General features: G+C 39.3%; 1 protein-coding gene across 1 annotated transcript; it reads right to left on the bottom strand.

Annotated features, from left to right (window-relative positions):
• Positions 1–12,134: 12,134 nt before the first annotated feature.
• RNF169 (ring finger protein 169) lies at positions 12,135–97,925 on the bottom strand. The gene is given in 7 exon segments (XM_020989567.2): positions 12,135–16,144; positions 16,146–16,717; positions 18,872–18,971; positions 37,340–37,452; positions 47,979–48,107; positions 77,475–77,548; positions 97,487–97,925. Coding segments are annotated over 7 exon segments (2,046 nt in total). The 5' UTR covers positions 97,911–97,925; the 3' UTR covers positions 12,135–15,510.
• Positions 97,926–120,546: the final 22,621 nt, after the last annotated feature.

Raw genomic sequence — 120,546 nt, 5'->3', positions numbered from 1 at the left:
AGTACTAATCAGGAAATCCAAGAGAAAAGCATAATGAGTCATATTTCCAACCCAGGTAAACATAGGGAAACAGAAAGGTCTGTGCATAGTGGGGATTGAGAGGGTCTGGCCAACGGTGTGCTAAAAGGAATATTCCAGCACACAGGACCTAAGAGAAGACTAAGGCAGTACACCATGGCAAGAAAAGGACTCTGACCCATACAGGAGGACCCTGAACAAGATATGAGGAGAATATGAGAAGAGATGCCAATTGGCAGCTCTGTCTCTCATTACTCATTTCCAGGTCACAGATCCAGAGAAAATTGAGAAGGGAACCTGCCACTAGGCGTGGCATTCCTGTGATGAGTTGTCAAGGGACTTGGACTGTGTACTGAGCAAGGAACAAATTCAGTAGCAAGCTGTGTGGCTCTGACTTTAGGAGATAAGTGGGGTCTCACCTCTAGCCTCCAACCCAGTCTGAAGCTTGCACAGGAATAACCAAGGGGCAACCCATAGTTCTCTCCTTCTAAATCAGTAGAACTTTCCAGTTGCCTGATAGCAGCTGAGTCTAGTAAGAATCTACTGGAAGTTCCAACCAGGGGCAAGCCAATGCGAGTACTGGGCAGACCCAAATTCAGGTCAGGAACTTGTAGAGCTCAGATTAGGAGGGCAGTAATCAGACTTTGCCCTAGATCATGACACTTTGGAAGCACTGCAAACTTGCAGGTCACCAGTCTGAGTTGTCCCTGAGATTTTGGAGTAATACAATATTCAATACCCTCTAAAAGCAAAAGGACCCAAAAGGACAAAAACTCAGCATGGGATATTCCACCAGGGTTACATAGAAATATAATCTGCTGGTGACTTCCTAAAATCGCTAAATAAAATCTCCCTGGAAAATGGAAAAAAGTGTGCAAGCCAAAGAAAAAATACTGCCAACGCCTAGTGAGAAAGAAAGAATTCTACTACTGAAGAGTCAGTCAGTATCACACATGACTTAGGAACCATCACTATAAAGGAGCAGAGAACCTGGAATATGACACTCCAGAAGATATAAGACATAGGCTTATAATCAAAAAAACTTACACAGAAAAACTGATCATATCTACAGAAGGGAAAAAAAGACTGAATGAAAAATAGGTCTCGGGAGGCAGAGCCAAGATGGCAGAGTGAAAGCAGTGACTTCCTTGAGCTCTCCCCCAAACCCCTCCAAATACCTATAAAAAAATGGCTCTAAACAAATTCTAAAGCAGCAGAACCCAGAAAAAGACAGAGTGAAGCAAATTTCCAGCCCAACACAACCTGGATGGTTGACCAGAAAGGTGTATCACTCTGGGTGGGAAGAGAAGCGTAGTGTGGCATGGGTGCGCAGGCCACAGTGAACCTGGAGCAGGACTCAGAGGACTGAATCTTGGGCAGCTGTGGCAGCTTCCAGAACTCGGAACCTACAAACACCAAAGACAACTTAGAAGGTCAGTGGGAAAAGTCTGTTTCTGCGGTGAGAGAGGGGCTAGGTCAGAACTAGCGCAGAGTGCACAGCGGAGGCCCCGGAGTGGTGGCTGTGTCCTGAGCTTCCAGCCCACAGACTGAGGGGGAATTGAGTGGCTGATCAGAGGGGGATTGCTGGGATCTCTTTGCCAGTGCTGAGGCAGGAATCTCTTGCTTTGCCTGTGCTTGGATCTGGGTCACAGTTCTAGGCTGCAGTCCCAGTGCGAGGAGGAGTGCTGGCATGGTGAAGCTTGTAGTGGCAGTACAGAGAAAACCTTCTTCACAGTTCCAGGACAGAAAGGAGTGCTTGTGGTCACTCACAGACCAGAGCACAGGCCAGGAAAGGAGTAAACACCTCGACCCTTATCATACCACCTTGCAAGAACTGAAAATTTACAGGTCCCTACAAGTATCTCTGAAAACAGCTGCATAAACCCCCAGAGCTTGGGACAGTACATTCTCCACATTGAAAGCAGACTCTTACCTTAACAAAAAGTTTAAAACTCAAGTAATTGGCCGGGATCATGAGCAAGCAGTGCAAAAAGAGTCAGACTATATTATCTTACTTCGGTGACAAAGAATATCAAAACATACAACCAGAAGAAGACAACAAAGTCAAAGCTCCTACATCCAAAGCCTCCAAGAAAAATATGAATCAGTCCCAGGCCTTGGAAGAGCTCAAAAGGGATTTTGAGAAGCAAGTAAGAGAAGTAGAGGAAAAACTGGGAAAAGAAATGAGAGTGATGGAAGAAAATCATGAAAAACAAGTCAACAGCTTGCTAAAGGAGACCCCAAAAAATGCTGAAGAAAATAACACCTTAAAAAATAGCCTAACCCAAATGGCACAAGAGGTCCAAAAAGCCAATGAGGAGAAGAGTGCCCTAAAAAGAAAAGTTGGCCAAATGGAAAAGGAAGTCCCAAAGGTTACTGAAGAAAATACTTCCTTAAAAATTAGAATAGACCAATTGGAGGCTAGTGACTTTATGAGAAATGAAGACACTGTAAAACAAATCCAAAAGAATGAAAAATTAGAAAACAATGTGAAATATTTCATTGGAAAAATAACTAACCTGGAAAATAGATCCAGGAGAGAGAATTTTAAAATTATTGGGCTATCTGAAAGCCATGATCAAAAAAAGAGCCTAGACATCATCTTTCAAGAAATTATCAAGGAAAACTGCCCTGATATTTTAGAACCAGAGGGCAAAATAGAAATGGAAGGAATCCATCGATCTCCTCCTGAAAGAGATCCCCAAAGGAACACTCCTAGGAATATTGTAGCCAAATTCCAGAGTTCCCAGGTCAAGGAGAAAATATTACAAGCTGCCAGAAAGAAACAATTCAAGTATTGTGGAAACACAATCAGGATAACACAAGATTTAGCAGCTTCTACATTAAAGGACCGCAGGGCATGGAATATAATATTCCAGAGGGTAAAGGAGATAGGATTACAACCAAGAATCACCTATCCAGTAAAACTGAGTATAATCCTTCAGGGGAAAAAATGGTCATTCAGTGAAATAGAGGACTTTCAAGCATTCTTGATGAAAAGACCAGAGCTGAATAGAAAATTTGACTTTCAAACACAAGACTCAAGTGGAACATGAAGAGGGAAACAGGAAAGAGAAATCATAAAAGACTTATTAAGGTTGAACTGTTCACATTCCCACAGGGAAAGATGACATTTATAACTCATGAGACCTTTGTCAGTATTAGGGTAGTTGGAGGGGAAAAAAATTATATGTATGTAGATAGATAGATAGATAGATAGATAGATAGATAGATAGATAGATAGATAGACAGACAGACAGACAGACAGACAGACAGATAGATAGATAGATAGATAGAGGGCACAGGGTGAGTTGAAGATTAAGGGGTCACATCTGGAGAATAAAATTAAGGGATGAGAGAAGATTATAGTAGGAGAAGAAGAAAGGAAGAGGTAGAACAGGGTAAATTATCTCACAAAAAACAGAAATGAAAAGGCTGTTACAGTGGAGGGGAAATGGGGGAAGGTGAGAGGGAATGAGGGAATCTTATTCTCATAGGATTTGGCTTAAGGAGAGAATAACATACACATTCAATTGGGTATGGAAATCAGTCCTACCCTACAGGAAAATGGGGGGGGGGAAGGGGACAAGAGAGCAGGAGGATGATAGAGAAGAGGGTAGACTGGGAAAGGGGGTAATCAGAAGCAAATACTTCTGAGGAGGGACAGGGTCAAAAGAAAGAATAGAATAAATGGGGGGTGGGATAGGATTAAGGGAAATAGAGTTAGTTTTTCACAACATGTCTACTATGGAAGTGTTTTGCATAACTGCACATGTATAACCTATATTGAGTTGCTTGCCTTTTCAATAAGGGTGGGTGGGGAGGGAGGAAGGGAGAAAATTTGGAACCCAAAGTTTTGAAAACACATGTTCAAAAAAAAAAGTTTTCACATGCAACTGGAAAATAAGAAATACAGGAAATGGGGTGCAGAAGTCTATCCTGCCCTACAGGAAAATAGAAGGGGAAGGGGATAAGCGAAGCAGAGGGAGAGATAGAAGAGAGGGCAGACTAGGGAAGGGGTATTCAGAATGCATGCCATCTTGGGGTGGGGGGAGGGGCAAGATGGGGTAAAAATTTGGAACTCAAAATCTTGTGGAAGTAAATGTTGAAAACTAAAAATAAATAAATTTATATATAAAGAGGTCTCCAAGCATTCCTTATGAAAAGATCACATGAACAAAAACTTTGAAATGCAAAGGAGTTCGGAACTATTTTCACCTAGATATGCAACCTAAAATTTGAGAGTTCTAAAAATGAACTATTATAGGATGTGATTACAGGTCCAGAGATGAAATGAGCCTCAAGGCCATCTAGTTCAAACCTCTCATTCTACAAATGAGGAAATTAAGATGCCCAGGGTAGCTACCTGATTTATCCAAGGTAGTAAGCATCAGAGACAGGATTTGAATCCAAGTCACCTGACTCTAGAACTGGTAGTATTCTTTACCTTCTTCCTTAAATCTTTCTGTCCCTAATCTTTCTGTTAACATCACCACCAATCTTTCATAGTTGCAGGCTCAAACATTTGGAATTATCTTTACTTCCTTCCTCCAAACTGAGAAGTCCTTTTGTTTCTGCTCTCACAATCTTCCTCTCATTTAACTTTTGCTTTATACTCCCATTGCAACAGCCTTACTTCAGACCCTCATCTCTTCTTGCCAGAATTTAATTTTAGTACCTTCTTACTAAAACAGCAGCCTTTCTGCCTGTTTCTTTCCTGATGCAAACTTTACACTGCTACCTTGAGTAATTTCTCTAACTCAATATTCTAATCATCACTCTAGTCACAAGATTATAGATTTACAGCTAAAAAGGACCTTTGAGGTCATCATGTCCAACCCCCTCTGCTTAGAAACTTTCTCCTTAAGGGTCTCCCCATTGCCTATAAAATGTAAACTCCTAGCTGCATTTCAAGTCTTTTACAAACCAACTCCAGCTGCATAGCCTGTGTCCACTCCTCAACTGGAAAATGAGGGGATTGGACAAGATGACTAATTTTCCTTCCCTCTTCACATATCCTACATCCCATCCAAACTAGCCTATTTCGTACTTCATTTTTATCCTGCTTTTTTCAATCTTCCTGCATTTGCTCACACAGTCTCCAACACCTGAACTGAACTTTTACCATTGCCCTTCCCCAACCTCCACTTCAAACTGTTCAAGTCTTTCCCTTCCACCAACCCCACCTCAGGGCCTTCCTTCTTCATGAAACCTTTGCTCAAGAAATCTTTAGTGGTTCCCCATTGCCTCTAGGATAAAACAAACCACTGAATATGGAATTTAAGTCCCTATACAATCTGATTCCCAGCTACTTTTCTTTTATTTAATATTGCTCTCCTTCATAAATTTTACATTCTGGCCAAAGTGAACGATTATCCATTCCCCAAACTTGACACTGTCTCTGCACTTGAATAAGTTACCCTGTTCTTTGTCTTTCTGTGGCTAGAATGCATTCTCTTCCTAATACCAGCTACTCAGAAACCTCAGAGTCCTCCTCCAAGGCTCAGCTCAAGTAAGCTCAATTCCTCCATCCCTTCAGTTGTGGGTGCTCTCCCTCCTCAATTTTCCACACACCATATTTAGGCATATGTTGCAACCCACCAGCAGAACATGGGCTCCAGAGTAGGGACTTTTGCATCTTTATGTACAATGCCCACAGTACCTTAGGCAAAGTTAGCACTTAATATTTGTTAAACTGAATGGAGATGTGATTCTTCTTCCCTCTGCCCCGCAAATTTCTCATAGTTATTTTGCCTGGCTCTCTTTCGTATTTCTTCCTTCCATGCAGCATGGTTATTCATTGTACTTGTTCTTCCTCTCTTGGATTATAAACTCCTCCAGTGAGCTTTTCTCATAATTATCTTCGCATCCCTCCACTGTAACACAGTACTTTGCACACAGTTGGTGTTTAAAGGCTGAAAGTAACTCCTTGGGAGAGGCAGTGTGGAGTACCAGATAGTCATGCCTGAACCCAGGAAAACTTGGATTCAAGTCCTGTTTCTGACATATACTGGCTGTGTGACCCTGGGGAAATCACTACCCCTCATTGAATAAATAAACATACTAGTAGCTGGTGCAAAAAAAAAGGCTGGGCTGAAAGATCAAACCCAAGGATCCATTTTCATCATCCTTACATGCACAGTGGTGGCAGCCTTGTCATAGCTTCCTTTGACTTTCCTGTGGCTTCTCAGTATTTTGATCAGTATGTTTTCAGGAACTTGTTTTTCTAGAATTTCTCCAAGCCCATCCCCCGGAAGGAAAACAAATATTGAAGAATGTACTTTGGTACAGTTTGTATAAACAAACATCTTTGTATACCTGGCACTCTTAGACAAGGTCAACCAGCTCTATTTCATAACTTGATTTCCCCTACAGAGTTGAAAATAGCAATGCCTGATTACTGGTAGCTGGAAGATTCTTGGTAACTTACTGATATAGTGGGAAACGATTTGAACTGGGAGTCAGGAGATGTCCCAACTCACCCCAGCTGTGACCATGAACAAATGATCAGCTCTTCACACACCGTTTGTTCTCTGTGAAGTGAAGGGAGGATGGGAGATTAGGTAGCCTTCAAAGGGCATTTATACATCTAACATTGGATGTTCTAATTCCCTTTTAACTCTAAAGTTATATTTTCCTCTAATGAAAGATATTAAAATTCCCTTTCAAAATGCTCATTTTGGTGACTTACAAATTAAGGGAGCAGCATCAGCAAGTGGAAAGGGAAACAAAAGTTCTTCTCCATCCCAAATTCAGGAAATCTGATAAAACCAAAACACATTTTCCTAAATTAGGGAGTTGGAAGTGGGGGAAGAGGTCAGGAAGGAAAATGTGACATTTGTTTAAAAATTTAAGAATGAAAGAAAATCAGGTAAGCTGAATCCCTTTAACTTGCTGTTCAGTCATTTCAGTCATGTCCTATTCTTCATGACCCCACCTGGGGTTTTCTTGGCAAAGATACTGGAGTGGTTTGTCATTTACTTCTCTGGCTCATTTTACAGAACTTAAAAGGGTTGGTTAAGTGACTTGCCCAGGGTCACATAGCTAGTATATCTGAGGCTAGATCTGAACTCACAAAGATGAATCTTTCTGACTTCAAGCCTGGTACTCTCTCCACTGTGCCACCTAACTGCCCCTAAATAATTTCTTAGAAACCTAGAATTTGAGCTCAAAGGGACTTCTAGAGTCACTTAGTCCAACCTGTGACTGAGCAGGAATCCTCTCTGAAACATCTTTTTTTCCTTTCCTTAAGAGTCAAAATCACCTAATCTCAACGTAAGTCAACCCTGGTAAGGAAGGCTAAGCTCAACAAAAACTATTCAGGCCTGTTCTTTGGGCTTGCTTTTTTTTTAAGCTAAATTAGAAAAAAAAATTTAGTGGCTAGTATCTCCAGTATCAAATAGAGTCCTCTGCTAGGTAAAGTTCTTTCCACGCTGACCCTTTCTCTCACTTCACTCCTCTCTACATATTCTATGTTCTGGACACATTGGTTTACTTGCTGTTTGTGTCACAAAGAACACTCCCTTTCCCATTTCTGGGTCTTTGAATTGGCTACCCGAATGCCTAGAATGCCCTCCTTCCTCATCTATATCCCTTAAAAACCCCAGTTCCTTCAAGACTCAATTCAAATATCATCCTCTACAGGAGGACTTTCTGAATCTCCCCAGCTGATACAGACTTCTCCTCTAAAGCTACTTTTCATCTATTCTCTTTGTATCTTATATGTACCTATTTTTGCCTCCCCATTAGAAAGTAAGCTCCTTAAGAGCAGGGTCTGCTTTTGCCTTTCTTTTTTATCCATAGCAGTTAGCTTGTTGATGTATAATCAAAGAAGGGATAAACCTACTTCTAAGATTAGAGGAAATACTAACAATGGATGACTAAATTAGAACTACTCAACTCTTACTTGGCTTTTGCTTTTTTCCTAAAGAGATTAACTTTGGGGGGTGGGAGGGGATCCTTGGGGAGAGAGAAGACTGGGACAAAAATGGTTAACAGGAAGTTGATACCAGGTAAAGAGATAATAAGAAAACCTAGCTGCTTTCGATGAGTTCAAGTCACTAGGCATGGAAGCACTGAAAGAATGGGCAGAGGTAATTACTACTTATGATCTTTGAAAGATTGTAAAGAACGACTGAGGTACTTACAGACCTGAGGTTAGGGAAATGTTGCTGACATAAACTGGGAAGAGAGTGGAATCTGTAAATCAGGCCAGGCAGCATGATCTTAATTCCTGGGGAAAATCTGGAACATATTAAGAACAGGACTAATTTCATTTGTTTGGGGGTTTTTTGTTTTTGTTTTCTGATGGGATCACTAAACTGGTAGATTGAGAGTACTACACATATAGCTTATCTTGATCTGAGCAAAGCATTTGACTAAGCCTCTCTTGCTCTCCTTATTGACAAGGAGGAGAACTGTGGGCTAGATAATAAGACAATCAGGTGAATTTATAACTGGTCCAATGACCAGACCCAAAGATCAGTCATTAAGGTTTGATGTCAAGTTGAAAAAGTCCTTATAAAAATAAATTTCTTAGAATTCTGCTCTTGATTGGGTGAAAATGTTATGCTTATTAAATTTTCAGATAATAGATTCAGGATCCAAAAAGATCTTGACAAACACTAGAACACTAGCCAAATACAGTAAGAAGAAATTTAACAGATAAATGTGAAGTCTTACGCGTATGTTCAAAAAATCAGCTTCACAAGTCCGGGGCGGGGGGGCATAAATAGCAGATTATCATAAAAAGATTTGACAGTTTTAGAGAACTAAAAATTCAGCGAGCTAATAGTGGGATATACCGGGCTAAAAACAAACAAAAACATCAAACAGTTCAATCTTAAAACTACATTGAGAGGTATAGTGTCTAGAACATGGGGATGTGATGTTTGGCTATACTTGGGACTGGTTAGGTCATATCTCAATATTGCGTTTAGTTCTCAATATATTTTATGAAGGACATAGATTAAGACGGATCACATCCAGGGAAGGGCAATCATCTGCAACCAATTTCTGATCACAGGCTGGTTTTCTATCTTGCTACTTGGAATGTTTCTTGTAATAATAACAGCTAGCATTTACAAGATGCTTGACAAATATCACATTTTATCCTCAAAACCACTCTGGAAGGTAGGTACTATTATTCTCACCCTTTTTACAAATGAAGAAACTGAGGCAAAGCTTAAGTGACTTGACCAGGGTCACTCAGCTAGTGTTTGAGACCAAATTTGAACTTAGAACCTTGAACTTGGAGTCTGGAAGACCTATCTACTGTGCCACCTAATTTATCTCTTTCTGGTGATATGTGTTCTAAGACTGCAGGTTTATTTTAGTACTAGCTAAAGCTAAATATAATTAAAGATTTAAAAGTCTCATACACACACATCATTCCTCAAAAGCAAAAGGACTTGGGGGATAACCCAAGCTAATCTAGTTTCTGACTTCATCATTCAGTTGAAACTGCTCTCTCCAAATTTATGAATGATTTCTTAGTTGACAACCCAAAAGCCTTTTCTCAGTCTTCATCCTTCTTGACCTCTATAGCTTCATCGATCCTACTCTTCTTGATTCTATCTACTTTTTAAAGTTGGTCCTCATACTTGGTCTAACTGCTTCTTCTCAAGTCTCCTTTGCTAAATCTTCATTCAGGTTATGGCCACTGATGGTGGGTATCCCCCAAGACTGTCTTGGGCCCTCTTCTCTTCTTCCTTTACCCTACTTTATTTGGCGATCTCAGCAACTCTCATGGATTCAGTGATCATTTTTGTGCAAATGATTCTCACATTTGTCTAGCCCTAACCTCTAGTCTTACATCTCCAATCACCTTTTGGACTTCTTGAGCTGGATACCCTCATAAACTGAAACTCCTCATCTCCTGTACCATCCTCCTTTCCCAAACTTTTCACTCTCCCTAACTTTCCTTTTACTGTCAAGGGTACCACTATCCTCCCAGTCATCTAGGTTTGAAATCTAGCTGTCATCTTCAACTCTTCACTTCCTCCCACTCCCTCTGGCAACAGGACTGCTGCAAAGTCCTATTGATTTTATCTTCATAACATCTCTTATATATGTTCCTTTCTCTATTGTGACACAGCCACCACTCTGGTGCAGGTCATCATAACCTCATACCTGGACTATTGTAATAGTTTGCTGATTGGTCTCCCTGTCCCAAGTTTCTCCTTACTCCAGTCCTTCCTCCACTTAGCTTTAAAAGAGATCTTCCTGAATCTGACCATGTCATGTTCCTATTCAACAAATTCCAGTGACTCCCTATCACCTCCAAGAGCAAATATATTTTCCATCTTCTTCTTACTTACTCCCACATATTGTGATCCAGGGACACTGCCCTCCTTGCTATTTGTTCCTTAGATAAGGTACTCCATCTCACTGCTCCAGGTGTTTTCACTGGCTGTCCCCAGTCCTAGGATACTGCCTCCTGAACTCTACTTCTTGGCTTCCTTCAAGTCAAAGCTAAAATCCTACTTTCTACAAGTCTTCCCCAATCTCCCTTAATGCTAGTGCCTTCCCTCTGAATTCCCTCCAGTTTCTCTGGTATATATCTTGTTTGTACATTGTTTTTTTTTTTTTACACAGTCTCCCCTGATTACACTGTTTATCCCTTAAGAGCAGGGACTCTTCTCTTGTCTTACCTTGTATCCACAGTATTTAGAACACTGTCTTGTACATAGTAGGTACTTAACGCTTATTGATTAACCAGATTGTTTCATTTTTGTCTGTTATCCCTAGTGAGTATGGTAGGTACTTAATCAGAATTTTTTGAATGGCTCTCTTTACTAGCACAAAGTAGTGAAGGGAAATCACTTGATTCCTTTTCTTAAGAGGCCAGTTACAAAATCTTAGCCTGACAATGTGGTAGAACAGGAAAAAAAAAACATTTAAGAATGAAGATTTTGATTGGCATCCTGGATCTACAACTCATTGACCATGTGGCTGAGTAAGTCATTTCCCTTCTCTAGGCCTCAGTTTTCTCCTCTGTAAAACAAAGTGTCTCTCCTTCCAGCTCTAATATTCTATGAAAAGCAGCATGTCAAAGTGGACAGTACTGGACTCAAAGACCTAGATTTCAGGAAACCTTGGGGTCAAATCCTGCCTCTGACTTAGTAGCTATGTGACCACAGCCAAGTCATTTAATTTCTCTGAGCCTCAGTTTCCTCACCTATAAAACAGGAGGATAATATCTATAGCATCTACTGTCATGGGGTAGTCATGAAGCTCATATGAGATAATGTACAGAGACTGTTTTGTTAATATTAAAGTGTTTTCTACATGTAAATGCCAGCTGCTATTATGTTCCGAGGTCCTGTCCAGAGCCAAGATGAGATCTACTATCTAGGGTTGGATAATCACAAAGCTACTGCTCCTTTAATTGACAAATTACATGTCAGAAAACATTCTTAGATCCTGGGCAACTAGGACAGCTTAGAACCAGATCTCTTTGTGAGCCAATTTCTGTTGTAATTTATTTAGCTGAACCAAACCAGGTTATTAGCTCACAGAAATCTGTAATGTCTCTTCTCTGGATATTTTCACTCTGGGATAACAAAAAAATAAGACTAATTTCTTACAGTTGAATGCTACAGGAAGAAATCAGAGTTACACAAATTCAAATGATATCATGAAAAGATAAGAACTGGATACCACTGTTGTTACGGAAGCTTTCTATTCTAAGCCCTTGCCTTTGCCCCAATATGTGGTAACAGAGCACACACCAATGATGCAACAGCATGCTGCTCTCCCTCCCTCACCATCTCAGTCTGTGTGAATACCTGAGCCTGTAAAACTCTGAAAATGCATCACAACTCTGGGGTTGTCTTTCAGTTACTTCTCTGAGACTATAACTGCAGGTAGCTGGCCTCACACTGCTTGCCAGGTTCCTCTGTAGACTCTCAATAGCTACATCATCACGGATTCCACATGGTTCTGTGTGCTTATGTAGTTCTGTTTACCTGAGTTTACTGGCAGTTGCCATCTTGCTGCTCCATTTCTAGAGCAATATTAATGGAGCAATCCTTAGCAGCTTAGACAGCATCTGTAGTCATCTGAAGAAAAATTCCATTCTTTACTGAGAAAAGCACTTATAACACCAAGAGAAGTTTCCAAATAAAATCAAAGCAAATATTTATTGTGCACCTACTATGTGCAAAGCGCTATATAATGTCCTTAACTGACCCATTCAGGATCACTCCTATGAAAGAACAGACTTTCCCCTAAGATGATCCACAAACCCTCTGGTCACAAATACATTCAAAAGCTGAAGAGTATAACCTTCAGTCATCACTTTGTCACCCAGGCAAAATGTCAGCTTTCTGTCTTAGTCATTGGGATTCAATTAGATAATAATTAAGCAGCTATAATCAAAGAAGGGCATTTTTCCTTTGGGTCCAATTAACATATATCTGGAGATGGCATGTATCAGGAATGTTTCCTCGCAGGTTATGAAGAAAATCAAGCTGCTTCTTACAGGTCCACCTGCCTGGCTTAGGGAAAGAAAAAGTAGAGAGACCAAAGAATGGGCAAGTGACAGAACACATAATTGCCTGATTCAATGACAGCCCAACAGGGCTCTAAATGACTTCTTCCAACACATACAATCAACAGGTCATGGGCACTCTCCCCAAGTATCTTCCCAGTTTTGTCCAGTGAGGCACCTTCTGCAAGTCTCAGGTTTTCTGAACTTCTAATCAAAATCATCCACTACCCACAATCAGGAGCAGAGTTAACGGCAGAGGGAAACTTGCATGATGAGTTGAGCCCTGCTGATTTGTAAAAAACAGATTCCTGTTGAAGTATATTTTTTTCATTTCTAGTTCAAAAAGTTCCCCATCTTCTGTCTGGTTTTTCATTTTGTTAAAAAGAGAGTTCAGGCCAGCAACTCAATTTTGACACAAATCCACAATAAACCAGTCAAGTGAATGAGGGGCAAGTTTCAAAAAGGAAGTAGTTCAAGCTTCAGCTTCCAAGGAATTTTTAAAAAAAAAAAGGTGGTGAGCAATGTAAAATACAGACAATACTGAGACAGGATCTCTGGTTGTTGTGTTCTTCCCATGTTCCCACTCCTTCCCTCCCCCAAAGCTAAGCAGATATAGGGAATATAAGCTGTTCCTCAAGTGATACCACTCTACTTACATGTGGGGAACTCTCCTCAGCAGTTATGTTTCCCAAACCATTGATGATGGCCAATGCCATTCTAAGTACCAGACTGGGAGTCCACACCAGGGCCTGAGGCATTAGCTTAACAGGAAATAGCTTTGCTAGCTATAGCCAAAACTATCATCTGTTGCATTGCTATGAGATTTCTAAAAATGTGTTGATTCAGGGAAATATTGAAAATATATAGCTTTATCTATTAAAAATATTTTCTTTTTATCTTTTTAGTTTTTTCTCCTTTTTTTTTTTAAACAAAAGTGAGTCCCAACTGAAATGTGTCTTCAGATTCTTGGACATATAGAAAGAAGTGATAAAACAGAAAAATAAGTGTGTCTTTGCTGCTACCAACAGAGTTAACCTTCCATTAATACTTACAAATGGCAGACTGGAAGTATACTAATGGCAGTAAGTGATGGCTTTTTCTAAGTATATGTGTGTATTGGGGGTGGGGATTGTAAGGGAAGATAGAAGAGCCAACTTTTCTGTCCTTTCTAGACCACTTCTAACTATTTCATCACGGACACTGTTACTCAGGTAGTCTTTAAAAAGGCATCATGTCACTAGTAACCAGTTGGACCTTGATCATACAAAGCATGACCATAAAGTAATAAAACTGATTTAAAAAAAAAACAGTTATACTAGAAATTAGCCATCCAAATGAGTAACGTCCTTAAACCTAGTCCTTTTGGAAGGCTATACACTTATTCCAATGAAACTTCCACAACTCTTGAGACCTTCAGAGTTAATTTTTAAGCCACTCAAAAGCATCAATTTCATTTCTTTCTAGTAATACCTCATATGTAATTTGAACATGTGATTATTCAACTTGACCACCCACCACCTTATTTACCAGATGTGGCTGCATATGATGACTTTTAACTATTTCCAAAGACAAAAGCCACTCTCAAAGAATGAAGATACGGCAACCATGAGGACAGGGGGGGAAAGGATCTTCTATAAAGCCTGAGGGCAATTTCCAAAAAAGTGTTTCAGAAAATACTGAACAACACCAGCATCCCAAAGGAGCCATTTTGAAAAGGAAAAAGACTTGTTTAGACATGTTAGTTTTTTAAACATCAGTTGCATTACTTAGAAGTCACACCTTGTATGTACATCGGGAAAACAAAGTCCTCTGAGATGACCTGAAAGAACACACTAATCCCTAAGCTTGGGTGAGCCTTAAAGGGAAGAAGTACCAGCTACTATGAGGGAGGAGATGTAGTATAGTGCTTCAGAAAAAAACAGACCCCTATAGGGTCACAGATATCAGAATTCTTGGTTATAGCCTAATCAACTTCTTTGTTTCAACAGTTCACAATGAGTGTTCAATAAATATCACTGTCTGATTTTGACACAGTATTCTTATTTAAAAGTCAAAGTTAAGTCAACCTTACAGAGAACAAAGTGCCATGGAGTCACTGAGAATGGCTCTCGACTTATAGACAAGTAACCTGGAGGCTGGGAAGGCTGTGAGGCCAGAATATTTTTCATATTCACTCTCAATGCTTAATTGTGAATGATTCTTAGGTAATCTCTGCTGCTCCCTAGATGCTATGAAATCACCAGTTTATTATAAAAATATGAACTCATTTTATCCAGCCCTACATGATTATAAGGTCAGTGAGACCATCTACCTATCTCAACTTTGCAACTTTCCTAGCCAAAAGACAGTGTTCTGTATATAGTAGTGCTTTAAAAAAAAAAAGTTTGCTGACATTTTAGAATTAGCCAGAGCCAACACAATTAGAAAGATATACTTTGAAGGAGGGAAGGTGAAGACTCAGGAGAGGAGGGGAATTTAAAATTATGAGTTTCAAGGTCAAATAGAAATAATTAAATTATCAATTAACTGTTCAGGACAGTATTCATTCTATCTGCAAGGTTAGTTTAAACAAAGCAAGGATGAAAAAGGTTAGGTGGTCTAGTCTTACAGTTTCCACAAAGCTAACCCATTTTCTTCACTCATTTTTAAAAGAGAGAGAACGAAAGACGTTGGGGGGCACAGAGAAAGGGAGGAATTGCAAACTCTGGCCACAGGCTCCTGAAAATGGCCAGCCCAAGGCTCAGACCAATCTGGCCCTGCCAGCTTTGGCCCCAAACACCCTCTAGTCTGCTTATAGTATGGAAGGCTTCCTACCTGAAAGGACTTGATCATGGAAAAGGGACAGGGATAAGGAATCCCTTTGACTGTGACTATAAGGCCCTGGCTCAGATCCATAATCAAAGCTGTTTTCATCACTCAACCTAACCAAAAAAGTGGACTCAAGGATCTCTGACTGAACCTATTGGCGTCTAGGAAAAAGGCAACATTGTTCATAAGTGCTACTTGGCACCTGTAGTGCTGCTGGACCGTAAGAGATACTGATCAACACCTCCTTTCCGCCTGCTCACTGTCCTACTCTCATTGTCAAACATGTGCTGGAGCTGAAGTGCCAGCTGCCGATCTTCTTCTTCTTGCTGTAACTTCTGCTCCATCTCCTGAAACACTGGGTCCCCAGGGGTCGGGCCCACCTCCCCTACACTTTGTCTTAGTTTCTTAAAGGAGCCATTCTGCTCTAAGTGCTTGGTCTTACAGTGCCTTTTCCGGCCACGACGCAAGGGAGGGAGTGGTGCATCACTGATAGCTTCCATCATATCACAGGTGCCATTGGGCAGTTCAAAATGGTTCAGTGTCTTCAGCTGCTTTTTTGTGGTTTTGAGAACCACACCAAGTGTGTTGTTCTCAGGCAGTGCTGGATTAATAGCCATAATTTTCCTTGTGGTGACTTTCATATCAGTGCTCATCCATGATTTGTCTAGGTCTGAACCTGTGTTCATCTCAGATCCCTCAAACCCCTGACTGTCCAAAAGAGCTCCATTTGCTCTCCCTTTGGATTCCAAGGAATAGTCAGTTTCCAACAGGATCTTGGCATTGCTCTTCTTACCAATTCCCCTTTCTACCTTCACTTGACTAATTGGGAAAATATTCCGGCTCTGGGATGACAAGTGTTGGATGATCTGAGCTTACTTGCTCACTGAAGAGTCTCACATGTAAAGCCAGCCCTGGTTGCTCCTTGCTGGAATGGACAACTTCAGGAATGAGGAAGTCTTCCCCTGTTTCAGAAGGCATGGAAGTGAGGGTTGCTTTCGAAAGGGTCTTTTTGATCTGCCGCTCCTGGAAGATCTGTTCCCACTTCTTGAGAATCCGTGGGCTAGCCTCATAAGAGGTCTGCTTCTGTAAGGTTCTGGTCAAATTTCTGGGTGTTGATTTGATGATCAGTGGGCTGAGTACTCTGCCATCAGGGAGTCTCTTGGGAGGGGTACATGGTGAGCAGACAATGGGTTTGAAATGATTCAGTTCTTCTGAGATGCTGTCATTGCTCTCAGGACTAATAGATCGCTCTGGCTTATGCAAGGAGGACAGGGATGAGAGGGAGCTGAATGGCAGACGTTTTTCCACAGTCAGATCTGGGGCTGAGAGGCAGCGGTTGTTTTGGGTTGATAAGAGAACACCAACAATGGGGTTGGAGGCTGGAGTCACTGCTGTGACCTAGAAATAAGATGAGAAGATTTTTTAAGCTCACAGTTGTGACCAGAAAAGGTATCTGTAGTTAAAAATCTAAAGAAGAGTTTTTAACCTTAACCTTTTTTGTGTCATGGACCCTTTAGACAATCTGATAAAGCCTATGGATCCCTTCTCCATATGGATGTTTAAATGTTTTCAAATGAATTAAATAAGATACATAGGATTAAAAAGAAACTAATTATACTGAAATGCAAATATCACAATTTTTTGTTTGTTTGAAGTTCACAGTCCTCAGGTTAAGAATCCCTGATCTGTACCAAAACATATCTTGAGGAACTCTGAAGACTAGTAATTCTGGTCTCTTGATCAATATGTAATAAGATGTCCTCCTCTCTATGGGTCCTGGAGAATCCATAGCCCCCTAGAGTGCAGAAGGATGAAATGGCCTTCAATAACAATTGTTGCCCCAAAGGGCTCAATTTAAACTGGGACCTGAGACTAGTTGTTGGACACCAGTTGTTGGGTTGTCGCCTACCCTCTGACTCCCCGTCTTCTGCTCCTTCTATGCGGTCTCATTATTTTCTTTCTCATCCTGCTTCTTCCATCTATGTTCCTTCCTATATTCCTCTTTTTCATGGTCTTTGGTCATCCCCTCCCCATACTAGATCTGGCTTATTCACTTGTCCCTCATACTACTCTCCCTACTACCCAGACCTCCTAAGTTCTCTCCATACTACTAAAGATCTCCCATCATTAATGATCTCCTTTCATTTTGCTTCCCCCATCCCTACAATAGCCTCCTCCCATCCTACTGTCTTTGGCCTCAGCTCAGCCTCTCTGCAGCCCACTAACCCTGGTCTCCAGTGAATTCATCTGTTTACATACAAGGCCTTTTCTATCTATAATGCTTACTACCAGTGTGACCTTGATCAAATCACTTAATCTCCATGTTTCTTCTTCCATAAACTGAAGTTTAAATTAGATAATCACTCTGGTTCTACACCTATTAAATTCTCTATATATAGGCTCATAAGATTTAGAGACCTCATGGATCATCTAGTCCAGTCGCTACATTTTACAACTGAAGAGGCTAAGGTTCATGGAGTTGAAGTGATTTAATCACATAGGCAGTAAGCCTCAGAAGCAGGATTTGAAAACCAGGTCCTCTGACTCCAGAGTCAGTGTTCTTTCTACTGCACCACACAGGTCCAGTCCCAAATACCTGTTAGTCAACCCCCAACTTTTACCCACATGGTCCACTTCAGAATTTGGCAGGCTAAGCAGAAGTAGCACCAAGTAGTTAAGTATACCCTTCTCATTGGCAAGTCTGGATCAGAAGGGTATTTCTCAACCTGAAGTTAGCATCTCTGAGGAATCCTGTGGAAGCTGAACTATAACTAAGAAACTAAGAAAAACAGCAATGATGAAAGACTCTGAATTGCAGAGACAATGTTCTACTCTCCTCTGTTTTTGATGCCTTCCTTCTCACCCTTTAAGATCATTAGTGTTATTAAAGAAAAGAACAGAACCACAGAACTCTGAAGTCTATGCTGTAGAAGGTTAAATGAAAAGTGATGGAGACCTCAGAGTTTTGGGAATTCTTCAAAGGGTTCTGAGATGAAAGCACCAAAGAAGTCCTGGTTTAAGAAGGCACACCATGTTAACATAACTTAAGATATAACACAAATGTAACATATCTGGCAACAGAGAAGAAAACTGAAAATGGAAGGTGAGGGAATAAATTTATATCTACTGTGGAAGTGAAGTAGCACTTATAAACAATGTTGCCTTTTTTCTAGAGGACAACAGACTTGACCAGAGATTCTTGCCTCCCCTTTTCCAATTGGTTTAAATGATGAAAACACCCTGAGCTAAAGTTCTGACAAAAGCTCATTAATTAGTCTAATTCCACCTACCTATCAGTCCATCAGACTTACTGTTTTTTCCTCAACTGTCTGTTGGGATCCCCACCAAAGCTAGTATGACCAAGAAATATTCTGTCTTTTTCTAGCCTACCTCTTGCATATAGAAAAGTTCATACTGAACTAGATTTTAGTGGCTATGTTCTTTCAAAAGGGAAAGTAAATCAGCAGTCATGTCCAGAAGTGACCAGTATTCAGAAAAAAAAAAAGTATTGGGACAGGAAAGTGGATTTCCTGAGGCCTCTCAAAATAGTACCTTTGATTTACTGGTGGGAACTGATCGAATTCTGCTTTTTGCTCTGTCTTGGGCTGTGTCATTACAACTCTGGCTCCTCTCCACTCTGGGGTTCAGGTTTCTGAAGGAAAAAAAGTGGAAATAAAAGTAACATAACTAAAAAAGTTATGCACAACTGTTAACAAGCTGGATAAATCAGGAGAGTTAGAATCTGTTCTGGAAGGAGATTAAGAGTGATGGGAAGGATAATAGACTGGAATTTAGTAAAACAAAGTTCTAGTCTCAGTTTGGTGACCCTGGGCAAGTCACTTTTGGGGCTCAGTTTCCTTATCTATAAAATAGACATCACTTGAAGTTTCAGATAATGGTACTGGATGATCTTTCTAAGGCCCCATCCAGCTCTTCTAAACCATCTACCAATGAAGACTAAACTCTTAATTAGGATGAACTTGTTGGCAACATTCACTGGATACCATGGAAAATTGATGCAATTATTTCCTCTTCAACTGGCATTATAAGATCAAATAATGCCAAAGGATGAAGGAGTCTCAAGAAGCCCTCTAATTCCAACTCTTGTCCTCCCAACTGAACCAGGCTTAAATGATCTAAGATGGATCACTGTATAGTCCAGGTCTAAGAACCTCTAAGGTTCCTACCTCCTACTTCCATTACTAACCCAGTTCAGGCTTTTATCCTCTTTGTGGGCAAGAAGTTCTTCTTCATATGTCACTCAAATTTCATAAGCAATTTGAACTACTGAATCAATGCTCTCTGAGCATTCCCAGGCTAGGAGATAAAAGATTCAATGTAGTCCCTGCTCTGACATGATTTACAGTTTAGTAAAGACCTTACCCTCTGATTTAAGCCCACTTCTCCTAAATGTGTTCGCTGGGGAGATGAAAGACAGATAATCTATATGCATACAAAGATTTGTGATAATCCTCACCAAAGGTTTTTAAAGTGGAAAAACATACACAACCACCAAAAGAAGTTGTTTTTGGTGGCACATTGGCTTCCACAGGTCTGAGAGGTCCAGTTTAAAAAAATAAATACAGGGTTTAGTCTCCTAGTCCTCATTGGAGGACGAGGGCTTTATTTTCTTCATTTCCAACTAAGATGGGCAGCATGGCATAGTAGATAAAGAGCTAGTCTTTTAAGCCTGGACAACCTGGGTTCAAGGTCTTCTTTGACACATATTGATTGTGTGACTCTGGGCAAGTTACTTAACCTCTCACACTTTTGTTTTGTTTTGGGGGGGGAGGGTGTAAATGTTTTCATTTTAAACTTAAATACAAAATAAGAACAAAGAAACAAACTTAAATACTAAAACTAAAATAATACAAAATATGAAAAGAAAAAAAAGCATTGCCATGTATACAGGAGAGCATGAGAGAAGATTCAAAATGTACAGCAATAAATTTCCATTTCAAGAAAGCCAATATAATAAATACTATGCATTGTGTTGAGAACTGTCCATCTTTTCTTTGCTTCCTTGTAAGTTTCCTTTTGTTCTCTGCTGTGCACTTTTTAGTCTGTTCTTTTCTCCCCCTTCCTCCCCCACTCCCCCAGACAGCTACAATTAAGCTTGGATGTATGTGTGTGTGTACACACATATATACACATACATATAAATACAGACATATACATGCAAAGATATGCATACATACATAAATACACTTATACCCATATATACATATAGTTAGATACCAATAATCATATATAGATGTACATTCATATGCAACTATGTAAGATCATGCTATACTTAGATTTATCTACTATTTCCTGGATGGATAACCTCTTCCTTCATAAGTCCAAGTTTTCCATATTTTTCCAAGTCCACCAACATTTCCTAAACCCCAACAATACTCCCAACATATACTATCTAGCTATTTTAAATAGTCCAAAACAACACTGATAAATATGGCTGACATATAGTATAGTTTCCCTATCTTTCTCTTTTGATTAAATCTATTTTAGCCTTAACTTTGTCCAAGATCATGATTACCACTCCTATTCCTTTTTCCCTAACAAATTCTAGTCCTGATTTTTATTTTACATTTGTGTGTATCTCTTATTTCCTATCCCTCCTGTCTCCTCTACTTTATTTCTACCTGCTACCTTGCTCTTCTATTACTAAACTCACCCCCTGCCAAGGATCCCTCCCTTATCCTCCCATTCTCAATTAATCTAAACACCCTTCTAATACCTCTTTTTAACCTATTCCCTTACCCTCCCCAATAAAGATCCCTCCCTTATCTTCTTTCCCCTCCCTATCCCCTTAGCCTTTTCTTTCTTTCTGAATTTAGAAGACTTTTATACTCTTCTAGATATATATGTATTGTTCTCTCTTGAACCCATTCTCAATGAAAGTAGGTTTCCAGAACTAATAACTCTCCTCCCCCATCTAATTCCTCTGTGTCGGTTCTTCCTCTTGCACCACTTTTGTATAAGATAATTACTCTTTTTAGCTGTTTATAAATAGTTTCATTTTTTAAACTCAGGTCTACCGCAATTTTTCTTATGAACCACCCAATTACTAGTAACAATCTTAGACAAGCATTTCACATTTTACATACATAAAAGGTAAACAATCTGTCCTTATCCAATCCTTCATAATTAGCCTTCGGTATGTACCTTATATTTCTCTTGGCTCTTGTATGTCAAATCTTCTATTAAGTTCAGGGTTTTGTTTTTTGTCTGACAATTCATTAAATATCCTTTTTTTTCCATTCAGGATTATTCTTAGCTTTGCTGGGTATGATATTTTCAGCCAGAACCCCAGTTCTTTTGCTCTTTGATATATAGTGTTCCAAGACCTGTGGACTGTTAGCATCATTGCTGCTAGCTCTTGTATGATTCTAATTGTGGCCACCATTTATTGTTGTTGCTTGTAATATTTTATCCTTGAGCTGGGGGTTTTGGGATTTGACTATGATATTCCTGTGAGTTTTCCTTGTAGGTATCTCTTTCAGGTGGTGATTGGTGGATTTTTTCTATTTTTACTTTCCCCTCTTGTTCTAATGCTTCAGGAAAATTTTCTTTAATTATTTCTTGTATTACTGTATCAAGATTCTTTTTTTGATTGTAGCTTTCTGGTAGTCTGATTATTCTTATATTTTCTCCAAATCAATTGTTTTTCTTATGAGATATTTCATATTCTCTTCTATTTTTTCATTCTTTATATTTTATTATTTCTTGATCTCTCATAACTTCACTAGCTTCCCCTTGTCCAATTCTGATTTTCAAGGGGTTGTTTTCTTCCTTAAGATTCTGGATCTCAGGGCAGCTAAGTGGTGCAGTGGATAGACATCCAGCCTTGGAGTCAGGAGGACCTGAGCTCAAATCTAGCCTCAGACTCTTTACACTTACTAGCTGTGTGACCCTAGGCAAGTCACTTAACCCCGACTGCCTCACCAAAAAAAAAAAAAAGAAAAAGAAAAAGATTCTGGATCTCCTTTTCTAATTGGTTGACTTTTCATAATCTTCTTGTTTTTCTTGGATTGTTCTGCTAATTTTTTTTTGTTTCCCCTCAATCATTTGATATCTAAAGTCTTTTAAAAAATAAAGTATTTATTTTTAGTTTTCAACATTCACTTGCATAAGATTTTGAGTTTTATATTTTCTCTTCCTCCCACTCCCTCCCCCCCAAGACGGCATGCAATCTGATATAGGCTCTACTTATACATTCATATTAAGCATATTTTCCCATTAGTCATGGTAAAGTCTTTTTTAAGTTCTTCTATGAATTCTTTTTGGGCAGGTGACCATTTGACATTACTCTTTGGGGTAGAAGAAGGTTTCTTTGCTTAGTATCCTCCTCCAAAGATGAACCCCTGGTCTCCTCTACGGTTGGATTTTTTTCTCATTTGCCTGTTCATTTTTTTTTTTTAATTTGTAGCAGCTTAGTTTTTGTGATCACTTCTAGCCCTGGGGTATGTGGGGTGGTGCCTCTGGCCTCAGATCTTCCTTCCATGTACCCTCTGGCCTGGAACGGAAACCAAGACCTCTAGCCTCCTGTAAGTGCCCACAGCCAGCAGCATCCCCACCTCACTGCTTCTGCACTCAACCAAGTATGTGCTGGTTCCTTCTCACCCCCAGCTGTGTCTCTGCAGCACAAGTAGGTCTGGCGTTCCTTGCCAGCAGAGGTTCCCTCAATATTTCCAGGCTCAGGTGTCCAATTCCCCTCACTCACCCAGGGGGTAAAAGTTCCTGTGGCTGGGGTCAAGGCAGCCTCTCAACCCAGCTAACCCCAGGGCTTGTAGCTTATTGTTAAAGCGGACCTAGCCTGAAGGTGTTTACTTTTCAGAGGAACCAAACCTCATCCTGGAATTTTTCTCAGATCTTCTCTGATTGTCCCAAGGCAACCACTGTTTTGCCCCTACTCTTATTTATTTTTGCCACTCTATGTTAGCCCTGAGGTGCTATTATTATCTCATTTGTGGGAGAAACCTAGAGAGCTTGGAATTTTCTGACCTACTCCACCATCTTCCCAGAATCTTCCCACCTCTCAGTGTTCTAAGCAACTCTCTAAGACCCTAAGTTGCACAAGGTGACAGCCAATACTGGCAATGTCATTTCCACTCACTACTTTATCTTCAATCTCTCCTCTACTGACTCATAAGCATTCCCTATTGCTCATAAACATTCTCATACCATCTCTATGCTAACAATTCTCAAATCTACCTATACTGCCCCGATCTCTCTGCTGACTTCTTAACTCATATCCCCAACTGCCTTTCAGACATCTTGAACTAGAAATCTTAAGCTCAACATGTTCAAAACTGAACTCATTATCTTCCTCCTACACCCTCCCCTCTCCTACCTTCCTTATTACTGTAGAGGAGATAACACCATTCTCCCAGTCTCTCAAGTTTACCACCAAGGAATCATCTGGGATTCCTCACTATCTCTCACCTCCCCCATATCCAAGCTGTTGCCAAGGTCTGTTGATTTCACCTTTGCAACATATCTTGAATATACCCCCTTCTCTCCTCTGAGACTGCTACTACCCTGGTAGAGGCCCTCATCATCTCAAGCTCTGATTACTGCTATAGCCTGTTGGTGGTTCTGCTTACTTCAAGTCTCTTTCCACTCCAATCCATTCTCCTCCATTCAGCCACTAGAGCAATTTTTCTAAAATACAGTTGGAGGTGGGGGGTGGAGGTGGAGAGAATGACATGATCAGATCCATGTTTTAGGAAAACTGAAGAGTTTAAAGTGGTCATCATGACAGCAGTCATGAGGCCCTCACTCCAATCTATTCTCCATTTAGCCACTAGAATGATTTTCCTAAAATACAGCCGGGGGAGTAAGGGTGGGGAGAATGACATGATCAGAACTATGTTTTAGGAAAACTGGTTTTTTGAAGCGGTCAATATGACAGCAGTCATGAGACCCTTCTCAATGTTCATAACACTTAGAATCACAAAATCTCAGAGCAAAAAGGGATCTCAGAGCAAGCAGAGATCTCAGAAGTCATATACTTTAATGCATAACACACTTATGTGCCAAGGACTGTGCCTGAGGATTTAAAGACAAAAAACAAATAAACACACAAACAAAAAAAAACCAATCAGCTATTACTCTCAAAAAGAGAAGTCTAATGGGGGAGACAACATGCAAGCAAATACATATAAACAAGATACACACAGGATGAATTAGGAGCAGACAGCAAAACTAGGAAGTGGTGACGAGGAGGGAAAGCATTTCAGGAAAAGAGACAGCCAGTGAAAATGCCTAGAATCAAGAGACCGAATGTCTAGAGAGAGGAACAGGAAGTTAGGAAGCCAATGTCACTGGACTGAAAAGTATGTGGGGATAAAGTGTAAGAATGGAAAGTTAGGAAAAGCCAGGTTATGAAGGTATTTGAATGCCAAACAGAGGATATATTTGACCCTGAAGGTAAAAAGGGGCCAATGAAGTTGACTGAACGGTAGGGGTAGGAGGTAATATGGTCAGACCTGCACTTTTTAAGATCAATCTTACAGCTGAATATGTACAAATTGAATTGAGAAGAGCCTTGAGGCAGAGAGACCCACCAACAGGCTACTGTAATAATCTATATTAGTAAGGCATACTGCCTAATACTGTACTGTTACAAAGAAAGTGCTTTTTAAGCTTGCTGCATTGTAGAAACGACTTGTTCTTCTACTTAAATCCCTGGTTCTTAGCATAGTGCTTTAAATAATCAATGCTAAGGTGTTAAATGAAGGTATGAAAAGGAAAATATTTTTTCTCAGCAAACATTCAAATTTTAATAGAGATAGGCATTACTTTTAACTTGGTGGGCAAATGCTTGCAAAACAATATGGCAATGCTATATGGATGTGAAACCAAGATTCCCAGGATAAGAGCAGGATTAAGTTTATACTTAAGCTATATATCTGATATATAACAGTAGGCTGTAAGGCAATATGAGGATAAAAATATTCAGGACTCTCTAACCATTCTGGAGAATAATTACTCTTTGGCCCAGCAATACCACTACTAGATCTGTATCCCAAAGAGATCAAAATATTTATAAGCAGCTTTTTTTTTGGTGGCAAAGAATTGGAAATTGAGGGGAGTGACTGAACAAGTTGTGGTATATGATTATGATGGAATACTACTGTGATGAGCAGAATGGTTTCAGAAAAACCTGGGAAGACTTATATGAACTCATGCAAAGTGAAGTGAACAGAACCAGGAGAACATTGTAAACAGTAACAGCAATATTGTAATGATGATCAACTATGACAGACTTAGCTACTCAGATCAAGACAACGATCCAAGATAATCCCAAAGACCTATGACAAAAAAACGCTATCCACCTCCAGAGAGTGAACTGATGAACTTTGAATGTAGACTAGCACGTGCTTTTAAAAAACTTTTTCTCCCTTGTCTGTTTTCTTTTGCAATATGGCTAATATGGAAATAAGTTTCATATGACTTCAAATGTACAAACTGCTCACCTTCTCAAGGAAGGGGGAGGGATGGGAGGAACAGAATCTGAAACTCAAATTTTTAAAAAATGAATGGTTTTTTTTACATGTAATTGAGAAATATTTAATGAAATAAATAAAAATATATTGAAAAAATATTCAGGGCTTTTTAACAGGCAATTTCTATAACCCTATAAACTATTATTTTATTAATTTTATTTTTCATTTACAAGGATATGTAAATGATTGCATTTCTGGGTTGAGTGGAGAAGATCAGGTTGGCCACGTTGATAAGATGAAATCTTATGGCTGCTAGAGGAAGCCAATCTCCCAAATTCTTAGGGTTGTAGAAAGAATGCTGGACTTGGATTTGAATACTAGCTTCAATCAATCAGTAAGATACTAAACTCCTATTATGTGCTAGGCACTGCACTACACACACAAGTTGTCTCTCAATAGAATGTAGGCATCTTGATGGTAAGGGCTGTTTCACTTTTGTCTTTGTATTCCCAGTGCTTAGCACAGTGTTCTTCCTCCTCACCTCCACCTCTTGGCTTCCTTCAAGACTCAACTTGCATCCCATCATCTGCAGGAGGCCTGTCCCATTACTAGTGCTTTCCATCTGAGATTACCTTCTGTCTGGTCAGAATACATCTTGTATGTACATAGTTGTTTACAAGTCGTCTCCATATTAAAATATAAATGCTCCTTCAGGGCAATAGCAGTAGTTGTTGTTTTTTAACCCTTCCTTTCTGGGTATCCCCAGCATTTAGCACAGTCTCTGGAACACAGGAGATCATTTGCAAATTTTGTTGAATGACTGACTACCCTACAAAGTAATTGGTTATCTCTTACTGGAGATTTTCAAGTAGAAGCTAGTGGACAACCCTATTGATGATATAAAGACAACCCTTTATTAGGAATGGGTTGGACTAATTGCCCTCTGAGGTTCCTTAGAGCTGTGAAACTCTTATTCTATGGCTAAAGTTAAGTGCCTTCTCTATACAGAATTTTGTACTTGCTGCCAAGGGAGACAGGATAAGAAAGACTATGTCCCTACCCTCATGTAATTTGAAATCAGGTTAATTCTGAAGGAACAACCCACCTTCCTAATCCATGAAGAGTAAGGAATACACTAAATCTTTAACTCTATCGTTGAACTTTGCCATTTTTTTTGTTCTGTGTTCAGTAAGATAGTGCAAGTATTATTGTTCCCATTTTACTTTACAAATCAAGTAACATTCTCAGAAAAGTGAAGTGATATCAACCATGGCTACATAACTAGTAAATGTTAGAACACTATAAGGTTGCTAGAACCTTCCCCTCCCCCTCCACCCCCCCCCAAGCACCTTGCTTCTATTTTGTATCAGTTTTATATGGACATACATACATCTCTTCTGACACTTTTAGGTCTCTTACAACTCTAATAGATGATGACAAAATCCCCAATTTGATGATTAATTCAAGATCAGGGCCTGCATATTTATATTGTAACCCTAGAATCCAGAACAGTTACTAGGGCACTTGCCGAATTGACATCTATATTATAAGGTCCCTTTTAGCTCTAACATTCTATGACTGATTCCAGGTCAACTGACAGACAGGTAGAGTAGTATATATTTGACCTTTGAAAGGACTGGCAGGGATGAGGGTGCGGAGGGGTAAAGGGATGAAAGGGAACCCATTATATATCACTAAGAGGAGAGATGTTGATAATGTTTCTATGGAGACAAGAGATGTGAATTCATGAATGCCCTACTTCCCTAAAAAGCTCTAGTCACCGACATTTTGCTTCCAAATTATAGGGCTTTAAGGCAATTCTGGAGTTGGCATGACCTACTTGAGGAGCCCTAGCATGGAAAAGCTGTAGCAGCATCCTCTGTAAAGTTCCCAAGAACCAAAAAAGAATGCTTTTCCTTCCCTCAAATGCTGTTCCTTAAAGCCTTAGGGCAGACCTTGCCAGCTGCCTAGTTTCCATGCTAAACATGCAATAGAGCAGTAAATATGAAAAAAATCATCATTCTCTGAAAGTGACTGGATGAAATTTCCAGTCAGGAGACTAAATGGTTTCAGGGATGTCTGGTTGAGCTAAAAATACCCACAACCACAATAATGTGTCTGAGTCACAAACAATGAGAAGTGGGGGTGGCTGCCACAGACATAAAGCTGGGGCTATGGTACTTAATGTTCAAAGCACATAGCAAAGGGTTTTCACTGTGAACATTTTATATATATGGATAGGAATATAACACACACATGACTGCTATCTTCAAAACAAAATTCAGAAAGGAGATCTGGGAAATCTACATAGGCAGATTTGCATTTCATAGAATCTCAGAGTGGGAAGAGACCTTTTAAAAGAGACTTTAAAAAAATCCATCCCAACTCTATGACCAATATATGAATCTCTTCTTGTCACTAATTCTCTACCTAAACACCTCCAGTGAGGATGCAATCACTATTTTGTGAGATTGCTCTAATACAATTTTTACCTAGAATCACAAGATTTAGAGCTAAAGGGAGAAAGTCCATTTGAATCTTAGATTAGAGAGGAAGACATTTAAATCCAGAGAGTATAACTGATTTCCCAAGGTGACACAGATAATAAATAGCAAAGCTGGGATTCAAATCTAGGTCCTCTGTATCTAAAACCTGGGCTCTTTACAAGTGTCACTTTGCCTTTTATTATTAGCAAACTCTTTATTTCACTGAGCTGAAGCCTGCCTCCTGTGACTTCTCCCCACTGGTCCTAATTTCACCCAAACAGCATGCCTGGCTTGTTCTACCCTTCAGATCCAGCTCAGCTCGAATACTTGGACACCTTCTTTTTAGTCCTTTCTCCTTTACCTTAGTTGGACATTCAAGGGTCTCTGCAATCTAGCTGAAACTTAAATTTCTTTTTCTTTTTAAATGTTTAAAAAATTATGAACTTCACAAACACCAAACAAAATAAGTATTTCCACTCACAAAGCAAAGTAGATAGTCAATTAATGAAAAAACATTAATTAATCATCTAATGTGCCGGGCACTGTGCGAAGTAAGAACTGGGGAGGCAGAAACAGTCCCTGATGTCAGAGAGCTCACAAGGTAATGGGAGGAGACAATATGCAAACAACTCTGAACCAACAAGCTATAAGAAAATAATCAGCAATGAGAAGGAACTAAAATTAAAGGGAAATGAGAAAGGATTCTTGCAGAAGTTGGGACCTTAGCTGGGACTTCAGGGAAGCCAGGGTGAAGAGGAGGGAAAGGTTTCCAGGCATGGGGGACAGTCAGTGAAAATGCCTAGAGTGGAGAGATAGAGGATTTTGTGAGAGGAAAATGGGAAAGCTACATGAAACTGCAAAAAAAGTTATTTTCAAAATTGTCCTGATTATCTCTAAGCTTCCTTCTCTTCATTTCTCAAGCATTTCTAGAAATGCTTCAATAATCTTATTCTTTTGTGACATTAGTACTGCTAACCCTATTTTCCCCCTTTCAACTCCTTCCTTAAACTGAGGGATGTAGAGGAATAAAAAATAAAAATGCATAGTGTGCAGAAATGTATATCTCATTCTGTATTCTATCAATTCTGTCAGGAGATGGATCACATATTTCATCACTAGTCTTCTGAAGCTATGTATGATTATTTTACTAACCAAGTTTTTAAGTCTTTAGAAATTATTTATCTTTACAGTGTTGTTACTGTATAAATTATTCTAGTTCTGCTCACTTTACTTATCATCACTTCATACAAACCTTCCCAAGTTTCTCTGAAATCACTCCTTTCATATCATTCTTTACAGTGCAATGATGTTCCATTATATTTATATATCAAAATTTGTTCAGCCATTGCACAACTGATTGGCACCCTCTTCATTTCTAGTTCTCTAAAAACAAACAAAACTGCTGTGAACATTTATTTCACTGCTTTCCAGAAAGGCTGGACAAATTCACAACTCTTATCAATAGTAAACTAATATGCCTATCTTTCTACAGTCCTACTGTCATTTTCACTTTTTTGTCATCTTTGCCAATCTGATGGGTGTCAGGTGGAACCTCATAATTCCTTTAATTTACATTTTTCTAATTATTAGACTTGGAGCATTTTTTCACGCGGCTATTGATAACTTGAATTTCTTCCTTTGATAAATGCCTGTTCATATCTTTTGATCATTTACCAAGTTGGGTAAGGGCTTTTGTTTTTATATAGTTGAATCAGTTCCATACCTTGTATCTCTGGAAATATTTGCTGTAAAGCAAATCCACCCCTCCCCACCCCCAAAAAAATCCCATTCATTTTATCTTGTATTATTCTCTTTATCTCTTATTTGGTCATGAATTTTTCATCTATTTATAGCTACAAAAGGCATTTTCATCTCTGTTTCTCTAATTTGTTTTTTTGATGTGATCTTTTATATCTAAGTCAGGTATTCATTTGGAGGTTGTGTTGGAAAATGTTGTGAGATACTGAATTAAACCTAATCTTTGTCAAACTGCTTTCCAGTTTTCTCAGCAGTTTTTATCAATTAATGAGCTCTTATACTAGTACTTGGATCTTTGGGTTTATGGCACACTATCCTACTATGTTTGTTTGCTTCCATATCCACTGACATATTTTATTAATTTGTTCACTGGCAAACTTTTCTATTTTATTTTATTTTTCTATTTTTATTTTTCAAGTGTCAAATAGTTCTGACAATTACTTTGTAATATAGTTTGACATCTGGTACTGCTAGGCTCCCTTCTCACCTTTTTTCATTATTTATCTCAAAGTTCTTGACCTTTTCTTTCTCCAGATGAATCTTAATATTTTTTTCCCTAATTGTCTGAAGTGATCCCTTGCTAGTTTGACTGGTATTACACTAACAAATTAATTTAGACAACTAATTTAGATAATTTATTATAATAATTTATTATATTGGCCTGGGCTACCCATGAGCAACTGATATTTTATCAATTATTTAGGTCTGAAAATTGAGTGTTTTGTAGTTGTAATTTGTATAGTTCCCCATGTGTGTTTTGGTTAGATTCCTAAATATACTTTAAGTAGTTATTCTGAATAGAACATCTCTTTCTACTTCTTCCTTCTGAGTTTTATTGGTAGTATACAGAAAATCTGATAATTTATGCAAGCTTATTTTACGTCCATCAATTCTGCAAAAGTTATTGTTTCATTTAATTTTAGTTGAATGTTTAGGATTCTCTAAATAGATTATCATATCATCTGTGAAAAGTGATAGTTTTGTTTCTTCTTAGTCTACGCTTATTCCTTCAACTTCTTTTTCTTGTGTTATTATTATAGCTAGCATTTGTAGAATTGATGATAATGGTGATAATGGAAATTCTTGCTTTACTGTTATCTTACTGCAAAGGCTTCTTTCATTTCTCCATTTCATAAAATGCTGGCCCTTGATTTTATACAGATACCATTTACCACACTAAGGAAGATCCATTTATCCCTATGCTTTTTAGTTTTTAACATAAATGCATGTTATTTTGCCAAAGCCTCTTCAGGAGCTAATAAATGATATAAGCAATATGATTTTTATTGTTATTGATATGGTTTATAAACCATGTTGACAGTTTCTCTTATATAAAAAAATGCATTCCCGGTACAAATCCAACCTGGTCACAAAGTATAATATTTTTAACATGTTGCTATAACCTATGTGCTAGTATTTTTTTTTTTTACTATTTTTGCAACAACAGTCATTAGGGATATTGACCCATTGTTGTTATTCAGTCCTGTCCAACTCCTCATGATGCCATGGACTATAGAATGCCAGGCCTTTCTATCCTCCACCATCTCCCAAAGTCTATCCAAGATCATGTTCGTTGCTTCCATGACACTATCTATCCATCTCATCTTCTGCCACTGCCTTTTTCCTTTTGCCTTCAATCTTTCCTAACATCAGGGTCTTTTCCAATGAGTCCTGTCTTCTCATAATGTGGCCAAAGTATTTAAGCTTCAGCTTCAGTATTTGTATCAGTATTCAGTGAATAGTCTGAATTAATTTAAGTATTGACTGATTTGATCTCCTTGTTGACTAAGGGATTCTCAAATGTCTTCTCTAGCACCAAAATGCAAAAGCAGCAATTCTGCAGTGCTCAGCTTTCCTTATAGTCCAACTCTCGTAGCCGTACACTGCTACTGGAAAAACCATAGCTTTGATCATATAGACCTTTATCAGCAAAATGATGTCTCCGCTTTTTAACATTCTGTCCAGATTTGCCAAAGCTTTCTTTCCGAGGAGCAACAGTCTTCTAATTTCACAGCTGCAGTCACCATCTGCAGTGATCTTTGAGACCAAGAATATAAAATCTGACAGTTTTCATTTCTTTTCCCTCTATTTGCCAAGAAGTGATGGGACTAGTTATCTAGATCTTAGTTTTTTTCATTTTAAGCTTCAAGCTAGCTTTTACACTCTCTTCTTGCACCCTCATCAAGAGGCTTCTTAATTCTTCGCTTTCTGCCATCAGAGTGGTATCATCTGCATATCTGAGATTGTTATTATTTCTCCTGGCAACCTTAACTCTGGCTTTTTATTACTCAGCCTGGTATTTCACATGATGTACTCTATACAAAGAAGTTAAATAAATGAGGTGACAATATTCAACCTTGTCATACTCCTTTTCCAACCTTAAATTAATTAGTTGTTCCATGTTTGGTTCTAACTGTTGAGTCTTGGCCCACATACAGGTTTCTCAGGAAACAAGTAATATGATCTGATACTCCCAACTCTTTGAGGACTTGCTACCTTTTGTTGTGATCCACACAGTCAAAGGCTTTAGCACAGTCAATGAAGCAGAAGTGGATGTTTTTCTGAAACTCCTTTGCTTTCACCATAATCCAGTGAATATTGGCAATTTGGTCTCTAATTCTCTGCCCCTTTGAAACTCTCCATTCACATATTGCTGAAGCCTAGCTTGCAGAATCTTAAGCATAACTTTGCTGGCATGTGAAATGAGTTCATTTGTTCAGCAATTTGAACCTTCTTTAGAATTGGAATATAAACTTATCTTTTCCAATCCAGTGACACTGTTGAGTTTTCCAAATTTGTTGTCAATTGAGTGCAGCAGTTTAACAGCATCATAGTTTAGGATTTTAAATAGCTAATAGCTCAGCTGGAATTCTATCACCTCCACTAGCCTTACTGTTAGCAATGCTTCCTAAGGCCTGCTTGACTTCATTCTCCAGGATGTCTAGATCTACATCAGTAACCATACTATTACGAATATAGGTGCTAGGTGTTAAGATCTTTCTTGTTTGGTTTTGTGTGTGTGTGTGTGTATTCTTTATGTATTTATGTATTCTTGCCACTTCTTCTTAATCTCTCCTACTTATGTTTAGCGCTAACATTTTTGTCTTTTATCATGCCTATTTTTGCATGAAATATTCCCTTGACTCGGTTTTCTTTTCCTGAATTGTCTCTCCCTCCCTCGCTTAGGTATTAAGAATATATGTGTGTGTGTGTGTGTGTGTGTGTGTGTGTATACAGATACATACATACACACACACACATATGCATATACACACACAGAGTATCACAGAAGGAGTTTGGTAGGATTCTTCTTTTCATATTTTTACAACTTTTGTAAAGCACAGAAATAATTTCTTTGAATACTTGATAAAATTCACTTGTAAATTCATCTACTCCTGGGCTTTTTTTCTTCAAAGTTAATTTACTAGTTATTTCTTCAATGCCTTTTTCTTAAATTGGTTTATTCTCTAACTGTTCTATTAATCTGTATTTTATATTTTTAAGTATTCATATATTTGTAAGTATTTTATTGTTATTTATAATATATTATATTATTATAATTTTATTACAATATTTGTATAATTATTTTATATTTTTGTATTTATACATTTCATCTAAATTATCCATTTTGTTGGCAAAGAATTGAGCATAATAATTTGACAATTTCCTTTATTTCATCTTCATTTGTTGTAAATCCTCTATTTTCATTTTTTGATACTAGTAATTTTTTCCTCTTTTTAAAAATCAGATTAGCTAGCAGTTTATCTTACTAGATTTTTTAAAAATAGCTCCAAGTTTTATTTATTAATTTAATGGCTCTTTTCTTTTAACTTTGCTAATGTCTACTATGATTAATTTCTTCAAAGGCTTTTTAATGAATATAATTTTTATTGCACTGTGGACAGTAAAAGATATCAGTCAATAAACATTTATTAAATATTTACTATGTGCCAGGTTCTGTACTAAGCACTGTGATACAAAACGAGGCAAAAGACAGTCCCAGCCCCCAAGGAACTCACATTCTAGTGGAGGAGATGAGCAAACAAATATGTACAAACAATTTATATACAGGATAAGTAGGAAATAATTAACATAGGGAAGGCACTAAAATAAAGAGGGTTTGGGAAAGGCTTCCGGTAGAAGACAGAACTTTAATTGGAATTTACAGGAAGCCAAGAAAGGCACTAGATGAAGATGGGGAGGGACAGGATTCTAGCCATGAGAAAAATCCGGGGAAAATACTCTGAGCCAAGAGATGGAGTTTCTTGTTTACGAAACAGCAAAGAGCCCAGCATCACAAGGTAGAAGAGCACCTACTGAGGCATAAGATATAAGAAGACTAGAAAGATATGAGGGGGCTAAGTTATAAAGGTCTTTGAATGCCAAAGAGAGTATTTTGTATTTGATCCTGGAGGTGTCAGGGAACCACTGGAGTTTACTGAATAGGGAAGTGACATGGTCAGACCTAAGCTTTAAGAAAATCACTTTGGCAGCTGACTGGCGAATGGACTGGAGCGGGAAAAGACTTGAGGCAGTCAGACCCACCAGCAGATAATTGCAATTATCCAAGTGTGAGGTGATGACAACTTGTACCACGGTGGTAGCAGTGTCAGAGGAAAGAAGGAAGAGTATTACAGAAATGTCATAGATGTGAAATCGGCAGGCCTTGGCAACAAGAATGGATAAGGAAGGGTGAGAGATAGGGAGGAGTTGAGGATATGTCTAATATTTCTGTTATTCTGCATTTCATGTGAAGTTTTTATGCCCTAAACAGAGTTAATTTTTGGAAAGGTGCCATAAACAGTTCCTTTTTATTTCCTCAGTGAAATTGTCAGAGAGCTATCATAAAGAACTTGTCAAAAATTCTATTCAAGTCCTTAATTTCTTTCTTATTTATCTTTTTGATAGATCTAAGTCTGAAATACATATGTTGAGGTCTGCAACTATTACAGTTTTACTGTCTTACTTCTTCCTGTAAATAAACTAACTTTTCCTTTACGTATTTAGATCTTGTCATTTTGATGTATATCAACTGACATTAATTTATTGTCTAATATACCATTGAGTATAATGCAGCTTCTCTTTTTAACTTTTGATCATGCCTATTTTTTACTTTTGCCTTGTCTGAAATCAGCATCATTTTTACTGCATTAAGTGTGTTTCTTATAAACAACACATCATTGGACCCTGCTTTCTAATCCATTCTTCTATCCTCTTCCATTTTATAGGAGAGTTCATCTCATTCATATTAATGTTATTGTGTTAACTGTATATTTCCCTCCTACCTATCTTTATACTTTTTCTTCTCTTTAACCCCCAGATAGTCTTCACAAAGTAAAGAATTTGCTTAACATTAGTGAGGCAATCTGCTTTTGCTCTACAGTCTTTCTCTCCCCCTTGCCCAGGCTCTGATCATAGTTTTTATACCTTTTTTTTCCTTTCCTTTTAACCCACCACCCCCTTCACTATGTTTTGCTTATAACTCATCTCTCCCTTATTCTCCCCTTCTTAAATCTCTTCTCTTCTATGCCTGTTCTCTACTATTTCTCTGTTGAGTTTATTGTTTTTCTACATAGACGCTCTAAAGGCACATATGTGTTCATCTATGTGTGCATGTTCTACAATGAGCTACTACCTCCTCTGAATTTTCATATGGCTTCATTTTTACCTCTCACTGCAATGATCGCATTCCTAATTTTCATTATGCTTATGTATGTTATGGGTCTTATCCATCTTACTAAATCACAAGGGTAGGTTTTAACTCTTATCTCCCTCTCCTCCAGAGAATACAGGGCATGAATACATGTCTATCACATGACCTTGGTAAATATTTTACTGGAGTAGGCTACAAAGCATTGCCATTTCAAAGTCCTATGGACACTGAAAATTAAAACATGTTTATACTAAACTCTACATTTTTCCCTTACTTACCACTATTGCCTTAGTCATTTTCCCTAGCTTAGAAGATCACAGAATCTCAAAATGAGAAGGGGCCATACAGATCATCTAGTCCAACCTTTCAGCTAGTATAGGAATGCTCACCACAGAATCCTTGACAAGAGAACGCCCAGTATCTGCTTCAACAATTCTAGTAATAAAGAGATCATTCCCTTTATAGAGGCTGCCTGTTCCATTACAGATCAGCTCTGATAGCTGGAAATCTTCCTTTTACTGAGCCAAAACTTGCTACCCAGTAACTTGGGTACAAATCTGCTACCACTGTCCCATCATGATGATACTTCAGACATTAGAAAACAACCTTCCCATTCCTCTATTCTATTTTGATAAAGTCTCAGTTCACAGAACAGAACTATACAGGCTGAACTACCATAACCAATGTAGTATAGAAGAATATAAAACTAGTGTCTAGACCTCAGTAAGTGTTCAATAATGTTTGCTGACTGACTAGGAAAAGACTTGGGTTGTTTGTTGTTGTTGTTGTTGTTGTTGTTCTTCATCATCATCATCATCATCACCATCATCAGCTTTTGTAGTTAATCTCCTGTAGACTATAATGCTAATAATTAGAGAGGCAGTATGGTGTACTGGATGGAAAACTGACCTCAGAATCAAATCCAACCTCTGACATGTACTGGTGAGTAATATCTGACTTACGTAACATTAATCTACAAACTGAATGGCATGAGAGATGGCTCAGAAGCATCCTGGAGGAGGCAGAAAAAGGGAAATAAGGTAGATCAGGGAAAACTTACTTGTATTAACCACTGGTGACATATTATCTATAAAGTAAAAAATCCACACAATGAATAATCAAGAGGTGACATTCTTAGAACGAGAGAATCTTATTACTGGAAAAAGACCTTTGTGGCCAAATAGCCCATTTTCCCACCCAGTGCATTAATTCCCCATATAACATTCCTAAACAAGCAGTTATCCTACTTCTGCTCAAAAACTTCTTTCTAGAGACAGCCTATTTTAGTGTTATATAGCAGGGATGTGGAAAGGGTGATGGAAAGAATTAGGAGAACCCATACAATTTGCTCTCTCCTTCCTACCAAAAAGAGTGTGGAAATATAAAGTGTCAGGCTAAAAAGACTGCTGTTTGGTCCCAATAACAAAGGGATAATAATAACTCAGTACAATTCCACAAAGAATTTTACTTTTTTTTTTTTTCACTTTTAAAAATCTGGTACATTCTCACTCTACTTTCTCTTAAATTCAAGCTTGGCCCCAGTTCTCTCCTCTCCTTCCCCACATCCCCAAAGGTTGCGACAGTCTGTCTTTCCCATGTTCCTTTTGCCTGCCCGGTCCCACCCTTTGCTCCCCAAATAAACAGATCCAGACTGAATCTGGTATGGTCTTACCCTGCCAGGAAAGCTAAGGAGTAAACGCTGCTCTTGGAGACAAATGCCGAACGATGTGTCATCTTGCCCTGGGAAGGTTCTTCATTTTCTGAATCTGAGAGGTGCTCAGGACACTGGGAAGGAGACAACAAGGAAGACAACACTTGTCCATCTGCGGTACCCATGGAAATTTCCCTATGATTACAGAGAAGGTACACATAGATTTTTAAGTGTAAAGGACACAAACCAAGGCTTTTAAAGAATTATTTTCTATTAGATAATGATACTAGCATATTTGTTAGAGAGGTCCCCTATGAAAGATTTACAGGAGGACATGCACAAGAATTGCATAAGAAATGGCATAGATACAGATGAGTTGTTAAATGCACTACTGGGTATCTGTATACACACAAATGAGACTACATATCCAAAACAAGAAGAAAGTGTTTTTTTAATCCTCATTTTGCAAATGAGAATGTTATGTGACTTGCCCAGTCATAACACTAGTAAGCTGTAGAATTTGAATTCTGGTCTAACTCTAAATCCAATCATCTTTCATTAAACGTTAGCTGCCCCTCTAAAACAACGATGCATTGCTTTACTATATGATAAATGTCCCATCACCCCCCTAGTTAAGTAGAAATCTAGACCAGAAGCCACTAACCTAATACAATGGTTATCTTAAGGCTACTAGTGAGAAACTGGTAGGTCATCATCTACTAAACGCCAAACTCTCTTGTTGCTTCTCCCTTTACAAGTCACCACCTTGATATTTTCCTCTCATATAAAACATCCTACAGGCACCAGTTCTCCCCTCTCCTTCCTGAATACAATGTCAAAAAGCAATGGCAGAGTTGGAAAGGTTTATCCCAAATCTGGGAAGGAAGCACCACAGAATTTGAGGGTTAGAAGAGGTCTGAGGGGCCATTTAGTCCAACCCAAACCTGAAAGAAATCCAGGTATATAATATAACTAACAAGTGGTCATCCAGCCTTTGCTTAAAGACCTCTAGGGAAGAAGAACCCACTTCTTGAGGAAGTCTATTCCACTTCCAGACAACTTTTCATTGCTAGCAATGAATAAAAGCTAAATTTGCCTCTTTGCAAGTAACTTCTACCCTCTACTCCTAGCTCTGCCCTAAAGGGTGCTAAATAGAACAATCTAATCTCTCTCAAACACAATATCCCTCAAACATTTAAAGATATCCATCATGTTTCCAGGATTAAAGCTTTGATAGCAAAGCTTGCTAACCTGTTTTCCAGTCATATTACACATCCCTCTCCATCATGCTACTTATGGCCCAGTTAAGATATTGCTTTCTTACTCCATTTTCTATCTCTGTGTTGGACTGGCTGCCCTCATTCCTAGAATGCATTTTCTTCTTCTTTTCCATACCTTAGAATTCCTTTTTGTTGTTCAATTGTTTTCAGTCACGTCTGACTCTTCATGACAAGAAATGGCAAAACACTCTAGTATTTTTGCCAAGAAAATCCCAAATGGGGTGCTGTGGTCCAGCAAATCTGCATCCAGATTGGAGTGATATGACATTGAGGTAGCTCCAAAGATAGTTTCCCAAATTTCTCATTTTGTATAAGCAAAGTCCCATCTCTATTATGGCTTTGTTATACCTCCTATGCTTCCAGACATATTCTTTGGGATCTTTGAATTCACCAACTGGTTGAGGGTAATAAGAATATAATATCAGAATGTTTCCTGATTCATCTAATGGTAGCCAACAAAAATGATATGTAGAGGATCTTAACTATAATGCTTGATGCTTTGGGACCATTTGAGCCCAGATGGGCCTTCTTGGCTGGTTTTAGGAGTGAAAACAAGAAAGAGTTAATACAAGACACTAAGAAATTTACATAGGCATGAATCTTCTTCCCAAGGAGTTTTTCCTTTTAAATTGGCTGGCCAGTACTAGATTGGAATTGAGTAACTCTCTTAGGGTAAGGATCAAAAGCCTTAGAGAGGTACTTTTGGCATTTCTCCCCTCAGGATTCCACAGGAGAGGGAAGAACAGATTTCCAATACACAAAGACCCTACCAATGTGAAAAATATGGATACACACATATATATTTTATAGAAAGTAACATCAATTTATTCCTATTCCCCAAAGTGAGGAAGGACAGCACATACAGTTACAAAATTCTAAGAAGCAAACATGTCCTTAATACACATCCTAAGAAATGGTCATAGAAACCACAAATCAGACACCTGTGAATGAATAATGAGTCACAGTTTAAGAGGCCATACAACAGATGAACCCAACCCTTTTGTTTTACAAAAAGAAAAAAAAAGGATCAGGAAAGCAAAGTAACTTAGCTGAGGTAACATATCTAATTACTGAAAAGCTAAGCCAGAGCCCAGGCCTCTTGACTACCAGTACAGTGCTTCTTCCACAACAAACTGTCTTCAGAGGGAACCTTAACCTTATTCTACTTCATGCTCCCTTTTAGACCCTGGAGGACTGGTGGAAAGGTGTGACTTTATTCCCTTTGATTTACTCCTGACTCATAATTAGCAATTTCAAAACATTTCTGTGCCTCAGATATGTTAACTGTTAAATTCTAAGATGGAAACCAGACTTTACCATATATGTAGTGGGTCTTTGCTCCCATAAAGACTACAAAATTCATGCACAACAAAATCTTGAATTTTAAAATGTTTCCTAGATTTCCTGGGCTTCCCTCTTAGAAAGCTACTGCACTGTTCAATTTTAGAATTTTTATGAAGCCTCGCTCATTTTATAACACATTTACTTGCATATTTCTTTCTTACAGCTAGAAATAATTCTCATGAGCCATTCAATTTGAGGTAGAAGGACCTAAGAGGACATGCAATCCAACCCATACCTGAACAGGAAGTTCCTCTACAGCACTCTCAACAAATGGTCATCCAGTTCATTCTTGAAAAATTTCCAGTGGCACAAAATCAATGACTGGCAGTCTGTTCTACTGTGGGACAGTTTTAATCATAAGCTTTCCTTAAACTGAGCTAAAATTTGCCTTCAAGTGTCAGGGTATCTTAACATCTGATCCAACCACAAAGCCTTTTTAGCTTCAGAGGCTGCATGCACAGGATAGAAATCTTTCATCATCATCAAAAATAAAGAAGGATGCATCAAGACTGTGCATGTAAATAGCCAAGAAAAACAATCTGTAGAAACAGGTAACTTGCTTGGTGCCAAGAGAGACTGAGAGACAATGGGCAAAGAAGTAAGGGAGGACCTGAAAGGAAGAAAAAAACCCCTATTCAGGTTGGCCTTACCTAATAATAATTCACAAGCCTATAGAACTTTGAAGTTTATGAAATGCTTTATTCATAACAATTCCAAGGGGCAAGAATGCCTAATTTATAAAATTTATTTTAATGAGTTCAAAATTTAGGCTGAGAGAAAGAAAGTGACTTGTCTTAAGACTGCCTAAGAAGCAACTGTCCAATGTTATGCTCAAACCTGGGTCTCCTGACCACCCCTTTCTTTTTTTTTTTTAAGGCAATTGGGGTTAAGCAACTTGCCCAGGGTCACACAGCTAGTAAGTGTCAAGTGTTTGGTCTGAGGCTGTATTTGAACTCAGGTCCTCCTGACTTCAGAGCCAGTGCTCTGTCTACTGCACCACCTAGCTGCCCCATGATCACCCCTTTCTAAAAGACCATGCTGCCTCTAATCTTTGCTTTAGTCGATGTGTATGTACATCATCTACAAAGGTCAGGTGGCTGAGCCTCAGACATCTCATCTTATAAATGGAACCATCTCTGAAGATGCTCAGCAAACAAATGGCTGGTAGCTGAGCACGATTTTCAGCTATAGTCACACAGTGAACACATACTGATGTATCAGAACAACAACGGCAGCAACAGTATTCTTTTCTGAAGATGAAAGGAAAGAGGTTTGTTGGTCTGGTATATTTCAGAGGAGTAACATGGACACACAGATATTAAAAAGGACAATGCTCCAATTAGCATTTTTGTTACGATGTATTAAGGGAAAAATATGAACATACCAAAAACATCGCATAAAACAATTTTAATATGAAAAAGACTTAATCCCTCTCTTTCACTTCACAATTTCTCCAACCTTACTCTATTCCAGGGGTACTTCAGATCAGCTTTTATGGATTCTGTAAATACATTTCAAGCTCAAAAGTCTATGGCCAAATGAGTTTGGTAAATGCTATATCAGAATATTTTTCAATTGCTAGTTCCACATAAAACTGTGAGTAAGCTGCAAGGTTTTTGTTTGTTTGTTTGTTTTTATTATTGAAGGCCCTTATTTCTTAAAATCTAAAAACTGATTATGCCTCTTCTGCATTTCCAGATACTTCCACCCCAGATCCCAGTCACCAACAGCTGACAGTGACAACACTAAGTTGAAGCTGCAAAGCAATTATAATGCAAAGCATTATAAAATGCAAAGTTTTACCCTCCTAGACCAGTAGGCACTCAATAGCTCCCCCTTCAGAAGGGCAGATTAGTTTCCTGCTTCTTCTCCCTCCCTCCTTCACCTTTCTATTTTCAGCATTTTCCTAAGAACAACCCAACATGATAATTGATGAGTTGCACAACAGTAATTCTCACCCCTCTGGAAAAGAGGAAAGAGCCTTAATACCCATACTGTGAACAAGGAATACTTTACAGCAAAGTCTGTAAACAGAAAGTTGGATGGGAAACATTGTATTAGAGTACTATAGGACCTATGCTACAAGGGCAGCCAAGCTTTTATCTATTCTCAAGAGCAATATCTGTCAATTTCCTGAAGCGACAAATCAGAGAAACAGAAGGAGGGTTTGGGCAGTTACTAACTTTAACTTCGACTTGAGTTCTCTCTTGATTTTGAGGCACCAAACATTCCCAATGGGGAAGCCCCTACAACCCACAGGGAAGAAGCCCAAAATGGTGATAATCATCACAGAAACTCAGAGGTCATTTAATTAAACAAAAATTCCCTCTACAATATCCTTGACAACTAGTTGTCCAGCCTCTGCTGGAAGATCTCCAACGATGGGAAACCAACAAAGATTAACTAATCAAGGATCCTTGATATGATATATTGATGGAGACCCCAGGTACATTTGGAACATTTTAAATCCCCGCCTGTAGTGAAATTAATTTTTCTATCTCTCTTAGTCAAGCAAAGAGTCTCTAGTTTTAAATGTCTGTATTGGTATCTGAGCTCTACCCTCCCCCAAATATTGCCAGTCATCAGAATTCCCTCCTCTTAAATTTTTTTAACTTACCTAAGGCTGAAATTTAGAGAGAGAAAAAAATATGGCTGTGGTTAGAATAACTTCAGAATGAAGACTTAATTTCAATGTTAGTCATGTTATGTTTTAAAAGAGGTCAGGCAATGTTAAACTTCCCCAGGTAGAACTAAAAATGACAACTGTGTATTCTGCTGAAAAGAGACTTACACTAAGAGTTAGCTTAGAACTGGCTCTGCTCTTTACTGTAGGACCTTAAGCACATCACTTCCCTCTCTGTACCTCAATTTCTTCATCTACAAAATCAAGATAATATCCAGTCTGTTTCTATCACAGGGCAAAAATATAACTGCACTGACACTCTTAAAATGATGATTGAACTTTCTACCAATTCCCTACATGTACAGTCCATACAACAAAATCTTCCATCTAACTACTTAAATTGTTTTTATTCCTTTTTCCAATTGTCTCATGTATGTTACATCTTGTCAATCAACCAATGAGCATTTTTTTCAGTCCCGCCTATCTGCTAGGCACTGGGAACACAAAGACAACAAATGAAACAATCTCTGCTCTCAAAAAGCTTACATTCTAATGGGGAGACAACATGTACACATATAACTACTCATAAAGCAAATATAAAATAATTTAAAAGGTAGAGATGGAGGACACCAACTGTTGAGAGCATCAGGAAAGGTGTTATGCAGAAGGTGGAAGCTTGGGCTGCATATTTCCAATCAGACAAAGCTCAACAGTGTGGACAAACTCCAAGATTCTGAGCTTCTATTGTTTTGTGATTTCCACAGAGCCAAATACAATCTTAACCAGTCACTTTCTGACTTCTTCCCCTTTCTGAAGATGGTTCCCCTGAGGGCTAGATTGCAGACTGGGCAATTCATGGTTCACCAGCCTTGGCCTCTCTCCCAAGTGACTTGTGGCAGGGGACGGGACTGGCTCTTTCCCTCAGGCTTAGTGGATTGCCACATAGTCCCCAATATATGTATCTTACCCTGTTTCCTATGTTCTTCAGTTCTCTGGCTTAGTGGTACAGAGGTGCCATGTAGCTATCACAGCCCATGCAAATTTCTGCCATTTGAAGTTTGGATGTCCACAGCACTGGGACGAGATGAGGGCTATGGTGGAGTCTTGAGTTTTGTTACAAACATGCAGATATGTGTCCTGCCTGTTCCCTCTGCTCCTCAGCTCAGGCAATGCACTGTTGCAGCAAACAATGTTGCCACATGGCTACTGCAGACTGAGCAAATTTCTGTTGCTTGGAGTTTGAATCTCTATGGCACTGGGAGAAAACAGTGAACTGTTGGGGTGTGGAGCTACATTCTGTTGTAAGCCTAAGACTGGTTCATGCAGCCCTGGTGCCAGAGCATGGGGGGGTGGGGTGGGGAATGCTGAGTAAGTATTTATTAGGGGTTAGGGAATATTGGCCCTTGCCGCTGTTCATCAAGTTTTTACTTTGTTTGGGTTCACTATATACCTTAACAAGGTTGGTAAGAGGAAAGCATCCCATAAACCATAAAGCATCACATACATGTGAGCTATTGTTATTGTTAATAATAACAGCAACATTTAATAATATAACTAGAATGGTAAAACCCCAGAAGTATCTGACAAATAACATAAAATTGATCCTCCCAAAATTCAAATTATTTACTTTTCAAGAGCCAAGAGTGTATGTAGAGTCCTAAGTCCATAACCAAATCCCTGTGCCTTTACTCATTACCTTAGAATCTTAGGCAGATCACTTCAATTCAACTGAATTAACATTTATTAGGTGTCTATTATGTGCAAGATACCACAACAGATTTTGGAGATACAAAGACAAAAAAGATCCAAAAAAGTTCTTGCTCTCAAAAACCATACACTCTCTATCAGGAACACAGAAGTTGCACACAGACTAAAAACTACAAATGATTTGATAGCACACTAACAATTGAGGGATCAGGAAAGACTGTAAGACTGTACTACAGTTCAGCCTTGAAGTTAAGGCTCAACTAAGAGCCTAAGTTCTAAGAGGTAGAGATGAGGAAGGAATACATTACAGGTAAGGAGATCAAAAGTGCAAGAGCACAGAGATAGAAGGATGCAACGAAGAGTTCAGGGAACAGCAGAGCAGGCCAGTTTGGCTGGAAATCAGAATGCATAAAGGGGAATGATGATGTCAAATAAATCTGGAAACGATAGGCTGTAGTCCAGTTGTAAAGGGTGGTAACTGACATACACATATATATAAATATAAAAATATATATATATACATATGTGTGTATATATATACAGATAGATAAAGAGAGAGAGAGAGAGAGAGAGAGAGAGAGAGAGAGAAGAGAGAGAGAGAGAGAGAGAGAGAGAGAGAGAGAGAGAGAGAGAGAGAGAGAGATTGCATTTTCACATCTGGTAATAACCTACAAATCCCAGTGATTCTGAAACACTGGAAGTCATTATTCAAACCACATTCCCCATGTCCCACCATTTGATTCCTCATTCCCATCCCCTTCAACACTCCCATCCAAAAGTTCCAACCAAATGCCACTCAGCCCTTCCACTGTGCCTCTTCTAATGCCTGTTCCATAGGAAACAAATTTCCCTTCATTTAAATCTTTTCCTCTCCCACTTCTTCCACCTACTAGCTTGTACTGAATCTTGGCTGTCCCCTGATAACACAGCTTCCCTGGCCACACTTTCTAGTACGGGCTGTACCATCACTCATTCTTAACTCACTAGTCTAGACATGGGAGTTGGAATATTCTTTGCTCCCCATTGCCACCTCCAGGTTCTCCCCTTTCCTCCATCACTCCGTAACCTCTTCCTTTCAAGTTCATGCTATTCATGTCTACCACCCAATCAAAATCCTGGCAGCTGTTATCTGCAGTTCCCTAAGTCACTCCCCTTCCTTCCTCAATGAATTTAGTACCTAGCTCACAATTTTTCTCTCTTCCCCAATTCCTGCCCTCATAATTGGGAACGTCAACATACATATGGACTCTCCTTCATATATCCTAAACATTCAGTTTCTCAACCTACTCTTCTCCCATGACCAACTCTGCCACCCCACCTTAGTCACACACAGAGATCATCACACCCTTGCTTCTTGCCATCACTTACAAAGGTACCACCTCTACGTTCAAGAATTCTGAAATTCCCTTATCTAAATACAATCTATCGCTTTTCACCTCTCCTTCTGCCTTCCCTTAAAAAAATCCTACTCTTCCATTCTCATTGTGACTTCCAACCCTTTGACTCCCTCAATTCTCTCCCAGGTCATCTACCCTGCACTAGCCAGTCATCTCTTGAAAGAAATCCCAAAATGAAAATCCTCAGGAATATTATAGCAAAAATCCTGAGCTCTCAGGTCAAGAAGAAAATATGGCAAGCAGCAAGAAAGAATGAATCCAAATACCATTGGAGCCACAGTCAGGATCACACAAGATTTAGCAACTACTCCTACAGAGGAATACAGGACTTGGAATATGAGATTCTAAAAGGCAAAGGAGCTAGGATTACAACATGGACATTTAATGAAACAGAGGATTTTCAAGGATTCCTGATGAAAAAAACCTGAGCTGAATAGAAAATTTAACATTCAAACACAAGAATCAAAAAAAGTATAAAAAGGTAAGCACGAGTGAGAAATCATAAGGTTAAACAAGATTCTTATATGCAAGGATGATACATGTAACCCTCACAAACTGTATCATCAGTAGAACAGTTAGAAGAAGTCTAGCTAGATAGATGATATGGGTGTGATTCTATTATGTTAAGATGATCTCAAAAGAAGAATGGGTGAGAAAGAGGGATGCACTGAAAGGGGAAGACAGAAAAAAGAATGGGGAAAATACCTCACATTAGAAACCAACTTTATTCTTTTAAAATACAAACAAGAAATAAAAGTACCCTCAGTCATGTTTTAATGAATAAGCAGACCATTTGTAAGTATCTGTATACATGAAAAAAGTGTTATTTCACATGAGCGGGCATTTGTAGACTTTATGGTTTTCAAAGTTTTGGTGGTTTGTTTTTTTTCTTTCTCACAGCTCTAAGATGTGGAACACAGCTGTGTCCTTATCTCCATTTTTGTGGATGATGAAACTGGGACCAAAAGGACACAGATATTAAGTGTTGAAGCCAAGACTTTGAACTTAACTCTTCTGAATGAAGTCCAATGATTTTCTTGTCTTACTGGAATCCTAATGGAATCTTCTGAAGAGAGTGAATCCCAGGTCTCCATCAAACTCCTTAAGAGAAAGAACTATTTCATTTTTGTCTTTGTGTCCCCAGTGTTTATAGCACAGTGACTGCTTAAGTAGCAAAGTAAGATAATAACACAGGAGATTGTGGGGCAGCAGTATTTGATGCTAAGTCTTTCCTTTCTTCCACTTCCCTACTCTAACCTATCTAGGAATCTTTTAACCTGTCCACATAAGTCTGATTTTTCCACTCACATCTTACTGCTATTCTGGACCCTCCTACGTTCTCTACTTCTCATAAACTGGGACGCTTAACAGTGTCACTGGATCACGAAATTCAAACGCATTCTGAAGTGCTCCATCACCTAGCCTAGCTGTGACAAAAGGCCAGTCTAAGAAAGTTCTATCAAGAAGGGCTATAAGGTAAGGAAATTGAGGGGTTTAGGACAGCAAGTGGTTAACTATGGCAAGTGAACAGATCACACTGCCTCCATCTTGTGACTCAATTCTGGAGCTATCTCAGGTTCCCTTCTAGTCAAGAAGTTGGTCTAGTGTAACTTCTATCTTGTGAGAAAGCTTTATTCAATTGTGGGAACTGAGAGAAAACTTTATTGCATCGTTTGAACCTAGCCCTGCATGGCTGGGAAACTAGAACACCTCTACCTGCTATTTAGAAACCCTTACCCAAGAAACTAGGTTATGCCAACCAGAAACTCAGTCAGATCCAAAGATTGATACAAGGAATTTTTTCACAATTGTACATCTCAAGCAACGCATATCTTATCTGAAAACTGGCCCCCTAGTGATCAATCAGTTACTGTTTTCATGTTCCTTTGATTGTTCACAAGACCTTGGTGGGGCAGGGGGAGGCAACCAGGACACCTTCTTTTCTGATTTCAGGGAACTGCACCTGTTTGTTCTCCCCCTCTCAACTTGAAAAGTCCTGATCTTTCATCCACTTAGAAATGATTACCTAATGTCTTATTATTTTCTTTTAATTAGTTGGTCTTATTTAACTAATTGCTTTTAATGTATCAAAGTCTGTGTCCCCCAGTCCAGGCCTAAGCTTAGGAGGTCTGGCCCTGCTTTGTTAGGCAATTGGCACACAATGCTTAATAAATCAATATGCTCAGAAGATTGAACCTTTGTTTCCTCAGCCATTTCATCTTTCATCTACCACAAAGGAAAACAGTTTATAAAATATAAAGTACTATGCAAATGTGAGTTGTTTTAATCATTAAAAAGGGATTACTTACGAGAACTAATGGCTCATCTTTTTTCTGCAGTTCTTCCATTCTCCTTTTCCCTGCTTCAATGTCCTCCAGTAATAGCTTGTGGATCAGATCCTCAGAGCTTTTCTCCTCTTCTAACTTTTCTTCCCTCAACTAAAAATACAAATTAAACAAGAAATAGAAGAGTTTAAAGTCAATCCTGGAATCATCTTTCCACTAAGGACATGGTTACAGCAGATCTATCCCAACTGAGTGCTTTGAGACTTATCAGACCTAAAGCCCCCCTAATTTTTAAGTAAGCTCTTGCCAAACCAACACTTCACCATGGCTTAAAGTTCAATTGCTCTGCATTCTTGAGCAATCCAAAAACCACACAGCTAAGAGAATAGAAATAAAACCAGAAAAATAAAGCTTATTCACACAGCCATAAGATTAGTCCCTCCTGAAGGTCAGACACACACCTGCCTGGTTCCTACAACAGCTTGAGAAGGCAAGACAGTAGAGTTAAGTGACATAGTATAGCAGTAAAAGCTCTTAAATAGGAGATTTGGGAAACCTGGGTTTGAGTTCTCACTCTGCCACTAACTTCCCAACTACCTCTAGAAGGTCAGTCTCTCTTCTCTGAGCCTCAATTTCCTCCTCTGTCAAATAAAGGCACTGGACTAAATAATTTCTAAGGCTCCTTTCAGCTCTGACATTCTAAGAATCTAGAGTTAGAGCTAGTCAAGATTAGTAAGAGGTCATAAATCACCATTCTAGAGCTGGATGGGATCTCTGAAGTCATCTAGTCCAACCCCCTGACAGATGTCAATGGGCGTGAAGTGACTTGCCTGAGGTCACAGAGTTAGTAAGTAGAAAAGTCAGAATGTAAAACCTAGTTCTTTTGACTTCAAATCAAACACTCTTTAGGTAGCTACCTAAAATGAGATGTGCACTACATGTAGAATCAGAAGAACTAGGTTCCACCCCTGGTTCTGCTACTTGCTGCCTCTGTGATTTGGGGCAAGTCACTTAACTTACCTAGACCTCAGTTTCTTTATCAGTCCAATGTAGAGGTTGGACAAAATGAATCTAATGTTCATTTAAGTTCCAAAACACAGTCTTCACATTTTCCTGGCAGAAGGATGACCAGCTCTATGAGTACCACACCACTCCCCTCATAGCAAAAAGTACACCATCTGTGGGAATTTTTGAGAGAATTTAGGACCAAAATCCTATTTTTGATTGGTCAGCTCTTTCTTCAAGCTTTTGTTATATTTAAGGGTAAAATGATAAGAACATGCAGTCCATCCTTAACTTTTTTGGAATCTTTCCCTCTACCATGCCCGAACATGTATTTAATACATATCTTAACTCATAAGCTAAATATATACATGGCAAAATAATTCACAGTATGGTCCAGGAGAAGATGAAACAAAGTACCCTAATAACAACTGTCCCCCATTCCAAAGAGCAAAGCCCCATCTCCCAAAAAATTCCTATCTGAAGACTGTCTCAATTGATTCCTCTCCATTTGGGAGCTCTAGCTATAGAATTATCCTTATTTTTCAAGAATTTATTAGGAATTCTAATCCTAGAAGCCAAGGAGACAGAAGGTGGAGACTAAGAAGGAGAGAGTTCCAACCACGAGGGACAAGTAATGAAAGCGTTAGTCAGTATGTTAGCTGCTTCTTGTTGTAGCTCAGTCATGTCCAGCTCTTTGTGACCCCATTTTTGGGGTTTTCTTGGCAAAGATACTGGGATAGTATGTTATTTCTTTCTCTAATGGACTAGGCAAACAGAGGTTTACTGACTTGCCCAGGGTCACACAGCTTGTGAGTGCCTAGGGCCAGATTTGTTGTTGGGTTTTTTTGGTGGGGTTTTTTTTTTGTATTTTTAGGCAATTGGGGTTAAGTGACTTGCCCAGAGTCACACAGCTAGTAAGTGTCAAGTATTTGGTTTGAGGACGGATTTGAACTCAGGTCCTCCTGACTTCAGGGCTGGTGCTCTATCCACTTTGCCACCTAGCTGCCTCTCTAGGGCCAGATCTGAACTCAGGTTTTCCTGACTCCAGGCCCAGCACTCTACTCACTGAGCCACCAAGCTGTCTCCATATGTTAGCTAGCCCTTCCCAAATGTGGCACCCAAAAATTTGATAAGCACACTATTTCTACCTTCATAAAAACAATACGGTCATAGGATCAAAGGATAGGGAGCAGAAAGGAGCTTAGTGGTCAGCTAGTCCAGTTCCGTCACTTTACGGAGAAGGAAACAGACTCTGAAAGGTTGTGACCTTCTCAATATCACACAGGTTGTAAGAGACAGAATGGGGACCTGAACTTAGGTCCTGTGCCTCCAAGCTCATCAGTCTTTTTTTTTTCTTTTAGTAATATTTTATGTAAAGACAATTTTTAACATTCATTTTTTAAAATTATGAGTTCCAAATTCTCCTCTCTCCCCCCCTCACCTCCCCACCCCAAGATAGTAAGCAATTTGATCTAGGTTATATGTATTCCATCATGCAAAACATATTACCATTTTAGTTATGTTGTTAAAGAAGATCCAGACTCAAAGGAAAAAAAAACACCAAAAAATACAGAAAGTGAAAAACAGTATGTTTTGATCTGCATTCAGACTCATTATGAGTCCTTTGGAATTGTCTCAGATCATTGTATTGCTGAGAATAGTTAAGTTATTCACAGTTGATCATTGTACAGTACTGCTGTTATTGTGTACAATGTTCTCCTGGTTCTGCTCACTTCATTCTTCATCAGTTCATATAAGTCTTTTCAGGTTTTTCTGAAATCTGCCTGCTCATCATTTCTTAAAGCACAGTGATATTCCATCACAATCATATACCGCAGCCTGTTCAACCATTCCCCAACTGATGGGCATACCCTCATTTTCCAATTCTTTGCCACACAAAAAGAGCTGCTGTAAATATTTTTATACAAATAGGTCCTTCCTCTCCCCCTTTTTCTACTCTCTATGGGATACATATTAGTGCTACTGTTAGATCAAAGGAGCATTGTTCCAAACTGCTCTCCAGAACAGCTGAATCAGTTCACAACTCCACCAACAATGTACTAATGTCCCAATTTTCCCACATCCCCTCCAACATTCATCATTTTTCCTTTTCTGTTATATTAGTCAATCTGATAGGTATGAGGTAGTACCTCAGAGTTATTTTAGTTTACATTTCTCTAATCAATAATGATTTAGAGTATTTTTTCATATGACTATAGATATAGACTATAGACATAAGACTATAGATATAGACTTTGATTTCTTTTTTGTTTGTTGCTTTGTTTTTAGGCAATTGGGGGTTAAGTGACTTGCTCAGGGTCACAGAGCTAGTAAGTGTCAAGTGTTTGGTCTGAGCCCGGATTTGAATTCAGGTACTCTTGACTTCAGGGCCGGCGCTCTATCCACTGCACCACCTAGCTGTCCCTAGCTTTGATTTCTTCATCTGAAAATGCTTGTTTGTATCCTTTACCATTTGTCAACTGGGGAATGACTTGTATTCTTATAAATTTGAATCAGAAGTACTAAGCCAAAGTACTAGAAAAGCTATAAGGCAGTTACTTGCATCCAGCTGCAAAATGAAGTCCATGATCTGTCCAATACTATACTTGTAAATGCAAAGCTAGATTAATGATGATGATGGCTCATACATGAATCTATAGCATTTTAAGGTTTATAAAGTGCTTTCCTGATAACTGTGTGAGGTGGGTAGTACAAGATATTATACCCATTTTAAAGAGGAAGAAACTGTAAAACCTAAGAGAAGTTAAATGAATTGCTCAAATTCTTACAACCTGTAAATGGCAGACCACTATCCAATTTCTGCTCTGCACACTCTATAGCCACTTTGGCATGCTATTTTTCCACGCTAAAATCACAAGTTTAAAAGACAAAGCTAGGTTTTACAAAGGGTGATATACTATGCCTACCACTATGTCTACCATTACCTTCATTTGCAATGGTCAAATAGTTTTTGTCAGTTATACTCCCTACAGAGAGCAAACAGTAATTACAAACATAAAACTGAATTGAAAAAGACAGCAATAAAGTATTATTTCTGCCATCACCAAAAACCTAAGTTCATTTAAAATCTTTTCAAAAGCTTTAGGGACTACCACTACAATGTACTTTTCAGAACTCAAAAGCTGACAACAATTAGTTTAAAAGTTACAAATGTTCCTCAAATGCAGTCATTAAAAACTTCCACTGCACAGATTTTCCAGGGGGGAGTTTATGGAAGAAGCATTGATTTGTGTCAGAAGAGCTGGGTTCGAATTCTGGCTCCAATTACTTACTACCTACATGACTCCAGGCATGTCATTTGACATGTCTGAGCTTCACCCTTCATCTTCTTCAGGCTAATGACCACATGACCACTAAGGTACCTTCAATGCTAAATCTATGATTCTTTGACCCACATGATGGGTCTATTATTTTTTTCTTGCTCTGCTCATGGCAAGTGCATATCTTAAGGATGTTCAAATTCCAATCAGGAAAAGTAGTCTAATTCTGCCATTTTAACAAAGGTTTATAGTTCTACAGCACTTTAAGATTTATAAATCATATCATTTATCTCAATTTATCAGAGAGACGGTTTGGTAAAGTAGAAAGGACACTGAACTTGATATCAAGATACTTGGGTTCAAATTCTGTCTCCAAGTTACATGATCTTAAGATACTTCATCTTTCTGGGCCTCAACTTCCTCATCTGTAAAATGGGGATAATAATACTTGTATAAACTGCATCATATGATTCTTGTAGGGTAACGACTTTGCAAATCTCAAAGCACAATAGATATATTAGTTGTGTTATTATTTTCATAACAGCTTTAGGAAGTCAAGATAATAAGTATTATATTCATTTTATACAGAAGAAATCTGAGGCTCAGAGCAGTTATATAATTTGCCCAAGTTCTAATGGCCACTAAATGGAAGCAGGATTTGAACCTAAGATTTTTTTGCTTCAAATCCAATGTTCTTTCCAAGATATTGTGCTGCCTCTCTGGAACCTTTCATGGGTCAATGTGAATATGGGCACTTGCTGAATAATTTGATTTCTTCTTTTTTTCTTTTGTTTAAATATAAATTTATTTGTTTTTAGTTTTCAACATTTACTTCCACAAGATTTTGAATTCCAAATTTTCACCCATCTTGCCCCTCCCCACCCCAAGATGGCATGCATTCTGAATACCCCTTCCCTTAGTCTGCCCTCCCTTCTATCTCTCTCCCAACTCCCTTCTCTTATCCCCTCCCCCTTCTATTTTCCTGTAGGGCAGGACAAGTTTCTGTACCTCATTCCCTGTATTTCTTATTTCCCAGGTGCATGTGGAAACATTTCTTTTAAACATGTGTTTTTTGGGTTCCAAATTTTCTCCCTTCCTCCCACCCCACCCACCCTCATTGAAAAGGCAAGCAAGTCAATACAGGCCATATATGTGCAGTTATGCAAAACACTTCCATAGTAGACATGTTGTGAAAAACTAACTCTATTTCCCTTAATCCTATCCTGCCCCCCCCATTTATTCTATTCTTTCTTTTGACCCTGTCCCTCCTCAGAAGTACTTTCTTCTGATTACCCCTTTCCCAATCTGCCTTTCTCTATCATCCCCCTGCTCTCTTGTCCCCTTCCTCCCCTATTTTCCTGTAGGGTAAGACAGATTTCCATACCCAATTGAATGTGTATGTTATTCTCTCCTTAAGCCAAATCCTATGAGAATAAGATTCCCTCATTTCCTCTCACCTTCCCCATTTCCCCTGCACTGTAAGAACCTTTTCTTGTCTGTTTCATTTGAGATAATGTACCTCATTCTACCTCTCCCTTTCTCCTTCTCCTAGTATAATCCTCTCTCACCCCTTAATTTTATTTTCTAGATATCACCCCTTCATCTTCAACTCACCCATGTGCCATCTATCTATCTATCTATCTATCTATCTATCTATCTATCTATCTATCTATACATACATACATATAATTTTTCCCCTCCCACTACCCTAATACTGACAAAGGTCTCATGAGTTACAAATATCATCTTTCCATGCAGGAATGTAAACAGTTCAGTCCTAATAAGTCTCTTATGATTTCTCTTTCCTGTTTACCTCTTCATGTTCCACTTGAGTCCTGTATTTGAAAGTCAAATTTTCTATTCAGCTCTGGTCTTTTCATCAAGAATGCTTGAAAGTCCTCTATTTCACTGAATGACAATTTTTCCCCCTGAAGGATTATACTCAGTTTTGCTGGGTAGGTGATTCTTGGTTGTAATCCTATCTCCTTTGCCCTCCAGAATATTATATTCCATGCCCCGCAGTCCCTTAATGTAGAAGCTGCTAAATCTTGTGTTATCCTGATTGTGTTTCCATAATACTTGAATTGTTTCTTTCTGGCTGCTTGCAATATTTTCTCCTTGACCTGGGAACTCTGGAATTTGGCTACAATATTCCTAGGAGTTTTCCTTTGGGGATCTCTTTCAGGGGAGATCGTGGATTCTTTCATTTCTATTTTGCCCTCTGGTTCTAAAATATCAGGGCAGTTTTCCTTGATAATTTCTTGAAAGATGATGTCTAGGCTCTTTTTTTGATCATGGCTTTCAGATAGTCCAATAATTTTAAATTCTCTCTCCTGGATCTATTTTCCAGGTCAGTTATTTTTCCAATGAGATATTTCACATTGTTTTCTAATTTTTCATTCTTTTGGATTTGTTTTACAGTGTCTTGATTTCTCATAAAGTCACTATCTTCCAATTGCTCTATTCTAATTTTTAAGGAAGTATTTTCTTCAGTAATCTTTTGGACTTCCTTTTCCATTTGGCCAATTTTGCTTTTTAGGGCATTCTTCTCCTCATTGGCTTTTTGGACCTCTTTTGCCATTTGGGTTAGGCTATTTTTTAAGGTGTTATTTTCTTCAGTATTTTTTTTGGGTCTCCTTTAGCAAGCTATTATTTTTCATGATTTTCTTGTATCACTTTCATTTCTCTTCCCAGTTTTTCCTCTACTTCTCTTACTTGCTTCTCAAAATCCCTTCTGAGCTCTTCCAAGGCCTGGAACAGATTCATATTTTTCTTGGAGGCTTTGGATGTGGGAGCTTTAACTTTGTTGTCTTCTTCTGGTTGTATGTTTTGATCCTCTTTGTTACCAAAGTAAGATATTACAGTCTGACTCTTTTTTCGAGGTTTGCTCATGATCCCAGCCCACTACTTGAGTTTTAAACTCTTTGTTAAGGTAAAAGTCTGCTTCCAATGTGGAGAATGTACTGTCCCAAGCTTCAGGGGTTTGTATAGCTGTTTTCATAGATACTTCTAGGGACCTGTAAATTTTCAGTTCTTGCAAGGTGGTATGATAAGGGTCGAGGTGTTTACTCTTTTCCTGGCCTGTGTTCTGGTCTTTAAGTGACTGGCCACAAGCAGTCTTTTCTCTCTTGGAACTGTGAGGAGGGTTTCCTCTCCACTAGCACTACAAGCTTCACCATGCCAGCACTCCTCCTCGCACCGGGACCACAGCCTAGAACTGTGACCCAGATCCAAGCATGGGCAAAGCAAGAGATTCCTGCCTCAGCATTGGCAAAGAGATCCCTGCAGTCCCCCTCTGATCAGCCACTTGATCCCCCCTCAGTCAGTGGGCCGGAGGCTCAGGACACAGCCACTGGCCCAGCACCTGCACTCTGGAACTGGCTCTGACCTAGCTCTTCTCTCACCGAAAAAACAGACTTTTCCCACTGACCTTCTAAGTTGTCTTTGGCGTTCGTGGGGTTGAGGAGTCTGGAAACTGACACAGCTGCCTGTGATTCATTCCTCTGAGGCCTGCTCCAGGTTCGCTGTGGCCTGCACGCCCACGCCAAACTGTGCTCCTCTCCTCGCCCGGCGCAATATGCCTTTCTGATCAACCATCCAGGCTGCCTTGGGCTGCAAATTTGTTTTACTCTGTCTTTTTGTGGGTTCTGCTGCTTTAGAATTTGTTTAGAGCCATTTTTTTTACGGGTATTTGGAGGGGTTTGGGGGCGAGCTCAAGCAAGTCACTGCTTTCACTCCACCATCTTGGCTCCACTTAATTTCATTTCTAACTGCCATTTTCTGGTCTAGCTCAGCAAACTGGACTATCACTGCCCAATTATAGGAGGGGAAGAAAGGAAAAATGTATGAAATGTAGGAAAGCGGAAAACGTAGCTTTTAAGCGGTTAGAAACGTGATTTAGTAGCTGCCTCTTAAATAGCAGTTGATTAGTGACTTGCACAGAGTAGATGCTTAATAAATATTTGTAGAACTGAATCAAAATTTCTCCAGTCACAGCTGGTACTGTTTTTCAGGCCACAGTGGATAGTCCCATTACTTCGTAGGATTTAGGACTATAAGGGAATATATCAAGATCATCTAGTCCAACTCTTTATAAAAACAGATGAGGGAACTGAGACATCAAGTGATTAAGTTCACACAGGCAGGTAAGTAGCAGAGGATTCCTATTAGCACACTGACTTGCTTAATAAATGTTTTGTTGAATTATACTTTTAATTAGCTTCACAACTGTTGTATAAAGGGTTAATTTTTACATTTAGGAAAAACACAAAAGCATGTATTTGTCATTTCTATTTGAAACAGATGCAACTGAAATTGGCCAACCCGAGTCATTATTCCTCCAACCTGGATCACAAGTAGCTTTCAGTATTTGGATATGCATGACTTTCTTCACTGTTTTTTCAAATATGCTCCAATCTCATTTTGTGGTGTTTTCTCAAGAACTTAACCAAAGAATCTTGCCTTTTCTCTCACAAATCTTCCCAAACTGGAGAAGGGTAGGAGTGGGAGAGGGGGAAGGCCATATGAAATTATAAAGGAAATGTAAAAATAACCCATGCCTTTGATTAAATTAGCCCTTAAGGCCTTAGATTCTCTGTATTTTTTTTCAGAAGCATACTAATTTGATTTTTTAAAAAATCTATGTATAAAAAATTTAGGAGTAGGAAAAAAGTATGGAGAGCATATTTTTAGATTCTTATACAAAAAAATTGATAGTATATTCACAAATATCGATCAAAATATAAATGCTTATGATGAAAGGCTGAAAGCTTACTTATATGAAGGTTCTCTCTTCCTTAGAACCATGCAATTAACTTGTTCTTAAAGATGTGCCTGTTCACTACTCCTATAAAGTAAGCCTCTGGACTACTCTTAGTCTTGAGAAGAAACATGTCAGCATATGTCGGGGGGGGGGATTTCCTTACATATTACATATGCCAGAAGAGACAAGAGCATGAAAACACACCCAATGACATATAGTATGATATAGTGGTGAGGGCCCTGGACTTTTAAGTCATAAAATTCATCTTGTTCCAGTTCTGTCATTGACTATTTGTGTCATCATTACATTCAAGCTCCAGGCCAAGGTAAACCTTTGAGGACCATCTCAAGGTCCTCAAAGAACTGGTGGGTTTGACTATTTAACTGCTGTTTATAATCTTTCAGAAATCATAGGGAATGGGAAAGGTGCCACAAGCTTGAGTTCATTTGGCTTTAAATTCTATGACTGAAAGGAGAAAGGGTGATATTTAAAAAGTTGTACAAGATGGATCTGGAAAGAGTTGGAAGGTACCTTACACATCACAGTCTTAACCTCTCTACTTTAGAGATGAGAAAACATCTCTTGATAATGACTTGCCCAAGGTTACACAGGTAGTAAGTAAACCAATATACACACTCAAGCCCCGAATTCTTTCCACCATACAACATAATGATGAAATTTCAGTGGTTTTCTGGGATAAGATATAAAATCCTCAATTTTACAATTAAAGCCTTTCATAATTTTGATATCTCAAAATAGTTGATATCATTTTTGATATCTAAAGCCTTAATATTTAAAGCCTTTCTGGCTCTATCCTACTTTTCCAGACTTATATCACAGTGCTTTATAAATGCATGCTGAATGAAACTTAAAAGAACTATATTACTAGAAATTACTAAGATCAATTTGTCTTTATCTTCAACAAAACAAGCTAGCTTAATACTATACATCATAACTTAACTAGATTTAAAAGAATGTTTAAACATAGTTGATTACAACACTGTACAACATTCAATTAGAGTCAGAAAACTCAAAATCATCTCTGACCTTTCCTTTTCCTTTGCCATCCCTTACCCCCAATTACTAAAGTTACCACCAAGTTCTATAAATTCTACTTCTATACCCTCACTCATATCAATTTTTTCTGTTCAATCTTCATTGCAACTACTAATGAAGGCAGCTAGGGGCAGCCAAGTAGTAAAAGTGGATAGCAAGCCAGGCCTAGAAAACCTGAATTCAAATCTGGTCTTGGATACTTACTATCTATGTGACCCTGGGCAAGTTACTTAACCTTTTTGCCTCAGTTTCCCCATCTGCAAAACGGGGATAATAACAGCATCTACCTCCCAGGGTTACTAAAAGGATCAAATGAGATAATAACTGTAAAGTGCTTAACACAGTGCCTGGCACATATAATAACTGTAAAGTGCTTAGCACAGTGCCTGGCACATAGAAAGCACTATATAAATGTTAATTGTTGCTGCTGTTGTTATTACAAAGATTCGAAATTCAGACTGGCATGACCTCTCTCCTGAACTATTTTAAGAGAATAACTGGTATTTCCCTTTCATACAATCTACAGCCCAGCCAAACTAGACTATTATTAGCTTTTCCTTTATCCTGTTCTACCTTTTCCTACCTCCACGAATTTGAACTAGTCATTATCTACATTAAGAATGGTCTTTCCCACATTTCTACCTATTCAAATCATAATCAAATCATTTCTTTCAGGCCCAGCTCAGTCTCTCACTCTTCCGCAAGTGGATCCTGATCCCATCGGTTAAAATTAGCCATTTCCTCCTAAAATTTCTCAGGCCATTCTATTTGACAAGGGGCAAGATAATACAGCAGAAATGATGACAATGATAATTAATAATAATAGCAGTAATAGTATTAATTTAAATCTGCACTAAGACTTTTGGGACACCCCACATAGGACTTTGAAGTTTGTGAGGTGTTTTCCAAGGCAGAGCCAAAACAGTAGAGTAGCAGGAAAAGCATCCTTGCAGATATAGTAAGCTCTCCACCAAAATTCCTCCAAACTGATTCAGAGAATGCACACATTAAATCTTGATAGGGAAATCCAAGAAAGTCAGGAGTCATTTTTCTAATCAGGTTGGCACAGAGAGACAGACTAAGGGGTCTACGGACCTGAGAAATGGCCAGCTAAGGTTACATAGCACTCCAACACTCAGGGAAAAGCTATGCAATAGGACGAAAAGAGCTCCCATTAAGAATGGGTACTTTGTTACCCATTACCCAGTTCACAGATCCAGGGAAGACTGAAGAGGATACTTATACCTAGGGGTTGCATTCCAAGGTAAGAAGCAGTCAGAGCCTCCCTAGGCTGTGCACCATGAGAGGAGCAAGTCCAGAAGTGAGTAGCAACTATATGGCTCAGATCCCAGGAGTAGGGCAGGTCTCAGTCACAGCCTCCAGCCCAAAGGGGTACCCGCAGTTCTGTTACTCTGAACCAGAAGAGACTCCCAAATGGCTTAATAGGGGCTGAATCCAATAGTATACTGCTTCTCAGATCCAAACCCAGGTCAGGAACTTGCAGAGTTCAGTTCAGGGAAGCAGCAATCAGACTTTACCCTGGATCAGATGAATTTAGGAAAGCTGAAAGCCTAGTGGTCCCCAGCCTATCCCTGAAATCTTAGAAAAACACAACAATCAATACCCCAAGAAAATAGCAATAAGACCAGCCCAGACTTTCCCTCCAAAAGTGCCCCAAACCATCCCTAATATCAAGTCTTAAATTAGAAAGTAGGCTGAAGAATAAGAAAAAAAAATTCCACAATTACAGTGCCTGGAATGCTCAAAACACAAACTCAGAAGAGAATGTTCTAAAACAGCTACAAGCAAAGCTTCAAGGAAAAGCATGCTTGGGCAAAATTTCAACTAGAATTTCTGGAAGCGATGAAGCAAGATTTGAAAATTTTTTTTATAAATTAAAAGATAGTGCTAAAGGAGAAGATGGAAAAGAAATGACAGTTATGGAAAAAAGAATTTGGAATTAACCATTCTAATTTGGAATTAACCATTCGAATTTGGAATTAACAGAAAGCAAACAGAATTAACAGCTTGGCACAAGAAATATAAAACCCTGCCCAAGCAATACACTCCTTGAAAATTAGAATTAATCAGATGTCATTGAGTCCATCAGACAACAAGAAATATTAAAACAAAATCAAAATATTGAAGAAGGAAAAAAGAAGAAAATTAAAGGTATCTCACTGCAAAAACAACCTAGACAACAGATTGAGGGGGAAAAAATTTAATAATCACTGGACTACCTGAATGCTGTGACTAAAAAAAGAGCCTAGACATCACATTTCAAGAAATCTTAAAACTGCCCAGATTTCTTAAATCAAAGGGTCAAGTATAGATAGAAAGAATCTACCAGTCACTTTCTGAAAGAACTCTCAAAATGAAAACTCCCAGGAACATTACATATAGTCAAAATCTAGAGCTCCCAGGTCAAATATACTGCAAGCAGTCAAAAAAAAAAAATTCAAGAACTAAGGAGCCACAGTGGGGTTCACACATGACTTAACAGTCAGCACTGAGGGTAGGGACTGAATCTATGAATTCAGTGGCATAAGGAACTTCTGTTGAGAAACTCCATTTAATAATGCAGACTGGTACCTTCTCAGCAACTGACAGTCTGAGAGAGTTGCCTAGAGCACTGAGAGTGAAGTGCTTTGCCCAGGGACACACAATTAGGATGTCAATGGTGGGTCAGCCAGCTCTCTATCCACTATGCCAGGCTTGTATCTCATCAGAATAATCACTAAGATTTAAATACCAGCTTACTGTTATATATAGCATCAAACTTTGCACAAAGTAGTCACTTAATGTTTACAGAATCAAATTAATTATAATAATCTCTAGCATTTAAGGTTTGCACAGCAATTTACATACACCATCTCATTTGATCCTTACAACAACCATGAGAGGTGTTATTATTATCTCCATTTTACATTTAAGGAAACTGAGGCTGAAAATAATTAAGTGACTTGCTCTGGATCACACAATTAGCATGTGAGGCAGAATTTGAACTCAAATCTTCCTGCCTCCAAGTCCCGACTTCTGTTCACTGTGCCACTTAGCTACTGCATAAACATGATCTGATTTCATCTTCACAATGTTCTTGGTGAGAAAGGTATGCTATTATCATCTCCACTTTATAGATGAATAAATCGAGAATCAGCAAGATGAAGGGACTTGCTCAAAATCACACAACTAGTAAGTCACAGACCAAAGACTCAAATCCAGGTCTTTGGTGTCTGATATTCTTTTCACTGCACATGTACTTTCTCTCAAGTACAATAATAAAATAAGTGAACTGGCTTAACTTTCTTCCAACTCTAATAAAATGTAAATCACTAAAAATATGCTTATTTACCTACTTGTTCACAAAGGTGATGACAATAACCTCAGTCTTATTGTTGAGCAGGACTTTTAGAAATGAATTAATTCTTCAAAATGCAAAAATGATAAATGAGAGTTCTGTTATCTAGGAGGGAAGGGTTCAATTACTTCCACGGAGCAATAATGCTGCCATAGAACACACAACTCACTTTCTGTAGGTAGTGTCTCAGAAGGTAGAGGTACACTCATTTAACCAAAAACATTTCTGAAACACCTTCTCTGTGCAAGGCACCATGCTAGGCCCTGAGGATACAAAGTGATTTACATACATTAACTCATTTGATCCTCACAAGAGCCTTGTGAGGAAAGTTATTAAAATCACCATTTTAGAGATGAGAAAACTGAGATAAAAAGAGATTAAATGATTTGTCCAGGGTCACAGAACTAGTATGTGTCTGAGGCAAAATTTAATCTCAGGTCTTCCTGCTCCAAGTTTTACTCTCTATTTTGATACCTACCCATCATAAGGGAGCTCATGAGAGAAGGCAAGATTCTCTGTTTATAAAGTAAAAAGTTGATTGTAGCCAAATTCCAGAGTTCCCAGGTCAAGGAGAAAATATTGCAAGCAGCCAGAAAGAAACAATTCAAGTATTGTGGAAACAAAATCAGGACAACACAGGATTTAGCAGCTTCTACATTAAGGGATCACAGGGCTTGGAAATACGATATTCCGGAGGACAAAGGAGATAGGACTACAGCCAAGAATCACCTAATCAGCAAAACTGAGTATAATCCAGGGGGGGAAATGGTCATTCAGTGAAAGAGAGGACTTTCAAGCATTCTTGAGGAAAAGACCAGAGCAGAATAAAAAATTCAACTTCCAAATACAAGACTCAAGAGAAGCATGAAGAGGTAAACAGGAAAGAAAAATCATAAGGGACTTATTAAGGTTGGACTGTTTACATTCCTACAAGGAAAGATGATATTTGTAATTCATGAGACCTTTGTCAGTATTAAGGCAGTTGGAGGGGGGAAAATTGTATGTATGTATACAGATAGATAGACAGATAGATGGCACAGGGTAAGTTGAAGATAAATGGGTGATATCAGGAGAATAAAATTAGGTGAGAGAGAATTACACTGGGAGGAGAAATGGAGAGGTAGAATGGGGTAAATTATCTCACATAAAACAGATAAGAAAAGGCTTTTACAGTGGAGGGGAAGTGGGGGAAGGTGAGAGGGAATGAGTGAATCTTATTCTCATAGGATTTGGCTTAAGGAGAGAATAACATACACACTCAATAGGTTATGGAAAGCTACCTTACCCTACAGGAAAATAGGGGGGAAGGGGATAAGAAAGCAGGGGGATGTTAGAGGGGAGATTGGGGCAGGGGGTAATCAGAAGCAAGTACTTCTGAGGAGGGACAGGGTCAAAAGAGAGAACAGAATAAACAAGGAGCAGGATAGGATGAAGGGAAATTTAGTCAGTTTTCCACAGCATGACTACTATGGAAGTGTTTTGCATGACTACACAAGTATAACCTATATTGAGTTGCTTGCCTTCTCAATGAGAGTGGGTGGGGAGGGAGGAAGGGAGAAAATTTGGAACCCAAAGTTTTAAAAACAAATGTTAAAAAATTGTGTTGGGGCAGCTAGATGGTGCAATGGATAGAGCTCTGGCCTTGGAGTCAGGAGGACGCAAGTTCAAATATAGTCTCACTTATTAGCTGTGTGATCCTGGGCAAGTCACTTAACCCCAACTGCCTAAGCAAAAAAGAAAAAGAAAAAAAATTTGTTTTCACATGCAGCTGGGAAATAAGATATACAGGCAACGGGGTATAGAAATCTATCCTGCCCTACAGGAAAACAGAAGAAAGGAGGGCAGGTTAGGGGAAAGAGTAGTCAGAATGCACGCTGTCTTGGAGTTGGGGGAGGGACGAGATGGGGAGAAAATCTGGAACTCAAAATCTTGTGGAAGTGAATGTTGAAAACTAAAAATAAGTTAATTAATGAAATCTTTAAAAAAGTAAGAAGTTGAGGTGACAGTGGGTACTCAAGGAAAGGTGAAAGTCTAGAACAGCTGTTAAGGTGAGTACAGGGGTTTATGAACTATTTGGGCTACAGTAAAATAAACTTACTGTCAAATTTTTTACATCTTTAAACATTTAACATGCCATATACTCTTGCTGCAATCACTTTTTCTACAGGATTTGGCATTAAGTTCATAAGACTTTGACACATACTCTCATTCTTCATCTTGAAACCACACTTTTATCACACTAGATATTAAGTGTACAATTGACGAAAAGTTCATTTTTCTAAGCCCATGAGTTTTCAATGGGAGTTAAATCAGGCAAGCTCTCAGACCACTAAAGCATATTTTTTTTTCCATCTTGGATGCATTTCTTTATTTTTTGTGATGTGTGGTATGGTGCGAGGTTAAAACCATGTTTTGGAAGTGGATGTTTTATGTCTGACAAAGATGCCCAGATCTTACAGCTCACTCAACTAGACTTCTAAGAAATGTTCTGTCCTATAGCCTCTCAGATTAATAACCTCAGCATTATCCTCAATTCCTCATTCTCCCTTGCTCTACATATAAAATTAGTTGCCAAATCTCGATGTTTCTACATCACAAACAGCTTAAAGTCTGACCCCTTCTCTCTACTTTCATAGCTCCAACCTTAGGTCAGTCCCTCAACACCTCTTGTCTAGAATATTATAAGTCTCCTGATTAGTCTTCTTGCCTCAAGTCTCTCTCCACTCCAGTCCATCTTCCACATTGCTGCCAAAGCGATTTTCCTTATGCAGAGATTTGGCCATGGGGAATAGAAAGGAGAGGAAGTCTTAGAACCCAGTACTGAACTCCTTGAAGAAAGGAGGAAGAGTAACTTTGAAACTGACAGATTGTAGCAATGCAGCTGTGAACTAGATAATATAGAAGAACGGGGAAAACCTCAAAGAACCAGAAAACCTGACTCCATCACTTACTAATTATCTGCATATAGGTGAGTAGTTTAATTTCTCTGAGCATGGTTTTTTAAAATGTAAATAAACAATTACACATCATACCTTAGAGCTGGAAGTGATCCCAAAGGTCAGCTAGTTCAACTCCCTCATTTTATAGATGAGGGCCTGAAGGCCAGAATGGGAAGATGACAGTAGAATGATGACAGCAGAATGAGGAAAGCAGCAATGAGAAACAAAAAGAGTTTACTAATTCCTCCCAATCTCATAAATGTTAGGGGCAGGAAACGGAGATCAGGAAGGATGCAAGAAAGAAGTAACACTTGAGAGGGTGGCCATGGTTAAGTATCTTTAGTCAGGCAGTCAGTTAATAAGTATTTATTAAGCACCTACTATGTGCTAAGCACTGTGGGATAAAAAGAAAGGCAAAAGACAGCCCCTGCCCTCAAGTAGTTCACAATTTCTCTTTAGAGGTGGTCGAGTAAGAAGTAAGCCACTCTTACTGACCTCTGAAAGCCCAGAAAATAGTGCTCCTGGAAAAATCCTAGAATAGCTGAACCAGAAGAAAGATGGGTCCAGCAAGCAAGCGGAAAGCCCCACCTCAGCATACCAGGGGGAGATCCTGAATCCCAAGGTGGTGAAACAGGCAATCACTAACACCAAGACCCCCGAATGCCTCAGAATGGGCAGGAGAACCTGTGGAAACCGGATCAGAAAACTACCATGTACCACAGCTTTCTCTGGCAGCCAAGTCTCCAGGTGCCTCAGCAAAACTCTAGGAAGCACAGCTCCAAGGGAGAAAGCTCCAGGCTGAGAAACATCCTGCAGCAGCAAAACATCCCTGTGCAAGGCCTGAGTGTGCAGGAGCCAAAGAAAAGAGCAAAAGGCCCGGTGAGCAGGCATCCTCCAGGGGCCACACTCCCCACCCCTACCCCTAGAACCCCAGTGTTGCTGACTCCAGCCCAACACCAGGTAAGCCTCCAACTGCCAGCACTTGAGGCCCCAACACACAAAGCTAGTGATTAAGGCCCAAGCTCCCAGCACAAGAAGCTTGGCTCAGGGTCCCCTGCTCACCAGCAGAAGAGCTCAATTTTTTTAAAGGTCAGGAAATAAGCAAACACCATGAGCAAAAAGAAATGTACAACAACCATAGATTCTTATTATAAGGACAGGGAAGATCAAGGCAGAGAAATTCAGAAGAGGACAATACTGTCAACATAACCACTTCCTAAATCTCAAAAGGGAATCTGAATTGTCCTGAAGACCAAAAAGCCTTCTTGGAAGAGCTCAAGAAGAATTTTAAAAGTCAAATAAGAGAAGTAGAAGAAAAATTAGGAAAAGAAATGAGAGGTATGCAAGAAAGAGTCAATAGCTTGGAAAAGGAAGGACAAAAATTAACTGCAGAAAACAAGTCCTTAAAAAATACAATTGGCCAACTTGGAAAAAAAGTACACTGAAGAAAACAACCCCTTAAAAAGCAGAATTGGCCAAACGGAAAAGGAGGCACAAAAAAATCACAGGAGAAGAACTTCTTAAAAAATAAAATGGGCCAAATGAAAAAGGAGATAGAAAATCTAACAGAAGAAAACAATTCGTTAAAAATTAGAATTGGGTAAGTGGAAGCTAATGACTGAGAGAGTGAGAATCAGTCAAACAGAAACAAAAGAATAAAAAAATAGATGAAAACATAAAACACCTCACTGGTAAAACAAAACTGACCTGGAAAATAGATATCTGTCTACCTGAAAACCATGATGGAAAAAAGAGCCTGGACAGCATCTTTCAGGAAATGATTAAGGAAAACTGCCCTGAGGTCCTAGAACCAGAAGGTAAAATAGTCATCAAAAGAATCCATTGATCACCTCCTGAAAGAGATCCTAAATTGAAAACGCCAAGGAATATAGTAGCCAAGTTCCAAAATTACCAGGTTAAAGAGAAAATACTGCAAGCAGCCAGAAAGAAACAATTTAAGTATCATGGAACCAGAGTCAGGATTACAACCTTGCAGCTTCTACATTAAAAGATCAAAGGGCCTGGAATACAATATTCCATAAGGCAAAGGAGCTTGGATTACAACCAAGGATCAACTACTCAGTGAAAATAAGCATAATCCTTCAGGGGAGGAGATGGTCATTCAATGAAATAGGGGACTTCCAAACCTTCCTGATGAAAAGACCAGAGCTCAACAGAAAATCTGATCTTCAAATACAAGAATCAAGAGAGACAGAAAAAGGTAAACAGGACAGAAAAAAAGAACATGTTATTAATAAGGGTGAATTGTTTACATCCCTACAAAGGAAAATGACACTTGTAACTCTTGAGAACTGTATTGTTATTATACCATTTAAAAGGGGTATACATAGATAGAGGGGGTGGGTACAAGTTGATTTTGATGTAATGATAAAAAAAACCTAATTAAGTGGGTTAAATGGATTTAAGTAAGTAGATTAAGTGAATTTAATTAAAGGATTGTAGTGGGAGAAAAGGAAAGGAGGAGGCAGACAAGGGTAAATTACATTACAGGAAAAGGCACAAAAACTTATTACAGTAGAGGGAAAGAAGAGAGGGAGATGAGCATTGTTTGAACCTTACTCTCATCAAAATTTGGTCCAAGGAGGGAATAATATAATCAGGTATAGAAATCTAACTTGCCCTACAGGCAGTAGGAGGGAAAAGGGGAAAGAAAGGGGGGGGGAGAGGAGGGAGGGAAGAAGCAGTAAGGGTAAAGTAAAAGAAAAGGGAAAGGGCTAATGGAAGGGAAGGCTGACTGAGGGAAGCAGTGGTCAAAAGCAAAACAGCAATGAGGAGGGAAAAGAAGAAAGGAGAAAGAAAAGCATAAAAGGGGGTAAATAGGATGGAAAGAAAGGCACAGATAGTAATCATAACTGTGAATGTGAATGGGATGAACTCTCCCATAAAATGGAAACAGACAGTAGAATGGATTAAAAATCATAATCCTACAATATGTTATTTACAGGAAACACATCTGAAACAGAGGAATACACACAGGGTGAAGGTAAAAGGCTGGACTAGAATATATTATGCTTCAGCTAAAGTAAAAAAAAAAACAGGGTAGCAATCTTGATCTCAGACAAAGCAAAAGCAAAAATAGATCTTATTAAGAGACAAAAGGAAGGAAACTACATCCAGCTAAAAGGCACCACAGACAATGAAGTAATATCATTACTAAACATATATGCACCAATGGTATAGCATCCAAATTCTTAGGAGAAAGTTCAGGGAGTTACAGAAGAAATAGACAGCAAAACTATACTAGTGGGGGAACTCAACTTCCCCCTCTCTGAACTAGATAATCTGACCACAAAATAAACAAAGAATTTAAGGAGGTGAATAGAATTTAAGAAAAGTTAGATATGGCAGACCTCTGGAGGAAACTGAATGGGGATAGAAAGGAATATACTTTTTTCTTGGCGGTACATGGTACTTACATAAAAATTGACCATATATTAGGCCATAAAAACCTCACAATACAGTACAGAAAGGCAGAAATATTAAATGCATCCTTTTCAGATCATGATGCAATAAAAATTATGTGTAATAAAGAGCCATGGAAAGATACACTAAACAATCTAATCCTAAAGAATGAATGGGTCAAACAACAAATCACAGAAACAATCAATAATTTCATTCAAGAGAATGACAATAATGAGACAACATACCAAAACTTATGGAATGCAGCAAAAGCAGTTCTTAGGGGAAGTTTTATATCTCTAAATACTTACATTAATAAAATACAGAAAGAGGAGATCAGTGAATTGGACAAGCCAATAAAAAACTAGAAAAAGAACAAATTAAAAATCCTCATTAAACACCAAATTAGAAATATTGAAAACCAAAGGAAAATTAATAAAATTGAAATTAAGAAAACTATTGAACTAATAAATAAAACTAAGAGCTGGTTTTATGAAAAAAACCAAAAAATAGATAAACCTTTGGTTAATTTAATTTAAAAAAAAAAGAAGAAAAACCAAATTACTAGTATCAAGAATGAAAAGGTGAAGCTAACCAAGAAGAGGAAATTAAAACAATAATTAGGAACTATTTTGCCCAACTGTATGCAACAAATTTGACAATCTTAGTGAAATGGATACATATTTTAAAAAATATAATTGCCCAGATTAACAGAAGAGGAAGTAAAATACTTAAATAACCCATCTCAGAAAAAAAATTGAACAAGCCATTGATGAACTCCCTAGGAAAAAATCTCCAGGGCCAGATGGATTTACATGAATTCTATCAAACATTTAAAGAACAATTAATTCCAATACTATATAGACTATTTGGGAAAATAGGAAGAAGGAGTCTTACCAAATTCTTTTTATGATACAAATATGGTGCTGATACCTAAACGGGAGAAGTAAACAGAGAAAGAAAATTATAGACCAATTTCCTATGAATATAGATGCAAAAATTTTAAAAAATATTAGCAAATAGATTACAGCAACTTATCAAGAATAATACACTGACCAGGTAGGATTTATACCAGGAATGCAGGGCTGGTTCAATATTAGGAAAATTATCAGCATAATTGATCATAACAACAAAACTAACAAAAACCACGTGATTATCTCAATAAATGCAGAAAAAGTTTTTGACAAAATACAACACCCATGCCTATTAAAAACACTAGAAAGCATAGAATAAATGGAGTCTTCCTTAAATAAAAGTAATCTAAAACCTTCAGCAAGCATATATGTAATGGGAAAGCTAGAAGCATTTCCAATAAGATGAGGGTGAAAAAGGATGTCCATTATCACCACTATTGTTCAATATGGTACTAGAAACGTTAGCTTTAGTAATAAGAGAAGAAAAAAAATTGAAAGTATTAGGATAGGGAAAGAAAAAACAAAGCTATCACTCTTTGCAGATGACATGATGATATACTTAGAGAATCCTAGAGAATCAAGTAAAAAAACTACTTGAAATAATAAACAACTTTAGCAAAGTTGCAGGCTATAAAATAAACCCACATAAATCATCAGCATTTCTATATATACCAACAAAGCCCAACAGCAAGAGAAAGAGAAATTCCATTTAAAGTTACCGTAGACATTATAAAATGTTTAGGAGTCTACCTGTCAAAACAAACCCAGGAACTATATGAACACAATTACAAAACACTTTTCACACAAATAAAGTCAGATCTAAATAACTGGAAAGACATCAGTTGCTTATGGGTAGATATAATAAAAATGACAATTCTACCTAAACTAATTTACTTATTCAGTGCCATACCAATCAAACTACCAAAAAATTATTTTATAGAGTTAGAAAAAATAACAAGATTCATTTGGAAGAACAAAAGGTCCAGAATATCAAGGAAACTAATGAAAAGAAATGCAGGGGAAGATGGCCTAGCCATTCCAGATCTTAAATTGTATTATAAAGCAGCAACCATCAAAACTACTTCGTACTGGCTAAGAAACAGAGTGGCGGATCAGTGGAATAGTTAATATGCAAGACACAGTAGTCAATGACTATAGTAATCTATTTTTGATAAACCCAAAGACCCCAGCTTCGGGATAAGAACCACTCTTTGAAAAACTGCTGGGAAAACTGGAAAAGAGTATGGCAGAAACTAGGCATAGACCCAAATCTACACCATATACCAAAATAAAGTCAAAATGGGTTCATGATTTAGATATAAAGGCTGATACTATAGCAAACTGGGAGAACAAGAATAGTTTACCTATCAGATTATGGAGAACAGAAGAATTCATGACCAAACAGAGATAGAGAACATTATGAAAAGCAAAATGGATAATTTTGATTACATTAAATTGAAAAGTTTTTGCACAAACAAAGCCAATGCCTAAGATTAGAAGGAAGTAGAAAATTGGGAAAGAATTTTTAACCAGTCTTCTGATAAAGGCCTCATTTCTAAAATATATAGAGAATTAAGTCAAATTTATAAGAACTACAAGCCATTCCCCAATTGATAAATGGTCAAAGGATATGAACAGCAGTTCTCAGATGAAAAATTAAAGCTACCTATAGTCATATGAAAAAATGCTCTAAATCACTATTGATTAGAGAAATGTAAATTAAAACAACTCTGAGGTACCACATCACACCTATCAGATTGGCCATGACAAAACAGGAAAATGATAAATGTTGGAGAAGACGGGGGGAAATTGGAACACTAACGCATTGCTGGTGGAGTTGTGAACTGATCCAACCATTTTGGAGAGCAATTTGGAACTATGCACAAAGGGCTATATAAATGGGCATACCCTTTGACCCAGCAATAGCACTTCTAGGGCTGTATCCCAAAGAGATCATACAAATGGGAAAAAGACCCACATGTACAAAAATATTTATAGCAGCTCTTTCTGTGCTGGCAAAAATTGGAAATTAAGGGGACGCCTATCAACTGGGGAATGGCTGAACAAGTTGTAGTGCATGAATGTAATAGAATACTATTGTGCTTATAAGAAATGATGAGCAAGCCAACTTCAGAAAAACCTGGAAAGACTTGTGTGGACTGATGCTGAGTGAAGTAAGCAAAACCAGGAGAATGTTGTACACAGTAATAACCACATTGTGTGATGACTAACTTTGATAGACTTAGCTCTTCTCCACAATGCAAGGATCTAAGACATCTCCAAAAGTCTCATGCTGGAAAATGCTATCCACAACCACAGAAAGAACTATGGAATTTGAATGCAGATCAAAGCATACTACTTGTTCTTTTTTTTTCTTCTGCTTTGTTGTTTCCTCTTTCTTGTGGTTCCTCCTATTGGTTCTAATTTTTCCTTACAACCTGACTAATGTGAAAATATGTTTAACAGGAATGTATATATAGAGCCTATATCAGATTGCACACCATCTTGGGGAGGGAGGCAATGAAGGAGGGGGAGAAAAATTTAAAACTCAAAAACTTATAGAAGTGATTGTTGAAAACTAAAAGTAAATTAATTAACAAAAACAAAAGAAGACAGCAGATAAACACAAATAAGAAGATGGAAGTAATAATGATGATGCTAGGAGCTCACATTTACACATCCCTTTACAGATAACTTTCTCCATTATAACCTTGTGAAGTAAGCACTACAAGTATTATCCCCATTTTATGAAAAAAGGAACCTAACCTGAGTTTCAGAAAGGTTAAAGGATTGGTCCATAACTGATGGCTAATAAATGACAGTGAAAGCCTAAATAACCCCCTTGTTTTCAGGGTCAAACTTTTCTTGTGACAGGCAATCTCCTCCCTAGACAACCTCTCTCTTGTGCACAACCACCCCAGCCGACCAACAAAAAACTGAGAAGATGGCAGGAGCCTGGTATTATCATCATCCTGGGTCTGGAATGAACCCTTCACATAACCATTCATATGCATCCTTCTCTTGTCATGGCCTCAAGATAATTTATTTCATTTAAGGTCCCAACCTCCACTGTTGGCTAAGTTATAGATGTATAGTGCCCCTTTGGAGATCCGGTTGCATCCTTGTGTCTCAGTCTACATACTGGATACAATCTTGCCCCTTCTTATTCTCCTCCCTTCCTTCTTCGGCCTCCCACTCCCAGCTTAATTTAAGTAACTTCCCTTATTCAGGTCCATTATAAAGGTTTATTGCTTTTAGTATCACTGGCCCAGCCTATCTCTTCAGAGGAAACCCCAAGTGCCAAGAGCAACTGCACTTTAAATCCCACATAGCTGGGATTAAACTTTCTAACTCCACGCCCAGCACTCTTTCTGAAGTACACAGTCCCATAACACTAGACTGGATAGTCCAAATCAACATCTAATATGCACACAATGTCTTCTACATGGTATACATTTGTTAGCTGAATAAAAAAAAAACATTAAACTAGTTCTAGGAAAAGCAAAAACCGTATCATAATTAGTAGAGTTTCCTACTCTACCTACACCACTGTGTCACATTTTAAGGTCTGTTTGCATCATATGATGGCAATGCTGTCCTATTTTGGCTATGATATTATCTAGTTCAAGTTAGGTAGATTATAGCTTACTAAAAAAGCTTCAGGAGGAAAGGGGACTGAGACTTATCCTTTATACTTCTTACAGGTATATAAGCTAATAACATTTTAAATAATAGATGCTCAATAAAACAGTAAAAAGGGCACCAAATTAGGAATTCAAAGACCTAAATCTACCACTTACGAAGTATTTGAATACAGGCAAGTCATTTAATTTCTCTGAGCCTGGTTTTTTAATGTATAAAATGGGTACAACAATTACTGGATCATACTTCAGAGCTGGAAATGATACTATATAGGTCATCTAGTTCAAACACTTCACTTTACAGATGAGGGGACTGAGGCCCAGAGAAAATAAACGACTTGCCTAGAAGTCAAACAGGTAACAAATGTCAGAATCAGCATTCAAACCCAAGACTCTAACATCAAATCCAATGGTTTTTTCCCTCACTTCCACTTCTTTGATTCTGTAGGTTTCTTCAAAGTTCCACTCAGCCTTTCCTGAGACCTTTTCTGCTTGCGCCTTATACAAGAAACAGCCAAGACATCCAGGGATACTGGACTGAAGAGTAAAAGGCATATGGAGAGGGGGAACAGTGGAATGGAGATATGACCAGAAAAGTGGTAAGGGGCCAGATAATAAAGGGCTTTAAAAGCCAGAGGGCTATATATTTGATCCTGGAGGCAACAGGAACCACAAGAATTTACTGAGGAGAGCAGTGACATAGTTACATCTACACTTTAGAAAGACCAATTTGACAGATGAGTGCATAGATAGGAGTGGGGAGAGACTTAAGGCAGGAAGAACATTTAGAAAGCCACTGCAGTAGTCCAGGAAGTGAGGTGGTAACTGCCTACACTAGAATGGTAACAGTGTCAGGAGAGAAGGGGAATATATAAGAAATGTTACCAAAGTCAAAATAACAAGACTTAACAGATTAAATAAGGGGGCTGAAAGTGAGGAGTCAAGGATGAAACCCAGTCATGAGCTTGGGTACTGGGAGGATAGTAGAGCCCTTAACAGTAATACACAAGTCGGGAAGAAAGGATTATTTGGGGGCGGGGGGGCAGGGAATTTAATGAGCTCAGTTTTAAACATGTAGAATTTAAGACATCTATTGGACATCTACTTTAAAAATATCTGAAAAGCAGTTAGAGATGTAAGACTAGAAGACAGGAGAGAGGTTGGGACTATAAAAGTAAATTTAAAAATCATCAGCTTGGAGATGATAACTGAATCCATGGAAACTGATGAAATTACCAAGTCAAACAATATAGAGAAGAAGAAAAGAAGGCCCAGTACAAAGTCCTCAGGGACATCCAACTACCATGGCCATGACCTGGATGAATATTCAGTAAAGGAGACTAAGAAGGAGCAGTCAGATAAGGAGGAAGAGAATCAGGAGAAAGCAGTGACCCAAAAACCTGAAGAGAAAGCATAATATCAAGTTGAAAAGAGTGATCAAAGGCTACAAAAAGATTAAGAAGGATTAAGACTGAGAAAAGGTTATTAGATTTGGCAATTAACAGATCACTGATAACTTTGGAAAGAGCAGTTTCAGCTAAAAGTGAAGAAAGAGAAAAGGAAGTAGAGGCACTGACCTGTAAATGGCCTTCTCAAATTTAATACAAAAGGGAAGAAAGTAGAGATGATTAGATCAGGTGATGGTTTTTTCAGACAGGTTCGTAGATTTGTAGATAGTAGGGAAGTAGCCAGCATACAGGGAAAGACTGAAGATTACAGAGAGTGGAAATGACAGAACGATAGAGGAGGCAATCTGCTAGAGAAGATAGGTAGGAATGGAATTGTTTGTGCATGTGGAGGAGCTTCCCTTTGCAAAGAGAAGAACCACCTCTTCGTTTCAGATGGGGTAAAAGAGGAGAAAGTGGGAAAAGATGAGGAGGACAGAAAGGGGAGCTATTGGTGAATGGCTGCAATTTTTCCTATGAAATATGAGCCAAGGTTCTCAGTTGAGAGACTGGAGGAAGAAGAAGCACAGGGAGGTTTGAGAGGGATGAAAAGGCTTGGAAGAGCCACTGTGTTGTTTGGGATAGTGAAATGAAGAGGGAATATACTTGTTCTGATAGGTGCCAGGGGGAGGAACAGAATATTATGTAGAAGTTGCAGAGTCAAAGTCAAACTTGATTAAAAAAAAGAAGAGGAAAAAAGCTTAATAATTAAATCTATCTAAAAGTAGAATGGACTGCCTCAGAAAGTGATAGATTCTCTCTCACCACGAGACTTCAAGCAAAGGCTAGATGACCACACATCTATCACCAATATTGTGGAGGGTCTTTTGTTCAGGAATGGACTGGACTTTGAGATATCTAACTCTGAAATTCTATTACTCTGTAAAGTCACTCAAAGTACACTCTGCTGTTATAGATGTTGGACTTATACCCAAGACAATTATATTTTCAGCTTTAAAAATCCAGGTGCTTATTTAAACCACTGTGGCTGACTCTTTACCAAAGCATACACTTTTTCTAACATCATTCCCTAAATCTGTCTAGGCCACATGGAAGATAACAGGAGAGAAAAAGTGCACATTTTACCGAAAGAATCCCTAGGAAAGTCAATGTGATGATACATGGAAAGACAACTGGGCTCTGAAGTCAAAAGACCTAGACTGAAGTCCCAAGATAACCCTGTGCTAGCCACACAATGAAGTTGCCTCACTTCCCTCATTTGTAAAAACTGTATAAATAATATTTGCTCTCAACTCGACAACCATTTATTAAAGGCCTCTACTCAAGGCATTGTGCTAGGGATATAAACACAAAAATAAACCTGCCATCAAAGAACTTATATATACACCACATGTATTATAAATACAACATGTACACAGATACAAATCAATTCAACAACTATTTACTAAGTGTCTACTAGGTGGTAAGCACTGAGGCTAAAAAGATAAAAACAAAACATTCTCTGTCTATAAGGAGTTTCTTTTGTATTGGGGAATACAACATGTATAGAAAAGTACATACAAAATAATTATAAAGTCTTTTTAATTCAATAAACATTTATTAAGCAAATTAAGTGCTAGGTACTATGCACTTGCAAGTCTTTTCTGTCAGGGAGAAGAGCAGTAACAACTTGGAAGGGTCCGTGGGAACGGGGAGTAGTTGGTCAGGATAAGAACTCTTGTGAGAGGTAGCACTTGATCTGAGCCTTGAAGAGAAACAGGGACTCCAAAAGGCAGGGAAGAAGGAGGGTGTTCCAGGAACGGGGGGACAGCCTGCATAAAGGTAAGGAGGCAGAAGATGACAATGTTATATGCAGGAAAAAGCAAGCAGTTCAGTTTGGCTGAAATGATGTATGTAAGTGATAATGATATGTAATCAGCCTAGAAAGATAATCTGAACTTAAAGAATGAAAATGTCAAACAAGAATTTATAGTTTACTCTAGATTAGACCTACACTAAGGTTTCTTGGGCATGGGAGTGCGACATGGTGAAACTTGTGCTTTAGGAATGTCAATTTGGTAACAATGTGGAAGATGGAATGGAGAGGTAAGAGGCTGAATGTAGGGAGAAAATTAGGAAGCTGTCGTAATACCAGACAAGAGGCAACAGATGAGTAAATACAAGGTAATTTGAAGAAGAAATCAAGGAGATCAAAGATGTAAGCTCCATGAGAAGAAAGAAAGGGACAGAATGAAGGGCACTGAAGTAAAGGAACTGAATTTAAGAGAATAGCCACCTCCTCATCAGAGACTGGAACAAAGAGTAGAAAACAGGAGATGACAAAGGGGTTTGAACTATAGAACAGCTATCTGCTAAAAGGAGAGAGAGAGAGGATATTGTAGGAGGATTGAGGAAAAGAAAGAAAAGAAACTATGGGAAGATAAAAGAGTCAATCAAGCTGGAGAAAAGGATTGTCATGTAGCTGTGCAAGACCGTTTGAAATTAGACTACAAATCTGTAGTAGACTCAGTCACTGGTTGTGTGTCTTTCTCCATGAACAGCACTCAAACAGAAATGAAGAAAATGGATGGTACCGATGAGCCAGAGTGTGGTTTGGCAAGGCATGAGCCAGAGTAGGACCAGGGGTCAAGGGATTCAAGAGCAGAGGATAGAGCATAGTTGGACTTTTAACTATAAAGTCAAGACCACAATCAAAGTGAGACCACAGTACAGACAATAAACAGACTAGGAGAGCAAAGACAGGTAAAGTCATTGTAGGTCATAAGGATGATTATCTGGTTTAAAAGGAGTAAAGCAGAAAGAGAGATGCAAGGATGGGAAGTTTCGATCCAATACAGGAATTTCTGAGTTCTGAACAACGCAAAGAGCATTGACTCAGGAGCCAACAGACCTGGATTCAAATCTCACTTCTGACACTACTGGGGGTAAGTCACTTAAGCTACCTGGGCTCCAACTTTCTCATTTATAAATTTAGGGGGTTGTCCGGATAGCAAAATCAAGGACATCGCTATCTATGTATGTTTCCAAGGTGAAATGAAGGTCATGGTCTATAAGACTAGGGTAATAAAGGAGACATTAACAAGTATCCAGATGTCCTTAAGAACGAAGGCAGTGGTTGAGAAGAAAAAAAAATTCTATGGAGCCAAGCAGTGAACTCCTTGAAAAATGAGGGGGAATGACCTAGCACACTGCAAATGATTACAAGAAGAGTCTGGATGGGGCAACAGAGATGGAAGGAGTGAACCTCAGAGGAGGAGAGGTTTCTGAATCATGACATCGAAGGGAGGCTTTATAAGTTTCACTGAGGAACAAAGAATATGGCTACTTTTCTTCCCTCTGCTCCAGTGTCTTTAAACATGACAAAAGATGTATCCAATAAAAGAGAAAGAACAGCTAGGAATAAAGTATCTTGTGGCGACGGCCAAGTTTCTGCAAATGCAAGAGAAGCAGAAGAGAAAGATGGCTATGATAAAGGAAGGTTGTTAGCAATAGAATAGGAGTTCCAGAAAACACAATAGAATGGATAAACAGAGTAAGACAGGGACCAGGGAGATTTAGAGCAGAGATGGATGTGGATGAGAGGCACTAGGGAATGGTACTTGTAAATGTAGATTTTCACTCAGGCAGCCAAAGACTATTGCTAATAATAAATCCAAATTCTTACCAAGTATTCATTACTATTACTATTTCAAGCTACTTCCAAGAAAATGAAAAGCAAGGTTAAACTGAATACTATACCTTTCTTAGGCTTTCATACTCCTCTCGAAGTTCCCCTGGTTTACTTAATTTGATTGGTGCTCTGAATATAAAGTCTGCAGGGAAGGATAAAAGGAAAATACTTTAATGTACTTTTCAAAGAGGGAATTAGTATTCAAATCAATTCAAACATTTATTATGGTCTTGTGTAAAACATTATGATGTGTAAAGCACTTTGATGAGCTCTGGGGGAGCTATGAAGATGAAAAAAAACCAGTCCCTACCCTTATGGAATTTACAATCTAGTAGGTAATATTAAAGATACACAGACAACCATAACACAAAATAGAACAGGCAAGTGAGTGTTAATGAATGACATTCAGTCAAGATGTATGAGTGGTAATGATGTGATTCCTGTCTTCTGTCTCTAAATAATACTACCAGAACACAAGATTTTCTACACAATTCCAATAATTGTGTCAATGAAGGGTGTATTATATGTTAAATTATATGAAAAACATGCCTTTTAGACCAGGCCTAGTTTCATTAGAATGTTAAGACTATTTGAAGTATCATACAGAAAACTGCAGAGTTAGAAAGGACCTCAAAAGGGTGACTAGAATCTAGCCTCTAGATTATTCCTTACAATTGATTAGGGCTCAGAATTCATGAGCCTAAGTCAAGACCACTGGATTTGAAGTCAAAGGTCCTGAGTTCATATTCTAGCTCTGCCATTTACTGACCTGTGTGACTGTGAGCAAGTCACTTCACCTTTGTGGGCCTCAGTTTCTTAATCTGCAAATTGAAAGTTAGACTTGATGGCAGCTAGGTAGCACAGTGGATACAGCACCAGGCCTGGTATCAGGAAGACCTAAGTTCAAATTCAGCCTCAGATACTTACTAGTTGTGTGCCTCTGGGCAAGTCACTTGACCCTATTTGCCTCAGTTTCCTCATCTGTGAAATGAGATGGAGAAAGAAATGGCAAACCACTCCAGTATCTTTGCCAAGAAAACCCCAAATGGGGTAATGAAGAGTTGGAAACAACTGAAATGACTAAACAACAAAGATCCTAAGGTCTCCTCTAGCTCCTACCTGAGAAGGAGCTACATTCCTGACAAGTAGTCATCCAACCTCTACCTCAAAGATGTACAATTTAAGTTTTGTTCGTGATACTTTACTTCCTACTTTTGCCACAGTGAGGATATTGTGAAAGCTATACACAAAGGAAAACTACCCTAAAATCCTCTAAAAAGAAAAGTCAAATTTCCTTACATATCTGTCCTTGCTTAAATGAAGTCATTTCAAAGGTCTAAATAAAATATTTATTACTAAACTTTCTAACAATTTTCCATCCTTTTAGGTACATAAATATTTATTTTGAAGTCACCTTCAGCATCTAAACAAACTGTATTTTTCCTTTTTCAGTTGGGCTAGTTATATTTAGAAAGCAATGCTTCTATTTGATGTGTGGCAACACTTAAGGAATGTGGAAGACACTATCATTACACACATTCAACCTAGGTAGTAAACAGAAACTCATGGCTCAATGTGCTAGAGATTAATCACCAGATGTGAGCAGCAAAAGTTACATCACCTTTAGTCACTTGAATGGAAAAAAAAAACTCCTTGAGATTATTCCATCCTTTGCATACATTTCAATCACACATCAGGACCTTCAAGATGACCTATTGCAGTCATTTTAAAGATGTGGAAACTGAGGTCAAGAGAAGTTAAGTAACATGGCCAAGGTCATAAATGTAGTAAATAGCAATACCAGGATTTGAATCCAGGTCCTTTGACTCCAAATACAGGATTTTTTTTTAAACCACACCACACTACCCCCTTGAACTTTTCCAAATGGCTAACAAAAAGGTTACAGATTGTGGGGTTTTTTTAAGGCAACATCTTAATTTTAATCCATAAAAATAAAGTTCATTCACATAGGAGCTACCTTGTTTTCCAAGTGCCTTGCTTTGTTGAATGAATATCACAAACAACCTACTACTGTCATGCTGAGGCAAAGAGAAAAAAATACTTCAAAGACTGAAGGGCCTTAGGAATCCATTCCCTAGGTTCTTAACCTGGGGTACACAGATTTCTGGGGATCCATGAATTTAGATAGGGAAAAAATATCTTTATTTTCATTGACTTATGACTTTAACAGTTCCTTAAATTAGGGACTTAAAAAAACATATGCAATATTCTAAGAAAGCATCCATAGGCCTTACTAGACTGACAATGGGGTCAACAAGACAAAAAAAGGTAAGAACTCTGGCTCTAGACAGAATTTCTATAGCTAGAACTACTTATAATTTCTAAGTTGTTTGCCAGTTCAAAAAAATAACCCCCTCTCCCCAAGGAGGGAAGAAAAGCAGCAACTCTCAAACCTTACAACCCACCTACCCTACACCATCCTGCACCAAGTAAATACAAAGTCATGGGATTTCACTACTCTATATTGTCAACTACCTCCCCTCATCCTCACTTAGGGACTTCATTATCAGGATAATGTTTCAAATTTAGATGGCTGGAAAGATGGTGGTACCCTCAAAAGAAAGGGAAATTTGAAGGAAGACTGGATTTAAGAGAGATGAGTTCCATTTTGGACACAATGAGTACATGGGTGCACATATATATGTGCATATATCTATGTCTATATTTGGGAATCATCTGCATAGACTGAATTCATAGGAGTTAATAAGACCATGAAGAGTATAAAGGTATAAGAAAAAAAAGATCTAGGATAGAGTCTTAGGAAATAGTCATGGTTAGGGAGGCAGGATGTAAGTAAGAGACTTAAGAGTGGTAAGAGGGATAAGAGAAGAACCAGGGGGTATCCAGGAGGAAAGAGTGGTCAACAGTGTCAAATACTTCAGAGAAGTAAAAAAAGATCAGGACTGACAAAAGGCCAACAGATCAAGTAACTAAAAGATAACTGGTTACCTTGGAGAGGGAAGTTTCAACTGAGAGAGGCAATGTTGGAACAGTAAAGAATAAGATGGGGTCTTCTGCTGAAAGGGAATGGGAAGAATAGTATAAGAGCTGGAATGAAAAATGAAAGTATGGAACAGCTGTTGTGGGAGTGCAACTGAGAATCAACTAAAAAGGAAGAAAAAGTTGCCAAACAGTAAGAGGCCATTTGAAATTAGAACATGTAAATCTGGAGTGGATGATGTGGTGTAGCTCTTCCCAACATTATTAAGTACAGATCAAAAATACAAGCAAAGAAGGTGGATGGTTGAAGATGATCCAGGGTTGGGGACTAGCACAACGTGAATGGTAGTAGGATAAGAGGGCAACAGTATGTCAATGCCTATGCTTGGTTCAGTGTGACAGTAAAAGAAGGAGCAACCAACACTAGAAAGGGTGGCCAGGGATGCAGGATCTTTTTTGAAAGCCAGATTTCCATGAGCACAAGAAGATATATAGAGACTGAACAGAAGAGATAAAGAGTAAGAGATTTTGGGGCAGTGAGGTAGCACAGTGGAAAGAGCACTGGCCCTGAAGTCAGGAGGACCTGAGTTCAAATCCTGCCTCAAACCAAACACTTGATACTTACTAGCTGTGTGACCCTGTACAAGTCACTTAACCCCAGCTGTCTACAAAAAAAAAAAGAGAGAGAGAGAGATTTTTTTCATGACTGAGGAGTTCCAGAGGAAACAATAGAAAAGGGTAGAAGAGAAAGGAGCCTTGGAGGTGGTAGAATTGAACTAGATAGGGACAAGAGCACTGGGAAGAGAAGGGCATGTTCCCCCCAGGAGATGGTGACTAATCAATGGCATTGGGGAACAGGAGGTACGTATCTGCTAGCTATAAGTACCAACTGGCTAGTGCCTTTCTTTCAAGTTCTGTGATGATGACATATGACAATGGTATAGTATTCTCTCTCCAAACACTGAGAAGCTAGGGATAGTTGAGGTTGGGGAAATGCTAAAATTAGGCTAGAATCTTGTGTCTCTAGAAACCCAACTCAAAATATGGCATCAGTTTTGTAGTTATATCCCAAGGTGGAAGGAGATGTGGCAGAATTTAGTGAGGCTATCACTTCATCACTCTTGATACTAGGAAGTATTTATGTGGCCTATGATCACCTTAGTTCTTTTGGCTGCCATGTTATACTGCTAGAGTGACCTTACATTTACTAAAATCCCTAGGAAATTTTCACACGAATTATAATTAAGTCAAATTGCCTTTCCTTACCCTGTTCCTTTATTTCAACCAAAGTACAGAACTTTACTTTTATCACTATTCAATTCTATATTCTTACAGTCCATTCAGGGCAGCTAGGTGGTGTGGTGGATAGAGAGTTAGGCCTGGAGTCAAGAAGTCTCATATTCTTGGGTTCAAATCTGGCCTCAGACACTTTACCAGTTGTGTGATCCTGAGGAAGTCACTTAACTCTATTTGCCTCAGTTTCTCATCTGTAAAATGAGCTGGAGAAGGAAATGGCAAACCACTCCACTATCTTTGCCAAGAAAACCCCAAATGCAATCACAAAGAGTCAGCCATGACTGAAATAACTGAACAACAACATAGTCCATTCATCATTTCATAATGTTGAGATCCTTTAGGGATTGATTCTGTTATCCAATTTCTTCCAGTTTTATATCTTATGCAAATGTAATACACATGTTATTTCTTCATACAAGTCACTAATCAAAATGCAGAAGAGCATAAGGCTGAGGACAGAGTAGGAGTACATAGGTCCAGGGTAATGGAATAGGAATACTTTTTATAGTGCATTTAGCACCCATGGCAGATTTCTTTTTGTTTGAGCTATATAGAGGCCTGAGAGAGGCTGGAGAAATTGAAAAGGACCTCAGAAATCATCTAGACCAACCCTCACTTGAAACATGAATCTCTTCTAAAATATCACCAAGTAGTCATCCAACCTCCACTTAAAACCTTGATAACAGAGAACTCACTACAAAAACCAAGGCACCCAATTCTGTTATAGGAAAGCTGAGAAACAAAATGTTCTTTCTTATACTGAGCCTATTCTGTTTCCTTTTAATTTCTTTATATTGATATTATTTCTACTGATCATATCCAAGGAAGGAAGGATTTAGTAAATTTTTACCATGTGCAAAAACACTGTGCTAAATTAAGTGCTAGGGATACAAATACAAGCAATAAGGAAAACAGTTCCTCACTAATGCACTGTTGGTGGAGTTGTGAACTGATCCAACCATTTTGGAGAGCAATTTGGAACTATGCACAAAGGGCTATAAAAACGGGCTACCCTTTGACCCAGCAACAGCACTTCTAGGGCTGTCTCCCAAAGAGATTATAAAAATGGGGGAAAGACCCACATATACAAAGATATTTATAGCAGCTCTTTCTATGGTGGCAAAGAATTGGAAATCAAGGCGACGCCTATCAATCAGGAAAAGGCTGAACAAATTGTGGTATATGAATGTAATGGAATACTATTGTGCTATAAGAAATGATGAGCAAGCAGACTTCAGAAATACCTGGAAAGACTTGTATGGATTGATGCTGAGTGAAGTTAGCAAAACCAGGAGAACGCTGTACACAGTAACAGTCACATTGTGCAATGACTAACTTTGATAGACTTAACTCTTCTCAGCAATGCAAGGATCTAAGACATCTCCAAAAGTCTCATGCTATCCACATCTAGAGAAAGAACTATGTAGTTTGAATGCAGATCAAAGCATACTATTTGTTCCTTTTTTTTCCTTCTGTTTTGTTTTGTTTCCTCTTTCTTGTGGTTCCTCCTATTGGTTCTACTTCTTCCTTACGACATGACTAATGTGAAAATATGTTTAACAGGAATGTATATGTAAAGCCTATATCAGATAGCATGCCGTTTTGGGGAGGGAGGCAAGGAAGGAGGGGGAGAAAAATTTAAAACTCAAAAGGTTATGGAAGTGATTGCTGAAAACTAAAAATAAATTAATAAAAATTTCAAAAAAATAAAGACACAAAATATACATTTTGCTATTTATAAAGAACAAGTCAAGAAACATTTTTTCTCAAGTCCACATTAATATAATATAGAGCTAGAAAGGGTGTTAGAGAATATGTAGTTCAATATATTCATATTTTATTATAAAGAAACATAGGAGCTAAAGATGATAATGTCTGTCAACTGTCACATTGGTAGCATGTAGCAGCGCTAGAATTCAAACCCAGATCCTCTGATTCCAAAACTATGTTGTTTCTGAATATTGTACTTAACTGAGATCAAATGCCACACTAAAAGCTATCTGTATTTATCAAATATAAATTACAAAATAAAAATTTTAAATGAAAAAAAGAAAAGAAAATCAGCTCCTACAGGAGCTTACATCCAATGAAGAAGACAACACACAAAAAAAGGAAAGGGGTGGAGGGACAGAAATGATTTTGAAATCCAGAAGTCAGAAGAGGAGCCAGACAGGGAATGAAGACTGGCCAGCCTGGACCTCTCCACAAAACATAGGCAGCATGACTTGGGTGGAAGGAATGGAAGCAAATGACATGGCAGCACAAAACGGGTGCGTTTAAAAACCTATCTGAGGTCAGCCCATTCTCCATGGAATTTACTTTGGATAAAGAACCAGCTGGGACCCCAAATCAATGAGGGTGAAGACGTACAACCCCAGGAGCCCATACAAGAGAGTCCTACAGCAAGTGAAGAAAAAGGAATCAAAAACTGAGAAGAGAAGCCAGAGACAAGCTTCTGAGAACATAAGATAAAGGCTAAAATACAAAAAGCCTGACAGAAAAAGACTGGATATAAACCAAGTTCCCCAAAAGACAAACCAACAGTGAAATGCAAAGACAGAAGAAAAAATGGCTTTAAATGTTTTAAAGGTGACAACACACTGAATTAATACCACACTCTCCAGGAAACACACCCCTCTCTCCAGAAAAAAAAAAAAGAATTCTACAGATTCTCCGGAGATCATGAAGCAGAATCAAGAAACTCCAGAATGATTCCAAAGAGAAATTAAACTCTAAAAAGAAGATATTAGGATGGAAATTAAGTTGGAAAGCATAGATCTAGCAGCAGTTTTAATGGAGGATTACACAGTAAAGAATTTCTCAGCACTGGGCCCTAGCCTTGGTATTTTCTTCTCTACACCCTGAGCACCTGGCATATGAGGCCTTGGTGCTCTTCCCTATCCCCCTCAACAGCGACCAACACAGAACCTGGGCCTCTCCTTCTGTTTCTCCCCCATAATTCTAAACCCAGTGCTGTTTCTGCCATATCACACTGGGTTCCTAATGACATCAAAAGATTTTCTGTCTAATCATCCATAACCCTTAAGTGAATCTCTGGTGAACAGGTTCTGCTTACTTTCTCAGGGGTCTTTCCTGTTCTTCATGATCTCTGTCAGCTCCTCTCCCTCATTCTGGAGATGCTCTGCTAGAACACAGCTCTTTGTGACTTCCTTCCTCTATTCCAAAGAGAAAGCTCTAGTAAAACACTGTTGTCCTATCATAAAGGCTGGGAAACTACATGCCAAGAGAGAACCAGAAACACCAAAGCTGAATATCCCAGTCAGGAAACAAAGACAATAACAGATAAAACAGATTCTACAGAGGTTCTTGAGTTTTTCAACAGCTCCTTACCTTTACCTGTGGAAAACAGATGCTGGAAGTAGCTTTAGGTGGTCAAGTTATCTTATACATTTTGATCTGTTAAATGCTAGGACCACTCTATTGGTTAACTTTTTTTCTCTGTCTGACCAGGAGTGTGTTTAAATCAGGAGAACTCTAAGGAAGTATATGTCTTAATGGATGTCAAATAACCACATTCCATAACCTGACCCACCACCCTAAGCCAGGAATTACAATGACTTTAGTCAGTGAGTAGCAGGATTGCCACAACCCAACAGCATTAGACATTAACCAAGTCCTTCCCCCTAAAAAAAGGTTTCTGTCTGGGGTGTGGTAACAGGTTATTAATAAAAACCAACCAACCAACCACAAGACAGCTATTATGCTGTGTGCACCAAAACCCATCAGGAAGAAGCTGTCATTGTCAGGGCATCCACACCTATCACAGTTGCACAAACAAACCCTCTCTCACCTTTCATACAGACTGCTGCCCAGTAACAACTCAAAATATTAAAGAGTCTGGAAATTAGTTTCGGTTCTTCTAGTACCTGTGCCTTGGAACAAGTCATTTCCATGCCCTTGTCTGGGCTTCCCTTTCTTCATCTGTAAAATGAGGAAGCTGAATTCGATAACTCCTAGATTCCCTTCCAGTTGTTCCATGATTTTATAAAATTTGAAGTTAATTATCCATATTTGGTTGTACCTAGGTTTTGTCACCTACAAAAAGAGGGCAGATATCCTTTCTAGTTTCCCTGTCTTCCTTCAAGTCTCAATTCAAATCTTTCCTTCTACACTACAGGAAGCCTTTTTTGGCTGCCCAGATACTAATGCCGTCACCTCTGAGTTTATCTCCCTACTACTCTGTACATATCTTGTATACACCTAGATATACTTAATAATTTACATGTTATATTCTCTATTAGAATATGAGCTCCTTGAAGGCAAGAACTGGTTTTGCCCTTTCTTTGCATTTCCAACATGCAGCACAATGCCTGGTACAATATTATTCATTATTATTACCACAAAGAGACCAAAGAAAAAGGAAAAGGACTTATCTTTACAAAAATATTTATAGCAACTCTTTTCGTGGTGGCAAAGAACTGGAGACTGATGAAGCACCTACCAATTGGGGAATGGCTAAACAAGTTGTGATATATGAATGTGACAGAATTCTATTGTGCTGTAAGAAATAATGAAGGGGATGGTTTCAGAAAAACCTGGGAAGACCTGTATGAACTAATGCAAAGTGAAGTGAGACAAGACAGGAAAAAAAAATCTACACAGTAATGGCAATACTATAAAGACAAGTAATTTTGAAAGACTTGGTAATTCTGATCAACACAATCTCCCACGATAACTCCAAAGGACTGTGAGATTCAAACAGAATTTACTTTTTGTCTTATTTGACATGACTTCTCTCCAATAGTGCAGATGAGAACTAACTAAATAAATGTTAAAAATAGCATACTGTTATAGGAAGCAGCCTGAGGAACTGAAAAGAGCACAGCATTCAAGTCAGAAGACACAGGCTCAACTCCAAGATCTGATAGTTCCTACCTATGGGACTTTGGTCAAGTCACTTAACCTGCAAATATCAGTTTCCTCACCTTTGCATTTGCTACCTCACAGGGTTATTACAAGAAAAGTGTTTTATAACTCTCCCGAACTTAATGCAGACACTCAAATGGTACAGCCTACTGCAACTCAGAAGTCCCAAGCTCTAAATATCCAATAGCCTCAGCCTCCCTGGTGGCCAGTATCACAGACATATTCTACAACACTAAGCTTGCTCTCCTTCACATATACTATTTTCTAGTGAATACAGTAGATGCTTAGTAAGTATTACTTGAGCTGCTTCTAAAATGATGATCAGTTCAAAGTGGCAGAGGAAATGTAAAAACAAATGCAATCTCTATAGATACCCAAATTCTGCTAAAAATCTCTCTTTGAAGCGCACAGTACTACAGCAACAGGGGTTTAATGAGCTACCATATAAAATGCACCAATAAATTTCTAAAGAGGGGCAACTAGGTGGCGCAGTAGATAGAGCTCTGGCCCTGGAGTCTGGAGGACCTGAGTTCAAATCCAGCCTCAGACACTTGACACTTACTAACTGTGTGACGCTGGGCAAGTTACTTAACCCCCAACTGCTTCACCAAAAAAGAAAAAAGAAAATAGGTTGGGGTGCTGGACAATCTTTAATTACTAGGCTTAAGACAGTTCAATAAGCATTCATTAAGTTCTCATTATGTGCTAGAAATACAAAGACAAAAAATGTTTTTAAAAGTTCTCCCTGCCTTCAAGGAGTTTACATTCTACTGGTTCTCAAAAGTAAACTGCTTTTGATCCCATATATAAAAAAATCTGATTGTGCACCCACAAAACATGTATATTCTATACATGTATTACTGTAATTCTATGTACATTATATAACATTTGCAAAATATACTAAAAATGATGATAAAGATGAAATATACAACACATGAATTTATTTTCATTTTATTTAATGGCAAAAGAATCCCTTTCCTCTCACCAATAATATTTTTAGTGATACTAATTTATTGAGTGAATGTGATTAAATGTTTTATTACTTGACGGGGAAAAAAATTCCCTGTGCATGTCTTAAAGCAGAGGTTTCAGTGCAGCAACACTTCTGAGTGTAGCCAAAACCAGATTAAAATGTAATTGGTAAATATTTAACAAAATAAATAAAAACACAACAGGATAAAAAAGATTATATGTAGAGAGATACACATATATATAGTGTTAAGTTGTGGTTTTCTAAGTCAATATGTGGTTGGCAGGGATCCTTATGTATAGTTTGGTCCCTCCTCACTTTCTATTTGAGTTTGACTTCGCAGCCCTAGAGCATAGGAAAAACTAATGGCAACAAGGAGTCCCTAGAGTTTATTGAGTAGAACAATGGCATGGTCAGCTTGTACTATGGGAAAATCACCTTGACAAGTGTTTGGAGGATGGATGACCTGACTGGGAAGAGACTTAAAAGCAAGAGAGCAACTAGGAAGCCATTACAATAATCCAGACAAGAAGTAATGATAACCTAAGTTAGGATGTTGGCTTTGTTAGAAGAGAAGAGAATGGATTCAAGATATGTGGAGACAGAAATGACACTTGGGTTGAGTGAAGGGTGCCATCATGTTTGTGAAACTGGGTGATTGCAAGGATGCTGATGCCCTCAAAAGAAACAGGGAAGTTTGGAAAGGAGTAGGTTATACAGGGAGGAATAAGGTAATGAGATCTGTAGTACAAACTGTAACCCATCCATGCCTGCTCATCCTGTACACTCATTTTGTTTCACTTAAAATGAAAGGAGAGTAAGAAGGTGAAGGGATTTCTTACTTCACAAGTCACTGCCCCTGAGCACAGAGCTCACTGTCTGATGAGAGCCTGATGTAGCCACAAGGTGTTCAAAAGGAAAGAGGGTAAAAAGTTCATGAGGGAAGGAGAAGGGCCATATTTTTCCAATGGCATAGCTGGTATGGGATGGGGGAGGGGGTCTAAGTTGTGGTAAGGTTATAACTGCACCAAAAAGTCCAAGTCAGGGACAAAAGGGGAAGGTAAGAACCAGAACAGTAGGAGCAGTTGGGGGATGGAGGAGGGAAGGTAGTGGAGGAATGTTAGTTGATGATGGATCAAGAGTAGAGACAAGCCCTACAATTAGCTATAAAAAGGAAGGTGAGATGTGACCTGTCTTCTCATTCTCCAGATTGATTGATGACATATCCCTTGGGGTCATGCTGGTGACAAGTATGGAAACCATGACTCTCAAGAGTATGTGTATCAATAATAATTTAGAGGTAATTGCTCATGAATCTCATTTTCTTTTGGACTGGTATAATAAACAATTTAACAAACTGGTACGGCAACAGATCATTGCTGGTTTTCATATGGTTGGTACTGAGTATTCACTATCATCTGAGGAGAAAGGAGGTATACATATATTTAAGGAGTTATGATTCAAGAACAAGATAAGGGCCTAGCTTAACTATTATGAATGCTGTTCTTCTTATTTGTAAATATAAGAATGATCCCCTTAAATAATTAAAAGGAATGCCATTATCTACTGTCAGTAGTTATCTGTTATCCCATCTAAGCCATATTTTCCCAGAGCCCTGCAGCAGGTTTGGGAAGCAGGAAGTTTCACAAAAGATTCAGCTGGGCCAGCAAAGCTGAAAAGTAATAGGCCTTTATTTGATTCTTTTTAATTCATGTAAGAGAAGGCTTAAATGCTAAGCCAACATGACTGGATTGGAAACATGGGGGGGCAATGGCAATGAAGGAAGAATTCAACCAGATGCTCACCTGAACACAGATGTGATCATCTCAAAGCCAAAGCAAAAGAAAGAGATGGGTTAAATTATGGTGCTGGGGAGGAGCTATTCTTTGGGTATTGAGAGTTAAAAGGGACTTTAAATGTCATCTAGTCTGAGCCACTCATTTTCACAAATGAGGAAACTGATGTTCGGAGAAGTTAAGTGATTAACCCAAGATCACAAAGTGAGTTGGCAGAGGCCCTGGAAATTAAGCCCCCAGCCCTTTCCCCCCCACTCACCAGGATAGTTCTTATACCTCAGCTTTGATACACCTGGCTAAGCCAGGACACCACCCCCTACATGGGGCAGGACAACACACCGAGCACCTCTAGGCTCCTCATCTTTGATGTCATAAGTGGAGCTGAGTAAACAGGTATTGACCAAGAGAAGAGCACTCCCCACCACTCCCTTTACGAGCACAGGGAACAGGAGTCTCCAAGATTCCAAAAAGGGAAGGTGGGGACACCTTACTGGAGGGGAGGTCATATCCACACCAGAGGCAGCCTGCTATGAAAGGCTAGGTTACTAGTCTTTCCCACCTCTCTGACCCCAACAACAAAAAAAAAAAGGTCGGGTTTTTTTGGGGGGGTTTGTTTACTAATCTTCCATATGTTTACAAAGAAATTTACTTTCAGATTATGAAGCCATGTTAATATATTTGGCCAGTCTCTAACAACATTATGGTAAAACTATGAATTTGGTTTATCCATTCTGGAAAGCAATTTGGAATTATACAAATAAAGTGTCTAAAGTGCACACACCATATGACCTATAGATTCCATTGCTAGGCATCTGCCCCAAGGAGGTCAGTGACAAAGAAAGACTCTATATATGCCAAAAATATTTATAGCAGCATTTTTTGATGATAGCAAAGAACTTGAAACAATGTTAAATGCCCATCATAGGGAATAGTTACACAAACTGTGATATATAAATGTAATGGATATCACTATAATTTTTACTATATAGAAAATGTATACTGTATACATAACATATAATATAATATACTGTAATAATATAATAAAAGTGCTGTAAGAAACAAGCATAATGAATACAGATAAGCAAGCAGAGCCAGGAAAACAAATATGGTTATAACAATGTAAATGGAAAGAACCATCACAAAACAACAGAAACTAAATGTTACAAAATTACAAAGAACAAGCTTGGCCTCAAAGAAGAGCTATGAGAAGACATTCTCCCTTGTTCTTCTGCAGAGTTTGGGGTCCAAGACTGTGGAACACCGTATATAATGTCAGATTTCTATTGATTAGTTATGCTTAATATTTTTTCCCTTCCTTTTTTTCTTTTTTAAAACATTCTTAGTCTGTGTGACCCTGGGCAAGCCACTTAACCCCAACTGCCCAAAAAAAAAAAACATTCTTAGTTATAAGGGATGGTTCTCAGGGCTTGGGGGAGATATAAGGGGAATCTATGTAAAAACAAAAAATATCAAAATCTATTTTAAATGATAGGGCTGAATATATGTATGCACATATACACACACTAATAATAGCAGGTAATCTAACACTTTAAGGTTTACAAAGCACTTTACAAATATTATTTCATTTGATGTTCACAACAACCCTGGGAGGTAGGCACTATTATTATCCCCATTTTGCAAATGAGGAAACTGAGGCAGACAGAGGTTATGTGCCTTGCCTAGCATCACACAGCTAGTTAGTGTCTGAGGCTGGTCTTCCTGACTCCAGACCCAGCATTCCATTCACTGAACCATCTATAGCAGGCCTGCACAACCGGCAGCAAGGCAAAGGATTTCCTCTACATACAGAAGACGTTTTCCTCTACATTTTTTGCCACTGTCCAAAATCCTTTGGCAAGCCACAGGTTGTACAGGCCTGATCTACAGCATGTACTTACACATGCACAGACACATATGACAAATGAGACCAGCCCTAGCCATGCTCCACTTAACTCCCCAGATCTCCCCTCTACCCTGCCACAATCTCCTTCCAGTTCCATAACCATAATCAAATCAATACTGTCATTGCTCTCAATATCAACATCCTCCCTATGGCTCCACTCACCATCACTGTAACTATCTCAATCAAAATACCTCTCTCCCTCTTCACTTCTGTCCTATAACAGTGTTGTCTCTCCCGTTAAAATGTAAGCTCACTGAGGGTAAGGGCTGCTTTCCCTTTTTCATTTATATTCTCAGAGCTTAGGAAAATACTTGTAGATAGTAAATGTTTAATAAATGCTTTTTTCATTCATTCACTATGCTGAAAACACTTTACCTTGTCAACAGTGAGATTTGTATTAAAGGACTGACTAGGAAGACAGAACAAATTCTCAAAAGGTTGGTGAATTTTAAGATCATAGAATTTAAGAGTAGGGAGCTACTGAAGATTTTTGGATGTAAGAATGACATGCTCTAATTGATGCATAAAGCCTATTACGAATGAGGCAGGTAGGTGTCCCAGTGGATAGAGCAGTGGCCTGAGTTCAAATCCGGTCTCAGACACTTACTACCTGTGTGACCCTGGGCAAGACCCCGACTGCCTCCAAAAAACAAACAACAAAAAGCATATTAAGAGCTGGAAAGGACTTTAAAGATCATCTAGACTACTCCTCTCATTTATTTTATAAAGGAAGGAAAGGACTTGCCCAAAGTCACATAGGTAACAGAGTTGAAATTTGAAGCTATGTCATCTGACTTTAAATCCAACGTTCTTTCCACTATGCGTCTGTAGATAAAATTTGTGTTAGACAAAGTAAGTTACTTCATTGAAGTAGCATAGTTTAGTAGGTCTTGTCATCAGGAAAGTTTGGGTTAGAATCCTGGCTCAAACTCTACCATTGTAGCCCTGGGCAATATCTCTGAGCCTACTTATCTTAGAAGGTACCATACTTACTCATTCTGTAATTCTTTACTAGGTCTTCATGTAAATTGTCCAAAAAGGATTTGCTTCCTGTAATGCCCTGGAGGCGCGCGTGTGTGTGTGTGTGTGTGTGTGTGTGTGTGTTTCTTTAAGAAATTTGAGGCTCCATATACAGTTCTCTTGCCATTCGATATCCTTCATTCTTTGTTACTGGTCCATATTTTTTTTGTCCATCTACCAAACAAAAGCTAAATTTGATAACTGTAGATTTCTGCTTTCAATAGGAGCTTAGATGAGATTACCACTGAGGTCCCTTCCAATGCTAAAATTCTATGATCCTAAGTGACTGATAGAAAAATTCTTCTCAAAAATAGAAAGAACTGGAAAAAAAAAGCTATCATAAATTAATATAGGAACAGTTAATCAGGATGTCACTGAATCACAGCACAGTACAATAATACAACTTGTTAATAACAAACCTAAGTCATGAAGAGACTAAACAGCATTCAATGTCTCTTGTTTAGAATGCAGTGAAGCATTCCACACATTTTAGCAAGATGTGCATCTCTTTGTGTCATTCCTTGCTTGATATGCTACTGTATCTTTTAAGAAATAATTTATGACTTTACTATAAGCATGAGAAATAAGATGGAGGTGTAGTATAGCTTAAAAAAATTGGTACACATGAGATAGATTTAGTAACAAGCAAAATAAACATGTCAAGTGCCTCCCTTGTTTCCCTTCAAATGTCAGATAAACAAAGTGCTATTGTAGTAATAATAATAGCAGCTCATGTTTCTATAGCACCTCAAGGTTCACAAAGCACCTTCTTCCTCGTATATAATTTAAGTATAATCATCCTATTTTAAAGGCAAGGACAGTGAGCTCAGAAAGGGTAACAATCTACCTTTCATGCAATTACCAAAGTAATATGCTTTATGTATCAATTAGATCACATCATTCTTATGTCCAAAAATCTTTAGCAGCTTCTTACTGAAAAGTAAGATTCACATTACTTTGCCTGGCATTCAAGGCCCTCCACAATCTGGTACCAACCTGACTTTTCATTCTTATGTCCTATTTATGCCCTACATATACACTCTTAAGCTCCAGCCAAACTGGTCTCCTCTCTGCCTACCACAATATTTCCTAAGGCTAGAATATCCTCCAACCCCTTCTGTACTTACTGAACTCCTATTCATCCTTTAAAGTACAAATCAATTTAACCTACTATATGTTGTTTACCGTGATTGTTCTGGGGTGGTATGGTTTCATTTAACATTTTGAAACAAGTCAGTTAACCTCCCCTGGGCCTTAGTTTCCTCATCTATAAAATGAAGGGTTTTGGAAAGATAACCTCTAAGGTCCCCTCCAGCTCTAAATCAATCTAAATCTGCTTGCTTATTAACATTCTAAATACACTGATCCCCAAATTTTGTTGATCAAGCACTCCTATTAATAAAAAGATTTTTGACCATGCCTCTAATGCATAAATATTTACTTATTTATAAATTATACACATGTACTGCTGTACTAATATACCACAAAACTTATACAAAAATAGATGGCAAAAAGGATGAGTTTTTGATACTAGAGTACATAGGAAGCCACTGGAGTTTACTGAGTAGGAAAGTGACATGTTAGCTGTGCTTAGGAAAATCACTTCAACAAATGTACTGGAAGACAGATTTGAGAGAGGAGAGATTTCAGACAGACAGACCAATTAGGTAGGAGATTACTGCAATAGTACAGATGAGAAGTGAAGAGACCAAACTGAACTGAACTGGTGGTGACATGAGTGGAGAGAAGGAGATTATATTGCTAGAAATAACACTTGGCTATACTGCATGGATATGTGGGGTAAGGGAAAGTCAAGTATAATACCAACACTGCAAACCTGGGTGACTAGAAGGATACTGCCGCTGTCAACAGAAACAGAGAAGTTTGGAAAAGTGATGAGTTTGGGACCAAATGTAGTGAGTTCTGTTTAAGACACGTTGCATTTGAGACGCATATTATCCATCAAGCTTGAAATGTCCAATAGACAGAGACTAGAATTCAGTGGAGAGATCTGGATTGTGTACAAAGACCTGTGAGTCATTTGCACAGAGATGATAATTAAACCCATGGGAGCTGATGAAGTCACCAACAGAGAGAATATAGAAAGAGAAAAGACTGCCCAGTAAGCAGCTTTAGGGAATATCCCCAGTTAGAAAGTTGTATACAAACAATAATCCAACAAACAAAAGTAAGAAGCAAACACTCAGGAGGGAAACCACAGAGAGAGAAGTATCACAACAATCCAAAGAGGAGAAGGTAAGATGGCAGTCAACAGTGTCAAATGATACAGAAAGATCAAGAAGGATAAAGACTGAGAAAAGGCTCATCATTAGCTGGCCCTAAAGAAGAGATAAAAGAAGATACCTCCTCTTGCTTCTTTTACATATGCAGGATAACCAAGGATGTGAAACAATGTACATAATGTCAGACTTCTACAATATGCTGTTTAGTCTTGCTGAACTTTTTTCATCTCTTTTTTATTCTGCTATAAGGGACAGCGTACTGGGAAAGTAGGGGGAAGAGACACAAGGACACAGCTAATGTAAAAAACAAAAGATAGAAATAATTTTTTTAAAAGAGATCACTGGTAGCTTTGAAGAGAGCAATTTCAGTTGAAAGAGAAGTCAAAGATAAGGAAGAGAGTGAAAACCTGGAAAACTTGAAGAATGATGATATTCCTGATAGAAATACCAAAGTTAAGAAGAGGGTGGGTTTGAAAAGAAAGATAGGTAATTGCAATTCATCCATGCCTGTTCATCAATGGCTACTCACCCTTTCCAACTATTAGCCAGCTGTAATATCTCTGGTGGTTACAACTTCACACTTGAGAATTCTAAAGGTAACACAGGCTTAAAAGGGCGCAGGAATAAAAACTCTCATCTTCTCTTTATTCCACATGACCTTTAAACAGCCAACAGAACTAACTTCAGAAGGGCTGTGTCCCATTAACTACTTACCTGAGATATGATGATAATTAAGGGAAGTATATTAAATGGTACGTGCAGTGATAACACAAAGATGTCAAATCAAGTTAGGCTTGAAGTAATACTTCTCAAAGCACTTGAAAGAAAAAAAAAAGAGTGTAGAGTACAGCCAAGAATGACTTCATTAATAAAAGCACTAAAGCCCAGGAAGATGACAGGTGATACTCACTACTGAGATGAAAACAGAACACTGAATTCCGGGGCCTGTAGTTTACAGGATTAGATTTTTTCATAACAAGTTTCTCCTCCCCTTTATGAAAATTACACATGCCAGGGCTCCTAGCATGCCAACAGCAGCAGCAACATTTCATACTCTGGTAATCTATTCCCTAAACCAAAGGAGGGAGACAACTTTTTATCTACAGATAAGCCAAGTTAATTTTGTCAGAGCAAACTGTGTATGCCTCAACATAGCCCCAGGACAAATCACAACATAATTTCTTTACACTTTCATTCCAGTCCACACTTCTCCATCTAGGAAACAGCCACTGGGCAAGACTGATCTCAATAAATAGACTTTAGGGAAAGGAATGAGGGGAAGGTATAGCAAGAAATTAGGTCCCAAAGCTGTACAACAATCTCCAGGGCTCTCTCCATTTAAAGGACTGGGGAGATTTAACAGCCCTCAATAATAAAGTTCAGTGTCCCTCTCAGAGCTCTAAAGAGTTTTCTTGACGTCTTGATGTCTCCACCAACCCACCCCCCCACCCCATTCCCTGGAACCATTCCACCACCACCACCAAATTCAGTCTCCCTTCCACCCACAATTAACCCTCCTCCCAAATCCCACCTGTTCCCAACCTATCCCCAGCCTACAAACTTCCTTGAATTTCCAACTTTCCTAGACCTGTGCCAGAAGATAAGCCCCCTCATTCCAAATACACTTTAACCACCTCCCTGAAACCTCAAAGGCCTCTTATTCCTCCTGATTCTCAATTCAAATTCAACCTACCTCCCAGACTCAAAAGCGCCAATTCCAAAACAAAAAGCCTTGCTCAGGGTCACTCTTCCTCTAAATCCAAAGAGGGATGGGGTGCTCAAGCCCCAGCCCTAACATCATGTCTCTGGAAGCCTCCCAATTTCTCAGAAGGCCCTTGTACTGTGAGAAAATTTTCCTCTTGTTGCAGAACACATTCTCTTACCAGGACAGAAGGGTGCCTGGCCTAAGGATTTTTGTCCCTGGCTGGCCCAAGGACTCTTCCTCCCACCAGATCCCTAAGGTTCACCATGCCTCTGACAACTCCCTCAGTTTCTAGTATACTCCCTACACTTTCCCATCCATAGCTCCCAAAGACACCTGGACCCTCAGATTACTTAATCAGTATCCCTGGCATTCCTTTCCCATGCCCTTTTCCCATATAAACCCCAGCACCATCCTCACTTTCTCACAGGTTCCCATAAGGACCCTTGCCCACTTTCACTAAAGCATTACAATAAACTCTTTGCCACTTGATCAAGCGAAGGCTCAAGTGTGTGCATTCATTCCAGGCAACTCTGCCTTGCCATTCTCAGGGTCCCAGCACCCCAAAACCTCCTCAGTACCCTGACCCACAATCCTTGATCCTCCTCTGTACCCCCAAATCCAATCTGACCCATTCCAGGTCCAGGAGCTTCTCCTCTCCCAAAATCTGACTTGAGCCTCCATGCACGAGGCCCTTCCCCTAGAATGTCTGTTTGTACTAGAGGTAAGAAAAGAGATGGAAAGGGGAAAAAGAAGGAAGAGAAAGAAGGAAGAGAAAGAAGGAAGGGGGAAGAGGGAAAAGAGCAGCTAGAGGGGAAGAGGAGGAAAAAGAGAAGAGGGGAGGAAGAGGAAGAGAAGGAGAAGGAACAAAAAAGAAGAGGAGGAAAGGAAGCAGAAGAGAAGGAGAGGAAGAGGAAAAAGAGAAGGAAGAAGGGAAGGAAGAGGATGAAGGGGTAGAGAAGAAAAAAGGAGAAAGAGGAACAGAGAAGTAGAAAATGGGAAGGAAACTGGGAGGAGGAGGAAAGGAGGGAGTGGAAGAAGAAAGAAAGGAGAAGAGGATGAGGAAGAGGAAAGGAAAAGTAGGAAATGGGAAAGAACGGGAAGGAGAAAAAAGAAAAGGAGGGGAAGAGGAAGAAGAGAAAGAAGGAGGAGAAAGGGGAAAGAGGAGGGGAGAAGTAGGAAATGAGAAGAAGGAAACGGAGGAGGAAGAAGAGAGGAGGAAGTGGGGAGGAAAAGGGAAGGAGGAGAAGTAGGAGGAGGATGGTGGGGACACCCGGATGAGCGGGGCACAAGACACTGCACCTTCCTCGGCGGCCGCGGCCCGCTGCTCCTCGGCTCCCGCAGCCCTGGCTCCGGGGCCGGCCCCAGCGGGGTCCGCGTCCAAGCGGCGGTGGCGGCGGCGGCCACGGTGGAGACGCTCCCAAACCTCGGCTTCGGCCAGGCCGCTGGGGCGGGGGCGGGGGCGACGACGGGCCCGGCCTGAGGGGCGGCTGCTGCGGCAGCCGCAGCGCGGGCAGCAGGAGGGCCCGGAGGGCGGCCCGGGCCCGGGGCCCGGCCCCGCCTCGGCGGCGAGGGGGGCGCAGGCCCGGCCCAGCGAGTGGCGGCGCGGCAGGACCACCGCCTCCGCCAGACACCCGGGGCAGGCCGCCGCCACTGCCGTGCCCGCTGCTAGCTCCTCCCCGCCGCCCCGCCGGCCCCGCCGCCTCAGAGCAGCCGCCGTCGCCATCTTGTTTCGCGTTTGAAGGGAGAGACCGTTGGGGGCGGGAGGCGGGTGCGAGGAGGGGGCGTGGCAGGGCTCATCTGCATATTCATTAGTGGCCTCTGCTCTGTGGCTCTGTTTATCCAAGAGAAGAGCGATAAATGGGCGGGGCGTAGTATATCTGAATATTCATTAGAGGGCCTGGCTCAAGCTCTTTGAGACCCGCCTTTGGGCCCCACAGAGAAGGGAAGTGGAGATGAAGCGGGCGAGGCCGTAAGCTCAGCGGGGCGGTGCTATATCTACATATTCAGGATGCCCCCGGCCAGGCCGGAGAAGGGAAAGTGGAAAAAAATAGGCGGTGAGGCAATGCCTGTTTGGGTGTTGCTACCTGCATATTCATAAGGAGGCGGGGCCCGAGTGATCTGTGACCACGCCTTCTGAGGGGAGAAAGATTCGAGCAGGGGCGGGCGATGGATAACTATTCTGTATATTCATAAGCTGACCCAGATTATGGTGGTCCAGCAGCCTAGAGGACAAGTAAAGAGATAAGAGGGCAGCTATCATTCTTTGGAGGAGCAATGAAAGATGGAACATCTATTCTTCAGTTCATTTCTGGGACCTTATGGGGACTGGGTTCGGGCAAGAGGTGGTCTTATAAATATTCATAAATGCCTCTCTTGGCTCCGCCCTTGGCGTGCCCCTCAAGCCCGCATAGAGCCCTGGCGCATAGGACATTCCTGGCCAAGTCCAGACCTACACAGTCAAAGCGTAGTTAGTGATGACGGGAAACACAGTGTAGTGTAGTTACTTCAAGCCTTTTAGGTCTGGGAGCTTCCTAACATGGGTTCGAGTGTCAGCGCCACCATTTGCTGGCTGTGGGACCTCGGGAATGCCTCTTCCTCGCCACTGAGCTTCAGTTTCCTCATCTGAAAAATGGGAATAACAATTCCTTCCATGGCAATTTTGAGGAACGTGTACTAGAGGAGTCCGTCTTTATTAATTATTGGGGCAATTTTCAGGAAGCTTTAGACTAAAATAATACTATTGTCCTCTAAAAGCAGATAAATGAGACACACGTGGGCTTTGGGGACTTGAATTATCTAGATAATTACTTCAGGTCTCCTCTGGGGATGTTTCCTTGGGCAGTTGCCAGGAAAGATCTATCTATATCAGTCAACCTTGAGGTATTTTTGTCTTCACTGCCTAGTTATTGATGTTTTCAATGCAAGTCAACAAATATTCATTGATTCCTAGGCAGAGAAAATGGGCTAGTTTTGTAATCAGAAAAACTGCATCTAAAAAGGGGCTTAGGTAGTTAGTTGGGAGGATCAGTTGTGATCATATATATACAAGTCACTTGTTTTTGTTATTGTTTCCTCCACCTGGACTGTCATCACTCCCCCAAAACCTTTACCATCATTTAAAATTCTATTTTGAATCCTGAATGCCCCCTCCTCCATAAAGCCCTTCCGGATTCTCTCTGACCAGGTGAGACCTCTCCTTTCTATGCCCTCTTTGTACCTCATGCTGCCTATGACTCAAAGCATTGCCTTCAATGCAGCAGGGTGAAAAGATGTAGAATAGGATATCAATTAATAGACCTAAATACTACTACCACCACACTGGTCTGTTGTAAAGTGTGGGTGTAAGCATAGTATGTAAAGCGGGGGGGAGGGGGGGGATGACATAGCATGATGGTGGTCCAGCAGCCTAGATGAGAAATAAAGAGGTAAGAGGACAGCTATCATTCTTTGAAGGAGCAATGAAAGATGGAACAAGAAAGAACCTATTCTTCAGTTCATTTCTGGGACCACATTTTAGGAAAGATAAGTTGGACCAGAAGAGGGAGGAGGGGAAGAAGAGGAATTATTAAGTACCCTCTACTCGGCAGACACTGAGCTAAATGCTTTACAAATATCTCATTTGATCCTCACAACAGCCCTGGGAGGTTGGTGCTAGGGGGATGGTCACCCCCCCTTTTACAGTCAAGGAAACTGAGGCAAATAGAAGTTAAGTGACTTGCCCAGAGACACACAGCTAGTAAGTATCTGTGGTCATATTTGAACTCAGATCTTCCTGATTCTGAGCCTAGCACTCTATCCACTGCACCACCTAACTGCCTCTAACTGGGAACTGAGACTTTGTTTAGCCTAGAAGAAGAGAAGTAGATGTGACTTAGATGTGAGAAAAAAGACTGGACCTTTAGTCAGAAAACCTAGATCAGAGGACCCAGATCTTAGAGTCACAGGACCTAGATCAAACCCCATTTATACCACTTATTGTCATTATGACCTCTTGAGCAAATCCTTTCTTCACTCTGACCATTAAATTTCCTCCTTTGTAAAATGAAGTTGAAATGGATAATAATAATAATAATAATAATAATAGCTGACATTTATGTGGCACTACAAGGTTTGCATGGTACTTTACGAATATTATCTCATTTGATCCTCACAACAAACAACCCTAGAAGGGAGGTACTATTATCTCTATTTTCCAAATGAGGAAATTGAAGCAGATAGGCCTCTCAGGGTCACAAAACTAGTAAATGTCTAAGGTTGCATTTGAGCTCAAGCGCTCTTACTCCGAGTCCAGTGCTCTATCTTTAAACAATTTATACAATCTTTAAAACTATTTCACTTTTGAAGGATGAAATTATCATTAAAGTGAGTCAAAACATTATGAGCTATACTACTTTAAACAGAAAGAGAGCTCCAACTGAAGCCCAGATAACTGAAGTAATCCCTTCTATACTTTGTCAGCTGTAAGCCCCATGGCATGAGAGAGTCAAGGAAGTAGAGTGGAAAGAGTGCCCCAGAGGCCTAGATTCAAAATGGCCCCTGGCACTTGCTGGCTATATGACTGTGAGGATATCACAGAGACTCAGTTTCCTCATTTGGAAAATGGAAAGAATACCTGAAGTACCTGCTTTATAGCGTGGTTGGGAGGATCAAATGAGATCATTTATATAAAGTGCTTTGAAAGCCTTAAAGCATTACTCAAATGTCAGTTATGATGATAATGAAGGTGATGACTGTCTTCAAACATCTAATATAAGAGGGCCTTTAAGGACAGAACCTAGAGCAGTGGATAGGACCTACAGGAAGGGAGATTCAGGCTTCCTATCAGGAATGACTTCCTCACAATGAAAACTTTCTATAAGTGGAATTGGTTTCCTCAATTCTCATCGAATTCCCTACCCTTCCTTTTCTTTGAATGACAGAAGCATAATGGGAAAAACTGCCATACTTAGATTCTGAAAAGACTTGTGTTCAAATCTAGCCTCTTCCTAGCTGAAGTGGCTTCCTGAAGAAGCCACCAAACCTCTCTAGACCTTTCTTTTCTTATTTGTGGAATAGGAATAATAATGCTTAGTGGAAAGAAGACCGCTAACTACTCTTTTTGAGAAAGAGAGAGAGAAAAAAAAAGGAATAAGAATACTGCCTGGATGAGATCAATCTGTATAGAATCTCAGGATCTCAGAGCTGGAAAGGACCCCGGGGCCATCTAGTCTAACCTTTTTGTAAACAAAAATCCCTGTACATTCACATTGGTCTCTTTAGATAACTCCTCCATTCCTTCTTCATGGGAATTCTTTAGCTTGCCTTCAGAATTTCACTTGTACTCATGGCTACTCCAAACTTCATCCCACCTAAACTTCCCATGGCACTTTCTCTACCCTTTCTCTCAGCTGAGGACTCCCCTCACATATCACCAAAAACAAAAAACAAAACAAAACCAAAAAACCATTCACCAAGAGCTCCCTCTGCTTCTTTTCTCATGTCACATGCCTCTATCATCATCATCTACCATGTCCAGCTTCAGACCAGTCTCTGATGTCTTTGCCAAGGCCAGCCCCTGTACATATGCCCTTGTCCCAATTCCCTTTTCCCCCCAAGATTGTTCCCTCTATTATCCATACTCTCTCTCTACTCTTTAATCTCTTCCTAACTGACTCCTTCTCTACTTTCTACAAACATGACCATGTCCCCCTCACCCTTAAAAAATCCCCTCACTTGATCCTACCCATCATATCTAGCTATTGTCCTATATCTCTCCTCCCTTTCATGGCTAAACTCTTTGAAAAATCTATCTTTGTTGTTACTATTTACTCTCCTCTCACTTTAAACTCTGCAGTCTGGCTTCTGACATCATCATTCAACTGAAATTTCTCTCTCTCTATATTACTATCAACCTCTAAAATGCCAAATCTAATGGACTTTTCCTAATTCTCAACCTTCTGCACTTCTCAGCAACATTTGGCGCTGTTATTCCCATCCCGGGATATTTTTTCCTCTGGGTTTTCATGTCATTTTCTCTCTTGGTTCTCCTCCTACTTTCTGACCCCTCTTTCTTAGGATCTTTTACAAGATTTTCATCTGCATCTCACCCTCTCATTATGGGTGCACCCCAGGACTCTGTCCTGGGCTCTCTTTTCTCTATATACTATCTTACTTGGTGTATATATATATACCAAGCCCTATTTCTCTTCTGATCTCCAGTGCCAGATCACCAACAGCCTTCTGAACATCTCATACTAGATACCCTGCAGATATCTTCAATTCAACATACCCATGACAGGACATTATCTTTCTCCACTAACCAATCTCTCTGCTGGCTTCCTGATGCCTCCAGGAGCAAATAGAAAATGCTGTCTGGCATTCAAAGCCCTCCATAACCTAACCTCCTCCTACCTTTCCAGTCTTCTTATACCTTACATCCAGAAAATTCCTCTTCAATCCAGTGATGCTGGTGATTGTTCCATGAGCAAGACATTCTATCTTGGGCTCCAGGCATTTTCTCTAGCTGTTCCCCATGCTTAGAACATTCTCCTTCCTTTGCTCCCACTACTGACCTCCCTGGCTTCTTTTAAGTCCCAATAAACATCCCGTTTCCTACAGGAAGCCTTCCCTATGCCCTCTTAATTCCAATGCCTTCCCTCTGTTAATTATTTCAGATTTATCTTGTATATGGAATTTGTTTACATATTTTCTCTCCCATTAGATTGTAAGCTCTTTGAGAGACAGGATTGTCTCTTGCCTTTCTTTGTATCTCTAGCATTTAGTGCAGTGCCTAGCACATAGTAGGTGTAAAATAAATGTTTAACAATTTTTTTCAAACAAATGATATTACTATTTGTGAAATGTTGATTGATTGATTCTGAATTTCCTTATTATTCCACCATCCTTCCAGTCATCCAGATTTACAACCTTTGTATCATACTAGATTCCTCCCTTGCACTCACTCCATGTATCTGATCTCTTGCCAAATCTTATCATTTATTATATTCATCTCCTTCTGTCCCCTTACACAGCCACCACCCTAGTGGAGACCCTCTTGCCTGGACTATTGCAATAGACTTCAAGAAAATATGCTTACTATGCAAGTGATACCTTGCCTACAGGTGAATGCTAGGATACCTTGGAAGGGTATGTGAAAGGGGTGGAAGGGAGCAGGGGAATAGAGAGAGGTGAGTGATGTCACAGCCAGCATGACTGATAGTAGAGAATGTGGTAGTAGAGCAGACAGAGTCAGTCAGTAAATAAACATGTAGTAACCACCTACTATGTGCCAGCCTAAGCTCTGGGGACACAAAAAAACAAAAAGCAAAAGACAGACCTTACTCTCAAAGAGCTCAAAATCTAATGAAGGAGACAACATGCAAATTGCTATGCACAAACAAGCAATATACAGGATAAATTGGAAATAATAAACAGAGGAAAGGCGCTAGAATTAAGAGAGATTGGGAAAGGCTTCCCACAGAAGGTAGGATTTTGCTTGGGACTTGAAGGAAGTCAGGGAAGTAAGAAGGTGGAGATGAAGAACATTTTAGGCATAGGGAACAGCCAGTAAAAATGCCCAAAGCCTGAAAGTAAAGGAGGGCAATAAAGTGCAAGACTGGAAAGGTTGGAGGAGGCCAGGTTGTGAATAACTTTAAAAGTTAGACATTGGTTTTTATATTTGATCTTGGAGGTAATAGGGAGCCACTAAGTTTACTGTGTCAAGTAGTGACATCAGGAAGCTAACTGTAGCAGCTGAGAGAAGGATGGATTATAATGAGGAAAAAATAGGGGACAAGGAGAGCAATTAGAAAGCTATTGGAGTAGTCTAAGCAGGGTATGAGGGGATGAAGGCCTGTAGCAGGGTGGTGGCTGTGTGAACGGAGAGAAAAAGACACATACAAGATCTGTTATGGAGTAGAAATAACAAAATCAACAAGTGGATTGGATATGTGGAGTTAGTGTAAGTGAGGAGTCAATGATAACAACAAAGTTGTGAACCCTGGTGACTAGGAGGATGGTGGTTCCCTTGAGTATAGTGGCAATTCCTGATTTTTTTTGTCGCCTCAATGTTATTTTGTGTATATGTTTGTTCTTTAAATGTGTTTCTGTAAGCAACAGGTTGCAGGTTTTGTTTTTTTATCCAATCTCTCTCTTTTTTCATTTTATTGGATTGTTTAATCCATTCACATTTGAAGTTTCAAGAGTTAGTTTTATATTTTCCTCTGTTTTTTAAGTTATGATTTTTTTAAGTCATGCTTTTCCCCTCTTCTTCAGTTACTATAATCTTTTTAAGGGGGCCTTGTTCCCACTGGTTCTCTTCCCCCTCACCCGTAATCCACTCTTTTCATTTGTTACCCCTTTCCTTTTAGGATTTTGCTTATCAGTTCCTCTTTCCTACTTTTATCTGGTTTCTAAAGTAAATTGTCCTTTCCTCTCCTCCCCTTCAGCTAGTTCATTAGGTTTTTTTAAAATTTCTCTTACTGTTTACTCTAGACCTTCATTTTCTGATTCGTGACCCCTATAACCAACTGGTCTCTCTCTCTTTTCTCTGTGTTTTTTATATAATCAAAGCTTCCAAGGTTTCCATCCCGGGCTCTGCCCTCTAGGAGCTTTCTATCAGTGCCTTGTAGGGCTTACTCCATGGATTCACTTTTTCTATTGTGCCTCACTCTCAGAACAATGCCAATTATTGCAGGTGTCAGAGAGGACACTGTCCCCTGGTAGGGCACTGTCTCCTCCCCCTCCTATCCCCATTAATCTATACCCTCTCTTGTTGACCTTTTCTTTCTGCATTTTGTCTAGAAATCTTCCTATGTCCATGGTCTCCTACTCTTCCAGTTGCCAGTTGCCCTTAAGGGTTCCAGCTCTGCCCTTCCAAAGACAAGTAGACTTTTCAGGCACCAAATCCCCAGGCCTCATCCAGCATAAGGTCTTCATCTCCCTCTACCCATAGGAAAATTCACCAGTGAAAGGCCTTCTTCCTTTCCCCCACTTTTCAACCTTTTCCTCCTCCTCCTCACCCACTCTCCTGTAGGTTCTTCTCTTTCTGAGACCACAGAGGTTACTTTCCCCTTATCACTAAGCCCTTAATATAACCCCAGTGCATCACTCACTTTTCTCTATTCCTCTGCTCCCTTCCACCCCTTTCACATACCCTTCCAAGGTATCCATCCTAACATTCAACCATAGACGAGGTATCACTTGCATAATAAGCATATTTTCTTTTAATATTCTTGTTTTTTGCTTCTCTTTTTCCAGATTGTTTTTTTTTGTTTTTGCTTTTGTTTTTGTATGTTTGCATTCCTAACCTATTATTCTCTCTTTTATTTCTTTGGTGAGGCTTGCATTGCAGTTTCAAGTTTTTCTATTCTACTCATTAGTTTTGCTAAGCAGGACATAAATTCTGTTCTCGTAATTCTCATTTCTTTTTTAAACCACTCAGGAACAGTGTGTAGCTCTCAAATTCCACAGAGTTTATCAAGTATTGGACCATTTTCCTTCATTCTGCAGTATTTATTTATAGATGCCTGAACTTGTTTACTGGTTGTTGTTACAGTTTTTCCTGTTGATTTTTCTGTTTATGTTCAAGGTCTTTGAGATTTCTTCTTCTTGAAATCTTTGGTATTTTCAGTCCCTTCCCCCCCTCTTATTTTCCTTGTTATTCACTTCCTGACTCCCTCCCCTCTGGTTCTGGTTTCCTTGGGGGCTGGATCTTAAAGCATCTCAGCCTCCTCCCACACACTGGGCAATTCTTGGTTCACCAGCCTATGTCTCTACCCCAACTGACAAGAACTGGCCCTGGGCTATGCTTTTCCCTCCCAGCCTTGATGGAGTGCTGCACAGCTCCCCACATGCATGGTATCCTGTCCCACTACCTCTGTTCCTCGGTTCTCTGGTCTGGCACTGCCAGGCTATTGGCACTGGTGCCTCTGGGTTGTAGCTCTCAGCAGGCTTTTACTCTTGAGGGCTGTGGCCAACATGTGTGTTGAGGTCTGAACAAACTTCCACACCCAGGAACCAATGTTTCTGTGGCATTAGAAAGAGAGTGGGGAATGGAGAATAAGGGTGGGTTTTGATATTAGTTTATATCATGTCCTTGGGTCTGCTAGTTAGACCTTTATACCAATAGAGTGGGAGGTGGAAAAGGGGTGCTGAGTGAGTTCAGTGTCAGTGAGCATCAGCTCCTGAGTTTTGAGAGTTTTTTAAACTTTCTTTTGGATTCTAAGTGTCTTAGACCATGGAAGCAGCTAAGGTTACTTTATCTTTGGTGCATAATTTGTGTTTTAGAGAGCTCTGAGATGTCATAGGGATCAGAGAAAATGGTTAGTCTGCCATCTGGTTATGACCCAGAAGTCAGTTCCCTTGAGAGTAATAGGAAATTTCAGAAGAGGGGAGGGTTTGGTAGGAAAGATAAGTTATTTTCTGACATGCTGAATTCAAGATGTCCAAAAGGCAGTTGGTGATATGATTTTAGAGGTCAAGAGAGAGGTCAACGTTACATAAGTGATTTGAGAATCGTCAACATAGAGATGTTAATTGAATTTCTGGGAGTTGACAAAATCACTAAGTGAGACAGTATGGAGAGGAAAGAGATAAGGTCCCAGGACAGACACCCATGCTTAGTGGGCATGACCCAGACAAAGATCCAGAATAGGACACTGAAAAGGATTGGCCAGATGGCTAAGGGAAGAGTAAGGAGAGAGGAGTGTCACTAAAACCTGGAGAAGAGAGAGTATCCAAGATCCAGGTGATCAGCAGTGACAAAGGCTGATGACAAGTACCAGAGGATGAAATAAGCAAAGAAACTACACTGAGGAGACACAGTGTCATTTGATAAGTCCCTCACAGAGATACTTCTTCGAGCAGGTAAATGTGTAATAATACTAATAATAATGTTAATAACATGTTTATATAGCACCTACAATGTGCTAAGCACTTTACAGTCATTATCTCATTTGATCCCCATGATGACTCTGGGCAGTAGATGCTATTATTATCCCTATTTTACATGTGAGGTAACTGAGGCAGACAGAAGTTAATTGACTTGTCCAGGGTTACACAGGCTGGATTTGAATTCAAATCTTCCTGACTTCAGGCCTGGCACTCTAATCCACTGTGCCACCTAGCTGTCCCCTATACTACTATCCTATATGTAGAGTATACAACATAGCACACAGCTCCTATCCAACTTACAGTATCTGTAATACTGCCCAGCACAGGCTTGGGATTTGACGTTCTCAGAGCAGGTGATTTCCCCTGGGTTACCTGCCATTGCTTCTTCACTTGACTGGCAGACTATTTACCAGGCAGAGGGAGGGGACTCGGCCTTAGCCCCCTGGCAAGAATTCTTCTGACCTAGAGAATTTCCAGTCCCATCTCTAGTGGCTGCAAGGCATGTTACATCTCTTGTCTAAAACATCTAGCTCTTGCTGTACTTAGGGAAGCTCTGGAGCCAGAACAGTGCTGAATCATTAGAGCCATTTGTTATATTTTTAGTGCTCAGAAATCAGCAAATACTACAACTGAGGGCTCACTTTTTATTTTTTTGGTTGTCTAGAGCCCTGACTAATGAAAGTGATGAGAAAATGTTAATAATGCAGATTAAACTTAAAAGTGTGTCTTGACTTTTCAGAGAGCCAGTTACCATTGGTTAAACATTTCCCAGCATACCCCTACTGCTCCTCATCTCCTCACTTTCTGTGACTCTCTCACTACCCCATCAGGTAACCAGAGTCCATGAAGCAGGAAAACTGAGAGGGGTGCTGCATAAGAACGTTTAGAGACAGGCTATGAGAGATGGAAGGGAGCTCAGAATTGTCTATTTCAACCTCCTCATTTTACAGATAAGGAAACAGACACAGGGAGGGAAAGGAAGTATTCACATTGTGAATCAGCTGCTTCTGAAGGGAGTTAGTTGATGAAAGGTCTTCAGGCAGATACTGAATGACTTTCTCAGGTTTACCATGGAATGGATCAGCTGTGGATTGGAACAGGTAGCTGTTTAAGTCCCTTCTGACTCTGAAATTCTGTGAATCCATATAAATGTGGGATCTTAATTACTTTATTTTAAAGCAGATTAATCAGGCTCTCCTCAGTCAATCAGCTGGGATTAAGTACTTACTGTGGGCTAGGTACAGTGCTAAGTGCTGGATATACAAAGAAAGGCAAAAAATAGCCCCTCTTCTCAAGAAGTTCACAGTCTTATTGAGGAGAGGGTGGGAATGGGAAGAAGAGAAAGACAGTGGGAATGGGAAGAGACAAACAGGGAGGGAAAAAAAGAAAGGGAGGGGGCAGCTAGGTGGCGCAGTGGATAGAGTACCAGCCTTGGATTCAGGAGGACCTGAGTTCAAATCCGGCCTCAGACACATAACACTTACTAGCTGTGTGACCCTGGGCAAGTCACTTAACCCCACTGCCTAAACAAAAAAATAAAAGATTTTAAAAAATTTAAAAAGAAAGGGAGAAATGAAAGTAAGAGAGAGGGGAGAGAAAGAGAGAGAGAGAGAAAGAGAGAGAACCCACCGTGTGCCAAACTCAGAATTCAACTATGCTGAGTGTGAGACAAAGAAAGATAAGACCCCAAATGAGGAAAATAGTTTAGTAAAGGGCAGTGTGAAAGTTATAGACATTTGTAAAAACTGGAAATAATATAAAAGTCCATTTGGGAATAGATGAATGCTTAAATAAATTGTAATGCATTAATTTAATCACCTAGCTGCCCCACTGATGTAATAGAGTACTGCAATTAAGTATGAGAAATACAAAGAAATCTAGAAAGGTTTTCATAAATGATGCAAAGTAAAAAAAAAAAGCAGAAGAATGGTGCTCAAATGAATTACTATAGCATAAGAGAAAAAGTGAATGAGACTGAATGGACAGAAGAAGAATAGTGTTCAATCAAGTCCACAAACAGTTATTAAGCCCTTGCTATATACTGGATACTGTTCTAAGCATTAGGGATACAAATGCTTCAAGTAGAAAGAGTCTCTGCCCTTCTACAAATGAAGATGATTTGCATGTCCAGAGAGAGGAAAAAAGTGAGGGTAGAAAGCAGGGGAGAAGAGGTATATTGGTGAAGTCCAGAGAATGAAGAAAGAAAGGCTGGTCTGGGCCCTTCCTCAAAATGGAGGAAACTTAAAAACTATTTTGAGAAAGAGTTCATGGCTTTCCCCAGATGGCCAAAGGGATCCACGACACCAAAAAAGGTTAAGAATCCATGATGTAGAGGGAGAAACTGAAAAATGATACTCTAGACAGTTAAATTAATTTAAGTATAAATCTTGCCCAAGGTCACACAGTCAGTAGCTGGGTCTGAAACCAGGTCTTCCTGACTCCCAAGGCCATCTCTTTAATTACTCTGCCCTACTTCCTTTCTCCCTGGGATGATAATACCACTAATACATTTCATCTATATAACACTTCAATGTTTACAAAATGCTTTTATCACATGTGATAAAACATGTGAGGTCGGTGTGAGTTATTATCTTCATTTTACACATGAGGAAACTGAGTCTCAGAGTGGTAAAGAGAAATAATAATGCAGTATGTTACGAGGAACATTTAATCTAGAGTCAAAGGAGCTGGGTTCAAAGCCCTGCTCTGTCACTGACTAGCTGTGTGGCTCTGGCAAGTCATGACTGGTCTCTGTGCCTCAGTTTCCTCCTTTGATGACGTGATTTCTAAGGTTCCACCTCTAAAGCAATGATTTATGATTTACCTTAAGTAATAGAGTTGCTAGGTGCCCAAATGTGGCTTAAATCCATCCAAGGTTTAATTCAAGGTTCAGAGATAGCTCTCCATTATCCCACCCTGCCTCTTTAAAATTTTTTTTTAATTGTAAACCTAGTAATCAACAAATACAAACATTCTAATATGTAATGAACAAAAAAGCAGACTAACTTACAGCCAGTAAAAAGCCGTCCTTTCTCACAAATACAGTGACTCATCTAGGCCTATCTACCAAGACCTTGTTGGTTTCTGCATGTTTAGGGTTACATTGTTTTTTGTCTTCCGAAGGCCCTGTGACACCCCCACCTCTACCCCCCCCGCCACTGCCTCAGATAAGCTGAGATCTGGGAAAGACCTCAGCTTAAAAAGGCCAAGGTCTCCCGCTGCATCCAGGCCTTCTCCAGTTGTGCTGACCTACGGTCTTGCTACTGGACACCAATGACTCTGAAGGAGAGAGTGAGGCTGGTGACTTTGCATAGCTCTGCCTCACTTAAATACAATTCACTTGCGAGTGAAGACATCACCCCCCTAATGTCACCATCCTCTTCCAGAAGAAGGACCAACAACAAACAATCTCAAGCCCCCAACCCCCAGGCTCACCCTGGGCCTTCTCTGGGGACTATGATGTGGATGTGCCGCCACCAGGGGGCAGATGGAAACTGTTAAGGCTCTCCCACTCCAGCATGCCAGCTCCATGCCCTCAAAAATCAGACCCTCAGGGAAAAGTGAAGGGTCAGGTACTATCAGCCAATGTAGACTTGGCTTCTTCAACCAGCCCCTCTACATGCTTTTTTAAAATTATAGCTATTTAAATGACCAATCAGTTCTGCTCCCCCTGTCTGGGAGAAGATGAAGCTTTTTGTTTCCCATGTTATTCAAATAAGGAGATGTGACTTTGATAGGATCTCCTGGAATGGGAACTCCCTCCATCAATACAACCATGGAAACCAGGTATAATTTGGTAGATAAGCCCTGGATCAAGAGTGACTAATCTTTTCTGTGTCATGGACCCCTTTGGCAGTTAGTCTGAAGAAATCTATGGACCCCTTCTCAGAATCATGTTTTTAAATGCATACAATAAAATACATAGAATTGCAAAGGAAACCAATTATATTAAAACAAATTATCAATTAAATTTTTTTTTTTTTTACAAATCTCAAGTTAAGAATCCTTGTCTTAACTGGGCTAAGAAATTTCAGAAGTGATTCAGAAGTGGTTTTCTACGTCAACAAGCCACAGCAGGCATCTATTTCTATTTGAGGTTGCCATCTCTATCCTAGTTCACCTAGTTCAGGAATTCCCTCTTCAAGTGGCCATCTAGATTGTATTTAAACACTTCTAGGTACAAGGGAGCCCACTCCCTCCTGGGGTAGCCCATTCCACTTTGGGTATTTGGAGAAATAGGTTATATGTAAATCTTTGAAGGCAGGAATCATATGTGATCCCTTCCTTCCTCATAGGGTTAGGTTATAAATATATTTAAGTCAGTTATAAATATATAATTTGTTATAAGATTGGGAGTTGCCAGAGACACAGAGAGTTTGAATGGTTTCCTAGGATCACAGAGCCAGCAAATGTTTGGGAGTAAGATTTGAACCTGGACCTTTCTGACTACACCAGGCTGCATTTTAACTGCCATACCATGGACCTGAAACTGTTGGTTCAATTTAGTATTACAGAGTTAGAGAAGAACCTCAGAGCATACCTAGTTCAACCTCTTCATTTTATAGAGGAGGAAAGAGAAGCCCCAGAGAGGTGAGTTGGCTTGCTCAAAGATATATGGCTAGGAAGGAGCAGAGCTGGAGGTTGAACTCAAATCCTGACTCCAAATCTACTTCTCTTTCCATTACACAGTAAATTCCTGCAGGACTTTATTTACCCATAGCGCAGCCAAACTATATGGTTAGTATGAAGCAGGTACTCAGTGCTTTCATACAATTGATTATAGACAGAATAAATGATGCAGGGATTCCAGAAAAGAGAGATCATTGTGGGCTGAGATGGTCATGGAGGCTCCGTGGAAACATGGTACTGGAATTGGGATTTAAAGGCATGATAACCTTTGGATAGGTCATAAGTAGTGGGGGCAGGGGGAATACATTCCAGGAGTATGTTTTCAACTACTTGTATTCTTGGATGATTTTTTGAGATTTAACCCTATAAATTACATTACAGGAAAAGACAGAAAATCCTATTACAGCAGAGGGAAAGAAGGGAGGGGGATGAGAATTGTTTGAACCTTACTCTTATCAAATTTGGCTCAAGAAGGGAATAACATAATCAGTTAGGTATAGAAATCCAACTTGCCCTATAGGCAGTAGGAGGGGAAAGGGGGTAAAAAAGGGAGGGGGGATAGAAAGGAGGCAAGAAGCAGTAAGGGTAAAGGGGAAGAAAAAGGAAAGGGATAACAGAAGGGAGGAGAGACTGAAGGAGGTGGTGGTCAAAAGCAAAACACTAGTGGGGGGGAAAGGAGAAAGGAGAAAGAAAAGCATAAACAGGGGGGAAAAAGGATAGAGAAAAAGACACAGATAGTAATCATAACTGTGAATAACTATGGAAGTTGAATTTCTATCTTTTTTTTTCTTTTTTCTTCTGTTGAGTTTTGTTTCCTCTTTCTGATGGTTCCTCCTATTGGTTTTAATTTTTACTTACAACTTCACTAATGTGAAAAAATATATAATAGGAATGTAATGTATAGCCTATATCAGATTGTGCCCCATCTTGGGGAGAGTGGTAGGGAGGAAGGGGGAGAAAAATTTTAAACTCAAAAGCATATGGAAGTGAATGTTGATAAATCAAAATAAATTAGTAAAATAAAAAAATAAAATTTAACCCTAAAAGGTTAGCATATATGTCTCAAAATATGATATTGGGGAAAAAATAGATAACTCTCCTGAAGAACCTGAAATGAGAAACAGCTGTTCTTCTGGAACCAGCAGGTGTCTCTGTTGAACCAAATCTCTCTCATTCCATCAGTGGTTTTCTTTTCCACCTCCCCAGCACTTCCATCTAGTCTTCTTTCCCCTCTCCCCCAGCACACATCCTCAACTGCTAATCAAATGCTTTCAGACATCCCCAAACCCCTCCTATCTGGCTAAGCCTGCCTCCAGGTGTAGTCAGATTGCTACCTGAAGGGGACACCTTTTCAAATAGAGAGGAGAGGGAAAAGAAGATTCTGAAAACCAGGGGACCCAGGTTCTCTTACTGACTGATGCTAACTAACTATATAGCCATGGGCAAGTCATTTCCCCTTCTCTGAGCATCAGATTCCTCCTAAATGAAGGTGATAGATTAGGTGATCTCTAACCCCCTTCCAGATCTAAATTCTGTAGCCTGTGGTCTAACATTCTGTTATCTGAACTCCCTGACTGCTCTGACTTGCTACGTTCTCTGACAGTCTATAGACAAAAGGCCCTTCCAGCTCTAATATTTTATGATCCTAAAACCTGGGACAGCAGCCAAAAGGAAAGCCAGGGGCCTGAGTGGGATAGAGTGAGAGGAGGTAGTGGTGGTGACATCTTTAGAACTCTGTCCTGGACCACTGGTTCTAGGTCCCACAGTGGGTTGGTTCTCTGATAATGGATTTAGAGCTGTAAAAAAAAAACCCTCAGAGATCATCTGGTCCAAGTCCTTCATGCTAAAGATGAGAAAACTGAAGCCCTGAGAGTTTGTAACTTGTCCAAAATTACACAAGGTAAAAGTGGCAGAGTCAAGATTCAAACCCAGGTCCACGGACTCCAAATGTTATGTTGCTCCCTGTTAGACATCTAGCTTCCAGATCTCCCACAACTCAATCAGGAAATGTGCAGCATGTCTCTGACTGGTCCTAAGAAATTGTGTTTGGTGAAAATTGTGAGGTGGAAATTCAACTCAATTTAACAGGCCTGTGTAAATCCTATGTGTTGTAGATTACATCTCCCAGAAGACTGTACATCTTCCCATGGTGTAAGTGAGTCACCAGGTGAGGGGTCTGTTTGATGAGAAGCACTGTATAAGATGGGAGGTTTAGAAAGTTACATACAAGGTGTCTGAAAAGCTTTTAATGACAGGAAACTGAACTAAGACTTTTGGGACACTGTTTGGGTTATTAATATTATAAGAATCTGAATCTAGTCTAGATTGGAGTTCATCTAATCTAGAGGCATCAAACTCCCATCCAGTGGGCTGCATCCCTCCCTCCCCGCAACACACCAAAGTGTGGTCTGATGCAGATTAAAATGTAATTGGGAAATGTTTAACAAAATAAATAAAAATACAATAAAACCTAGATGATGTTAATTTGTGGTTTTTAAATCAAAAAGCAACAGCAGGCATCTATTTCTATTTGAGGTTGCCACCACTGGCCAAATCCACCTAGTTCAGGAATTCCTTCTTCAAATGGCCACCTAGATTCTATTTAAACACTTCTAGGGACAGGGGAGCCCACTCCCTCCTGGAGAAATAGGTTATATGTAAGTCTTTGAAGGCAGGAATCGTATGTGATCCCTTCCTCCCTCATAGGGTTAGGTTATTAAGTATAGCAAAGCCCTACATGTAGAAAGGTTGCATATGTGACATGTAGCACAAGGGTGTCATTGTGTGGCTCAAAAGGAGGCAGAATTGACTTCTCTAGCCTTTCCTCCAAAGGAGACTTTAACTTCTGATAGAAAGAAAAGCAGGAGGTTGGAGCTGGAAGCCTTCTGCTTTTCTTAGAGAGAGGGAATACCAAACTATGTGCTCCCTTAAATATTGTTAGTCTAGGGGATATAATCAGGTTCAATCTGACTTCTGATTGTTGTGTCATTATTGGGAAGAAGTGGGACCCCAAGTTTTATATCCAAAGCTTGACTTTCCCACCAAATACCAATTCCACAATGAACACACATAGAACTTAGCCAAGAGAACTGATTTATCCAAATCAGAGCAAAACAGAAATCAGAAAAGGTAGACATAGGAGAATATAAACCAGACAATACGGAGTGAAGGAACTCTCCCCTTGGGATGGAAGTAACTCAACTCAACTAAGAGAATTCTTGATCTCACCCAAGGGGAAATTCCCCAAAGTCTCTCCTATAGCAAGCCCAAGAAAGGGACATACATGAAGGAGACTGGCCACTCCTCTCGTTCTTGGAGTCTTTTCCTTCAGCAACCTGAAGTGGGATTGGCCTCTTCCATCTTCACTCTTGAAGATGGAAGCCAGAAGTGTCCAAAGTGATTCAAAGTTTGAAGAGTTCTAAGGAAAACATGAAGCTTAGAGGGGATTGATGAAGGCTGGAGCTCTCATCAGTTCTGCCCTGCTCCTCACACAGGGCAGGGAATTCATCTCCACCAATGAGGGGAAAGTCCCATACCAATGGGCTTTGGAACAGGGGTTACAAAAGGATGTAATGAAAAAAGTGTTCTGTACACTGCAATGCATTACAAAGCTATAAGGGATTATTATTTTTCTTTGCATCCCCTACAGCATTTAACCCAGGATAAGCAAGCACATGGTAGATGCTCAGTACAGAGCTGAGGATTCTAGGTCTCCTTATTCTCCATTCAGTGGTTGTTATTTTTTTTTCCTACTTTAAAAAATATCACTATCACTTCCCAGGACTATCCCAACCCTTAAAAGAACCTTCCTTGGGCAGCTAGGTGGCACAGTGGATAGAGTACCGATCCTGAAGTCAGGAAGACCTGAGTTCAAATCCAGCCTCAGACACATAACACTCACTAGCTGTGTGACCCTGGGCAAGTCACTTAACCCCAATTACCTAAAAAAAAATTGTTACATGGGATGGTTTGCTAGATATAGGGGGAGGGGGATATATATCTGGAGAGGAAGGTAATGTAAAAAAAAAAAGCTATAAGCATCTAGGTGGCACAGTGGATAGAGCACCAGCCCTGAAATCAGGAGGACCTGAGTTCAAATCCGGCCTCAGACCAAACACTTGATACTTACTAGCTGTGTGACCCTAGGCAAGTCACTTAAACCCAATTGCTTAAAAAAAATAAATTTTTTTTTAAAAAAAGAACCTTCCTTTATAACAAAGAAACACAGTCAAGCGAAACAAATTAACCCATTGACCTCTGAAAATGGATGTCTCATCCTCCATCTTTAGTCCACTCCTCTGCCAAGAGGAAAGAGTCGTCCTTCACCTTCAGCCCTTTGAAGTCATGATTGGCTGTTGCTTTCATCAGAATTCTGAAGTCTTTCACTACTGTTTTCCTTTATATTATTGTGATCATTGGGTAAATGGTTTTGCTGATTCTACTTTCTTTATATCAGTTCAATATCAGTTCAAAAATCTTTCCAAGTTTCTCTTAATTCTTCACTTCCGTCCTTTCCTATGGTAATGTTTCCTTACCATAGTTTGTTCAGTAATACCAAAGTCCCAGTGCACCCACAGCTTCGAATTCTCTGCTAGCACAAAAGTGTTACCGTAACTGTTTTTGTATATATGGCACTTTTCTCTCTTGCCTAGACCTCTATGGTGCCCAGTAATAATAATATCTCCAGGTCAAAGGGGCACATACAATTTAGTGACTTTTCTAGTGCCATTTTAAATTGTTTTGCAGAAAGGTTGAATAAATCCATAGCTCTGTTAACAATGTATTAATGTGCCTGTCTTACAATAGCCCTTTCAACATTTAACCAGGGGGTCTTTCCACTAGTCCAAAGGGTCATAGATTGCTGGTTTACATCCATTTCCAAAGGAGGATTCTATCTCCCAACATGAACTAGGAAGGGGGAGGGAGCCATTGGATTGCCTTTCAACTCTAGCCCTGGGCAATATGCCTTTATTATTTGGTCCTAAGTATGGTAAATCCTCAGACATCAGACATGCTCAAGTTGGAACAGAAATACTAAAACACATTTTAATGCCAAGCAGAAAATTGTGTATTACTTAATTCAAAACAACTCCATTCAAGGAACATTTTTCTAAACAGTGTATTTGGAGCCAGAGGATCTAAGTCTGAATACTCGTTCTGCCATTTGTTACCTTCAAGACCCTCCCTGGTCAAGATATATAACCTTTCTGGATCTCAGTTTCCTCACTTGTGAAATGAGGAAATTGGGCTACAGTACCTTCCAGCCTAAATCTATGATCGTAAGTACCTGCTCTGTGAGGGGGTATCGATGCACTGTGCTTGGTTCTGGAGAAAATACAAAATTCAGATAAAGCTGTTCTTGCTGTCATGAAGCTGATAGTCTTATAGGGGATGATGATCAAAGAAACAATCATAATATGAAATGATACATTTTTAGTGAATTAGAGAGATGACACCAAAGTACTATGTGTGGACTGAGGGAGAACATTTTTGAGATTTTTGACTGGAGGAATTGGAAAAGCCTTTCTAGAAGAAATGATTTTAAGTTGGGCTTTAAATAATTGAGTATTTTGAAACTAACTAGCTGTGTGACCCTGGGCAAGTCACTTAACCTCAATTGCCTTAAAAAAAAAAGTTGTGGCAGCTAGATGGTACAGAATCCAACCCTGGATTCAGGAAGACCTGAGTTCAAATCTGGCCTCAGATGCTACCTACTTAGCTGTGTGACCCTGGGCAAGACACTTCACCCCATTGCCTGGTGAAAAAATTAAAAATTTAAAAACAATTTTTAAAAATTGAGTATTAAACACATACTATGTTCAAGGCACTGTATTAGGTATGGGGGTGGGGGGCATAGATCTATTAATCATGTCTTTAAGGAGGAAAACACATCCAGCTATGGGCACAAGGGAAGCCCTCTAGGAGAAAGGGACATTAGACACAGGCCCTGAAAACTGTTGGAATGTTGACATGTGGAAATGAAAGGCAAGACATTCCAGGCAAAGGAAATAGAATGAACAAAGAATCCTGAGGCTGGAAGATGTGATGCATGTTGGGGAAACAGTTAACAATATTGGGAGTGTTACAAAAATGAAAAATGATACTTCACTCTCAAGCAACTTTTAATCTAATAATAAATGGGATAAGATGTGGACACAAATACAATGCAAATTACAATATTAAAAGCAATCATTAAGGATATGTATAACCAAAAAAGATGGTGGACCTATCATGAAAGTAAGAGATCACAGATAGAGAGACCAAGTGCTACTCTAGCATCTGTGAAATATAAAAAGATCTGGGCCAACCACACCTTGAAGAGCTACTCTGTGGTAGATGTATGGGACACAGGAATCACAGGAATGAGAAGGTATGGGTGGGTGTGCATGTGTGGAAGGAGATAAAGAATACAATAATCTCTGATGAATCGAAAATTAGTATGATACCGAGGGCAATGGAGAGGAACACAGAGTATTAGCCAGATCACAATACATACCAGTGGGGAACTCCAACGAAGAACAGGAGCAAAGGCTGTTAGCAGAAAAATAGAAGATAGAAAAGGAAGATAGTAAAGGGGCTGGTCTTATGGTAAGGACAAGGCATGACAGATAGGCAAATCAACTACTCCACTGATATCCTCACCATTTCAACAAAAATTGGGAATGGCCTCCAGCACTTTGGGCAGACCCAATCAAGAACAAAAGTCACACAGAATGGGCCATTATACATAGGTCACAATCAACATCTTTAGAGGGGGTATCCGACTTGATGAGAGCATAGATCCATTTGAGTATTTGAAAATTAAATATATTTATATAAGCAGCCCACTGAATTAGTCTATTGGTGTACACACACACACACAGACACACACACACACACACACACACACACACACACATATATATATATATATATCTTGGGACAGTATTACAGAATGAACTTGTCTCAGAGCTGAACAGGAGAAAGGAAATGAGTTGTATTGGATTTGAGAAACTGCATAGCTCTTTCAGTTGTTCCATGCTGTTCCTGTTCCTAACTACAAAGATCCATCTTTCTAATCTCAATATTCTTCCAATTATGCCATATGACTTTGGGCAATGGAAACATCATGATCCTTGAAGAACCATATTTTCAGATGACCTTGAAGTCAATGGAAAGGCTCTTAGTGGGTGTAGAATTGCCAGTGATGATTTTCACCAGCAAAAAATAGCATGAAAAACACAATTAAGAACATCACTATGACCTACTTATGCTTTCTTGTCTATACCTTTCTGGAAATCCTCCATAAAGAAGGACCTCCACCCAAATACTACAGATACTCTTCTGGGTCTTTTGATATTGCATGGATATCGTAAAGGTTTTAGCCATTACTCATCTAGTTAGGCTCTGAAGGAATGATACAAAGGACAAGTAAGTTATGATGGAGAAGCAGAGAAGAAAAAAGTCAAAGAATGGGGTACACCTTGGGATAGTGAACTGAGTCTATACAGTGTGTACTTGTGAATGTATTTTGAATTTGAGTCATAGGACATCTCAAGGGCATTGAATATTTGTTGACCGTTGACTGATTGGATGCCTGGAGTTAGGTGATGAGAGGGAGGAAGAAGCACAGAAAAAGGAATGAAGTATGTCAAAGACAGATTTTGCCAAGTTCACTTTTATAGAGGACCAACTTGTTCATCTGTATCGCATATCCTAGTAAGAAGTAATGTGGAACATTGGATAGAGTGCTGAGCCTGGAATCAGGAAGACTTGAGTTCAAATTTTAACTCAGGTATGTATGAGCTGTATGATCCTAACCACATCACTTAACCAATTTGATTCTCAGTTTCTTTATATGTAAAATAAAGAGGTTGGGCCTGACGACCTCTAAGGTCTTTTCCAGCTCTAAATCTGTCATCTAGGGAAGACTGCCAAAAGAATGAGGCTGATCATGTGAGGCCAGTTAGGCACAAGTAATAGATGTTTCCACTAGTATCCATGAAACATGAAAGGGCTAAGAAGAAGCCCACAGGGTAGATTCTCTGTGTACAATATCTGTAAGGATATGGACAAGAATCCCAAATTTATAATCTAACACTATAGAATGCTGTTAGGCTAGCAAAAGGCTTCCCATACCTTAGCTCAGTTGAGCCTTGAAACTTTCGGAGAATAAATTCTCTTATGCTCTGCAATTTATAGTCTTACAGAGTTGCCTGGGATGCTAAGAGGTTAAGTAACTTTTCCAAGGACATAGCCAGTATGTGTCATACGTGGGGCCTAAATCCAGGACTTTCTAACTCTGTGGTTGTGCCATATCGGCACTCTACAGAAATTATTTCCCCCCATTTTATAGATGTGAAAACTGAGGCTCCAAGTTAAATTCGAGCCCCTGGTCACAGAGCTAGTGCCAGAGGCAAGATAAGAACCAGGTTTTCCATCCAAGTTTTCAATCCAAGCCCAACACTCTATCTAGTGCACTACACTACCTCTCAACTCACATTTCACTTATAGATAAAAAATGTCCCAAGCTGAATTTGAACCCAGTTCTCCAGAGTCCAAATCTGGCCCTCTTTCACCAAGTGCCTCTCTAATAAATATTTGTTTAATTAAATTGAACAGAATGGAATGATTTGCATTTTCACTGGGGTAAAGAAAATAGTCCCTCTGAATGTATGACTTCAGAGACTTAGGAAGGCTGGGGTTGAGAAAAGTAGTTGGTGTGGGCATTGACCCCTCCTGTGCCTTTGGGGCAGGGGCTTTTTTGAATAAGGTAGGCCCTTCTGATGAGATTCCTTCAGCATAGGTTTTTTTTTTTACTGTATGTTCTCTAATTTCACAGGCTCAATAAGACCATAGAAACAGAACTCCAAATGTCA

Source organism: Phascolarctos cinereus, unplaced genomic scaffold (genome assembly GCF_003287225.1).
Source record: "Phascolarctos cinereus isolate Bilbo 61053 unplaced genomic scaffold, phaCin_HiC Scaffold_726;HRSCAF=1367, whole genome shotgun sequence".
Classification (NCBI taxonomy): Eukaryota; Metazoa; Chordata; class Mammalia; order Diprotodontia; family Phascolarctidae; genus Phascolarctos; species Phascolarctos cinereus.
This window is presented reverse-complemented; position numbering and strand designations above follow the sequence as displayed.